This window comes from Mixophyes fleayi, chromosome 7, assembly GCF_038048845.1.
Source record: "Mixophyes fleayi isolate aMixFle1 chromosome 7, aMixFle1.hap1, whole genome shotgun sequence".
Classification (NCBI taxonomy): domain Eukaryota; kingdom Metazoa; phylum Chordata; class Amphibia; order Anura; family Limnodynastidae; genus Mixophyes; species Mixophyes fleayi.
In genome coordinates, this window is record NC_134408.1 from 746,812 (window position 1) to 863,422 (window position 116,611).

The following is a 116,611-nucleotide window of genomic DNA, read 5'->3' on the forward strand; positions in this document are numbered from 1 at the left end:
TCACTGAGGTCACCAGAGGGGGCGCTCTCTCAGTCACTGAGGTCACCAGAGGGGGCGCTCTCTCTCAGTCACTGAGGTCACCAGAGGGGGCGCTCTCTCACAGTCACTGAGGTCACCAGAGGGGGCGCTCTCTCACAGTCACTGAGGTCACCAGAGGGGGCGCTCTCTCACAGTCAATGAGGTCACCAGAGGGGGCGCTCTCTCACAGTCACTGAGGTCACCAGAGGGGCGCTCTCTCACAGTCACTGAGGTCACCAGAGGGGGCGCTCTCTCACAGTCACTGAGGTCACCAGAGGGGGCGCTCTCTCACAGTCACTGAGGTCACCAGAGGGGGCGCTCTCTCACAGTCACTGAGGTCACCAGAGGGGGCGCTCTCTCACAGTCACTGAGGTCACCAGAGGGGGCGCTCTCTCACAGTCACTGAGGTCACCAGAGGGGCGCTCTCTCACAGTCACTGAGGTCACCAGAGGGGGCGCTCTCTCACAGTCACTGAGGTCACCAGAGGGGGCGCTCTCTCACAGTCACTGAGGTCACCAGAGGGGGCGCTCTCTCACAGTCACTGAGGTCACCAGAGGGGGCGCTCTCTCACAGTCACTGAGGTCACCAGAGGGGGCGCTCTCTCACAGTCACTGAGGTCACCAGAGGGGGCGCTCTCTCACAGTCACTGAGGTCACCAGAGGGGGCGCTCTCTCACAGTCACTGAGGTCACCAGAGGGGACGCTCTCTCACAGTCACTGAGGTCACCAGAGGGGGCGCTCTCTCACAGTCACTGAGGTCACCAGAGGGGGCGCTCTCTCACAGTCACTGAGGTCACCAGAGGGGGCGCTCTCTCACAGTCACTGAGGTCACCAGAGGGGGCGCTCTCTCACAGTCACTGAGGTCACCAGAGGGGGCGCTCTCTCACAGTCACTGAGGTCACCAGAGGGGCGCTCTCTCACAGTCACTGAGGTCACCAGAGGGGACGCTCTCTCACAGTCACTGAGGTCACCAGAGGGGGCGCTCTCACAGTCACTGAGGTCACCAGAGGGGGCGCTCTCTCACAGTCACTGAGGTCACCAGAGGGGGCGCTCTCTCACAGTCACTGAGGTCACCAGAGGGGGCGCTCTCTCACAGTCACTGAGGTCACCAGAGGGGGCGCTCTCTCAGTCACTGAGGTCACCAGAGGGGGCGCTCTCTCACAGTCACTGAGGTCACCAGAGGGGGCGCTCTCTCACAGTCACTGAGGTCACCAGAGGGGACGCTCTCTCACAGTCACTGAGGTCACCAGAGGGGACGCTCTCTCACAGTCACTGAGGTCACCAGAGGGGGCGCTCTCTCACAGTCACTGAGGTCACCAGAGGGGGCGCTCTCTCACAGTCACTGAGGTCACCAGAGGGGACGCTCTCTCACAGTCACTGAGGTCACCAGAGGGGACGCTCTCTCACAGTCACTGAGGTCACCAGAGGGGGCGCTCTCTCACAGTCACTGAGGTCACCAGAGGGGGCGCTCTCTCACAGTCACTGAGGTCACCAGAGGGGACGCTCTCTCACAGTCACTGAGGTCACCAGAGGGGGCGCTCTCTCACAGTCACTGAGGTCACCAGAGGGGACGCTCTCTCACAGTCACTGAGGTCAGCCAGAGGGGACGCTCTCTCTCAGTCACTGAGGTCACCAGAGGGGGCGCTCTCTCACAGTCACTGAGGTCACCAGAGGGGACGCTCTCTCACAGTCACTGAGGTCACCAGAGGGGACGCTCTCTCACAGTCACTGAGGTCACCAGAGGGGACGCTCTCACAGTCACTGAGGTCACCAGAGGGGACGCTCTCTCACAGTCACTGAGGTCACCAGAGGGGGCGCTCTCTCACAGTCACTGAGGTCACCAGAGGGGGCGCTCTCTCACAGTCACTGAGGTCACCAGAGGGGACGCTCTCTCACAGTCACTGAGGTCACCAGAGGGGGCGCTCTCTCACAGTCACTGAGGTCACCAGAGGGGGCGCTCTCTCACAGTCACTGAGGTCACCAGAGGGGGCGCTCTCACAGCCACTGAGGTCACCAGAGGGGGCGCTCTCTCACAGTCACTGAGGTTACCAGAGGGGGCGCTCTCTCACAGTCACTGAGGTCACCAGAGGGGGCGCTCTCTCACAGTCACTGAGGTCACCAGAGGGGGCGCTCTCTCACAGTCACTGAGGTCACCAGAGGGGACGCTCTCTCACAGTCACTGAGGTCACCAGAGGGGGCGCTCTCACAGCCACTGAGGTCACCAGAGGGGGCGCTCTCTCACAGTCACTGAAGTCACCAGAGGGGGCGCTCTCTCACAGTCACTGAGGTCACCAGAGGGGACGCTCTCTCACAGTCACTGAGGTCACCAGAGGGGGCGCTCTCTCACAGTCACTGAGGTCACCAGAGGGGGCGCTCTCTCACAGTCACTGAGGTCACCAGAGGGGACGCTCTCTCACAGTCACTGAGGTCACCAGAGGGGGCGCTCTCTCACAGTCACTGAGGTCACCAGAGGGGGCGCTCTCTCACAGCCACTGAGGTCACCAGAGGGGACGCTCTCTCACAGCCACTGAGGTCACCAGAGGGGGCGCTCTCAATAGGGGAATGGTCAGCGGGTAATTACGGAGATTTACAGATAATAGATTGAGCAACTTCCATTTCTGTATTGTTGTTTGGTATAAGCTGCCTGAAGGCGGATGTCCCCCTTACTGCCCGTCCCCTCTATCCCTGAAATAAAGACATGAGACTGAGAACAGCTTTATTTTACATTCAATGTTTGGAAAGGGTCCATCATCTACAACTATATTTTGCAGTTATCAGACAGTTTTTATGGTTCCTCGTATAATAATATCGTAATAGTGATAAGCAGCGATTATCTTTAGTTACTGACCCACATCAGTATTTTACAATACAGTATATCATATTGGCCAACCTTCAGGTTCTACCCCCGGAAGATCCCAGAGGGGATATCCTGTTGTGGTTCTCTGATTACATGTAATAGCCTTACAGTCTAGTAGTAAATAATGTATGTAATATTGCTGGGGTGTGGTGTCGTGTGTGTGTGTGTGTGTGTGTGTCTGCAGTGTGTGTGTCTGCAGTGTGTGTGTGTGTGTGTGTGTGTGTGTGTGTGTGTGTGTGTCTGTAGTGTGTGTGTGTCTGTAGTGTGTGTGTGTCTGTAGTGTGTGTGTCTGTAGTGTGTGTGTGTCTGCAGTGTGTGTGTGTGTGTGTGTGTGTGTCTGCAGTGTGTGTGTCTGCAGTGTGTGTGTGTGTGTGTCTGCAGTGTGTGTGTGTGTGTCTGCAGTGTGTGTGTGTGTGTGTGTGTGTGTGTGTCTGTAGTGTGTGTGTGTCTGCAGTGTGTGTGTGTCTGCAGTGTGTGTGTCTGCAGTGTGTGTGTCTGCAGTGTGTGTGTGTGTGTGTGTGTGTGTGTTTCAGATGTGTGGTTCGGGTTTAGAGAAATCCAACAGATATGAGATTTAGGGTTCCGAGTGACTTATGACTCCGTTTCCAATGCCTATTTCGAATCTCTAAATGAGGCAAAATATCATTTATGGGCAAATATTGATGCAAAACGCGTTAGAGTTTAAATACTCTATATATAGCCCTCCCTCGTTTTCTGAAGTGCCACCTTAGAACAGACAGCGTGTAGGGAGGAGGTTAGCTGCAGTGCTCAGGCTGAAAGAAGGACATAGAAATCAGTTGAATTGTGTGATTATTGTACAGCAGTTATGTAGAGATCAGTCTGCTGATCAATTGCTTTTGATTTCAATCTTTTAAGCGTTTAGATGGACTAGTGGTTACTGGTTATTAATGCAAATATAATAGTACTGGTGTAGACTGAGTTAGATATCATTCTGAACTAAGTAGTATAATTAGTGAAGGAAAACAGTGTGTTTATGCTGTATAACTATTAGCAGCAGAATCTAAAAAACATTTGATTCATTTCTTTTAAAATTTTAAAAGTTTTCTAGTGGAAGTAATCTTGTGCGAGGAAGCGACGTTTGAATTAAATGGGAAAAAACTGTCTGTTTGCATGTGAGGGTTTTTTCTAGGCATTTTCGACATTCAGTGGCTGCATGTAGAACATAGCAGCGGCTGCAAAAAAAATGTCATCTGCAAGCCCATTAGATAAATTAAACAACAACAAAACATTTAATTTAAAGTGCACAAGATAAAGAATATTGAAACACTACGCACACACTACATTTGGAACGTTAGACAGCTTGCATCATGCAGTGAAGAAGCAGTAACAATCATATGTCATTAGATGGACAGAGGCGTCAGCAGATGTAGACAAGTAGATACCCAATTGTAAGGAGCTACATAACATGCTGTCACTATATAAATAAATGTTGATGATGATAGATGAAGGTGGCCTGCGCCATACTAAAAACTTCAAAGACTAGTACTATGCACTTCTTGAAAGGCAGAACATTAATTGGTAGCCAAGAGCAGAGCTTTCAGGTACCTTGTTTTACTTATATGCTACGAATAAGGTAGATCTGTCCCGTAATGCTGCCGTTGTGAATCAAACACGGGAACTCTGATATATTTGCCAGTTACTTTGAATATCTACATCCAGTTACCATGTCCAGTTTGAGATTAAAATGTCAGTATCGATTCATCCTTTTGGCTAAGCTCAAGTGCCGCACCTGACCTAGTACGGTTGGATCTGGACGCCCTGAATGGCGGGTCCTTTTGGTCGGATGCCGTAAGGCCGGTGGTGGATTCCGAGGTGCCTCTGCCGTCGAACGGCATGGCACATAGGTGACATGAAAATGCGCCGAGGAAACCTCACCTTACACAACCCCAGGGTAAAGGACACTGCCCGAGACTAGCAGCGGAGACCCATGTATATAAATATGGGATGTGCATAAGTCCAGCAACAAAAACATCTTGTTTTAGTAACTAAGGATATTTGAAATAATTTACTGTATTTTGTGGTTGGAGCATCCTGAGAGGGACTGATCTGAGTGACCATTCCGGATAGGTGGCCCTAGGTAGAAGGGCCCTGGATGGGAGGTCTGAGCAGAGAGAACAGAGGAGGGGAGGAGTGAAAGGGAGGAGCATCCTGAGGGGGAGGAGCATCCTGGGACAGACTGATCTGTGTGACCAGATAGGTGGCCCTAGGCAGAAGGGCCCTGGATGGGAGGTCTGAGCAGAGATATCAGAGGAGGGGAGGAGTGAGAGGGAGGAGCCTCCTGAGAGGGAGGAGCATCCTGAGAGGGAGGAGCATCCTGAGGGGAGGACCATCCTGGGACAGACTGATCTGTGTGACCAGATAGGTGGCCCTAGGCAGAAGGGCCCTGGATGGGAGGTCTGAGCAGAGATATCAGAGGAGGGGAGGAGTGAGAGGGAGGAGCCTCCTGAGAGGGAGGAGCATCCTGAGGGGAGGACCATCCTGGGACAGACTGATCTGTGTGACCAGATAGGTGGCCCTAGGCAGAAGGGCCCTGGATGGGAGGTCTGAGCAGAGATATCAGAGGAGGAGAGGAGTGAGAGGGAGGAGCCTCCTGAGAGGGAGGAGTATCCTGAGGGGAGGACCATCCTGGGACAGACTGATCTGTGTGACCAGATAGGTGGCCCTAGGCAGAAGGGCCCTGGATGGGAGGTCTGAGCAGAGATATCAGAGGAGGGGAGGAGTGAGAGGGAGGAGCCTCCTGAGAGGGAGGAGCATCCTGAGGGGGAGGACCATCCTGGGACAGACTGATCTGTGTGACCAGATAGGTGGCCCTAGGCAGAAGGGCCCTGGATGGGAGGTCTGAGCAGAGATATCAGAGGAGGGGAGGAGTGAGAGGGAGGAGCCTCCTGAGAGGGAGGAGCATCCTGAGAGGGAGGAGCATCCTGAGGGGGAGGACCATCCTGGGACAGACTGATCTGTGTGACCAGATAGGTGGCCCTAGGCAGAAGGGCCCTGGATGGGAGGTCTGAGCAGAGAGAACAGAACCTGCTGGAAGTCACAGTGTGAAGCTGTAGGAGGGGGTTACATGCACCTCTGAAGAAGGACATTTTAAAAGTCAGCCACTTTGGAGATAATCCAGCTCAGACTGTGACACACACTGGTGAAGATAAGTTACTGGTTATTTTACCTATCTGTTATTATTCAAGTGGGGTTTGGACTATATCTGGCCACAAGGGCTGAAGAGTCAGGGATAGATGGGTGGGCAGGTAAATGTGCACCAAGTGTTTGTCTAATCAGTATGTGAGCTTATACCACAAGGTGATCAGGTGAACCCTTTGGTGTTACAATAAAGTTGTGGAACTACAAGTCCCAGGATACAAATAAGAAAGAATTAAAGTTGAGGATTTTACAGTTGTTGCTACAGGAGGGTTTACATGCTGTGACTGCTCTACCTGACTGCAAGTGATGTAAAGACCTCTAATAGCTGCAAACTGGACATATCCTGCTTCCATCCATACAGAAGGGCCCAACGTGCAGTGCACTGCTCCATGTGTGTGGTGTGTGTGTGTGTGACTGCTGCTCCATGTGTGTGATGTGTGTGTGACTGCTGCTCCATGTGTGTGGTGTGTGTGTGTGTGTGTGTGTGACTGCTGCTCCATGTGTGTGGTGTGTGTGTGTGTGTGACTGCTGCTCCATGTGTGTGGTGTGTGTGTGTGTGACTGCTGCTCCATGTGTGTGATGTGTGTGACTGCTGCTCCATGTGTGTGGTGTGTGTGTGACTGCTGCTCCATGTGTGTGGTGTGTGTGTGACTGCTGCTCCATGTGTTGTGTGTGTGTGTGTGTGACTGCTGCACCATATGTGTGGTGTGTGTGTGACTGCTGCTCCATGTGTGTGTGTGTGTGTGTGTGTGTGTGACTGCTGCTCCATGTGTGTGTGTGTGTGTGACTGCTGCACCATGTGTGTGGTGTGTGTGTGACTGCTGCTCCATGTGTGTGTGTGTGTGTGTGTGTGTGTGACTGCTGCTCCATGTGTGTGGTGTGTGTGTGACTGCTGCTCCATGTGTGTGTGTGTGTGACTGCTGCTCCATGTGTGTGGTGTGTGTGTGTGACTGCTGCTCCATGTGTGTGGTGTGTGTGTGACTGCTGCTCCATGTGTGTGTGTGTGTGACTGCTGCTCCATGTGTGTGGTGTGTGTGTGTGTGTGACTGCTGCTCCATGTGTGTGGTGTGTGTGTGTGACTGCTGCTCCATGTGTGTGGTGTGTGTGTGACTGCTGCTCCATGTGTGTGGTGTGTGTGTGACTGCTGCTCCATGTGTGTGTGTGTGTGACTGCTGCTCCATGTGTGTGGTGTGTGTGTGTGACTGCTGCTCCATGTGTGTGGTGTGTGTGTGACTGCTGCTCCATGTGTGTGTGTGTGTGACTGCTGCTCCATGTGTGTGGTGTGTGTGTGTGACTGCTGCTCCATGTGTGTGGTGTGTGTGTGTGACTGCTGCTCCATGTGTGTGGTGTGTGTGTGACTGCTGCTCCATGTGTGTGGTGTGTGTGTGACTGCTGCTCCATGTGTGTGGTGTGTGTGTGACTGCTGCTCCATGTGTGTGGTGTGTGTGACTGCTGCACCATATGTGTGGTGTGTGTGTGACTGCTGCTCCATGTGTGTGTGTGACTGCTGCTCCATGTGTGTGTGTGTGTGTGTGTGACTGCTGCTCCATGTGTGTGGTGTGTGTGTGTGTGTGTGACTGCTGCATCATGTGTGTGGTGTCTGTGCGTGTGATTGCTGCTCCATGTGTGTGACTGCTGCTCCATGTGTGTGTGGTGTGTGTGTGACTGCTGCTCCATGTGTGTGTGGTGTGTGTGTGACTGCTGCTCCATGTGTGTGTGGTGTGTGTGTGACTGCTGCTCCATGTGTGTGTGTGTGTGTGACTGCTGCTCCATGTGTGTGGTGTGTGTGTGTGTGTGACTGCTGCATCATGTGTGTGGTGTCTGTGTGTGTGATTGCTGCTCCATGTGTGTGACTGCTGCTCCATGTGTGTGTGGTGTGTGTGTGACTGCTGCTCCATGTGTGTGTGGTGTGTGTGTGATTGCTGCTCCATGTGTGTGGTGTGTGTGTGTGTGATTGCTGCTCCATGTGTGTGTGGTGTGTGTGTGACTGCTGCTCCATGTGTGTGTGGTGTGTGTGTGTGACTGCTGCTCCATGTGTGTGTGGTGTGTGTGTGACTGCTGCTCCATGTGTGTGACTGCTGCTCCATGTGTGGTGTGTGTGTGTGTGTGACTGCTGCTCCATGTGTGTGGTGTGTGTGTGTGTGTGACTGCTGCATCATGTGTGTGTGGTGTGTGTGTGACTGCTGCTCCATGTGTGTGTGTGTGTGTGTGTGTGACTGCTGCTCCATGTGTGTGGTGTGTGTGTGTGTGTGACTGCTGCTCCATGTGTGTGGTGTGTGTGTGTGTGTGACTGCTGCATCATGTGTGTGGTGTCTGTGCGTGTGATTGCTGCTCCATGTGTGTGACTGCTGCTCCATGTGTGTGTGGTGTGTGTGTGACTGCTGCTCCATGTGTGTGTGGTGTGTGTGTGATTGCTGCTCCATGTGTGTGGTGTGTGTGTGTGTGTGTGTGTGACTGCTGCATCATGTGTGTGGTGTCTGTGCGTGTGATTGCTGCTCCATGTGTGTGGTGTGTGTGTGTGTGTGACTGCTGCATCATGTGTGTGGTGTCTGTGCGTGTGATTGCTGCTCCATGTGTGTGGTGTGTGTGTGTGTGTGTGACTGCTGCATCATGTGTGTGGTGTCTGTGCGTGTGACTGCTGCTCCATGTGTGTGTGGTGTGTGTGTGACTGCTGCTCCATGTGTGTGACTGCTGCTCCATGTGTGTGGTGTGTGTGTGTGATTGCTGCTCCATGTGTGTGTGTGTGATTGCGGCTCCATGTGTGTGGTGTGTGTGTGACTGCTGCTCCATGTGTGGTGTGTGTGTGACTGCTGCTCCATGTGTGGTGTGTGTGTGTTACTGCTGCTCCATGTGTGTGTGTGTGTGACTGCTGCTCCATGTGTGGTGTGTGTGTGTTACTGCTGCTCCATGTGTGTGTGTGTGTGACTGCTGCTCCATGTGTGTGTGGTGTGTGTGTGACTGCTGCTCCATGTGTGTGTGACTGCTGCTCCATGTGTGTGGTGTGTGTGTGATTGCTGCTCCATGTGTGTGGTGTGTGTGTGACTGCTGCTCCATGTGTGTGTGTGTGTGTGACTGCTGCTCCATGTGTGTGTGGTGTGTGTGTGACTGCTGCTCCATGTGTGTGTGGTGTGTGTGTGACTGCTGCTCCATGTGTGTGGTGTGTGTGACTGCTGCACCATGTGTGTGTGGTGTGTGTGTGATTGCTGCACCATGTGTGTGGTGTGTGTGTGACTGCTGCTCCATGTGTGGTGTGTGTGTGACTGCTGCTCCATGTGTGTGTGTGTGTGACTGCTGCTCCATGTGTGGTGTGTGTGTGACTGCTGCTCCATGTGTGTGTGTGTGTGACTGCTGCTCCATGTGTGTGTGGTGTGTGTGTGACTGCTGCTCCATGTGTGTGTGACTGCTGCTCCATGTGTGTGGTGTGTGTGTGACTGCTGCTCCATGTGTGTGGTGTGTGTGTGACTGCTGCTCCATGTGTGTGTGATTGCTGCACCATGTGTGTGGTGTGTGTGTGACTGCTGCTCCATGTGTGGTGTGTGTGTGACTGCTGCTCCATGTGTGTGGTGTGTGTGTGACTGCTGCTCCATGTGTGTGTGACTGCTGCTCCATGTGTGTGGTGTGTGTGTGACTGCTGCTCCATGTGTGTGGTGTGTGTGTGACTGCTGCTCCATGTGTGTGTGATTGCTGCACCATGTGTGTGGTGTGTGTGTGACTGCTGCTCCATGTGTGGTGTGTGTGTGACTGCTGCACCATGTGTGTGGTGTGTGTGTGACTGCTGCTCCATGTGTGGTGTGTGTGTGACTGCTGCTCCATGTGTGTGGTGTGTGTGTGTGATTGCTGCTCCATGTGTGTGGTGTGTGTGTGACTGCTGCTCCATGTGTGGTGTGTGTGTGACTGCTGCTCCATGTGTGTGTGTGTGTGACTGCTGCTCCATGTGTGTGTGGTGTGTGTGTGACTGCTGCTCCATGTGTGTGTGGTGTGTGTGTGACTGCTGCTCCATGTGTGTGGTGTGTGTGACTGCTGCACCATGTGTGTGTGGTGTGTGTGTGATTGCTGCTCCATGTGTGTGGTGTGTGTGACTGCTGCACCATGTGTGTGTGGTGTGTGTGTGATTGCTGCTCCATGTGTGTGGTGTGTGTGACTGCTGCACCATGTGTGTGTGGTGTGTGTGTGATTGCTGCTCCATGTGTGTGGTGTGTGTGACTGCTGCTCCATGTGTGTGTGGTGTGTGTGTGACTGCTGCACCATGTGTGTGTGGTGTGTGTGTGACTGCTGCTCCATGTGTGTGGTGTGTGTGACTGCTGCACCATGTGTGTGTGGTGTGTGTGTGATTGCTGCACCATGTGTGTCTCCCAGAGTACAGATTTGGTCGGCAGGTATCGGTGTCACACATGTGTGATACTATATTATAACACTACCCGCTAGTGATGTGTAACGGCTCCAATGCCATCTTCCAGGCTCTGCTCTGTTCGTGTGATTTACACATTAGAGCTAACAATCTAATCCATCCCCGGCTGCATTGTGCTCAGTGTCCAGCAAAGAGGCGCTGCAGCAGCTGCACACCACCCGTGTCAGCCGCCTCCTATAAATACTGACAGAACAGACATACTGTAGAAACAAGAAAAGGTTTTTCTATCGCACCAACTGTGGGACAATTACCCAATTAATATAGTTATCACCAGAAGTGAATTATTATCTATATTTTCACTTATAGCCGGGGTACAACCTAAAACACAATTTTGAAGTAAGACGAAGAGGATACAGGAGTTTGTTTAACTAGGTACACAAAGGGGCATATTCAATTGTCCGCGCAGGATTACCGTAATAACAGTAATCCTGGGAGCTGCGATCTGAAATCCAGCGAGAGATTATCGTATTAACGGTAATAGTTTTCCGTGCTCGAACCCATGGACAATTGAATACCCCCAAAAAATGTCCCTCCTACATTATTATAGTAATCACTTGTACCATCCACTTAAAATATAACTTTTATTATACATTCTAAAAAAGCCAGCAAAATATAAAATGATATCAAACTTGTAAGAACAAAAACAAAATATATAAATAAAATAACTGGGTGCACTTAGAGCTCTCTCATATGTTACCACAATAAGGGTTATATAGCAGGTTATAGTCTTTAAAGGAGTGGTCGGTAGACTGATTGATGTACCAAATCAGTATTTAATTGTCTAACATTGATAAATTCATGGATAATATAGGAGAGAGGTCTGGATGTCATTATGTAGCTATTCCCAGGTGATCTGACCAAAACCGTGTGGTCTATATGATATTCAAGGTCTGGGGAGACTTGAACCTATCTACCTCCTAAATGCTCATATCTGATTAGAATTTAGTGGTCACGGAAAAATCCTTTCTGCAGTGGCTACTTCAGCTCAAATATGCTGCATGTAAGATCCGTGATCCATAGTATCAGACTATGGGAGAGGCATTGCTAGCTGCCTCCTATACTCCTTACCAACTCAGGGCTTATAGGAGTGATCCTGCATAGATATCCCCTTTTATATATAAGAGAATCAGGTGCACCCAGCGGGGAACGCCGACACGCGTTTCGCTAGGTGGTGCTTAATCAAGGCAAGCCAACAGGCTTATCTGACAGTTCTTATATATTGTCAGTTCCGGGGATTCAGAGTGACGTCAGGTATATAGACCAATCAGAGATAAAAATATCCTATGTGATTGACAGTACTGACTGCCAAGAGGTGTTGCCCAATGAAAACTCGTCACCTATATCCTCCATTCCCCTTCCCCTATCCCTATCCTCCGTCTCTCCCCTGTGTTCTCTGTCAGTCCACCCCTCCCCTTAGATTGTACGCTCCTTTAAGCAGGGCTTTCTCTCCTCCTGTCTTCACCACTTTTAACTCTGCTCGCCAGCTACCCTACCTTCCTCCTCGAGGACCCTCTTCCCGCGTCCCCTCTCGCTCCCTTCTCTTCCCCCTGGGGGTCTCCCTCTCTTCTGTGCTCTCCCTCCTAAGTGCCGTTGCTGGCTGTCCTTCCCCTCTCCCCTTCCCTCTAGCTGTGCATTGAGCTCACTGAGTTACTGTGATTATTGTTTACTATTCTGTGCTGTCTCACCTCATATTGTAATCTTGTCTGTCCCTGTACGGCGCCGCGGACACCTAGTGGCACCCTATAAATAAAAATTAATAATAATAATAATAATAATAATAACCTATTGGCAGTCAGTACTGTCATTGATTAAGCACCACCTAGCGAAACGCGTGTTGGTATTCACGCTGGGTGCACCTGATTCTCTACCCATTGACACACACAGCACACGGGTGACATGTGACAGTGGACCCAGCGACACACACAGTACACGGGTGACATGTGACAGTGGACCCAGTGACATACATATGTGATTAATATTGGGCATCAGGAACTATAGTCCCGTCTGTGTGTGTAAGGACACGGATACATAAACGGACAAAGATGTCTGATGTTATAATGGGAGCTCCCCTATCACACACCTACATATATGAGCTGTTATTTGGCGGAGGCCACGTGAGGACTGTGGGGGGGGAGGGTGACATTCATAAACTCTCCGCTGTTAGTGCCTCCTGGGGACCCGGCTCCTCCGCGTCCTGTCCTGTTTCTCTTCCGAGCGGCTGCGGATCACTGTGAGGAGCGCTCTCTGCCATCCGATCCTTGTATCGCTTAAAGAAACCGCACTGAAGAATCACCAGGAAGAGAGTGAGAGTGGGCACACCTCGGACCACGCGTCATATACTATACACACAGTATACACTACATATACACTAAATACTATACATACACCTTATATTCTACACACATTATAACAGGAAGGACGTCCTATACCACCCTGTCATGTTGCTGGGGACCGGCTTGCCTTGCCACCGTCCCTTTTATTTATCTCAAATTGCAGGGGGTAAACCAGCCCCCTTTTCCTAACCAGGCTCCAAAAGGTCTGAAATATTTAATTCAAAACATCTGGATGTGATATCTCCTTTAAATTTGGAGTTAACGCAATCCTAAACTTTAACATAATTGGAGATATCCTCAATCACTTGCTGCTGCATTTATCGGACAGGTTCTGAGATGCAGGATGAAGAGTCACACAGGACAGAAAGGCAGCGGCCCCCTGCTGTGTATACCGCTAAAGCAAGTGTTTGTCACTTCACATGAAACAGGTCTAATTAGCCTTAATGAGGATTTCCTATTGAAGCTACACAGAGATTTCCTCTAACAAATGTCTATTGCATCAGAATTCAGTACATTTCTAATACACAAATATAACACAGTATCAAACTCAGTACATTACAATGATGTAAATAAGCAAAATGCGCTAATAATTGAAATATATTTATACAATAAGTTATTTATAAGTGATCCAGCCACAATACTATACACACATTATTATACTACACACATTATCTAGTATACACACCCACACTACATGTACTACACAAATACACAATATACCATTATAAACATATAAACTATACAACACCAGGATAGTGATATTACATAGATTTAATGTTATCATACATATTTCTATAATGTAATTAAAAGTCATCTTTACTCTTTGTCAGGTAAAACTAACAATTCTTAGTAAAAAAATAATAATTATATGTAGGCAACGGTTGTAATGATGGGGTGTCCACTAGGGGACAGCATTATTAGCTTATACCATCTAACATTGCCTTATCTGTGTCAGTATCCATATATATATATATATTATACACAGAGAGAGAGAGGCCCTCACCTTATACAGCAACAAGGACAACAGAAGTAGGAAGACCACCCCTCCGACACTGCCCCCAGCTATGAACAGAACATGGTTTGGTGGAACCAGAAGCTCCACTTGTGTTTCCACCTAGAGAGAGAGGACAATTCGCTGACCACAGAGACTACACTTACATATGGTATAAAGTACATAGTATATCCCATGCAGTTAGTCCTGAAATAATACATTCCACATACAGAGTATCTAATACATAGACAACTCTCTTTATATAACCAAATAATGTGTGCACCGACATTGTAAGATGGAGAACAGGGGGCACAGGAGAGGAGGAAAGATGGGAGCAGGAGTCAAGTGATGAAATGGAGAGAAGGGGCAGAGGGGTAAGGAGAAAGGAAAACAAGAGGAGGACACGAGGAAAGAGGGCCCTGCTCAAGGGAGCTTACAATCTAATGATGAGGGGGAGGCTGACAGGAGACACACAGTGGCAAGAGGGGGTGAGGGACAAGACCACTGCGGGGAGAGGAGCAGGGAGTAAGAAAGAGGGGCGAGGTATAGGAAGGTTGGTTAGAGTGAGAGAGAAGAGGGATGTAGTAGGACAGGGTTAGGCGGAGGAAGGGGGCTAACATGAACAGATGGGTTTTAAGGGAGCATTTCAAGTCTGACAGACTAGCTGACAGCCTGATAAAATGGGGCAAATCATTCCAGAGAAGGGGGCAGCACAGGAGAAGTCTTGAATGCAGGAATGAGAGGTGGTAATCAGTTGGGAGGTGAGGTGACAGACGTTGGATGACCGCAGTGGGCGAGAAGGAGTATGAGTGGAGATGAGGTTGGAGAGATATGGAGCAGTAGAATTAGAAAGGGCTTTATAGGTAAGGATGAGGAGTTTGAAGAATATTCTGAAACGGAGGGGGAGCCAGTGAAGGGCTTGACAGAGAGAGGAGGTAGATGAAGACCAGCGGGAGGTAGATAAGTTGGGTGGCAGCATTGAGTATGGACTGAAGAGGAGCAAGACGGGGGTGGGGGAGTCCAGTAAGGAGGAGGTTGCATAATCCAGGCGGGAGATGATCAGAGAGTGAATGAGAGTTTTGGTGGCCTCGGAGGAGAGGAAGGGTCTGATCCGGGCTATGTTGCTATGTAATATGACCGCGTCCCCCACTGTAATGTGACCGCGTCCCCCACTGTAATGTGACCGCGTCCCCCACTGTAATGTGCCCGTGTCCCCCACTGTAATGTGACCGCGTCCCCCACTGTAATGTGACCGCGTCCCCCACTGTAATGTGACCGCGTCCCCCACTGTAATGTGACCGCGTCCCTCACTGTAATGTGACCGCGTCCCCCACTGTAATGTGACCGCGTCCCCCACTGTAATGTGACCGCATCCCCCACTGTAATGTGACCGCGTCCCCCACTGTAATGTGACCGCGTCCCCCACTGTAATGTGACCGCGTCCCTCACTGTAATGTGACCACGTCCCCCTCTGTAATGTGACCGCGTCCCCCTCTGTAATATGACCGCGTCCCCCACTGTAATGTGACCGCGTCCCCCACTGTAATGTGACCGCGTCCCCCTCTGTAATGTGACCGCGTCCCTCACTGTAATGTGACCGCATCCCCCACTGTAATGTGACCACGTCCCTCACTGTAATGTGACCGCGTCCCCCACTGTAATGTGACCGCGTCCCCCACTGTAATATGACCGCGTCCCTCACTGTAATGTGCCCGTGTCCCCCACTGTAATGTGACCGCATCCCCCACTGTAATGTGACCGCATCCCCCTCTGTAATGTGACCGCGTCCCCCTCTGTAATGTGACCGCGTCCCTCACTGTAATGTGACCGCATCCCCCACTGTAATGTGACCACGTCCCTCACTGTAATGTGACCGCGTCCCCCACTGTAATGTGACCGCGTCCCCCACTGTAATGTGACCGCGTCCCTCACTGTAATGTGACCGCGTCCCCCACTGTAATGTGACCGCGTCCCCCACTGTAATGTGACCGCGTCCCTCACTGTAATGTGACCGCGTCCCCCACTGTAATGTGACCGTGTCCCTCACTGTAATGTGACCGCGTCCCCCACTGTAATGTGACCGCGTCCCCCACTGTAATGTGACCGCGTCCCTCACTGTAATGTGACCACGTCCCCCACTGTAATGTGACCACATCCCCCTCTGTAATGTGACCACGTCCCCCACTGTAATGTGACCACGTCCCCCACTGTAATGTGACCACATCCCCCTCTGTAATGTGACCGCGTCCCTCACTGTAATGTGACCGCGTCCCCCACTGTAATGTGACCACATCCCCCACTGTAATGTGACCGCATCCCCCACTGTAATATGACCGCGTCCCCCACTGTAATGTGACCGCGTCCCCCACTGTAATGTGACCGCGTCCCCCACTGTAATGTGACCACGTCCCCCACTGTAATGTGACCGCGTCCCTCACTGTAATGTGACCGCATCCCCCACTGTAATGTGACCGCATCCCCCACTGTAATGTGACCACATCCCCCACTGTAATGTGACCGCGTCCCTCACTGTAATGTGACCACGTCCCTCACTGTAATGTGACCACGTCCCTCACTGTAATGTGACCGCGTCCCCCACTGTAATGTGACCACATCCCCCACTGTAATGTGACCGCATCCCCCACTGTAATGTGACCGCGTCCCCCACTGTAATGTGACCGCGTCCCCCACTGTAATGTGACCGCGTCCCCCTCTGTAATGTGACCGCGTCCCCCACTGTAATGTGACCGCATCCCCCACTGTAATGTGACCGCGTCCCCCACTGTAATGTGACCGCGTCCCCCACTGTAATGTGACCGCGTCCCCCTCTGTAATGTGACCGCGTCCCCCACTGTAATGTGACCGCGTCCCTCACTGTAATGTGACCACGTCCCCCACTGTAATGTGACCGCGTCCCCCACTGTAATGTGACCGCGTCCCTCACTGTAATGTGACCGCATCCCCCTCTGTAATGTGACCGCGTCCCCCACTGTAATGTGACCGCATCCCCCACTGTAATGTGACCGCATCCCCCACTGTAATGTGACCACACCCCCCACTGTAATGTGACCGCGTCCCCCTCTGTAATGTGACCACATCCCCCACTGTAATGTGACCGCGTCCCCCACTGTAATGTGACCACGTCCCCCACTGTAATGTGACCGCGTCCCCCACTGTAATGTGACCGCATCCCCCACTGTAATGTGACCGCATCCCCCACTGTAATGTGACCGCATCCCCCACTGTAATGTGACCGCATCCCCCACTGTAATGTGACCGCATCCCCCACTGTAATGTGACCACATCCCCCACTGTAATGTGACCACGTCCCCCACTGTAATGTGACCGCGTCCCCCACTGTAATGTGACCGCATCCCCCACTGTAATGTGACCACGTCCCCCACTGTAATGTGACCACGTCCCCCACTGTAATGTGACCGCGTCCCTCACTGTAATGTGACCGCGTCCCCCACTGTAATGCATACTTACCAACTTTACAATGTTGGTATCCGGGAGCCTGCGGGGGAGGTGGGCGTCATGGGGGGGCGGGCCTCCAAAATCCGTGTCATTTTGGACCCGCCCCCATGACGTCATGACGCAAAATGCGTCATTTGACAGAGGGGGCGGGGCCAAACGCCGCGATTCACCAGGAATCGCGGCGTTTGTGACCTAATTCTGCCCACTTCACTAGGAAGTGGGCAGATCCGGGATTTTGCCACACTCGCCCGGGAGTCCGGGAGACTCTCTCAAAATGCGGGAGTCTCCCGGACATTCCGGGAGAGTTGGCAAGTATGCTGTAATGTGACCGCGTCCCCCACTGTAATGTGACCGCGTCCCCCACTGTAATGTGACCGCATCCCCCACTGTAATGTGACCGCATCCCCCACTGTAATGTGACCGCATCCCCCACTGTAATGTGACCGCGTCCCCCACTGTAATGTGACCGCGTCCCCCACTGTAATGTGACCGCGTCCCTCACTGTAATGTGACCGCGTCCCCCACTGTAATGTGACCGCATCCCCCACTGTAATGTGACCACATCCCCCTCTGTAATGTGACCGCGTCCCCCACTGTAATGTGACCGCGTCCCCCACTGTAATGTGACCGCGTCCCCCACTGTAATGTGACCGCGTCCCTCACTGTAATGTGACCGCATCCCCCACTGTAATGTGACCGCATCCCCCACTGTAATGTGACCGCATCCCCCACTGTAATGTGACCGCGTCCCTCACTGTAATGTGACCGCATCCCCCTCTGTAATGTGACCGCGTCCCCCACTGTAATGTGACCGCATCCCCCACTGTAATGTGACCGCATCCCCCACTGTAATGTGACCGCATCCCCCACTGTAATGTGACCGCATCCCCCACTGTAATGTGACCGCATCTCCCACTGTAATGTGACCGCGTCCCTCACTGTAATGTGACCTCATCCCCCACTGTAATGTGACCACGCCCCCCACTGTAATGTGACCACGCCCCGACTGTCCAAATACAACTTGCAAATACGTTCTATGTGATAAAGAGCACAGATCTTGAGCGTAGTTCTGACCATATTCTAATCTAATGGGGTAAGATCCACATCCCTGGGTATAAGTACACCCTGCCTAAACATGACACACAGAACTGCACTACACGCACAAACATATGTACAATGCAAGGTACCATCAGAACACATATGCATTTTTTTACCATAAAATAAAACTGTTATCGTAAGCAGCGTCATTTGCGTTCAGACATCATCATGCAATAGCGTTGAGTGACGCAATGTCCATTTCTGAGCACGCGCAGAGCTATTTCCCACAAGACATGCCACGCAAATGGACATCCGTCCAAACATGTCCCTCTTTCATTAATTTACACGTAGGGAGGACTGTGACTGTGAGTCCCTGGACCTGCACCTTCCCCACATGACAATACTGTCGTGTGTGTCCACTACAGCGCAATGATGTCCTCACGAGGGGGCGTCAATTATTTGTATTAGGAGGGCTGGACATTATAACATAATAATAATAATGGTGACAACTGGGATGTAGTGAGACAGTGATATCACTGCATGGGTGATAAAGATTGTCCTATGAAACAAATCATATCACATATTGTTTCTGAATTCTAGAAGGAGCAGAAAGAAGAGATGAAATAATGTCACAAATACATAACCGGTACCTTGACAGTGTGAAACGTGTGACCCATGTCGCTGTGGAATCGGCTCTGGTTGTACCGGATCGTCACCAAACTGTCCACAATCTCCGATGTCTTTACCTAGAGATCATATAGTCAGTATGTCATCACCGTGACCTTAGTGTGTGCTCTTCATATGTATTTAACAACCGATTCAAATATTTTACATTCTATAATTATGGAGCTAATTCATCAAACGGCAAAAAACACTGCTGCCGGCTGTCCTTAACCTACGTGTTGCATAGTATGTAGCCTATACTCTCATGATGTGTGTTATCACAATGTGTCGTGTGTAGTATAGTATATAGTGTAAAATCCTATGATGTGATCAGCTACAATATCAAACCACTGAAAATATGAAGAGAATAACACTGATTATCTGGTTACAATGACTCCTGTCAGGGGTGGGATATATTAGGCAGCGGTTGAACAGTCAGTTCTTTAAGTTGATGTGTTGAAAACAGGAAAAATGGGCAACGTAAGGATCTGAGTGACTTTGACAAGGGTCAAATTGGGATAACTAGAAGACTGGGTCAGAGCATCTCTATATCAGCAGGTCTTGTGGGGTGTTCCCAGTATGCAGTGATCAGTACTAACCAGACGTGGTCCAAGGAAGGACAACCGGTGAACAGACGCCAGGGTCATGGGTGCCCAAGGCTCATTGATACTTGTGGGGAGCGAGGGCTAGCACATCTGGCCCAATCCTACTAAAGAGTTACTGTACCACTGTGAAGATACCGGGTTTTCTGGCCCAATTCTACCCACTTCACGCTGGCTGGCCACCCCGGGGTACCTCACTATGCCAGGGAAGTCTACCCAGTGCCTTCTAAGGTTCTTATTAGTCACTCAGGCAAATGCAGTTAGAAAGTAAAACAATACATTTATTGTAATAAAACCAATCACTAGAATATTATGTACACACTGTAAATAAATGCCAGGCAAGTTTACCACATCATCTGTCCGTTACCCCACTAGCTACAGTCTTCTGGCTGTCCTGACTTGAAGCCCCATGGATCTGCCGATATATTCCATTGATAGAACCACCAGCCACCCTGCAGCTTCCAGTCCCAAAATGAATATATCATCCCCCCCTCCCCCTGGAGTGGCTCCTTATATCTACGGTCTAATTTTCACAGTGTTTTCTCCTCCATGGGAAGATCCCTGGGTCTATCCTTCTTAGCCATTGGTGGGTGCTGTATCAAGGAGTTGGAGGGGAAGCGGAGATGAGCTGTACTTCCACAGAAGGTCCCCTGCCTCGTGGATGTTACTTTGACACGTACCACCTACCTAAACATTGTGGCAGACCAAGTACACCCCTTCATGGCAGCGGTATTACCTGATGACAGTGACCTCTTTCAGCAGGATAATGCGCCCTGCCACACTGCAAAAAATTGTTCAGGAATGGTTTGAGGAACATGACAAAGAGTTCAAGGTGTTGACTTGGCCTCCAAATTCCCCAGATGTCAATCCGATGAAGCATCTGTGGGATGTGCTGGGAAAACAAGTCCGAGCCATGGAGGCCCCACCTCACAACTTACAGGACTTAAAGGATCTGCTGCTAACGTCTTGGTGCCAGATACCACAGGACACCTTCACAGGTCTTGTGGAGTCCATGTCTCGACTGGTCAGAGGTGTTTTTATGGCAGAACGTGGAGCTACATAATATTAGGCAGGTGGTTTTAAAGTTGTGTTTGATCGGTGTATATCGCATGTAGAACAGTATATAGTGTACACTCCCATGATGTGTGTTATTACTATATGTCTTGTGTGTACTACACAATATACATGGTGCACATTACCTTCCAGGCTTGAGTAGGTTTCAGCAAACCACTGATGCTTATGTCCATCATAGTCAGACTACCCATACTGCACTCCCATGTCTGTGGACGGAAATCACAATGTGTTACCACATGCGCATCATACTGTATGACATCAGCACATCTATCAGAAGATACCTTGTTTGTCAGTGCTCCTTGGGTGTATCCAGTCTCCAGAACAGAGCATCTTACATGTGATCCCTGAAAGAACAGACAGGTTACAAACATACTACGCAGCAGTAGCTACAACAACCATACGTCATTACAGACAACCACAACAAGAACGTGTCCCTGCCTGCACCCCCACCAACGTGCCCCTGCCTGCACCGCCCCCCCAACGTGTCCCTGCCTCCATCCCCCACAAACGTGCCCCTGCCTGCAACCCCACCAATGTGCCCCTGCCTGCATCCCCACCAACGTGTCCCTGCCTCCATCCCCCACCAACGTGCCCCTGCCTGCATCCCCACCAACGTGCCCCTGCCTGCACCCCCACCAACGTGCCCCTGCCTGCACTCCCCCCCAACGTGTCCCTGCCTCCATCCCCCACCAACGTGCCCCTGCCTGCATCCCCACCAACGTGCCCCTGCTTGCAACCCCACCAACGTGCCCCTGCCTGCAACCCCACCAACGTGCCCCTGCCTGCATCCCCACCAACGTGCCCCTGCCTGCATCCCCACCAACGTGCCCCTGCCTGCAACCCCACCAACGTGCCCCTGCCTCCATCCCCACCAACATGCCCCTGCCTCCACCCCCCACCAATGTGCCCCTGCCTCCATCCCCACCAACGTGCCCCTGCCTGCATCCCCACCAACGTGCCCCTGCCTGCATCCCCACCAACGTGCCCCTACCTGCAACCCCACCAATGTGCCCCTGTCTGCATCCCCACCAACGTGCCCTTGCCTGCATCCCCACCAACGTGCCCCTGCCTGCATCCCCACCAACGTGCTCCTGCCTGCATCCCCACCAACGTGCCCCTGCCTGCATCCCCACCAACGTGCCCCTGCCTGCATCCCCACCAACGTGCCCCTGCCTGCATCCCCACCAACGTGCCCCTGCCTGCATCCCCACCAACGTGCCCCTGCCTGCATCCCCACCAACGTGCCCCTGCCTGCATCCCCACCAACGTGCCCCTGCCTGCATCCCCACCAACGTGCCCCTGCCTGCACCCCCCCAACGTGCCCCTGCCTGCACCCCCCCAACGTGTCCCTGCCTCCATCCCCCACCAATGTGCCCCTGCCTCCATCCCCACCAACGTGCCCCTGCCTGCAACCCCACCAACGTGCCCCTGCCTCCATCCCCACCAACATGCCCCTGCCTCCACCCCCCACCAATGTGCCCCTGCCTCCATCCCCACCAACGTGCCCCTGCCTGCATCCCCACCAACGTGCCCCTGCCTGCATCCCCACCAACGTGCCCCTACCTGCAACCCCACCAATGTGCCCCTGTCTGCATCCCCACCAACGTGCCCTTGCCTGCATCCCCACCAACGTGCCCCTGCTTGCATCCCCACCAACGTGCTCCTGCCTGCATCCCCACCAACGTGCCCCTGCCTGCATCCCCACTAACGTGCCCCTGCCTGCATCCCCACCAACGTGCCCCTGCCTGCATCCCCACCAACGTGCCCCTGCCTGCATCCCCACCAACGTGCCCCTGCCTGCATCCCCACCAACGTGCCCCTGCCTGCATCCCCACCAACGTGCCCCTGCCTGCATCCCCACCAACGTGCCCCTGCCTGCATCCCCACCAACGTGCCCCTGCCTGCATCCCCACCAACGTGCCCCTGCCTGCATCCCCACCAACGTGCCCCTGCCTGCACCCCCCCAACGTGTCCCTGCCTCCATCCCCACCAACGTGCCCCTGCCTGCAACCCCACCAACATGCCCCTGCCTGCAACCCCACCAACATGCCTCTGCCTGCAACCCCACCAACGTGCCCCTGCCTGCAACCCCACCAATGTGCCCCTGCCTGCAACCCCACCAACGTGCCCCTGCCTGCAACCCCCACCAACGTGCCTCTGCCTGCATCCCTCAACGTGCTCCTGCCTGCAACCCCCACCACCGTGCTCCTGCCTGCAACCCCCACCAACGTGCTCCTGCCTGCAACCCCACACCCAACGTGCCCCTGCCTGCAACCCCACACCCAACGTGCCCCTGCCTGCAACCCCCACCAACGTGCCGCTGCCTGCAACCCCCCAACGTGTCCCTACCTGCAACCCCACCAACGTGTCCCTGCCTACAACCCCACCAACGTGTTCCTACCTACAATTCTAATTATGTGTCATATCAGACAACAAAACATGTCACTCCTAAAGCCACAACAACAACAACCACAACAATGTCTCTGTGTCAGAAGTGTAACATGTGTAACTGAACACTGAGCCATACGCAGACATCACACATTTACCTCATTGGTCATTGTAAAGTCCCAGGTCAGTCCCTTGGACAATGCTGACGAGGTATTAATGGACAGAGTGACTAGTATGGGGACACTGCTGGCCCCCAGGTTCTGGATCTGGAAAGACACAGATTAGTTATTGTCAGAAGAAGGGAGGTATCTGTGTAACTGACACCACGGCTGATTATCTCCATAGAGGTACAGAAGGTGCAGTATGCTGCTGTTATATTCTTATTCCAGGTCACTGTGGTCATGTGACACATGGTGAGGAGAGAGAACACCCCAGTAATATGACATATGGGGGTCTGTATTGTATAGTAGCCAGAGATAGGGGGTCTGTATTGTATAGTAGCCACCAGAGATTGGGGGTCTGTATTGTATAGTAGCCACCAGAGATTGGGGGTCTGTATTGTATAGTACCCACCAGAGATAGGGGGTCTGTATTGTATAGTAGCCACCAGAGATAGGGGGTCTGTATTGTATAGTAGCCAGAGATAGGGGGTCTGTATTGTATAGTAGTCACCAGAGATAGGGGGTCTGTATTGTATAGTAGCCACCAGAGATTGGGGGTCTGTATTGTATAGTAGCCACCAGAGATTGGGGGTCTGTATTGTATAGTAGCCACCAGAGATTGGGGGTCTGTATTGTATAGTAGCCACCAGAGATTGGGGGTCTGTATTGTATAGTAGCCACCAGAGATTGGGGGTCTGTATTGTATAGTACCCACCAGAGATAGGGGGTCTGTATTGTATAGTAGCCACCAGAGATAGGGGGTCTGTATTGTATAGTAGCCACCAGAGATATGGGGTCTGTATTGTATAGTAACCACCAGATATATGGGGTCTGTATTGTATAGTAACCACCAGAGGTAGGGGGTCTGTATTGTATAGTAGTCACCAGAGATAAGGGGTCTGTATTGTGTAGTAGCCACCAGAGATAATGGGTCTGTATTGTATAGTAACCACCAGAGGTAGGGGGTCTGTATTGTATAGTAACCACCAGAGGTAGGGGGTCTGTATTGTATAGTAGCCACCAGAGATGGGGGGTCTGTATTGTATAGTAACCACCAGAGGTAGGGGGTCTGTATTGTATAGTACCCACCAGAGATAGGGGGTCTGTATTGTATAGTACCCACCAGAGGTAGGGGGTCTGTATTGTATAGTACCCACCAGAGGTAGGGGGTCTGTATTGTATAGTAACCACCAGAGATAAGCGGTCTGTATTGTATAGTACCCACCAGAGATTGGGGGTCTTTTTTTGTATAATACCCACCAGAGATTGGGGGTCTGTATTGTATAGTAGCCACCAGAGATTGGGGGTCTGTATTATATAGTAACCACCAGAGATTGGGGGTCTGTATTGTATAGTAACCACCAGAGATTGAGGGTCTGTATTGTATAGTAGCCACCAGAGATTGGGGGTCTGTATTGTATAGTAACCACCAGAGATAGGGGTCTGTATTGTATAGTAACCACCAGAGATAGGGGGTCTGTATTGTATAGTAACCACCAGAGATTGGGGGTCTGTATTGTATAGTAACCACCAGAGGTAGGGGGTCTGTATTGTATAGTAGTCACCAGAGGTAGGGGGTCTGTATTGTATAGTAGCCACCAGAGATAAGGGGTCTGTATTGTGTAGTAGCCACCAGAGATAAGGGCTCTGTATTGTGTAGTACCCACCAGAGATAGGGGGTCTGTATTGTATAGTACCCACCAGAGATAGGGGGTCTGTATTGTATAGTACCCACCAGAGATAGGGGGTCTGTATTGTATAGTAGCCACCACAGTTAGGGGGTCTGTATTGTATAGTAACCACCAGAGATTGGGGGTCTGTATTGTATAGTACCCACCAGAGATTGGGGGTCTGTATTGTATAGTACCCACCAGAGATAGGGGGTCTGTATTGTATAGTACCCACCAGAGATAGGGGGTCTGTATTGTATAGTACCCACCAGAGATAGGGGGTCTGTATTGTATAGTACCCACCAGAGATTGGGGGTTTGTATTGTATAGTAGCCACCAGAGATTGGGGGTCTGTATTGTATAGTAGCCACCAGAGATTGGGGGTCTGTATTGTATAGCACCCACCAGAGATAGAAGGTCTGTATTGTATAGTAGTCACCAGAGATAAGGGGTCTGTATTGTATAGTAGTCACCAGAGATAAGGGGTCTGTATTGTATAGTAGTCACCAGAGATAAGGGGTCTGTATTGTATAGTAGTCACCAGAGATAAGGGGTCTGTATTGTATAGTAGTCACCAGAGATAAGGGGTCTGTATTGTATAGTACCCACCAGAGATTGGGGGTCTGTATTGTATAGTAGCCACCACAGTTAGGGGGTCTGTATTGTATAGTACCCACCAGATATAGGGGGTCTGTATTGTATAGTACCCACCAGAGATTGGGGGTCTGTATTGTATAGTACCCACCAGAGATTGGGGGTCTGTATTGTATAGTACCCACCAGAGGTAGGGGGTCTGTATTGTATAGTACCCACCAGAGGTAGGGGGTCTGTATTGTATAGTAACCACCAGAGATAAGCGGTCTGTATTGTATAGTACCCACCAGAGATTGGGGGTCTTTTTTTGTATAATACCCACCAGAGATTGGGGGTCTGTATTGTATAGTAACCACCAGAGATTGGGGGTCTGTATTGTATAGCACCCACCAGAGATAGAAGGTCTGTATTGTATAGTAGTCACCAGAGATAAGGGGTCTGTATTGTATAGTAGTCACCAGAGATAAGGGGTCTGTATTGTATAGTAGTCACCAGAGATAAGGGGTCTGTATTGTATAGTAGTCACCAGAGATAAGGGGTCTGTATTGTATAGTAGTCACCAGAGATAAGGGGTCTGTATTGTATAGTAGTCACCAGAGATAAGGGGTCTGTATTGTATAGTAGTCACCAGAGATTGGGGGTCTGTATTGTATAGTACCCACCAGAGATAGAAATATGTATTGTATAATAGGCAGCATGGTGGCTAGGTGGTTAGCACTTCTGCCTCACAGCCCTGGGGGCATGAGTTCAATTCCCGACCATGGACTTATCTGTGTGGAGTTTGTATGTTCTCCCTGTGTTTGCGTGGGTTTCCTCCGGGTGCTCCGGTTTCTTTCCATACTCCAAAAACATACTGGTAGGTTAATTGGCTGCTTTCAAAAAATTGACCCTAGTCTCTGTCTATCTCTCTCTCTCTGTCTGTGTGTGTGTGTGTGTGTGTGTGTGTGTGTGTATGTTAGGGAATTTAGACTGTAAGCTCCAATGGGGCAGAGACTGATGTGAATGAGTTCTCTGTACTGCGCTGCGGAATCAGTGGCGCTATATAAATAAATGGTGATGATAATAGTCACTCTAAGCTCTGTATTGTATAGGAAAACACTGACAATGGGGCAGGTTTATTGCTGTGTGCGGGTGAGTGAGTTTGAGTGATCACTGTTACTCTGAGGTCACCTGATATTCGTGGGACACAAAGCTCTTCTCATCTTGATTGATGAATTCAACATATTTTGTTGAATTCCCCAGGCTGTGGGTAGATGCAAGAGATACGTTAGTTTATAATGATTACCTATCCTCTATACAGCCATGCAGAATGGTGTTGGTGCTATATAAATAAACAATAATAATATTATACATTTAGATATATAATTACCAGTCCACCCATTCACAGGTAAATGTACAAAGTACACATAAATATACAGTATATACAGCACATGTAATCATACGTAGTACACATATACAGTATACAGCACATGTAATCATACGTAGTACACATATACGGTATACAGCACATGTAATCATACGTAGTACACATATACGGTATACAGCACATGTAATCATACGTAGTATATATACAGTATACAGCACATGTAATCATACGTAGCACACATATACAGTATATACAGCACATGTAATCATACGTAGTACACATATACAGTATACAGCACATGTAATCATACGTAGTACACATATACGGTATACAGCACATGTAATCATACGTAGTACACATATACAGTATACAGCACATGTAATCATACGTAGTACACATATATGGTATACAGCACATGTAATCATACGTAGTACACATATACAGTATACAGCACATGTAATCATACGTAGCACACATATACAGTATACAGCACATGTAATCATACGTAGCACACATATACAGTATACAGCACATGTAATCATACGTAGTACACATATACAGTATACAGCACATGTAATCATACGTAGTACACATATACGGTATACAGCACATGTAATCATACGTAGTACACATATACGGTATACAGCACAAGTAATCATACGTAGTACATATACAGTATACAGCACATGTAATCATACGTAGTACATATATACGGTATACAGTACATGTAATCATACGTAGTACACATATACGGTATACAGCACATGTAATCATACGTAGTACACATATACAGTATACAGCACATGTAATCATACGTAGTACATATATACGGTATACAGCACATGTAATCATACGTAGTACGCATATACAGTATACAGCACATGTAATCATACGTAGTACAATTATACAGTATACAGCACATGTAATCATACGTAGTACGCATATACAGTATACAGCACATGTAATCATACGTAGTACACATATACGGTATACAGCACATGTTATCATACGTAGTACATATATATGGTATACAGCACATGTAATCATACGTAGTACACATATATGGTATACAGCACATGTAATCATACGTAGCACACATATACGGTATACAGCACATGTAATCATACGTAGTACACATATACGGTATACAGCACATGTAATCATATGTAGCACACATATACAGTATACAGCACATATAATCATACGTAGTACACATATACAGTATACAGCACATGTAATCATACGTAGTACACATATATGGTATACAGCACATGTAATCATACGTAGCACACATATACGGTATACAGCACATGTAATCATACGTAGCACACATATACGGTATACAGCACATGTAATCATATGTAGCACACATATACAGTATACAGCACATGTAATCATATGTAGCACACATATACAGTATACAGCACATGTAATCATTCGTAGTACACATATACAGTATACAGCACATGTAATCATACGTAGTACACATATACGGTATACAGCACATGTAATCATACATAGTACACATATACAGTATACAGCACATGTAATCATACGTAGTACACATATACAGTATACAGTACATGTAATCATACATAGTACACATATACAGTATACAGCACATGTAATCATACGTAGTACACATATACAGTATACAGCACATGTAATCATACGTAGTACACATATACAGTATACAGTACATGTAATCATACATAGTACACATATACAGTATACAGTACATGTAATCATACGTAGTACACATATACAGTATACAGCACATGTAATCATACGTAGTACACATATACGGTATACAGCACATGTAATCATACGTAGTACACATATACAGTATACAGCACATGTAATCATACGTAGTACACATATACAGTATACAGCACATGTAATCATACGTAGTATACATATACAGTATATACAGCACATGTAATCATACGTAGTACACATATACAGTATACAGCACATGTAATCATACGTAGTACACATATACAGTATACAGCACATGTAATCATACGTAGTACACATATACAGTATACAGCACATGTAATCATACGTAGTACACATATACGGTATACAGCACATGTAATCATACGTAGTACACATATACAGTATACAGCACATGTAATCATACGTAGTACACATATACAGTATACAGCACATGTAATCATACGTAGTACATATATACAGTATATACAGCACATGTAATCATACGTAGTACATATACAGTATACAGCACATGTAATCATACGTAGTACACATATACAGTATACAGCACATGTAATCATACGTAGTACACACATACAGTATACAGCACATGTAATCATACGTAGTATACATATACAGTATATACAGCACATGTAATCATACGTAGTACACATATACGGTATACAGCACATGTAATCATACGTAGTACACATATACGGTATACAGCACATGTAATCATACATAGTACACATATATGGTATACAGCACATGTAATCATACGTAGTACACATATACAGTATACAGTACCGCACAGAAGTTTAGCCATGTTGTGTAAAGGCTTCAATAGAACAAAGTAATTGTTGCCAGTGAAAATTGTCTTTGCTGAGGAGAGGAGGGTGTCTGTCACATGTAACTAACACTTGTAACCCGCTGGACACACTCTGTTCCACCGGGGATAATGGGACATTGTAGCCAGGCCTATATAGAGCACTTTTTCATTCCATATTATCGTTTTTGCAGTGATGCTGTTATACATTGTTCTTAAATTGCAGCCAGGTGGGTTATGGGTAAGGATCGGGTGGGGTTCAGGTACAGGATACAGGTGAGGGGGCTGGAGCTGCATTCACCCCCCCCCCCCCCTTCTTTCTCTACAGGAAGTCCTGATCAGCTGAGAGCTAGTTCTAGCTGAGAAAGCTTGTGAGGGGTTAATACTGGGAGTGTCACTTAATTAACCTGAGTATGTTCCCATTGTATCAGGTTGTACTCAGCCAGACTCCTCTGTGTCAGCCCAGCAGGGGACCAAGGGATGTATAGCAGGGACACCCCTGTAACAGCCCCTGCTGACAGATTGTCACTCTCAGAGGATCCCACTATCTAACACCACCCCTGACCCATTCTCCGGAGCGTGAGAAGACTGGTGGGTACAGAGGAAAGAGGGTGAGCCAGTAAAGCTGGTTCTGTATTTTTGCTTTGATCCTGGAAAGAACTACAGCTATGAAGTGTAGACTTCTGTTGGATTGAACATTCTGCTAGGACATCCAGGTGACTGTAACTCCTTAAGCTAGTGGTGTAAGGGACAGATAATATGGTGAACCTGCCTGGTATTTATTTACTGTTTGTATGTAGAATTTTAGTGATTGTTTTTATTACAATAAATGTTCTGTTGCACTTTACTAACTGCATTTGCCTGAGTGACTATAAGAATACATGGAAGGAACTGGGTAGGCTTCCCTGGCATAGTAGGGCACACCTGGGTGGCCAGCTAGCATGAACAAAATGGCAAAAAGAAAATTTTAAGAGAGGTTTGTCCCAGCAAGAAGACTTGGAAAAACCTGCACTAGAGTTTGCAGGTGGAAGATAAAGTTGAAAAATCGTCTGCTGTCTTTTAAAACCTGTTATTACCTGGAGCAGATTATGTGGCTAGGGTAGAGTTCAATCGCATGTAGAAAACTTTTGGAGGAGAAAGGCCCAAGTTTGAAAAAGAGGTGAGGAACTCAAAGCAACAGTTGTATGAACTGCAAAAGGCATATAAGGAAAGAGGAAAATAAGTGGGATTTGTTTAAGAGAGAATTAAATAAATTGTTATTTTGAAACAAAAACTTATCATGGTTCAAAACCTTAAGAGAGTCTGTAAAGGATCTTGGGCCTGATTCATTGAGGATCTTAAATGAAGAGGATTCTTATTTCAGTCTCCTGGAGAAAACCATGTTACAATGCAAGGGGTGCAAATAAGTATTTTGTTTTGCACATAAGTTAAATACTGACTGTTTTTTCATGTAACACACAAATATCAACTTTAAATTTCAGTGTACAAATAAGCTATCAAGTATTTGTGTGTTACATGAAAAAACAGTCAGTATTTAACTTATGTGCAAAACAGAAAACTAATTTGCACCCCTTGCATTGTAACATGGTTTGTCCAGGAGACTGAAATAAGAATCCTCTTCATTTAAGATCCTTAATGAATCTGCCCCTTGTGTGGAGTTAGAGAGGCTTTATCTGGCTGGCAAAGCATGAAAAGCTTGAACAATTGCTCCATGAGTAAAAGACTCTTTCTGATAAATATACAGAGGAATATGACCACACTGTGGCCTTGGCATCCTCTCTGAGGGACACTAAGGATGAGAGCATCCAAACATGTGGACCCCACGTCCAAGTCCTCCAGGAGTCCAGATGGACACCTTGGCAGTTGAATCACTGTCTGAAAGTCCAGTCTAAAAGGGCAAGCTTATGGATAGGGGAGAGGAGGAGGGTCCTGCTCTGCCATCTAATGGAATAAAAGTGCAGCCAGCACAGAGGTGTCATTGGTTACCCAAACTGGAGCAGCTGATTGTTCCAATGGCTGGTGACCATACAGAGGAACCGACCTCCCCTTCTGGTTGGGGTATAGACTGCCTAAGTTTGCACATGATCACATACAAGATGTGACTTTACAACATGTCTTTAAATTGGCTGCTAATGTTGGAACTGTCATCTCGGCAGGCTGTATGCCATTATATGTTGTCAGAAATTATGTCTTGTTTCAAATTGTCACTGTGAAGGGGAGACAGATAGGACAATTGGTAGCTCCACAGGTTCATGCACCTTAGTGTTAAAAACCGCACACACTCAGGTGGGTGGCGGACACTTAGGTGAAGGTAGAACGAGGGAACAAGTTCTACGCAGGCTTCACTGGCTCAGAATCAACTTATCTACAGTAGAAATGGCAGATCTGTTGCTGGCTATAGCAGTGTGCTGGGGGAAAAAATGTTGTGTGTATGTTCCTTGCAGGAGAACCCCACCCTTTCAGCACCTGTTATGGCCTATAAATTGATTTGAGCAGCTTCCACTTTTGTATTTGTCTGAGAGGCATGTTGGTGTCAGTAGCTGAGGGGGAGTGCTGACATTGGATTGCTATTTGGAGGCTTCTGGGGTACCTCTTTGGTAAGTTAGCTCTCAATTTAAAAACACATATGTATGGCCCAAATATAGGGACTCTCATTGTTTAGAGTAGGACCATCCTATATGCAAAAGCGCCTTGGCGTGGCAGGATGGCTTAAACATACATTTGCAAATGTGTGCAACAAAGACTTTTGCATTTTTATCTACAGTAGAAATGGCAGATCTGTTGCTGGCTATAGCAGTGTGCTGGGGGAAAAAATGTTGTGTGTATGTTCCTTGCAGGAGAACCCCACCCTTTCAGCACCTGTTATGGCCTATAAATTGATTTGAGCAGCTTCCACTTTTGTATTTGTCTGAGAGGCATGTTGGTGTCAGTAGCTGAGGGGGAGTGCTGACATTGGATTGCTATTTGGAGGCTTCTGGGGTACCTCTTTGGTAAGTTAGCTCTCAATTTAAAAACACATATGTATGGCCCAAATATAGGGACTCTCATTGTTTAGAGTAGGACCATCCTATATGCAAAAGCGCCTTGGCGTGGCAGGATGGCTTAAACATACATTTGCAAATGTGTGCAACAAAGACTTTTGCATTTTTATCTACAGTAGAAATGGCAGATCTGTTGCTGGCTATAGCAGTGTGCTGGGGGAAAAAATGTTGTGTGTATGTTCCTTGCAGGAGAACCCCACCCTTTCAGCACCTGTTATGGCCTATAAATTGATTTGAGCAGCTTCCACTTTTGTATTTGTCTGAGAGGCATGTTGGTGTCAGTAGCTGAGGGGGAGTGCTGACATTGGATTGCTATTTGGAGGCTTCTGGGGTACCTCTTTGGTAAGTTAGCTCTCAATTTAAAAACACATATGTATGGCCCAAATATAGGGACTCTCATTGTTTAGAGTAGGACCATCCTATATGCAAAAGCGCCTTGGCGTGGCAGGATGGCTTAAACATACATTTGCAAATGTGTGCAACAAAGACTTTTGCATTTTTATCTACAGTAGAAATGGCAGATCTGTTGCTGGCTATAGCAGTGTGCTGGGGGAAAAAATGTTGTGTGTATGTTCCTTGCAGGAGAACCCCACCCTTTCAGCACCTGTTATGGCCTATAAATTGATTTGAGCAGCTTCCACTTTTGTATCAGAATCAACTTAGCCATAAAAAGGTTCTGCCACAAAACCCATCCCACTGTCACAGTACAGCCATAGTTGGAAAGGGCTCATAGGTGTCCTTCTGCAAAGATAGGAGGCTATGAGTGGAGAGAGAGAGAGACACACAGAGAGAGACAAAGGACGGGCTGGTTCAGAATAGTGTTCTCAAGTGGCAATAAGACATGCCCTGGTACTTGTGAATGGGAGGACACTTAAAATATCAATAGAACCTTCCTTAACTCTGGTCTTAAAAAGTCAAATGAACAAAATGACCGTATATGCTCTGACTCGTATATATGCGCTCTATGCAGTGGTGACACTAAAGGGAAGGGTATGTGACAAAGAGGGTTATTTGCCACACCTCTCCTGTTCAGGGATAGGTAGAAACCCAAGAAGTCTGCAGACAGGGTTACACACATGCACTGCAGTGCACCTAGGTTAAAGGTATACAGGTGCAACAAAGTAAAAGTATAAAGTGTGATTTAACTTGCATGGTGCAGGAGGTTTCGATGTATTTTTCTTTTACAGCTGACTGGTTGTGGCTGCAGTGAAACGGATCAAACAAAGCACCTGAAGAGACCTCTCTAAGGACTGGGGGGGGGGGGGGGGAGTATCACCTGTCAGTCAAGCTAAGGGGAAAGAGGACTGTAAAGTATTTAAATCTGTATTGTGCAACTGTGCAGGGCAACCGATGCCAGCTAGCTGACCGTTGTCTAGACAGAAGGACTGTGTCTAGTCAGAGTTAGATCGCCTGGTGTCATCCTGACGTAAGCTAGCTGTGTTATTGTGATGTGTCTGCCGGATGTCAGTATCACAGTACAGCGAGGCACAGGCAGACATATATATAATAATACAGCCGTGTACAGGTAAACATACACACTACACATATACAGCCGTGTACAGGTAAACATACACACTACAAATATATGTACAAACCTCCGAGTGATGATATTTATAGGATATAGGACAGGAATTTCTTTTTCTGCATTATTTAATGTTTCATTTCCATTATTATTACTGTAAGAAAAAGAAAATATTAATGTAACAGAGACTAAAACCAGACCCACCATAACCTTGTCTTGTATTTTTAATCTGTTTTATATCGGTTTTTTAGTCAGTAAATGGCCAAACTTAAACTTTATGAAATGTGTTTTTAGCCATCGTTAGATGTCTCTTCCATGTTATATAATGCATAGAGATGGTATTGTCAGGATCTCCCACCTCCATGCGTCATCGTTAGATGCCTCTTCCATGTTATATAATGTATAGAGATGGTATTGTCAGGATCTCCCACCTCCATGCGTCATCGTTAGATGTCTCTTCCATGTTATATAATGCATAGAGATGGTATTGTCAGGATCTCCCACCTCCATGTGTCATCGTTGGATTCTCTTCCATGTTATATAATGTATAGAGATGGTATTGTCAGGATCTCCCACCTCCATGCGTCATCGTTGGATTCTCTTCCATGTTATATAATGTACAGAGATGGTATTGTCAGGATCTCCCACCTCCATGCGTCATCGTTGGATTCTCTTCCATGTTATATAATGTACAGAGATGGTATTGTCAGGATCTCCCACCTCCATGCGTCATCGTTAGATGTCTCTTCCATGTTATATAATGTACAGAGATGGTATTGTCAGGATCTCCCACCTCCATGCGTCATCGTTAGATGTCTCTTCCATGTTATATAATGTACAGAGATGGTATTGTCAGGATCTCCCACCTCCATGCGTCATCGTTGGATTCTCTTCCATGTTATATAATGTATAGAGATGGTATTGTCAGGATCTCCCACCTCCATGCGTCATCGTTAGATGCCTCTTCCATGTTATATAATGTATAGAGATGGTATTGTCAGGATCTCCCACCTCCATGTGTCATCGTTGGATTCTCTTCCATGTTATATAATGTGTAGAGATGGTATTGTCAGGATCTCCCACCTCCATGCGTCATCGTTAGATGTCTCTTCCATGTTATATAATGTGTAGAGATGGTATTGTCAGGATCTCCCACCTCCATGCGTCATCGTTGGATTCTCTTCCATGTTATATAATGTGTAGAGATGGTATTGTCAGGATCTCCCACCTCCATGCGTCATCGTTGGATTCTCTTCCATGTTATATAATGTATAGAGATGGTATTGTCAGGATCTCCCACCTCCATGCGTCATCGTTAGATGCCTCTTCCATGTTATATAATGTATAGAGATGGTATTGTCAGGATCTCCCACCTCCATGCGTCATCGTTGGATTCTCTTCCATGTTATATAATGTATAGAGATGGTATTGTCAGGATCTCCCACCTCCATGCGTCATCGTTAGATGTCTCTTCCATGTTATATAATGTACAGAGCTGGTATTGTCAGGATCTCCCACCTCCATGTGTCATCGTTGGATTCTCTTCCATGTTATATAATGTATAGAGATGGTATTGTCAGGATCTCCCACCTCCATGCGTCATCGTTGGATTCTCTTCCATGTTATATAATGTATAGAGATGGTATTGTCAGGATCTCCCACCTCCATGCGTCATCGTTGGATTCTCTTCCATGTTATATAATGTACAGAGATGGTATTGTCAGGATCTCCCACCTCCATGCGTCATCGTTGGATTCTCTTCCATGTTATATAATGTATAGAGATGGTATTGTCAGGATCTCCCACCTCCATGCGTCATCGTTAGATGTCTCTTCCATGTTATATAATGTACAGAGATGGTATTGTCAGGATCTCCCACCTCCATGCGTCATCGTTGGATTCTCTTCCATGTTATATAATGTATAGAGATGGTATTGTCAGGATCTCCCACCTCCATGCGTCATCGTTAGATGTCTCTTCCATGTTATATAATGTATAGAGATGGTATTGTCAGGATCTCCCACCTCCATGCGTCATCGTTGGATTCTCTTCCATGTTATATAATGTATAGAGATGGTATTGTCAGGATCTCCCACCTCCATGTGTCATCGTTGGATTCTCTTCCATGTTATATAATGTATAGAGATGGTATTGTCAGGATCTCCCACCTCCATGCGTCATCGTTGGATGTCTCTTCCATGTTATATAATGTATAGAGATGGTATTGTCAGGATCTCCCACCTCCATGCGTCATCGTTGGATTCTCTTCCATGTTATATAATGTATAGAGATGGTATTGTCAGGATCTCCCACCTCCATGCGTCATCGTTGGATTCTCTTCCATGTTATATAATGTATAGAGATGGTATTGTCAGGATCTCCCACCTCCATGCGTCATCGTTGGATTCTCTTCCATGTTATATAATGTACAGAGATGGTATTGTCAGGATCTCCCACCTCCATGCGTCATCGTTGGATTCTCTTCCATGTTATATAATGTATAGAGATGGTATTGTCAGGATCTCCCACCTCCATGCGTCATCGTTAGATGTCTCTTCCATGTTATATAATGTATAGAGATGGTATTGTCAGGATCTCCCACCTCCATGTGTCATCGTTGGATTCTCTTCCATGTTATATAATGTATAGAGATGGTATTGTCAGGATCTCCCACCTCCATGCGTCATCGTTGGATTCTCTTCCATGTTATATAATGTATAGAGATGGTATTGTCAGGATCTCCCACCTCCATGCGTCATCGTTAGATGTCTCTTCCATGTTATATAATGTATAGAGATGGTATTGTCAGGATCTCCCACCTCCATGCGTCATCGTTAGATGTCTCTTCCATGTTATATAATGTATAGAGATGGTATTGTCAGGATCTCCCACCTCCATGCGTCATCGTTAGATGTCTCTTTCATGTTATATAATGTATAGAGATGGTATTGTCAGGATCTCCCACCTCCATGCGTCATCGTTAGATGTCTCTTCCATGTTATATAATGTATAGAGATGGTATTGTCAGGATCTCCCACCTCCATGTGTCATCGTTAGATGTCTCTTCCATGTTATATAATGTATAGAGATGGTATTGTCAGGATCTCCCACCTCCATGCGTCATCGTTGGATTCTCTTCCATGTTATATAATGTATAGAGATGGTATTGTCAGGATCTCCCACCTCCATGTGTCATCGTTAGATGTCTCTTCCATGTTATATAATGTATAGAGATGGTATTGTCAGGATCTCCCACCTCCATGCGTCATCGTTGGATTCTCTTCCATGTTATATAATGTATAGAGATGGTATTGTCAGGATCTCTCACCTCCATGCGTCATCGTTAGATGTCTCTTCCATGTTATATAATGTACAGAGATGGTATTGTCAGGATCTCCCACCTCCATGCATCATCGTTGGATTCTCTTCCATGTTATATAATGTATAGAGATGGTATTGTCAGGATCTCCCACCTCCATGCGTCATCGTTAGATGTCTCTTCCATGTTATATAATGTATAGAGATGGTATTGTCAGGATCTCCCACCTCCATGCGTCATCGTTGGATTCTCTTCCATGTTATATAATGTATAGAGATGGTATTGTCAGGATCTCCCACCTCCATGTGTCATCGTTAGATGTCTCTTCCATGTTATATAATGTATAGAGATGGTATTGTCAGGATCTCCCACCTCCATGCGTCATCGTTGGATTCTCTTCCATGTTATATAATGTATAGAGATGGTATTGTCAGGATCTCCCACCTCCATGTGTCATCGTTAGATGTCTCTTCCATGTTATATAATGTATAGAGATGGTATTGTCAGGATCTCCCACCTCCATGCGTCATCGTTGGATTCTCTTCCATGTTATATAATGTATAGAGATGGTATTGTCAGGATCTCCCACCTCCATGTGTCATCGTTAGATGTCTCTTCCATGTTATATAATGTACAGAGATGGTATTGTCAGGATCTCCCACCTCCATGCGTCATCGTTGGATTCTCTTCCATGTTATATAATGTATAGAGATGGTATTGTCAGGATCTCCCACCTCCATGCGTCATCGTTAGATGTCTCTTCCATGTTATATAATGTACAGAGATGGTATTGTCAGGATCTCCCACCTCCATGCGTCATCGTTAGATGTCTCTTCCATGTTATATAATGTACAGAGATGGTATTGTCAGGATCTCCCACCTCCATGCGTCATCGTTGGATTCTCTTCCATGTTATATAATGTATAGAGATGGTATTGTCAGGATCTCCCACCTCCATGCGTCATCGTTAGATGTCTCTTCCATGTTATATAATGTATAGAGATGGTATTGTCAGGATCTCCCACCTCCATGCGTCATCGTTAGATGTCTCTTCCATGTTATATAATGTATAGAGATGGTATTGTCAGGATCTCCCACCTCCATGTGTCATCGTTGGATTCTCTTCCAGGTTATATAATGTATAGAGATGGTATTGTCAGGATCTCCCACCTCCATGCGTCATCGTTAGATGTCTCTTCCATGTTATATAATGTATAGAGATGGTATTGTCAGGATCTCCCACCTCCATGCGTCATCGTTGGATTCTCTTCCATGTTATATAATGTATAGAGATGGTATTGTCAGGATCTCCCACCTCCATGCGTCATCGTTGGATTCTCTTCCATGTTATATAATGTACAGAGATGGTATTGTCAGGATCTCCCACCTCCATGCGTCATCGTTGGATTCTCTTCCATGTTATATAATGTATAGAGATGGTATTGTCAGGATCTCCCACCTCCATGCGTCATCGTTAGATGTCTCTTTCATGTTATATAATGTACAGAGATGGTATTGTCAGGATCTCCCACCTCCATGCGTCATCGTTGGATTCTCTTCCATGTTATATAATGTACAGAGATGGTATTGTCAGGATCTCCCACCTCCATGCGTCATCGTTAGATGTCTCTTCCATGTTATATAATGTATAGAGATGGTATTGTCAGGATCTCCCACCTCCATGTGTCATCGTTAGATGTCTCTTCCATGTTATATAATGTACAGAGATGGTATTGTCAGGATCTCCCACCTCCATGTGTCATCGTTGGATTCTCTTCCATGTTATATAATGTATAGAGATGGTATTGTCAGGATCTCCCACCTCCATGCGTCATCGTTGGATTCTCTTCCATGTTATATAATGTATAGAGATGGTATTGTCAGGATCTCCCACCTCCATGCGTCATCGTTGGATGTCTCTTCCATGTTATATAATGTATAGAGATGGTATTGTCAGGATCTCCCACCTCCATGCGTCATCGTTGGATGTCTCTTCCAGGTTATATAATATATAGAGATGGTATTGTCAGGATCTCCCACCTCCATGTGTCATCGTTGGATGTCTCTTCCATGTTATATAATGTACAGAGATGGTATTGTCAGGATCTCCCACCTCCATGCGTCATCGTTGGATGTCTCTTCCAGGTTATATAATGTATAGAGATGGTGTTGTCAGGATCTCCCACCTCCATGCGTCATCGTTGGATGTCTCTTCCAGGTTATATAATGTATAGAGATGGTATTGTCAGGATCTCCCACCTCCATGTGTCATCGTTGGATGTCTCTTCCAGGTTATATAATGTATAGAGATGGTATTGTCAGGATCTCCCACCTCCATGCGTCATTGGATTTCAAGAGCAGATATATAGGAGCACTGAAGCCTGAGGAATATTTGCTCTTTGTAGTAAGAAGCAGTTATACAAAGGTTTCATGATGTGACCCTGGCGTCACCAAGGCGCAGTGACACTATTTAAGTGTCCAAAACACTCCTCAGTTTCATCTATATCACAAGGAGTAAAGATTATTGAAGAGCACTTTTGTTATCTGTGATTATTTATAAACAAAGAGGACTTGAGTTACTGCACTATATTGTGTTTTGCATTTTCCTTGTTCTCACTTATCCTTAAAAGGAAAGGTGTCCACAATTAATAGAGGAATTCTAGAAAGGAAGAAGGAACCTTTCTCCTAAAGGATTAGAGGACTTTCCCCTTGGACTGGGTTCGGCACTTTACAGATTAAGGATTTATTGTACACAGATATTGAGTTGTATATTTTAGTAGAACCACTTGTCCTTCTTCTATTTCACTAATTTTGTTCCAGTATTAGCTCCTTCACCTTTATCATCTATAAGTTGGGTGACGCGGATGTGGAAGCCATGCAGATCGGCAGTGCCAGAGCTTTATCTGCCCAGAAGAAATGACATAATCAAAACCGCTGCCATTATTGTGCCAGCCCGAGTCATTGGTTGGCAGAGTGTCCTTTGTGGGGCAGGTATCAAAAGATGTTGGAAAATTGGGCTCACGCTGTTTGCAGGAAGGGGGGCTGAGCCGTGATGGTGTTACCCTTTTATGGATGATTCATCTGAGCTCTTCAGAGTATTCCTCATGGCTAGGTCTCATTACAGTTCACCCTAAGTTACAAGAGCGAAATCCCTGCTCCTGCACTAGTAGTCTCTGTTATCAGAAAACACCCAACTCCCACTTTCACCAAGATGGAAATAATATGGACAATCAATGAATACAAAACAGAAGTTGAATAAACAGGTTATGCTTTATGTTGAGGATGTTTAAGTGTTAACAGTCTATTGGTTGACAAATTAAATGTTCTTTTATTTAGCAGAAGTTATAGAAGTATTTATGTAGCAATATGTTATACGGTATTTTTTCTTGCAACTTATCTAAAGAAATGTGCCCCCCAGGATGGGAAATGTCATACTGATGGATGTTGGCTGGGCCTGTAAATGGGGGGATATTATTGGTGATAAGTCTTAAATAGCGCATTTATCTTGTGGGTTTAACCCATAAAAATGATCCATAATTATATAAATGCAAAACTAATAAATAATTGCCATTGTTCATGTTGAATGGAATGGTCTATACCATGTTTAGCAGCTTATTACTGGAGGGGTATGCTGGGACTTGTAGTTTCACAACACCTGGAGTGTCGCAGGTTAGCCAACACTGGTCTATACTGTACGTACAAAATAAAACTGAGCATATTCTGAAGAGACTTCATCCTTGAATTTTTCCACAACAGAAAGTGTCTCAATGGAAACCACAGATGAAGAGATGGATCCTGTCATTAAGATAAGCTAAAGTAATAAAAGAAAGGTTTTCCTTAGGGATGGCAGAGTAAAAGTCCTAGGAGTCCAGAGACTTGGAGTTACTCTGCTGTGGGCAGTGCAGTGTGTCCATGGGGTGGGTCATAAATCCAGGTGTTAGATTACAACTATGTGTTCTCAATATAAGCAGTAAGTATCCATCACAGTGCAGTAATAACAGGTTCAGGTGGATGTACATGAGGTACCATTACAACATACAAGTATCCATCACAGTGTAGTAATAACAGGTTCAGGTGGATGTACATGAGGTGTCATTACAACATACAACATACAAGTATCCATCACAGTGTAGTAATAACAGGTTCAGGTGGATGTACATGAGGTGTCATTACAACATACAACATACAAGTATCCATCACAGTGTAGTAATAACAGGTTCAGGTGGATGTACATGAGGTACCATTACAACATACAACATACAAGTATCCATCACAGTGTAGTAATAACAGGTTCAGGTGGATGTACATGAGGTACCATTACAACATACAACATACAAGTATCCATCACAGTGCAGTAATAACAGGTTCAGGTGGATGTACATGAGGTGCCATTACAACATACAACATACAAGTATCCATCACAGTGTAGTAATAACAGGTTCAGGTGGATGTACATGAGGTGCCATTACAACATACAACATACAATTCTACCACGAAACAGAAATCCTGGAAACGTTCTCACCTTGTGACATTCACCGCCAAGAGCACCTGGTCAGGCCAGGACACGTTGTGGACAATTCCAAACATAACCTGGATGTCGGCCTGTAAAACAAAAGCGCCATTCAGTCAGATGTCATCTTTCTTATTTTTATTCTTCCATTTTTAGAGTTTTTCTTTTTTTTTGTATCTTGCCCAAATCATCTTCTCCATTCCCCTTGGACCTATTCATGGTCAAATATTTTACTCTTTATCCTTATCGGTTACGCACAACGAATCACCACCTCATCTTCACAGCACCAAATCCAAACCTAATATTTCTATATTCTTAAATCTCCTGTAACTCAACTCCCCTTCCTCACCCCCAAACCATCTTTCATTTCATTATCTATCTCGCCCATAGTTCCCCTCCTCTTCCTCAGTCCAACACGTATTAAATCCTTTCTAGTAGAACCCTGTTTTTCCTGGTTCCATCACTTCCTCTTCTGCAGACGATCTTCCTCCTTAATCTACTGACTCACCCGGACGGCCCGCCTCAGGATGGGATGGCTGACGTTACAAGTGAGGATTTGAGCCTTGAATTCTTCACATTTCAGGGAGAGTTGCCGAGAAGTCTAAAGAGTAAAGAGGTTGGTGTTAGTGTCCATAAAAATAATCCCTGTAAGAAGAAACCATGACCTGTGCGGTACCTGTGTGACGTTGGCTTTGCGGAAGGTCAGTCCAGCCGGACAGGCGACGCTCAGCTTGACCTGATGAGCGCCTTCACCACTGTTCTGTAGCCTAATGGTCACAGAGAACCAAGCGCCATCACGTACAACCAGCAGAGAGTGCCTGTAATGTGGATAAAATGTTATGGTGAGACAAGGAAATGTCACACTCACTCCTATGTCATATATATGACTCACATTCTACATGTTATCATATGGGGAACATGAGAACATGATGCACTATGTCATGTGACTAATATGGGACTCCATCATGGACATCAGTGGAGACCAACACAAAGCTGAGGCAGCCATGTTGTACACATAAAATGGCTGCCTCCACATTGTGCCAGTGAAAGGCACAGCTTAAAACGGTTCTCAATGACTGATTTTATAACAATCCAGTGACGCCTGACTGTTAATTACAGACAATTTAGGATGATACTCTTAAAGTGATTAATCACAGTTCTAACATATTTTTGCCTTATTTGGGCCAAGAGTCTGCACATTATAAATTTGCTCTGTGATAGGTTCTGTTGATCAATCCTAGATGTTATCTGTCTAACATGTTCTATTGAAGAACTAGAGCTTCTCCATGACAGGTTCAGTTGATCAGAGCTAGAGGTTCTATGCGACGAGCTATATTAACTGTTCCTATAGGTTCTCTTGACTGGTCCTAGAGATTCTCTCTGTGACGGGTTATGTTGATCGGTACCGGAGGTTCTCTCTGTGACAGGTTATGTTGATCGGTACCGGATGTTCTTTCTGTGACAGGTTATGTTGATCGGTACCAGATGTTCTCTCTATGATGGGTTATGTTGATCGGTACTGGAGGTTCTCTCTGTGACAGGTTATGTTGATCGGTACCGGATGTTCTCTCTATGACGGGTTATGTTGATCGGTACTGGAGGTTCTCTCTGTGACGGGTTATGTTGATTGGTACCGGAGGTTCTCTCTGTGACGGGTTTTGTTGATCGGTACTGGAGGTTCTCTCTGTGATGGGTTATGTTGCTCAGTACTGGAGGTTCTCTCTATGACAGGTTATGTTGATCGGTACCAGAGGTTCTCTCTGTGACAGGTTATGTTGCTCAGTACTGGAGGTTCTCTCTATGACAGGTTATGTTGATCGGTACCAGAGGTTCTCTCTGTGAGGGGTTATGTTGATCGGTACTGGAGGTTCTCTCTGTGATGGGTTATGTTGCTCAGTACTGGAGGTTCTCTCTGTGACAGGTTATGTTGATCGGTACCAGAGGTTCTCTCTGTGAGGGGTTATGTTGATCGGTACTGGAGGTTCTCTCTGTGACGGGTTATGTTGCTCAGTACTGGAGGTTCTCTCTGTGACAGGTTATGTTGGTCGGTACTGGAGGTTCTCTCTGTGACAGGTTATGTTGGTCAGTACTGGAGGTTCTCTCTGTGACAGGTTATGTTGATCGGTACTGGAGGTTCTCTCTGTGACGGGTTATCTTGATCGTTACTGGAGGTTCTCTCTGTAGCAGGGTTTTGGTGATCAGTACTAGAGGTTCTCTCTGTAGCAGGGTTTTGGTGATCAGTACTAGAGGTTCTCTCTGTAGCAGGGTTTTGGTGATCGGTACTAGAGGTTCTCCCTCTGACATGTTTTCTTGAACGATACTAGAGGTTACCTCTGTGACAGATTCTCTTGATTAATACTAGAGATACTTACTCTAGAATATGGATGTGAAGGTCGGGCTGACAACTGCCCCCACTGCCACAGATTTGGAATGGAATCTGCAAAAAACACAAAGATGATGTCATTGTAATTCCAGATATAGAATCAGACACAGTGAAATTTGTTGCCCATTAGGGCTCACACAGGGAGTGAATGCGAGACATGCAAGGATAACAAATCATTGAAGATTTTCATGGATTAAGCTCTAGCTTCCTAATTAATACCAAATATCAACACATACACGGCGATAGCATTCACACTAGCACACATAGAAACCAGACAGGACATACCTACATAAGTCTCTAAAACACTTGGAAGGCCATTGATAAATGCAAGTGAGCACTTGGAAAATATAACATAGAAAGGAGCCTGCATACATCTTGTGACAGGATGGACCACCTATGCCACTGTCTGTTGTTGCTGGACTTACTTTGCCACTATTCCCTTTCTTTCTCCCAAAGGCGCCCTCTAACCGCAGTAGGAGGGGCTTAAGCTGCTGCCACCACTGGACACCTTCACAGCATCCAGAACCACGTTCATTATGGGTACCTATCGCTGCTAGTGTACCCTCTTGCTGGTACACCTTTGCTGGTACCCCTGACCTCTTCCTATAGATCAGGGTTGCTGTGGATGGATCCCCCCTGGACTTTCACACTGGTCAGGAAAGCTGGGTAGCGGGCAGAGTGGTGATACTGGAAAGCTGGGTCCAAGCCTGAGGACAGCCGGAAACGAATTAGATTTGGGTATAATCTGTAGGTCACATGAAATAGAGTTGTCAAAGCAGGATCTTGAAGCAAGTGATGTTTATTTAGCTCAAGTGTCCTGACAAGGACAGTTCACACTGGTTGAAGGTACCAATGGTCAGAAAGTCAGATGGAATAATGATGATACATTTCAGTACAAACCAGTGCTGTTTTAGTAACAGGATGCACTATGTTTCCCCAAACATGGATTTAAATGCAATTTGTACTTAACAAATTTACACTTATCTGCTATATCCTGAACCTTCTATTCGGATAGGATCTGGCCCCTTTGTCCATGCAGGCCACCAGTGGGCCATGTCCCCACTTTTTGGTCCCTGGTCCCACGGTCTCTTGCGGTTCTCAGAGGTGACCCGGAGGATCCAGCTCTTCCTGCCGAAACAGTACACCCGCATTGCTGTGAGTCTTTCCTTGCTTGTGAATTATGTAAAAGTCATAAATTTGAAGTGCAAGACCCCATCTCTATAGTCTCAATAGTGATCCAGGCACACTCCTCCACCCCTTGTCCATACAGGCAACCAGCGTACCATGTCCCAACGATTTGGCTCCTGGTCCGCAATCTCCTTGGGTTACCGGAGGTGACCAAGAGGATCTGGCACTTCCTGCCGAGACAGTCCATCCGCATTGCTGTTAGCCTTTCCTTGCTTGCGAATTATGGCAAAGTCATAAATTTGAAGTGCAAGGCTCCAGCGCAACAAACGGCCATTCTCCCCTGAAGTGTGTTGCAGTCACTTTAAAGGATTATGATCAGTCACCACAGTAAAACGTTGTCCATACAAATAAGGTTGAGGTTTTTCCAGTGTCCACACAATGGCCAAACATTCCTTCTCAATTGTGGCATACCCCACCTCCCAGTTTAGCAGTTTTCTGCTCAAATAAGCCACGGGGTGCTCCTGCCCATCTGGCCCCACCTGGCTAAGTACTTCTCCCAGTCCATACTGTGAAACATCAGTTTGCACAATAAAGTCCTTGTCATAATTGGGGCTCCAACAGCACTGGAGCACAAACCGGGGTTTCCTTCAATGACTGAAATACCAGCTCACAAACAGGTGTCCAGTGAACTACTTTGGAGAGTTTCTTCTTAGTGAGATCTGTCAGGGGCTTCGCTACAGTACTAAAGTTTGGGACAGAATGTCTGTAGTCCCCTGCAGTCATTAAGAATTTTAGTACATGTAACTGGGTCATGGGTTGTGACCAGGCTCAGATTGTCTCTACCTTAGCTAGTTCTGACCTAACCCTTCCTTCCCCCCACACCATGCCCCAGGTACTGCACCTCTGATATCCCCCTTGTGGCACTTCTCTGCCCTAACAGTCAGGCCTGCACACCAAATCTTCCCTAACACCAGCCCTACATGTTCCAGACTCTCTTCCCAAGTCTTACTGAAAATGGAAATGTCATTTAGATAACCCAGACTTCTGTCCAACTCATCTACAAAAGCATTAATACAGGGCAAGGGGTAGGTGTCAGACATGGTCACATTACTCAACCGGTGGTAGTAAACGCAAAAGAGCCTTACCATGTCATTCGTGGGAACCAATACAACGGAGGAAGCGGATGAATTGCGCAATGCCTGGATCACACCTAGCTCAAACATCCAGCACACCTCCCTGTATATACACTCCTTGGCTTCTGGTGAGACCAGATAAGCAGGTTGCCTAACTGGACTATGCTCACCAGTGTCTACATGGTGCATCACCAAGGAAGTCCAGTCGGGCTTCCTACTGAACTGAGTTACAAAGGGCAACAGCACTGCCTCAAGCTGTTCCCTCTTGTGGGCAGTCAACTGCTCATCCCAACCCACTTCCTCTAACCCACTTTAACTCTGGCTTCCGTGAGGAGGTCAGGTAGCGTATCACTTCCTGGATCCTCAGTCGGTGAGCAGCAAACTGCTGCGACCGACTCCACACGCTCTTGGTATGCCTTCAGCATGTTCATATGGTAGGTCTGACACCACATAAGCGATGTCACTTATGCATTTTGAGACCGTGTACGGTCAAGCCCAGACAGCCTGGAGCTTCTTCTGATGCGTGGGCATCAGAACAAGAACCTTCAGCCATACCTCAAGCAATCTGGCATGCGTGTCCTGATCATACCAAGTCTTATATTTCACCTGCGCTTCTGCTAGGTTAGCCTGCGCGAGCCCCATGAGATTCTCTAAACAATCTCTGAGTTTCAGCACATTCTCCACCACAGAGACATCCTAGGTGGGTGGCTCCCCTTCCCAAGACTCCCAGAACAGGGCAAGCGGTCCACGGACTCTGCAGCCATATAGTAATTCAAAGGGGGAGAAATCGGTAGACTCCTGCAGCACCTATCGATAAGCAAACAGGAGGTGTGGCAGGTAGCGTTCCCAGTCTCCCCCTTCCAAAGCTACAACTGCCCGTAGTGTGTGTTTCAGAGTACCATTGAACCTCTCGCACAGTCCGGTAGTCTGGGGATGGTAGGGGGCAGTACGGAGTTGCCCCACTCCGCATTTTGCCCAGAGACACTGGACCAGTTCACTTATGAACTGTGTCCCTTGATCGGTTAGCATCTCACTATGGAACCCTACTCTGCTGAATACTCCTAGCAGCGCGTCTGCTACCTTTTCTGCAGTTATGGAGGACTGAGCTATAGCCTCTGGATACCGGATAGCGTAGTCCACTATGGTGAGGATGTACTTCTTTCCCGATCTACTGGGCACAGGTAGGGGACCTACTAGGTCCACAGCCACTCGCTGAAAAGGTTCCCCAACAATTGGCAAGGACCTAAAGGGGAGCACGAGCAATGGGGCGCCCAAGCCGTTGACACACATCACAGGACTTACAGTAGGCTCAGACATCATCCAACATTCCCGGCCAGAAAAAGTTCTGTGTCAGGCACTTCAGTGTTCGTTCGTTCCCCTCCCTGGTGTCCCGCTATAGGGATTTCATGGGCAACTGACAAGTTGCATGCGAAATCTCCGTGGTACCACCAGTTGAACTTGTTGCCGTATTGGTCCATTCCCATCTACCTTGGATTTAAACATGGATTTAAATGCAATGCAAATATAACAAAATTTACACTAATCTGATATATGCCAAAACCTTCTGTGTGCATTATTCGACTAGTATCTGAGATGCAGGATACAAGCCTCACAGACAGAGAGGCAGCGCCCCCCCTAGTGAGTATACACGCTGAACAAACGTATTGGCCACTGAAATAAAAACGTCTAATTAACATGAGGGACTTTCTTTAGAAAAGTTATACAAATCCAAACATGACATCCTGTCTCAGAAGTTACAAATCAATATCTCAGTAATGATTCATTTCCTATACAAAGTGCCACATGATATAATAAAATAAGTACATTTCCATTATACAGTATCAAGAATCAGTACATTTGCAACGATATAAATTGGCACACTGTGCTAATAATTTAAATATATTATTACAATTAGTTATTTATAAGTGATCCAGCCACACATCCCATTTGTCTTCTCTGTACAACCCACTGCTCCTCTGTCCTTCCACATGACCCACTGTGGAGCCTGCTGCCCACTGTGGAGCCTGCTGTCCCTACGTCCACTCACATGTCCCTTTGTGGAAACTGATGGTCCTCTGTGGAGTCCACGACCTCTGTCTCCCCCACAATGTCCCTCTGTGAATCCCACTAACCCTCTGTCCTTATGAATGTCCCTTTATCAGAGAGAACTTATGGTTATATAGTTGAGTGAATACTTCTCTGAATATCCACTTACCAGATGCAATTCAGGAGATGTTTCTGGAATACCCACAAGACCCTGCCCCGATCATCCCAACCCATGAAAAGTCTTCATACTGAGGCAAACCAGCATTTCATATGTGTTATGAATGAACACAACTATGCTGCATACTGATAAATAGACTCCATGTACCTTGGTGGAGTCATTAAGGGAGCTGGTTGGAGACAGGAGCCACTCAGAGGTATCTTGGATCGGATAGAGAGTAAGAGACATTTCCACAGGAGAGACATCTTCCAGAGAGCAATCCTGAAATAGTGGAAGACATCAGACATAACATCAGAAGAACGAAACAGTGCGAGACATCCTAGGGACATTGTACAATCATCATCATTTATTTATATAGCGCCAGCAGATTCCGCAGCACTTTACAATTGGGAACAAACATTAATAAAACAATACTGGGTAATACATACAGAGAGGTAAGAGAACCCTGCTCCCAAGCTTACAATCTATGGGACAATGGGAGTTTGATACACAAGGGTAAGTGCTACATCATATTGTACATTGGTCCAAAAAAAGTATTTAGTGGGCTGTGTGATCAGTCACACAACTATGTTGGTCAGACGGTTGTTGTCTTGTGTTAGCTGTGTAGAGGGTGGTAATAGGGTAACCTAGTGAGGTTAAGAGGGTGGTTGAGGAATATTATAATCTTATCTGAAGAGGTGGGTTTTCAGAGAACGCTTAAACGTTTGTAGACCAGAGGAAAGTCTTATTGTGCCAAGGCGGGAATTCCACAAAGTGGGTGCAGCCCGAAAAAAGTCCTGTAACCGAGAATGGGAGGAAGTGATGAGAGTGGAAGAGAGATGCAGATCTTGTGCAGAACGGAGGTGTCGAGTTGGGAGATATTTTGAGACAAGTGAGGAGATGTATGTTGGTACAATTTTGTTGATGGTCTTGTATTTTAGTTGAACAAATTTATATTTGATTTGTTGAAATACAGGCAACCAATGTAGAGACTGACAGAGTGACTCAGCAGAGGAAGAACGGTTTGTAAGGAAGATCAATCTAGACGCTGAATGCAAAATAGATTGTATGGGGCACAAGTCTGATTATGGGAAGACCAGTAAGGAGGGAATTACAATAGTCGATGCGGGACATGATGAGTGCATGAATTAATGTTTTTGCGGTGTGTTGTGTGAGATATGTGCGGATTCTGGAAATGTTCTTTAGGTGTATGTAACATGATGTAAATATAGAGTTGATGTAGGGAACAAAGGATAGTTGTGAGTCAAGGATTACACCTAGGCAGCGAGCTGGTGGGGTGGGATTTATAGTCATGTTGTTAAAGAAATAAATATGTCAGGCAGGAAGCTTCTATTGGTGGGTGGGAATAGTATTAATTCTGTTTTTGAAAGATTGAGTTTGAGTCGGCAAGAGGACATTCAAGACGAATCAGAAAGTCAGTAACGCGAGACAACATAGATGGTGAGAGATCAGGAGAGGATAGATAGATTTATGTATCATCCGCATAGAGACGATACTCAAATCCAAAGGAGCTTATTAGAGACGTGGTGTAAATAGAGACTAGTAGAGGACCTAGGACTGAGCCTTGTGGTCTCCAACTGATAAAGGAAGCGGAGCAGAGGTGGATCCAGAGAAATTAACACTGAAAGAGCGATTAGATAGGTAGGATGAGAACCAGGATAGGACAGTGCCTTCAAGACCTAGGGATTGCAGCGTTTGTATGAGGAGAGAATAGTCAATGTGTCACATGCAGCAGAGAGATCCAGGAGGAAGGTTGTAGCCGAGATCTTACCTGGAGGTGGACGGTGTAATCCTGGCACACATGAGATTGGCTTTGGATGGTAATATTTTTGTTTATCTGTCTCTGGTTGTTTCTGAAGAACATTCGGCTGACAGGCCTCTGAGAATCGAGAATGAGAGTGTACTGCATCACTGCATCCAGGGGCCCTATGAGACAGAGAATAAATGTGTGACTCAGGGGCCCTATGAGACAGAGGATAAGTGTGTGTCTCAGGGGCCCTATGACACAGAAGATACGTGCCAGAACTGGGGTATAATAATTCTACAAAGCATTCAATGCAGAGACCACTCAACAACATGCCATATCCATGACGAATGTCAGTTGTGCTTGATTCATCCTGGTGTAACTGCCATGTTATCCTTACCTGTAAGCTGGTCTTGGCGTAATGTTCTTGGTGCCAAACCTATACTTAACTTGTAGAGAAATCACTTTCAGGGTACACACAAGGGGAGCTAGTTTTCAGGATACTATTTACCTGTGTATTGGGACGTCAGGATTTCAGGGGTCACACAAGCCTGTAAGGTGACCTCGCTATTACAGCTGCTCACCTCCAGGGTTGGAATGGGGATATTTGAAGGACTGATTGATACATTCACATGCACTCTGAGCAGCGGTCGGGACCTAAATAGCAGAGGGGACAGTAGAGAAATTTATTTGTTTTAGTAACAATTTAAGTTGCTAAAATGACAATCCAGACTCTCCACAAAAAACATTGTGTGACCTGTGCAGAGAAACGTGACCCCAAGATCCCACGACAATATCTGTCAGTCCGTCCTGTGTCATATCCATGACTCCATGAATCGAGAGACCAAAACCCCGGGTCCCTGGAGTGCCCGGTATACGCTGAAAACAGAGAAGAATAGATCATTCCACTGCCCTGTCTCCTGTCCATCTTATTCATGCTCCATCTCTGTGTCTTCCTGTCCAGACCCTCCATACTCACGTTAGTAGGACCACAGATACAGACAGGGGCTGCTATATCCACAAGTGAATCAAGCTCTTAAAGGACCTGATCCATTGTAGGCCGCACTTTTATCTCCTACACGTAAGAAGTCTGCCACCAGACTGCGGTCTAATGTGTATATTTGGAGTTAAATGTATATGAAGCTATGTGCTAACTACAAATACAAGTTAAGTACACACTAAGTAATCTAATTCTTCAGATCATGTGCCAGTCATCATCATTATTATTTATTTATAAACATCCACAAAACTCTGCAGTACAGACCGTCAGTATAACAAATGTCCCAAAAACCAAATCCCAGACATGGAACGTCTGTGGTTCTACTATTGGGGGAGGAAGTGGGGGGTTAAGAGGAAAAAAATTATATTGCTGTCACTGAGCTCTCTATTGTCTCTATTCTGTCTGTATTCTCCAGACTCTCTCCTATCTGAATCTCTTTATAATGTCTCTTTGGATAGCCCTCAGTGCTCTCTAACATCTCTCACCCAACTGTCTTCTCCGGACTGCCTCCCATCTGGCATCTATACAATGTCTCTTTGGATAGCCCTCAGTGCTCTATCGTCTGGCTCCTGTCCTTCTCTGGATTCTCTCCTATCCCTCTTTGCCCAGCTCTCTCCTACCCTTCTTCTCTGGACTCTCTCACATATGGCTTCTTTATAATTCTCTCTCAATAGTCCTGAGTGCTCTCTATATCGTCTCTCTTTTATCGGTCTTCTCATGACTCGCGCTCCTTTATAATGTCTCTCTGGGTTTCCCTCTCTATTAGTTCATTGCTCAGTTTCTTTGGTACATTGATATGATTTCCTCTGTCTTGTCGGAGCCTCCTTACTCTTTTATTACCTGGTTATAGGTGACTGACAGCCCTGCAGACTCCCCTTTGTATATATACAGCGCTCCTCTCCCATCCATCTCGTAGGGGGCTCCCACCGCTATCTCGTTAAAGCCATCTCCATCCAGGTCACCGAGCGTTGAGACTGTAGCTCCAAACTGTGAGTGAAGATGACCTGGCTCTCCGTAGAGTGTGACCTGATGCACAGGTTTTCCCTACAAGGGATAGACTGTCAGAGAGCTATACTGAGTCTATTTCATCTTACTCTCTCTCACATGCATTCCTCACCTGCTCAAAGCTATACACGTAAACTTGTCCAGACCGTTTTATATCATAGTAATGAGGCGCTGATATCAACACCAAATCGGAGTGATTATCGTTGTCCAGATCAGAGACCTCTATCTCCGAGCCAAAGTATGAGCCAACCTAAGATAGCATTAATAACACACCATGTTATCTCTGCAGTCTCCCTGGCATATACACTGTTCCATGTTACCAACAGTCTCTTGTCCTCACCTGTTCTCCTTGAAGAGAATCTATCTTTTCCCACCCTACTCCGTCTGGGTTCTCTCGTAGAATGGTCACAAGCCCAAGATACTGGAACCTTGGGGCTCCGGCCACACAGAATAGTCCTTCGCTGGTATTGAACAGTCTCACCGAGTAACCTGTAGGTTGTCACAAACTATCAGATGCCATTATGTGTACCGAAAGCTCATCGATAGGACTTCTGGCCTCTTGCTATCATCTAGCTGGAGGGGAACATAGTTACTGCCAGAGCGTTATGAAGACCACAAGGCAAAGGACTAATTGCTGCCCTTTATCACCCTCTGTTTGTAAAAAAAAGTAACAATAAACAAATAAAAATAGGTGATCCCAATGCCTCAGTGACCACTCGGTCCTAGGTGGAAACTTGGTTGCCTAATTGATGGCCCAAGTCTGGTTAATGCATCTTACTTTGTTGCTCAAAGATCTTTCCTGTAAAACTCATTACTCACCCAGGTATCCATACTTATATTCATCTGGGAGGGACATGTTCATGAGAATCTCCTGCGATGAGATATCAAGGATTCCACCTGACCAATCAAATATACCAGGGTCTCCCAGCATTCTACGACCCTACAAGAGGCAGATTGCAGGCAGGTGTTCAGAGCATACAATCCAATATTAGTGTACAGATGGGAATACACATAGTGATCACTCCCAGTGGAGGAGTACAGTCATTAGTGTGGGTATCAGAAAGTGTCATGCAAAGCGCTGAGTCACTGCGACGCTGCTGGTCCCATCTGATGCATTTACAGCATAAATTAGTTAGATCTTATTAATGATCTAATTCACTATCCTACCACTATCACCACTTACACACACCACTATTATTACACACCTACACTACTGTCCCCCATGGAGGCAGCAGGAAGACACAGACTGAGAGTTATATAGTGGAAGGAGCAGGGTCCCCAGCAGCACAGAGTATATCAGGAGATGAGTGATGTGTTAGTGAGGACAGGGCTGCATGTGACAGGGGCAGTGACATGATGTGAGGAGGGGAATGGAGGCAGCAGGAAGCCACAGACTGAGAGTTATATAGTGGAAGGAGCAGGGTCCTCCAGCAGCACAGAGTATATCAGGAGATGAGTGATGTGTTAGTGAGGACAGGGCTGCATGTGACAGGGGCAGTGACATGATGTGAGGAGGGGAATGGAGGCAGCAGGAAGCCACAGACTGAGAGTTATATAGTGGAAGGAGCAGGGTCCCCCAGCAGCACAGAGTATATCAGGAGATGAGTGATATGTTAGTGAGAACAGGGCTGCATGTGACAGGGGCAGTGACATGAGGAGAGGAATGGAGGCAGCAGGAAGCCACAGACTGAGAGTTATATAGTGGAAGGAGCAGGGTCCCCAGCAGCACAGAGTATATCAGGAGATGAGTGATGTGTTAGTGAGGACAGGGCTGCATGTGACAGGGGCAGTGACATGATGTGAGGAGGGGAATGGAGGCAGCAGGAAGACACAGACTGAGAGTTATATAGTGGAAGGAGCAGGGTCCTCCAGCAGTACAGAGTATATCAGGAGATGAGTGATGTGTTAGTGAGGACAGGGCTGCATGTGACAGGGGCAGTGACATGATGTGAAGAGGGGGTTGGAGGCAGCAGGAAGTCACAGACAGAGTTATATAGTGGAAGGAGCAGGGTCCCCAGCAGCACAGAGTATATCAGAAGATGAGTGATATGTTAGTGAGGACAGGGCTGCATGTGACAGGGGCAGTGACATGATGTGAGGAGGGGAATGGAGGCAGCAGGAAGCCACAGACTGAGAGTTATATAGTGGAAGGAGCAGGGTCCCCAGCAGCACAGAGTATATCAGGAGATGAGTGATGTGTTAGTGAGGACAGGGCTGCATGTGACAGGGGCAGTGACATGATGTGAGGAGGGGAATGGAGGCAGCAGGAAGCCACAGACTGAGAGTTATATAGTGGAAGGAGCAGGGTCCCCAGCAGCACAGAGTATATCAGGAGATGAGTGATGTGTTAGTGAGGACAGGGCTGCATGTGACAGGGGCAGTGACATGATGTGAGGAGGGGAATGGAGGCAGCAGGAAGCCACAGACTGAGAGTTATATAGTGGAAGGAGCAGGGTCCCCAGCAGCACAGAGTATATCAGGAGATGAGTGATGTGTTAGTGCGGACAGGGCTGCATGTGACAGGGGCAGTGACATGAGGAGAGGAGGGGAATGGATGCAGCAGGAAGCCACAGACTGAGAGTTATATAGTGGAAGGAGCAGGGTCCCCCAGCAGCACAGAGTATATCAGGAGATGAGTGATGTGTTAGTGAGGACAGGGCTGCATGTGACAGGGGCAGTGACATGATGTGAGGAGGGGAATGGATGCAGCAGGAAGCCACAGACTGAGAGTTATATAGTGGAAGGAGCAGGGTCCCCAGCAGCACAGAGTATATCAGGAGATGAGTGATGTGTTAGTGAGGACAGGGCTGCATGTGACAGGGGCAGTGACATGATGTGAAGAGGGGGTTGGAGGCAGCAGGAAGTCACAGACAGAGTTATATAGTGGAAGGAGCAGGGTCCCCAGCAGCACAGAGTATATCAGGAGATGAGTGATGTGTTAGTGGGTACAGGGCTGCATGTGACAGGGGCAGTGACATGATGTGAGGAGGGGAATGGAGGCAGCAGGAAGTCACAGACTGAGAGTTATATAGTGGAAGGAGCAGGGTCCCCAGCAGCACAGAATACTTAAGGAGATGAGTGATGTGTTAGTGAGGACAGGGCTGCATGTGACAGGGGTAGTGACATGATGTGAGGAGGGGAATGGAGGCAGCAGGAAGCCACAGACTGAGAGTTATATAGTGGAGGGAGCAGGGTCCCCCAGCAGCACAGAGTATATCAGGAGATGAGTGATGTGTTAGTGGGTACAGGGCTGCATGTGACAGGGGCAGTGACATGATGTGAGGAGGGGAATGGAGGCAGCAGGAAGCCACAGACTGAGAGTTATATAGTGGAAGGAGCAGGGTCCCCAGCAGCACAGAGTATATCAGGAGATGAGTGATGTGTTAGTGAGGACAGGGCTGCATGTGACAGGGGCAGTGACATGATGTGAAGAGGGGGTTGGAGGCAGCAGGAAGTCACAGACAGAGTTATATAGTGGAAGGAGCAGGGTCCCCAGCAGCACAGAGTATATCAGGAGATGAGTGATGTGTTAGTGGGTACAGGGCTGCATGTGACAGGGGCAGTGACATGATGTGAGGAGGGGAATGGAGGCAGCAGGAAGTCACAGACTGAGAGTTATATAGTGGAAGGAGCAGGGTCCCCAGCAGCACAGAATACTTAAGGAGATGAGTGATGTGTTAGTGAGGACAGGGCTGCATGTGACAGGGGTAGTGACATGATGTGAGGAGGGGAATGGAGGCAGCAGGAAGCCACAGACTGAGAGTTATATAGTGGAGGGAGCAGGGTCCCCCAGCAGCACAGAGTATATCAGGAGATGAGTGATATGTTAGTGAGAACAGGGCTGCATGTGACAGGGGCAGTGACATGATGTGAGGAGGGGAATGGATGCAGCAGGAAGCCACAGACTGAGAGTTATATAGTGGAAGGAGCAGGGTCCCCAGCAGCACAGAGTATATCAGAAGATGAGTGATGTATTAGTGAGGACAGGGCTGCAAGTGAAAAGGGAACCGGAGTACGGATGTTAGTCTGAAACTTGTTGTTTTCCTTATCTAAGCTATGTCTTAAGCTGTCAAACATGAATAAATATGGCTGTAACCTTTTCTGGAGGCTACAAGTGCCCTGGTTCATTCTTTATTTTTCTACTGTTAAATGGATGTAAGTTTCAGGGTTCCACAGTAGTAAGTGCCGGGTAGATAGAACACTAGGCTGAAAGGTGTCCCAGCACGAGCTGATGGTAGACAGCCCACAGCACTGCACACACATGTAGACACACACATACAGGCATCATCACCACACTTACCTGCATTAGATCAGCGCTGAGCCCAGCTGAAGAAAGCTCCCGTGAGAAGCTAGAACCTTGGGCCACACCTGGGGGCATAAATCACATGGAAAATATTATATTTCTACCAAAGGTTGGAGCTCCCTAAAATTATAATGGAGGACTTTCAAGTAGGGTAACCCAGCGTATAAGGCAGCAAACCCCATCCAGCATTCTCATCACTGACGGACACTTCTGTATCATCCAGTCATGTCACAGGAACCCATTAATTTCTAGGAAAACTCCTTCCTCTAACTCGCTGAGATATCAGAGCACATCATATTCACCATAATGGTAACTTAGAACCACAAGCAGTCTCTTGGGAGAAACACAGCTCTGGATCCTGGAAAATACCCATCTCATAACCACAGAGAGAACCTCACCCTCTATAGAAAGGATCTTTTGTTGAATGTCCTCTAACAGGTTCACCAGCCTGGATGACTCATCCAGCTTCTCCCAGTATTTTGAAGTGGGCTTGGATGCAAGGGCTTCTATATTTTGTTGAGCCTCTTTATTTCCCAAATTTTTGGCTAACTGTAAAAGAGGGACATTAAGTCATACCAAGGGTTAAAAAAAAATCAAAACACAACACTACAGAAAGAAGACAATAAGTCAAATCCTTTCACAATCAGAGATTGTGGTTCCACTACATAAAAATATCATAACTAAGAGAATATGAAAAGGTTAATACTTATATGCCTAATGCAGACCTTATGAAAAGACACAGAAACCCCACAATGATGGTAGAAGAGATGAAGAGAGACAGAGGATAACCCTACACTGATGGTAGAAGAGAGGAAGAGAGGGAGAGGATAACCCTACACTGATGTAGAAGAGAGGAAGATAGACAGAGGATAACCCTACACTGATGGTAGAAGAGATGAAGAGAGACAGAGGATAACCCTACAATGATGGTAGAAGAGAGGGAGAGAGGGAGAGGATAACCCTACAATGATGGTAGAAGAGAGGGAGAGGATAACCCTACAATGATGGTAGAAGAGAGGGAGATGATAACCCCACAATGATGGTAGAAGAGAGGAAGAGAGGGAGAGGATAACCCCACAATGATGGTAGAAGAGAGGAAGAGAGGGAGAGGATAACCCTACAATGATGGTAGAAGAGAGGAAGAGAGGGAGAGGATAACCCCACAATGATGGTAGAAGAGAGGAAGAGAGACAGAGGATAACCTCACAATGATGGTAGAAGAGATGAAGAGAGACAGAGGATAACCCTACACTGATGGTAGAAGAGAGGAAGAGAGGGAGAGGATAACCCTACAATGATGGTAGAAGAGAGGACGAGAGACAGAGGATAACACTACAATGATGGTAGAAGAGAGACAGAGGATAACCTCACAATGATGGTAGAAGAGATGAAGAGAGACAGAGGATAACCCTACACTGATGGTAGAAGAGAGGGAGAGGATAAACTCACAATGATGGTAGAAGAGATGAAGAGAACAGAGGATAACCCTACAATGATGGTAGAAGAGATGGAGAGAGAGAGGATAACCCTACAATGATGGTAGAAGAGAGGAAGAGAGGGAGTGGATAACCCCACAATGATGATAGAAGAGAGGAAGAGAGGGAGAGGATAACCCTACACTGATGGTAGAAGAGAGGAAGATAGACAGAGGATAACCCTACACTGATGGTAGAAGAGAGGGAGAGGATAACCCCACAATGATGATAGAAAAGAGGGAGAGAATAACCCTACACTGATGGTATGAGAGAGGAAGATAGACAGAGGATAACCCTACACTGATGGTAGAAGAGATGAAGAGAGACAGAGTATAACCCCACAATGATGGTAGAAGAGAGGAAGAGAGGGAGAGGATAACCCTACAATGATGGTAGAAGAGAGGAAGAGAGGGAGAGGATAACCCCACAATGATGGTAGAAGAGAGGAAGAGAGACAGAGGATAACCTCACAATGATGGTAGAAGAGAGGAAGAGAGGGAGAGGATAACCCTACAATGATGGTAGAAGAGAGACAGAGGATAACCTCACAATGATGGTAGAAGAGATGAAGAGAGACAGAGGATAACCCTACACTGATGGTAGAAGAGAGGGAGAGGATAAACTCACAATGATGGTAGAAGAGATGAAGAGAACAGAGGATAACCCTACAATGATGGTAGAAGAGATGGAGAGAGAGAGGATAACCCTACAATGATGGTAGAAGAGAGGAAGAGAGGGAGTGGATAACCCCACAATGATGATAGAAGAGAGGAAGAGAGGGAGAGGATAACCCTACACTGATGGTAGAAGAGAGGAAGATAGACAGAGGATAACCCTACACTGATGGTAGAAGAGAGGGAGAGGATAACCCCACAATGATGATAGAAAGGAGGGAGAGAATAACCCTACACTGATGGTAGAAGAGAGGAAGATAGACAGAGGATAACCCTACACTGATGGTAGAAGAGACGGAGAGGATAACCCCACAATGATGGTAGAAGAGAGGGAGAGGATAACCCCACAATGATGGTAGAAGAGAGGAAGAGAGAGAGGATAACCCCACAATGATGGTAGAAGAGAGGAAGAGAGGGAGAGGATAACCCTACAATGATGGTAGAAGAGAGGAAGAGAGGGAGAGGATAACCCCACAATGATGGTAGAAGAGAGGAAGAGAGACAGAGGATAACCCTACACTGATGGTAGAAGAGAGGAAGAGAGGGAGAGGATAACCCTACAATGATGGTAGAAGAGACGGAGAGGATAACCCCACAATGATGGTAGAAGAGAGGAAGAGACACAGAGGATAACCCCACAATGATGGTAGAAGAGAGGAAGAGACACAGAGGATAACCCTACAATGATGGTAGAAGAGATGAAGAGAGGGAGAGGATAACCCCACAATAATGGTAGAAGAGATGAAGAGAGGGAGATTATAACCCCACAATGATGGTAGAAGAGATGAAGAGAGGGAGAGGATAACCCCACAATGATGGTAGAAGAGAGGAAGAGAGACAGAGGATAACCCTACAATGATGGTAGAAGAGATGAAGAGAGACAGAGGATAACCCCACAATGATGGTAGAAGAGATGAAGAGAGGGAGAGGATAACCCCACAATGATGGTAGAAGAGATGAAGAGAGGGAGATGATAACCCCACAATGATGGTAGAAGAGATGAAGAGAGGGAGAGGATAACCTTACAATGATGGTAGAAGAGAGACAGAGGATAACCCCACAATGATGGTAGAAGAGAGGGAGAGAGACAGAGGATAACCCCACAATGATGGTAGAAGTAGAAGAGATGAAGAGAGACAGAGGATAACCTCACAATGATGGTAGAAGAGATGAAGAGAGACAGAGGATAACCCTACAATGATGGTAGAAGAGATGAAGAGAGGGAGAGGATAACCCTACAATGATGGTAGAAGAGAGGAAGAGAGACAGAGGATAACCTCACAATGATGGTAGAAGAGAGGAAGAGAGACAGAGGATAACCTCACAATGATGGTAGAAGAGATCAAGAGAGACAGAGGATAACCCCACAATGATGGTAGAAGAGAGAGAGAGGATAACCCCACAGTGATGGTAGAAGAGATGAAGAGAGAGAGGATAAATCCATAATAATGGTAGAAGAGATGGAGGAAGACAGAGGATAACCCCACAATGATGGTAGAAGAGATGAAGAGAGACAGAGGATAACCCCACAGTGATGGTAGAAGAGATGAAGAGAGAGAGGATAAATCCATAATAATGGTAGAAGAGATGGAGGAAGACAGAGGATAACCCCACAGTGATGGTAGAAGAGATGAAGAGAGAGAGAGAGGATAAATCCATAATAATGGTAGAAGAGATGGAGGAAGACAGAGGATAACCCCACAATGATGGTAGAAGAGATGAAGAGAGACAGAGGATAACCCCACAGTGATGGTAGAAGAGATGAAGAGAGAGAGAGAGGATAAATCCATAATAATGGTAGAAGAGATGGAGGAAGACAGAGGATAACCCCACAATGATGGTAGAAGAGAGGGAGAGAGAGAGAGGATAACCCCACAATGATGGTAGAAGAGAGGGAGAGAGAGAGGATAACCCCACAATGATGGTAGAAGAGAGGGAGAGAGAGAGGATAACCCCACAATGATGGTAGAAGAGAGGGACAGAAGTAAGAAAGAGGGATAAATATAAATGTTTACCCCAATTATATAACGTTTGACTCCTAAGTTCTCTGCTTTTTCTATAGCATTATTGACCGGGTCATCAACTTCTCCAGATGACAGGAAAAGAAGAACTTTTTTAGCCTTGGGACGGGAGCCAGCTCTCTCTGTGAAGATATTGTTCCTATGCAGAATACATATAGTAAAGGATATGTAACAATTTTATGTTGTTTAAAAACTTCTCAACATCTATAAAATATGTTCATAAACATGAATAAAATCCACAATGCAATTACCACAAGTGGTCTTCAGTGTGCAATTATTATGCATATAAAGCATCAGTGTATCTGAGAACAGAATGCATATATGTATACTAAAAGGAACAGTGAAAAGTACATATATATGAGCAGCAGAAATACAGCTTCCTACATAGTGTGTGAGGTCACAGCGCATACCGTGTGCCATTCTACATACATGACCAGTAATACTCACAGCGTGTACATGATGGCTTCATATGTTGAACTTGGGCCTCCTAATAAGTTCATTTGCTCTATTATTTTCGTTAGGTTTCCAAATTGCTGATATTGGTTGAAGTTAAAGACTGTCTTTATTATGTGTGAGAACTGAACCACAGCAAACTGTGGGAGAGAAATTGGTGACTTGTTACTGGACATGGAAGTACAGTGGAGGAGAGTGACAGTGTAGGACGGACAGAAAAGAGAGGGTGGGTGAGGGTGACTGCTGCTGCTGGATGGTGGCAGAGTACATTGAATGGTGGCAGAAACTGAATACGATGGAGGGTGGAGAAGAGGGTAGAGGTTGGACAGTGGCAGAGGGAATAGAGGAGCCTGAGTGATTAAGGAGAGTAAGATTAAAAAAGGAGTAAATGTTCTCTGGGACAAACCATGTTACAATACAAGAGGTGCAAATTAGTTTATTATTTTGCACTTAAGTTAAATACTGACTGTTTTATCATGTAACACACGAATACCTGATATCTTTACTTTTACACTGAAATTTAAAGTTGATCTAGGATATGCCCTACCCCAACTATAAATTAGAGCATAGAGGCAGAGGGTGGAGGTATTGGAGAGTGGAGATGTATAAGGGTGGTAGAGCATGGTGGCAGAGGGTGGAGGTATTGGAGAATGGAGATATATAAGGGTGGTAGAGCATGGAGGCAGAGGGTGGAGGTATTGGAGAATGGAGATATATAAGGGTGGTAGAGAGTGGAGGCAGAGGGTGGAGGTATTGGAGAATGGAGATATATAAGGGTGGTAGAGAGTGGAGGCAGAGGGTGGAGGTATTGGAGAGTGGAGATGTATAAGGGTGGTAGAGCATGGAGGCAGAGGGTGGAGGTATTGGAGAGTGGAGATGTATAAGGGTGGTAGAGCATGGTGGCAGAGGGTGGAGGTATTGGAGAGTGGAGACGTAGAGATGGGTAGTAGAGCATGGAGGCCGAGGGTGGAGGTATTGGAGAATGGAGATATATAAGGGTGGTAGAGAGTGGAGGCAGAGGGTGGAGGTATTGGAGAGTGGAGACGTAGAGATGGGTAGTAGAGCATGGAGGCAGAGGGTGGAGGTATTGGAGAATGGAGATATATAAGGGTGGTAGAGAGTGGAGGCAGAGGGTGGAGGTATTGGAGAGTGGAGACGTAGAGATGGGTAGTAGAGCATGGAGGCCGAGGGTGGAGGAATTTGAGAGTGGAGATGTAGTGTAGAGATCGGTGGTAGAGCATGGAGGCAGAGGGTGGACGTATTGGAGAGTGGAGATTTAGAGATAGGTAGTAGAGCATGGTGGCAGAGGGTGGACGTATTGGAGAGTGGAGATTTAGAGATAGGTAGTAGAGCATGGTGGCAGAGGGTGGAGGTATTGGAGAATGGAGATATATAAGGGTGGTAGAGAATGGAGGCAGAGGGTGGAGGTATTGGAGAATGGAGACGTAGAGATGGGTAGTAGAGCATGGAGGCCGAGGGTGGAGGTATTGGAGAGTGGAGATGTAGTGTAGAGATCGGTGGTAGAGCATGGAGGCAGTGGGTGGACGTATTGGAGAGTGGAGACGTAGAGATGGGTAGTAGAGCATGAAGGCCGAGGGTGGAGGTATTGGAGAGTGGAGATGTAGTGTAGAGATCGGTGGTAGAGCATGGAGGCAGTGGGTGGACGTATTGGAGAGTGGAGATGTTGCAGATTGGTAGAACATCGAGGATTAGAGATTTTTTTGAACTTTATGTTTATTAAAGAAATAAAGAGATACAATAAAATGATGAATAACTTATAACAACCTACAGAATTTACTCCACATTATTATGTAGTTTTTCAAGGGTAACTGGGATAGCAGGGGAGCAGGATTCAGGGTCAGGTGCACAACAGAATAAAAATTGAGGTACTATACTAACAATAGTGCAAAATAAATAACAAAAAGAGGTCAAAAATAATTCCAGAACATCAAGAGAAGAGAGAAACAAAACACAATAACTTACAAATCTGGACGTCAGACATGGTGTACGATTATGAATAAGCAGAGGAGGTCCCAGGAACAGCTAATGAAGCACCCAGATATATCTCTAGTAGGAGTTTACACTCTTGTCTAGGATGGCCTTCCCTGAAGTACCTGGGGGCCCATATGACATCAAATTAAGGTTGTTTGTCGTGGAGGTAATAAGTGAAGCTTTCCATGCATGCGATATGCCAAACAGAGGGGAGTTCCTGTTGTTTACAATTTTTGCCTATTTGAGATTTAGCGGCTGCAAGGATGTGAGTTGTATGTTTAGCAGTTTGGAATCTACTTCAGGAGGTGGGAGGGAAAGCAAAAATGTCCAGGGGTGTTTAGATATGGACTGGTCAAAAATAGAGTTAATAATAGAATGTACTGTATCCCAAAACAGTACTATACGAGGGCAAGTCCACAATGTATGAAAGAAGGTGCCCCAATGGCCACAGTTCTGCCAGCAACTGGGATCAAACATCAGGAACATTTTGGCTGATTTAACTGGGGTATAATACCACCTATAATAGATCTTATATGCCCTCTCTTTTATCTCATGGAGATTGAATTAGTAGCTATCCTGTCTGCAAGTTTAAAATTGTGTTACCTTCAAATTTAGAGAACATATTATATCCTGATGATAATCATTGAATATAATATCTCAGTCGTTGTGGTGCCAGCTATGATCAGTGGGCTGGGCTACCCCTTGCCAACATGTGTTAGAAAGAGTATATAAAGAGCTATGTTTTACCATGTAACATATTAATCCAGCTGTAACTTCTGGAGATCACTAGTACCAAAAACTGGTGTAACTGTCCTAGGACACTGGAGCTAATAAACATCACTGCTTCATGATCCCGCTCTTACGACTACTTTCCTGCTTTAAATCCTGTGACCACTGATTAGACCAATCTAATCCATTATTCGGCTGTTCTGAGGCTGGGACCCGGCGTCCAGTACCACCACTACCTGCAGCTCTGACCACTGTGATAGGCCAGGGGGGAACCATCCACAGCACCCTGATCTGACAAGAGGTCAGGGTACCAGCCCAGGTGTACCAGCAAGGGGGTACACTAGCAGCGAGAGTTACCCAGAAGGAAGCAAGTTCTATGTGCTGGTGAAAGAGCTTAGTGGTTTATAGGGGCGCAATTTGGATAAAGAAAGGGGGCGATGGCAAGGCAAAACCAGCCGGTCCCAGCAGCATGACAGGGGGGACATAAGAGGTCCATACTGTCACAATCTACCATCCCTGATCCTAGGCTTCTTGAGAATCGACAGGGCAGTCTGAGGGGGTTTATCATTCCAAATTGAATTTAAGGAAGAGGGATAGCAATTTTATAAAGGTTGAGTTATGGACCTTAACTGGTAAGGTCTGTAAAAGGTATAGTAATTTTGAAGTAAGAGACATTTTTATCACAATTATTCTCCCCAGTCATAAGATCATACACTTTTCACCATATAGTAATGTCAGATTTTATTTGAGCAAGCAATAGAAGAAAGTTCTCCTGGTAAAGATAATCATAAGAAGGAGTGATGTATATTCCTAAATATTTAATTTTTCTGTGGCGCCACTTATGGGGTGTTTTTGTTTTTTTTGCAGCTTCGCAGATAGATCATGACAGAGGAGATCATGTCTATCCTAGGCCCTTTACATCTTTATTTAAGGCCCATCTTGTGCGACACTTGGAGAGTCAAGAAGCTTACAACTAGAGAATACACCTTTTATTCTAATAGTCATAACTCTTGCTCACAATTTTGCCTAAGAACACAGCCATGAATAAAGAATGGTACCAAAACATCCTCCAAGAGCAACTTCTCCCAACCATCCAAGAGCAGATTGGTGATGAACAATGCCTTTTCCAGCATAATGGAGCACCTTGCCATAAGGCAAAAGTGATAACTAAGTGGCTCGGGGATCAAAACATCAAGATTTTGAGTTCAGGGCCAGGAAACTCTCCAGACCTTAATCCCATTGAGAACTTGTGGTCAATCCTCAAAAGGTGGGTGGACAAACAAAAACCCACAAATTCTCATGGAACTGCAAAATTTCGGCTTTCTTTCCGGATATAAAGTAAATAAGTCCAAATCAGAAGCGCTTGCGCTACATCTTTCACCTCACATAAAGAAAGTCTTAGAGCTTAATTTTGAGTTTCAATGGCGGCCCAAAGCAATCCGATATCTGGGAGTCTATATAACAAGCTCCTACGAAACTCTGTTTCAGGCTTATTTCCCCCCTTTGTTGTCTACAATAAAAACACAACTTATCGACCTGGGGTTCTCTTTACATCTCGTGGTTCGGAAGGATCAATGCCATCAAAATGAGAGTCTTACCCAGACTTTTATATTTATTTCAGACTCTTTCTTGGGCTCTATTCAATCTATATGTGGTGTGTTTGTGTGGCAGGGCAAGAGGCCCAGACGTAGCAAACTTTGTCTAGCTAAATCTAAATATAATGCTGGTCTGGGTCTCCCCTTGTTTGACAAATATTACCAAGCTACACAATTGACTCGTCTCATTTCTTGGCTCTCGCCACTGGGAACTAAGAGGTGGGTGGATATTGAAGATTTGTTGTCTCGAGATATAGGAGTTCGCTTTTTACCTTGGATTTCTGGGAGTGTCAGACCAGCCTCAGCCCTTGTTACGCCCTCCATCCGTTTTACACTGGAGGTTTGGGACAAATTGAACAAAAAGTATACACTGGCCCCATACCCTTCGCCTCTCACCCAGCTGTGGAGACACCCTCATTTTCCACAGGGGTGCATCAATGCTATTGCTTACCCTTGGAGGAAAGCAGGATTAGACCGTTTTTTCCATTTGATGGGAGAGCATGCCCCACGCTCTTTCACAGACCTGTGCGAGAGACATGCACTTCCAAGCAACCTTTACTTTCACGATGTACAAATTAAAAGCTTTATTCAAGCCCAGACCCATTCATCTAGGTTGCGGTTGCAAACATCCTTTGAGAGACACTGTATTTATAGTCCGGGCCGCCGTGGCTATATATCAATCCTGTATAGTTCCCTCGTGTCCTCCTCATCTCCTTCTAAGGAACCGTTTGAGCAGGCTTGGGAACAGGATCTTGGGGTGATCCTAGACGAGGAGAGATGGTCGCTTATTCGTGAAAGAATCTCAAGGTCATCTATTAATACAGCTATCCGTGAAAACTCATACAAGGTCTACACCAGATGGTATATGGTCACTGAGAGGCTCCATTCTATCTTTCCCCAAGCTTCAAATTTATGTTGGCGTGATTGTGGGGCGGTGGGCTCTTTTCTTCATATTTGGTGGGATTGCCCTTTGGTGGCTAAATTCTGGGACGAAGTTATATCACTTGTTCGACAGTTACCTCAATTAATGTACCCAAGAATCCACTCTCGGTGCTTCTATACCAACCTATCAAGGGCATTACTAAAACATCAGATAAACTGATCCGACACATTTATAATGCAGCTAAGTTACAAATAGCTAGTGAATGGAAGAAGGCCTCACAACCTTCTAGAGAGGGAGTTATGAAGAGAACTTGGCACACGGCATCCATGGAATATGTGACTAGTCCCCTCCATGACAAAGTTCCCACGTTCCACAAAGTGTGGGATCCTTGGTACAGCTTTAACAACAGTACTATGCCGGGCCTCTCATAAGCCTAAGTTGCTTCTCTCTCCTTTTCTTTCTTCAATCTCTATAACTTTCTTTTTCCTATTCTCTTTGTTCCCTCTACCCGCCTCTCCCCCTCTGTCCCTCCCCCTTCCTTCCTTCCCCTCCCACCTCCCCAAAAAATAAAAAATCATAGCAGTGTGTTCTATCCGCTGGATATGTACAATGGTACAGGTTGCACCTTTGGTATTGGAAAAATTCTCTATTTCCATTGATCACTTTGCAGTAACTTGGTACCTGGATAATATGTATGACCTGTACTGTTGTGCTTTATACACATATCTGCTGTTATAAATAAAAAAAAAAAACTAAAAAAAAAACCCCCCCACAAATTCTGACATACTCCAAGCATTGATTAGGAACGAATGGGTGGCCATCTTCAGTATGTGGCCCAGAAGTTGATTGACAGCTGCCAGGGCAAATTAAAGAGATCTTCAAAAAGAAGGGTCAACACTGCAAATATTGACTGTTTGCATAAACTTAATGTAATTGTCAAAAAAGTCTTTGACACTTATGAAATGCTTGTAATGTTACTTCAGTATCCCATAGCAACATCTGACCAAACAGGTCTAAAAACACTGAAGCAGCAAACTTGTGAGAACCAATACTTGTGTCATTCTGAAAACTTTTTGGCCATGACTGTACATAAAACATACTTGCCAACTCTCCCAAAATGTCCGGGAGACTCTCGAATTGCGGGTAGGAATGCCGGCAGGGTGTGCGAGCCGACAGCGCAGGGCATGCCAAGCCGTGGAACGCATTCAGCTCCAGCACCTTCAGAAGTGCGCAGACGGATCTCCTCACAACGGGCTTGTTGGTGCTACGCTATCTGGACGCAGGTCAGAGTAGGAAACTGAGCCCAGGTAGATAAGATGTTATGTCCAGGATGCAGAGTCTACCGCAGTTGCGGGTACAAAAGGTAAAGGCCAGACCTAGTACATGCATCCACCATCGGGTCTCCCTGAAGCCGGCACCCATTAGAGATACATGTCTGCTCTCCAGAGGACGGGGGAAGCCAGGCTAGGCAACCAGTAAAGTTTTGTGGGAGGGGAACCCCAATGGGACCCATTTTATAAAGTGAAAGTTTGAAGCCCCGGAGAAATACGTCTGTCCAATATGGCTGTGTAGCGATTTTGAAGCATGGCAGAGAATGGAGAGATTGGAGGGTGGCAGAGTCGAGATGTTGGGGAGTGGGAGATTGTGGATATGTTGTAAATGCTGGTGGGGAGAGAGAATTGAGATGTTGAGAGTGGACATGTTGGGAGGAAGAGGGTTCAAATATTGGAGAGTGGAGATGTTGGAGGATAGCAGAGGATGGAGATGTTGAGGGTGACATATGGTGAAGGTATCGGAGAGTGGAGATGTATTAGTGTGGCAGAACATGGAGAGTTTATGAGATTAGAGATGATGAACAGAAGAGCAGAACAGAGTGGAGAGGTTGGAGGCTGGCAGAGGATGGAGATGTTGGGAATTGGATGGAGATGTTTATGGAAGGCAGATGGTGAAGGTCTGGAGACTGGAGAGTTTCAGTGCGGAGATAATGTTTATTAGTAGCATTACACCCCTCTTACAGGTACCATCCCCCTATTTGTAGCATTACACCCCTCGTACAGGTAGCATCCCCCTATTTGTAGCATTACACCCCTCTTACAGGTACCATCCCCCTTATTTGTAGCATTACACCCCTATTACAGGTACCATCCCCTTATTTGTAGCATTACACCTCTCTTACAGGTACCATCCCCTTTATTTGCAGCATTACACCTCTCTTACAGGTACCATCCCCCTTATTTGCAGCATTGCACCCCTCTTACAGGTACCATCCCCCTTATTTGTAGCATTACACCTCTCTTAGAGGTACCATCCCCCTTATTTGCAGCATTGCACCCCTCTTACAGGTACCATCCCCCTTATTTGTAGCATTACACCCCTCTTACATGTACACTGGTGTCTTTCAGGCTCTGGATGGTATTGTGCAAGAATTGCCTTACGGAATTTAACTCAGAAATACCCACACTGCCGGAGACATCGAACAGGAAGCACAAGTCCACAATGGCTTTCTGGCAATCTGCGGAGAGAGAATATCAGGAAGGCTATTAGAGGGATGGACTGGTATCCTTCACATGTAGAGTGCTCCAGATATTGTTGAATAAAGGGTTTCTATCCCCATAATTATTAGGTCGACGTGAAATCTGGAACTGATACATTTCAGTGTCCGCAATTCCGTCCCATTTTGCTTCTCAAACAAGTCTTATCATCACCATACATAGACATTGTGCAAAGAACATGACACCAGCAAACCACGCCCCATTCACTCCGAGTGGAAGAAACATTCAGTCTCTAAGACCAGCGTTCATCCCTCCTCTGAGGATTCATGATCAGCCCACAAGGGAGCCTCTGGCTACAGCCTCTGTTTACAGATACTCTTCGAAGGAGTCACCAGACATGGTATGAACAGTTAATTCCACTCCACCCAACTATACAGCGGGTGATATACTGCTCTAGGTTCTTAAATCACATTAGTATATTAGGTTCCACATTCCTGGTGCAAGGGTCACACTTGGTATTGTAAGGCTTTGACTCATGCTCACTCACTCATTGTACACACAATAGACTATTGCACAAGAACACATGGATAGATTCTCTCATACAACATACACATAATGACACAACAGGAAGGTTTAATGGAATAAGCAGCCACTGGTTTATACTGTGACATTGGAGGGCAGCAGTCTAGTTTAGCATCGGATGCTGTTTACAGGGTGGGAAAACGGAAACCGCGTGTATTCTAGAGAAAGCCGCATTACAAGCGGACGCAGGTTTACTTATGTGGAGCGATGTGTGTTGACCGGCCAGGTGGCTGCCAATCTGCCAGAATCACTTGTTTTAGCACATTTAGTGCACGCTTCACTCTCTTAAGAAGTGCAGCCTTTGTGTGCGCTTACCAGCAGAAATCACCATTGCCCCTAATATGGATAATCAATGACTGTAAAATTGAATATTATGATGCGTAGGACGCATAAGAGTTAACAATATTCAGTGACAAATTACCTGGAATTTGCTTTTGCAGAAGTTAATAAAGTATCTATGCGGAAATTTATTATATCTAATGTTGTGATTTATTTAGAAATGTAATTCACCTGTTTTATGGGAAAAAGAGAAGTTGTGGTTGGACCTAAGTAAATACCAAATGGAGGTTGGATGGACCAATAGTTACAGTGATGCAATTGGCTAAAAGGCTTTAATGATGCATTTATCTACATATTCATTTTGTGGCTTAAGTTTATAAAAAAAACATGTGATCATAATGTTCTGTACGTACAAAATAAACTGAGCATATTCTGAAGAGTCTTGATCCATCTGAATTATTTCCATAACACCTCTGTCTCTGGTACTCTCCAGTGCACCTTAATCCAGTGACACTCCACCTGCATAGTGAATACATCTATTGTATGTGCAGTCATACAGCAACAGATCTATGTCCTGGTATATATTAAGCCTGGTTTTTACAAGAATGACAAAATAAACAGAAAAGGCTAGGAGATTCCTAACCTCATGGCTATTATGTCAAAGCAACTTCTGCCAAAACCAAATTCTACCAAAACCAACTTCTACCGAGACCAACTTCTACCGAGACCAGCTTCTACCGAGACCAGCTTCTACCGAGACCAGCTTCTACCGAGACCAGCTTCTACCGAGACCAGCTTCTACCGAGACCAGCTTCTACCGAGACCAGCTTCTACCGAGACCAGCTTCTACCGAGACCAGCTTCTACCGAGACCAGCTTCTACCGAGACCAGCTTCTACCGAGACCAGCTTCTACCGAGACCAGCTTCTACCAAAACCAACTTCGCCTTCTCACCAGCCACCTTCTGCATGACAACTCTATCAAACTATTTATTAACTCATCCAACTACATGTCTCACCAGAAAAAAAATAAAATAAACGTATCCTTACTCAGCACACATCTACACAAAAAGAAGGAGATAAAATCAGCCTCATTTCTCCACTCATGCCTTGGATGTATTCATTTGATACTTTCAAAGCTGGCATTACTATCACCCTACTTAAAGGAGATATACTGGAATCAGCAGCTCCTTTCCTCAAGTTCTCACTGCTCTTGTAGAAGTTTAGAATAGCCCTCGGTGCAGTATCCCGGCTGAGGCTACCTTATCAGGTTTTCGTCAAGGGTCCCGATCAGTAGTAGAATACACTACCAAACTCTACAGGTGGGTGGAGGGCACCCAGTGTACTGAAGCTGGTAATTATCATCAACTCTCCAAGCACTGAATTATTGTATTAAAGATAACCTTCATTATCTGATGTATTTCAAATGATGCTTTCAGGAAAAATGAAGGCAGTCCAGAACAGGTGCCATCACCTCATCAATGCCACGGGCTGACCATCAAGTTCCTGTCAAAGAGATTGCGGATTGAAGATGAACCTATGCAATCAGGAATAGTATGGGTAACCCTGACTATGGAAGAACGTCAACAAGAGGGACAAGTCTCTGTACTGTGCTAGTTCTGAACATTTTCTATGAGAATGGCCATTTTGGAAGAAATGCAGCAGTCCAAAGGAAAACACCTAGTTGCAGATACCATAGAGAGATAACATCAGGGTATTTGCAGATTTTGCCTTCTATGGATGAATAGTCTTTGATCCAATGCCATGGTACCCAAGTGTTACATCCCCTTGAGGCTCCTGCTTTCTGCAACTGAATGTATCCTTGAAGTACTTACTCCGGTGGACTCTGGGTCCATGGGTAACCTTATTGATGAAGAATTTGTCTCGTACATTCAGTCCCATGAACACCGTTTCCTTTTACCCCTAATTTTCTGGACTTAATAGAAAACTGCTATTTTTCAGAATTGGACTAGGTCACCAGGAAACATTAAGGCTGATTCTAGTGAAATCCCAATCACTCCAATCTTCCTCTGCATCACAGTTGCATGATGCTTCCATTGGACACGGAGGTCTGTAATTTTCTCTTCAAAGTACTGCAGAACATTTTGTTTTCATCAGCCGCTCCCCAGCTCTATGGTATCAATACCTATCACCATTGCTTCATCTCTACTTCCTCTGGCCTATCACAAGATGACAAGTTACTGCCTCGTAGTATCCATATTTGTCCTACTGATCCCTTGTCATCCCTTTTGCAAGAATATATTCGTATCGAGTCAGAATTTAGAATTCTAAAGGTTTATATTGATGTGAATTTACAGAAGGGGTTCATCAGACCTTCTACATCCTCTATATTCTTCATTAAAAGTAAGATGGTTGACAAAATCGATATCTGCTCTCTTTACTTCCAGAGCTGTTGGAGAGACTCAGAAATCAGATTCTACAACCTTGTGCGAGTTGAGCAGAGTGATAATAAGCAATGTCTTTAGGACCTGAAATGCGTTAGCTACTTTCCAGAATTGATCAGACATGGTATATTCATTTATATAAATAGCTTTTTATATTCCTCCAGTACCTTCAAGAACACATGTAAATGGTTCTGACCTAGCTCAGACAACAACCTAATATATTTTGATCAACAGTGGAATTTCTGGGGCATTTTATTCCACCCAAAGGGTTACAATGAGTCTCACCAAGTCCCACCAAGACTGATGCTATTGATAAGTGTCAAACTCCCAAGGATAGCAAAGTGCAAAACATATTTTGGGCTGTTCTTATTATACCAGGTGCTTTATTCATAATCTCTCTTCCATCATATCTACACTCACTGTCTAGACAATATCTAATTTCCCCTGGTCTCTGGAGCCACAACAAGCTTTTGAAGCCCATAAAAAGGCATTTGCCTCTGCTCCAGTATTGGCTAATAATAGTCCTTACTGTCCACTTATATATTAGATGTAGACACTTCAAATGGAGCTGTGGAGCCGACTTATCACAAAACAGAGACCTAGAGGGATTAGCGAATAGCAAATGTGGCGCCATTGTTTACAAAGGCAATAAGATCACAACCAGAGAATTATAGACCTGTAAGCCTGATATCAATAGTGGGGAAACTACTGGAAGGTATATTAAGGGATTGTATACAGGATTACTTGGTGCACAATAAGATTATTAGAGGGAATTATTAGAGGGAATCAGCATGGATTTGTGAGGGAAAGGTCATGTCAGACTAATCTAATTAGTTTCTACAATGAAGTTAGTGGGAAGTTAGACCAGGGCAGCACATTAGATGTGGTCTACTTAGATTTTGCAAAGGCCATTGGTACAGAGCCACACAAGAGGTTGGTTTACAAAATAAGGGAACAGGGTTTTGGAAACAACATTTTCTAAATGATTAATAGTTTTAAGTGGAGTACCCCAATGTTCTGTGCTGGGACCACTCCATTTTAAAATATTTATTAATGACCTTGGTGATGGTTTAGAGAACAAAGTTTCCATTTTTGCAGATGACACCAAACTCTGTAAGGTAATAAAATCAGAGGAAGATGTAGCTTCTCTATAGAGGGACTTGAATAAACTGGAGGATTGGGCGGCCAAATGGAAGATGAAGTTTAACACAGATAAATGTAAGGTTATGCATTTAGGGATCAAAAACAAGAATGCAATCTATAAATTAAATGGAATTAATTTAGGAGAATCTATAATGGAAAAGGATTTGGGAGTGCTCGTAGACAGTAGACTTAGCAATAGTGCTCAATGTCAAGCAGCAGCTGCCAGGGCCAGTAAAGTATTGGCATGCATAAAAAGGGGCATAGATGCAAGGGAAGACAGTGTAATTTTACCACTATATAAGTCATTGGTAAGACCTCATCTTGAATATGCAGTACAGTTCTGGGCACCTCTCTATAAAAAATACATGTTAGTACTAGAAAGGGTTCAGAGAAGGATGACAAAACTGATAAAGGGTATGGAGTCATTAAGTTATGAGGAAAGGTTAGCCAGTTTAGGCATGTTTACTTTAGAAAAGAGGCGTCTAAGGGGAGATATGATTACTATGTACAAATACATTAAGGGTCAATACAAAGAACTTTCAAGGGAACTTTTTACTCCAATATGTTTAAGAAAGGGATAGACACACTTTTAGTGGAAAGTGTATCCAGGGTTATGACTGTTAATTAAAATGAAGGATAGTAGTAGATCCAGGGAGAATTAGGACTGCAATATTGGGTCAGGAGAGATTTTTCTCGATTGAAACAGATTGGCGGTTGGTTCATCTGAATCAAATTCAAAAATAAGAGAGATTCCAGGAGATCCAAATAGGTTGAACTTGATTGACTGATTTCAACCTCATCAACTATGTTACAGTGGTCTTTCCTCCTTGTGCCTTCTTTCAAAGAAAGATGCTTCCCACAGAAAGGAAATATAGAATAGGAGATAGAATTGTTGGGCTTGAAATGGGCTTTTAGGGAATGGCAGCACCTTTCAGAAGAGACTCAAGTAATCATTACACTGGCTCATTGTCAAGAACTTACCCGTCCTTGCTCCAGCGCTGCTGGCTTTCTGCATCGGAAGATTACTTCCAGGTATCGTCGGTCATGGGATCGCTAGTTCAAGGCGGATAGTTTGAAACTGCTGCATTACTTAAACCTCACTCTGACACTCGGTGAGTGTCAGAGCAACTTGTATGCTTCCGGTTTCCTGATTCCTCATGGATCTCTGTGACTCCTCAGTGCTTGATCTGATTCCTGTGTACCAGTTTGCTTGTGTGACCATTCCTATTCCTCCTGCGCTTAGTGTACCGACCCGGCTTGCTGACTCTCTTCTATTGTTATGTAATGCCCCTGACCGGGCTAATTTGACTTGGTTTCTGTCTCCTGTTTTGTACCTCTGCCGCCTGTCTGTTTACCGAACCTGGAAATTCCTCACGCTAAGACTGCCTGCTAATTCTGTACTGCGAGAGGTCATTTGTATACCAGTCCCGTCTGACCAATTACATTCCTACCTGCTCAACCTCTCCGCAAGTGCTACATCATGCAGCGGACCAGAGGACCGCTACCAGCGGTTCCCGGCAGCTAAGCCCATCCCACCTTGCGGCGTTTTTTGGTGAATACCGAGGAGTTCGTTAGACTCTGCACCTCTGGTAAGCTACCGTTAATCGTGGTTTTCCGTTACACTCATTTGGTGGCAGCGGTGGGATTACTCAATCCAAAACACAAGAGAAGATAGTCCGGTAGCCTTGGGTCCAGATGATAGGTAGGTGTGGAAATACCTTATCAAATGACTGAAGGCATACCTAGAGTATGGGGTTTCGGTCACAGCCATTTGCTGTGCTTTGATGGAGGTACTGGCAGTACATCGGCTCTGGGAACTCCTTGGGTGTTAAGCAGGCATGCATTTTCACCTATGGTGATCAAGAAGTGGGTGTTGTCATTGTTGGAGATGGAGGCCTATGTCACATAATGTAGTCCATGGACAGTTACTGCCATTCTGGTTTCTAGTCATTTCTGCATTGACTGTAGATGGTTTAGCAAGGTGACAGATGCTTATACCATGCAGAGGGTCAATAAAACTGTTAGGCCAGCTATGTTTCTATGAGCTATGAGTTGTACAAGTGGTTCAGGCAAATCTCCATAACCCAATGAGGCACAGAAGCAGTTGGCCTTCAGCAACCTGTCCACGATTAAAGCCTGGGCCTGAAAACCTACTTCTTCTAAAGCACAAACGGTCCCTGTGACAGGATGGGCTTACTCTGCTCTCCTTCTTGATACTACACAGTTTACCTGGGGCTTATTTCCACCAGTAATCTGCCACTACTGCCCACTCCTACTGGTGTCATCTACCACCAGACACTCAGCCTGCCCTACGTCTCCTGGGTCCATAGAAAGCCCCTCCTACAGTCACTGCCTTGAGGCTGCCGGTGGGGATGACTGCACGGCATCTACTTGCCACCGGTGTACTCAGTGGCTGCCAGCCTGGGACAATCATGGATCAGGGAGCAACCTGGCACAGTGAATGGGAACCAGACTGACCATGTAACGCCAGCAAAGTAGGACCATTTTATTTAATATTTATACATTTCTACATTTATTAAACATTCAATACCAGGCACAATTTAAAATACATTTACACTCGCGGTGCATATCTCTGTGACATAACTTTTTTCGGCGCTGCACGACGGCAACTAACTGGTGCGCAGCACTAGACATTTAATATACTTATTTAATATACATTTTTAAATCCATTTTCTTTGACACCCTCAGCACCTAGGACCAGGGTTTATCCCATTCACCACTGCAGTGTTGGTCATTAATTCTTAAAGAGCTCCGCTGGCCATTTTATAAGCACATGGGGCATTGGAGGACGACTTGACCACAGTCCCAGGATCATGGCAGTGCTGATGGACTATCTCTGTAGAAGGGGCCGTACATAGCACCCCATCCAAGGGTTCCCTACATGGACCCAACCTGAAGCTCAGTAATGATCCCCATTATGTCCTTATTATTATTATATATCTCTCTTTGTACATACATTATGTCTGCTCTCAGGGGGACGTGCGGAGGGCTTCCAGTGACCAGCGAGGGAATTCCTTCCCATACTTCTCACCTTGATATCCTGCTTTCAGCTTCTCAGATGGGGCCAGGCTGGAGCCCAGGGTGTAGCAGGCACCATTCATGTAGAGCGTACTGTCACAGTCATGAGGTAAGTCAGCACCACATACCTGGTGGGAAACAGAGGATATAAGATAAGCACATGGCCGATCACACGTGAACGGAAGGAACATCCATGTCTACAGATGTTTCTATTTCATCTCATTATGTTTTATATATATTTATAATTTATACATTTATTAATAACTGTACGGGCAATATTCTCTGCTTTGTGTCTTCAGAATTACATTCTTATATTGTGTACACATAGGGTAATACTACTAACACTGTCACATCTCTACGGTACGGTGGTGTGAGTGAGACACCCTGATGTACGCCCGGTACAAAGGCTCCAGGTTACGCTGACAGTCGTGGTCACAGGACAATGTTACGCTGACAGTCGGGGTCACAGAACAATGTTACGCTGACAGTCGGGGGTCACAGAACAATGTTACGCTGACAGTCGGGGGTCACAGAACAATGTTACGCTGACAGTCGGGGGTCACAGAACAATGTTACGCTGACAGTCGGGGGTCACAGAACAATGTTACGCTGACAGTCGGGTTCACAGAACAATGTTACGCTGACAGTCGGGGGTCACAGAACAATGTTACGCTGACAGTCGGGGTCACAGAACAATGTTACGCTGACAGTCGGGGTCACAGAACAATGTTACGCTGACAGTCGGGGTCACAGAACAATGTTACGCTGACAGTCGGGGTCACAGAACAATGTTACGCTGACAGTCGGGGTCACAGAACAATGTTACGCTGACAGTCGGGTTCACAGAACAATGTTACGCTGACAGTCGGGACTCAGAACAATGTTACGCTGACAGTCGGGACTCAGAACAATGTTACGCTGACAGTCGGGACTCAGAACAATGTTACGCTGACAGTCGGGACTCAGAACAATGTTACGCTGACAGTCGGGACTCAGAACAATGTTACGCTGACAGTCGGGACTCAGAACAATGTTACGCTGACAGTCGGGACTCAGAACAATGTTACGCTGACAGTCGGGACTCAGAACAATGTTACGCTGACAGTCGGGACTCAGAACAATGTTACGCTGACAGTCGGGACTCAGAACAATGTTACGCTGACAGTCGGGACTCAGAACAATGTTACGCTGACAGTCGGGACTCAGAACAATGTTACGCTGACAGTCGGGACTCAGAACAATGTTACGCTGACAGTCGGGACTCAGAACAATGTTACGCTGACAGTCGGGACTCAGAACAATGTTACGCTGACAGTCGGGACTCAGAACAATGTTACGCTGACAGTCGGGACTCAGAACAATGTTACGCTGACAGTCGGGACTCAGAACAATGTTACGCTGACAGTCGGGACTCAGAACAATGTTACGCTGACAGTCGGGACTCAGAACAATGTTACGCTGACAGTCGGGACTCAGAACAATGTTACGCTGACAGTCGGGACTCAGAACAATGTTACGCTGACAGTCGGGACTCAGAACAATGTTACGCTGACAGTCGGGACTCAGAACAATGTTACGCTGACAGTCGGGACTCAGAACAATGTTACGCTGACAGTCGGGACTCAGAACAATGTTACGCTGACAGTCGGGACTCAGAACAATGTTACGCTGACAGTCGGGACTCAGAACAATGTTACGCTGACAGTCGGGACTCAGAACAATGTTACGCTGACAGTCGGGACTCAGAACAATGTTACGCTGACAGTCGGGACTCAGAACAATGTTACGCTGACAGTCGGGACTCAGAACAATGTTACGCTGACAGTCGGGACTCAGAACAATGTTACGCTGACAGTCGGGACTCAGAACAATGTTACGCTGACAGTCGGGGTCACAAAACAAATATGTCCGCAGAAAGTCGGAGTCATAGGACAATGTTACACTGACAGTTGGGACTCAGAACAATGTTATGCCGACAGTCGGGGTCACAGAACAATGTTACGCTGACAGTCGGGACTCAGAACAATGTTACGCTGACAGTTGGGGTCACAGAACAATGTTACGCAGAAAGTCGGAGTCATAGGACAATGTTACACTGACAGTCGGGGTCTTAGAACAATGTTACACTGACAGTTGGGGTCATAGGACAATGTTACGCAGAAAGTCGGAGTCATAGGACAATGTTACACTGACAGTTGGGACTCAGAACAATGTTACACTGACAGTCGGGGTCACAGAACAATGTTACGCCGACAGTCGGGGTCACAGAACAATGTTACGCTGACAGTCGGGGTCACAGAACAATGTTACTATGACAGTCTGGGTCACAGAACAATGTTACGCTGACAGTCAGGACTCAGAACAATGTTACGCGGACAGTCGGGGTCTCAGAACAATGTTTAGCAGACAGTTGGGGTCATAGGACAATGTTACACTGACAGTCGGGGTCATAGGATAATGTTACGCAGAAAGTCGGGGTCATAGGACAATGTTACACTGACAGTCGGGGTCTTAGAACAATGTTACACTGACAGTCGTGGTCACAGAAAAATGTTACGCGGACAGTCGGGGTCTCAGAACAATGTTTAGCAGACAGTCGGGGTCATAGGACAATGTTACACTGACAGTTGGTGTCATAGGACAATGTTACGCAGAAAGTCGGAGTCATAGGACAATGTTGCACTGACAGTTGGGACTCAAAACAATGTTACACTGACAGTCGGGGTCACAGAACAATGTTACGCCGACAGTCGGGGTCACAGAACAATGTTACACTGACAGTCGGGGTCACAGAACAATGTTACGCTGACAGTCGGGACTCAGAACAATGTTACGCTGACAGTTGGGGTCACAGAACAATGTTACGCTGACAGTCGTGGTCACAGAACAATGTTACGCTGACAGTCGGGGTCACAGAGAAAATGTTACGCTGACAGTCGGGGTCACAGAGAAAATGTTACGCTGACAGTTGGGGTCACAGAACAATGTTACGCTGACAGTTGGGGTCACAGAACAATGTTACGCTGACAGTCGGGGTTACTAAACAATGTTACGCTGACAGTTAGGGTCACAGAACAATGTTACGCAGAAAGTCGGAGTCATAGGACAATGTTACACTGACAGTCGGGGTCTTAGAACAATGTTACACTGACAGTCGTGGTCACAGAAAAATGTTACGCGGACAGTCGGGGTCTCAGAACAATGTTTAGCAGACAGTCGGGGTCATAGGACAATGTTACACTGACAGTCGGGGTCATAGGATAATGTTACGCAGAAAGTCGGGGTCATAGGACAATGTTACGCAGAAAGTCGGGGTCATTGGACAATGTTACGCAGAAAGTCGGAGTCATAGGACAATGTTACACTGACAGTTGGGGTCACAGAACAATGTTACGCTGACAGTCGGGGTCACAGAACAATGTTACGCTGACAGTCGGGGTCACAGAACAATGTTACGCTGACAGTCGTGGTCACAGAACAATGTTACGCTGACAGTCGTGGTCACAGAACAATGTTACGCTGACAGTCGGAGTCATAGGACAATGTTACACTGACAGTCGTGGTCACAGAACAATGTTACGCGGACAGTCGGGGTCTCAGAACAATGTTTAGCAGACAGTTGGGGTCATAGGACAATGTTACACTGACAGTCGGGGTCATAGGATAATGTTACGCAGAAAGTTGGAGTCATAGGACAATGTTACACTGACAGTCGGGGTCTTAGAACAATGTTACACTGACAGTTGTGGTCACAGAACAATGTTACGCTGACAGGATCTGTACAATACTCCTCTTATATCACCATATACTCACAATACAATTTCCCGAGTTCTGATCAACTTCCAGAGTGAGGCCGATATGAGCCGTATCACTGTTGTCTAAGTGAAAAGAAAGTGACAGATTGTATCAGCACATGGAAACACACCATGACATATAATAACAGCTACGGGAACACACAGACACACACAAACACACACAGTCACACAGAGTAACACAAATACATACTCACAGAGAGGGACACACAAACACAGTAGGACACATCGACACACACACAGAGGAACGCACAGTCACACACAGAGGAACGCACAGTCACACACAGATGAACGCACAGTCACACACAGGGACACACACAGGCACGCACATAGGAGCGCATAGTAACACACAGAGGAACGCACAGTCACACACAGAGGAACGCACAGTCACACACAGAGGAACGCACAGTCACACACAGTCACACACAGAGGAACGCACAGTCACACACAGAGGAACACACAGTCACACACAGAGGAACACACAGTCACACAGAGGAACACAAATACATACTCACAGAGAGGGACACACAAACACAGTAGGACACATCGACACACACACAGAGGAACACACAGTCACACATAGAGGAACACACAGTCACACACAGAGGAACACACACAGTCACACACAGAGGAACACACAGTCACACACAGAGGAACACACAGTCACACACAGAGGAACGCACAGTCACACAGAGTAACACAAATACATACTCACAGAGAGGGACACACAAACACAGTAGGACACATCGACACACACACAGAGAAATGCACAGTCACACACAGAGGAACGCACAGTCACACACAGAGGAACACACACAGTCACACACAGGGACACACACAGAGGAACACACAGGGACACACACAGGCACCCACATAGGAGCGCATAGTAACACACACAGCCAAACACACCGGTGGTAGTCAGCATATCGACACCGACTACACAAACAACACTTACCCCGACATCTTAAATCCGTACGGCTACTTCCCGACGAGGATCCATGACGACTCTTCTGTGAAGCGACTTCAGCCAATCACGATGAAGGAAGACGCCAGTGGGACTTCATGACTTTAGTGAGATAGACGACGGTGTTAACGCTGCTCTTAAGGGGGTAATGTAAGTATGCGACTATGTACACTGTACTTTAGAAAGAGTTATACAGTGTCCCGCCGGCGTCTTCCTTCATCACGATTGGCTGAAGTCGCTTCACAGAAGAGTCGTCATGGATCCTCGTCGGGAAGAAACCTTCCGGATTGAAGATGTTGGGGTAAGTGTTGTCGGTGTAGTCAGCATCGTTAAGCCATACCCCACCCAAACACAGGAACACACAGCTACACAGAGGAACACACAGCCACACACACACATACACACACACACACACACACACACACAGCCACACCGAGGAACACACAGGAACACACACACACAACCACACTGAGGAACACACAGCCACACACATACAGCCACACCGAGGAACACACAGGAACACACACACACACAGCCACACAGAGGAACACACAGGAACACACACACACCCAAACACCCACCCACACAGAGGAACACACAGCCACACAGAGGAACACACAGCCACACACACACAGAGGAACACACACACAACCACACTGAGGAACACACACACACACATACAGCCACACCGAGGAACACACAGGAACACACACACACATACACCCAAACACCCACCCACACAGAGGAACACACAGCCACACAGAGGAACACACAGCCACACCCACACAGGAACACACAGGAACACACACATACAGCGGAACACACAGGAACACACACACACACACACACACACACACACAGCCACACACACACCCACAAAGAGGAACACACAGGAACACACACACACACACAGCCACACAGAGGAACACACAGGAACACACACACACATACACCCAAACGCCCACCCACACAGAGGAACACACAGCCACACAGAGGAACACACAGCCACACAGAGGAACACACAGCCACACCCACACAAAGGGACACAGAGGAACACACACACACACACACACACACACACACACACACACACACACAGAGGAACACACAGCCACACACACACCCACACAGAGGAACACACAGCCACACACACACCCACACAGGAACACACACACACACAGCCACACAGAGGAACACACATACACACAGTCACACACACACACACACACAATGTACCATTTTCAGTGGTGGAGATTACTCATACAAGCAGCAACTTAAAATAAATCATAGTAGTCTATTTGGCTGACAATTCATAACTATTATGAGAGAGGGAGGTTGGGAGGGAGAGAGAAAGAGAGTCTGAGAGGAGAGAGTCCTGGGGGTAAATGTATCAAGCTGCGATTTTGAATTCCAGCGATTTTCTTGGCCAAGTTTAAAAACGCTGATTTATTAAATGGTGATTTGATGTAAAATTGCTGGATATGTTTCTTTTAAAATCGCTACAAATCGCGGTCCTGATTTCCCTCCACTCTAGTTATACTGTCAAATGTATGAACCTGCGATGTTACAAACTTGCCCGAGTTTGAATTCAAAAACACCAGATACAACTTGCTGCTTTCTATAGGTGAGATTGTCAAACACATCACTGTTATACTGCTGGGCACTGTTACTATAACAGGAGGCACTATGTAGGTCTAAATAAAGAATTTTTTTACGGGGGACCATTTATTTTAAAAGTAAATTAGTGGCCCAAATGTAATTATAGATTAAATGTAAGGGTTATTTATTTATTTTTTTAATTACAGTGGCTAAATATTTCATCACCAGTGGGGCAATAATTATATTTTCTTATATAGCAACGCTTTATATTTTCAGATGGGGTCAACTTTTAAAGTACAGACTTGTGATACTACAAGTGCTCATGTGCATGCTGACACTTGTAGTGCCACAAGTATGTACTTTTAATGGCGTCCCCATTAGGAAATTTTAAGTGTTGACATATCATAAAAATATAAATATTGCCCCACTGCAGATGAAATAAGCCACTATAATATAATAAAATAAAATGAAAATCCCTTCCATATAATTATTAATTTTAATTATTCATAAAATATTTTGTCTCATTGTTGCCTCCTGTTATAGTAACACTAACAGATAACTTAAACCACATGCTTTTATTTCTGCTCAATCTCGGGGGAGTTTTAGTCTCTGTTGAAACTCAGGTGAGTTTGTGTTTAATCAACGGCGAGTTTGACTACAACACGGGAGAGATAGCGGTTTTATAGTCGACACAAATCACTAGAGATTGGATTTTGGAAAGTCAAAATCGCTGGTTAATACATATGGTGATTTTGCACTTAAAGTCACCGGTTATCTCTCGCAATTTGTGCCAATTTTAAATCGCTTAAATAATTGCAGCTTGATACATTTACCCCCTGGAGAGAGATAAAGGAGAGAAGAGAAATGAGAGACGTGTCAGCAGGGAGAGGAGGTCGTGTGTCTGGGGGAGACTAAGGAGACAGGGCCAGGAAACAGATTTAGCTTCTTATCCTGTAAAGAGAACTAACGTTATAGAGAACAAGATTTAAATAAGTTCACAAAATGGGTTTGTGCGCCTGCTTACTCGGCAGCATGATGATGTCACATGTCCCACTGATGACATCACATGTGTGTAATATCCCGGATCCTGGAGCTCCAACTAAGACTCTATAAAGAGAAAAGAAGAGCATAGTGCAACTTGTCAATGGGTTCCTCTCACCTCACCTGAGGCCTCTTTAACACATTTAAATATCTTCTGAATCCTCCCACCCCAAATCCTCCAACTAACATCAGTGCACAGGATCTTGCTTCCTATTTCAAGGACAAAAATGATAAGAACAGACTTGAAATGGTATCTCCCTTGACAAGCAATCGGCTCAATTCCTTTGTAGCACCCTCTGACACTCTCTCATTTGATCCCACAAATGAAGAGGAAGTTTCTACTCTCTTCTCATCATCCTACTCTACCTCCTGTCCTCTTGATCCTATTCCCTCACAAATTGGTATGTCCCTGTCTCCTGTGCTTATTCCCCCTCTAACTAACATCTGTAATCTCTCTCTTTCTACTGGTATTTTTCCATCACTATTCAAGCATGCAGTGATTACTCCCATTTAAAAAAAACAGTATTCTGACCCTAACTCTCTCATAAATTACCGCCCCATCTCCCAGCTCCCGTGCCCCTCCAAGCTTCTCGAGAGAATTGCCTACACTCGCCTCACACACTTTCTTACAGCAAGCAACTTATTGGGTCCTCTTCAGTCAGACTTTCGCTCTCAACACCCCACAGAGACTGCGCTGAACAAAGTTGTCAATGATTTGATCACAGCAAAAAATAATAATCATTACTCTCTTCTAATTCTCCTGGATTTCTCTGCTGCATGTGACACTGTTGACCACTCTCTCCTCATACAAACGCTGCAATCCCTAGGTCTTGAAGACACTGTCCTATCCTGGTTCTCATCCTACCGATCTAATCGCTCTTTCAGTGTTAATTTCTCTGGATCCACCTCTGCTCCGCTTCCTCTATCAGTTGGAGTTCCACAAGGCTCAGTCCTAGGTCCTCTGCTATTCTCTATCTACACCACTTCTCTTGGAAAACTAATAAGCTCCTTTGGATTTCAGTATCATCTCTATGCGGATGATACACAAATTTATCTATCCTCTCCCGATCTTTCACCATCTGTGTTGTCTCGCGTTACTGACTGTCTTTCTGCCATTTCATCTCGGATGTCTTCTCGCCAACTCGAACTCAATCTTTCAAAAACTGAATTAATAATATTCCCACCCAACAACAGAAGCTTCCTGCCTGACATTTCTATTTCTGTTGATAACATGACCATTAATCCCTGCAAGCTTGTTGCCTAAGTGTTATAGTTGATTCACAACTGTCATTTATTCCCCACATCAACTCTATATCTAAATCATGTTACATACACCTAAAGAACATTTCCAGAATACGCACATATCTGACACAAGACACTGCAAAAACATTAATTCATGCACTCATCATCTCCCGCATCGACTATTGCAATTCCCTCCTTACTGGTCTTCCCAAAGTCAGACTTGAACCCCTACAATCTATTTTGCATTCAGCGGCTAGATTGATTTTCCTTACTAACCGTTTTTCCTCTACTGAGCCACTCTGTCAGTCTCTACATTGGCTGCCTGTATTTCAACGAATCCAATATAAAATTCTTCTACTAACATACAAGACCATCAACAAAATTGCACCGACATACATTTCCTCACTTGTCTCGAAATATCTCCCCACTCGACACCTCCGTTCTGCACAAGATCTACGTTTCTCCTCCACTCTCATCACATCCTCCCATTCTCGGTTACAGGATTTTTCCCGGGCTGCACCCACATTGTGGAATTCCCTCCCTCGCACAGTAAGACTTTCCTCTAGTCTTCAAACCTTCAAGCGTGCACTGAAAACCCACCTCTTCAGACAAGGTTATGATATTCCTCAACCACCATCTTAATTTCCCTAGGTTACCCTATTACCATCCTCTACACAGCTAACGCAAGACAACAACCCTCTGACCAACACTGCAACACACACACCCCACTCAATACTTTTACCTTTGCGTTCTAGCTGGTCCATTGTGCAGTATTGTTTTATCAATATTTGTTCCCAATTGTAAAGCGCTACGGAATTTGCTGGCGCTACATATATAAATAAATGTTGATGATGAAGCTCCAGACCCATAACCACAATGTGTCATATGAGTATCGCTGGCTGTTCTGCACTGTAGTTACATCATTTTACCTGGGACATCATATTTTATGTATGTTTCTTCATCACCTTTTATGCCCCCCTAATGTTAACTTGGTTCCACTCAGACACTGAGCCCTTGATTAGCAGGACGTAATGACTTTTACACCAGTGCTGAAGCTGCACCTCTTCAACCTTTCCACAGCTGATGACCCCATAGGTCAAAGAGAAAAACAAGACAGGAACAAGAGGACGTCCTGGGAGAACAAGGTGAGATCAGGGGACCAGGTAGATAGAACAAAACGAAGTTCGGGGTACAGAAAGACAAGAACAATGCCAGGTCATGGGAAAAGGTGAAAAGTATAAGCGACTGTCTGGGGAGCAGATCGATAGAACAAGGCAAGATCTGGGAAACAGAAAGACCAGAACAAGGAGAGGTTGTGGGAACAGGTAGAAAGTATACTGTGAGGTCCAGGGAACAGGTAGATAGAACAAGGCAAGATCTGGGGAACAGAAAGATCAGAACAAGAAGAGGTCGTGGGAACAGGTAGTAAGTATAATGTGAGGTCCGGGGAACAGGTAGATAGAACAAGGCAAGATCTGGGGAACAGAAAGATTAGAACAAGGAGAGGTCATGGGAATAGGTAGAAAGTATACTGTTAGGTACGGGGAACAGGTAGATGGTCAGGCGGCGGTAGGATAGGCGAGCTTGAAAAGGTGAGTTTTGAGTGAGCATTTGAAGGATTGTAGGTTGGGGGAGAGTCGAGTAAGGTGGGGTAGGGAGTTTCAGAGATTAGGGGCTGCACAGCAGAAGTCTTGGAGGCGAGCATGGGAGGAGGTAATGAGAGGTGAGTTTAGTCGGAGGTCAGAGGCGGAGTGGCCAGGTAGGTATGTACCTGGAGACAAGGTCAGAAATGTAAGGGGGAGAAGTGTTGGTAAGGGCTTTGTAAGTGAGGGTAAGGAGTTTGAACTGAATTCTGAAACAGATAGGGAGCCAATGAAGGGATTTACACAGAGGAGAAGTGGAAGAGGTGCGGTGGGAGAGGAAGATGAGCCTAGCCACAGCATTCTGTATGGATTGAAGGTCAGAAATGTGAGAGACAGGAAGGCCAGTGAGAAGGAGTTTGCAATAGTCGAGACAATAAAAATGAGGGAATGGACCAGGATTTTGGTTGCTTCCTGAGAGAGGAAGGGATGGATTTTCGTGATGTTATGGAGAAGTAAGTGGCAGGATTTGGTGAGGGACTGGATATATGGGGTAAAGCTGAAGACAGAGTCAAGGGTAATTAAAAGACAGCGGGCTTGTGTGACAGGAGAGAGAGTTATGTTATCAGCCGAAAGGGAAATATTTGCAGGGATAGCAACATTGGAAGGAGGAAAGATGTTGAGCTCATATTTGGAGGTGTTGAGTTTGAGGAAGCGCTGTAACATCCAGGTAGTTACAGCTGAGAAGCAGCTGGATACTTGCGATAGGAAGGCGGGAGAGAGGTCAGCAGAGGAAAGGTAGAGTCAGAAACAGACACTAAAGGAGTGGCCAGTGAGGTAGGAGACAAACGAGGAGAGAGCTATTTCATGAAGACCTAGGGAGTGAAGGGTGGTGAGAATAGAGTGATTGACAGAGTCAAAAGCAGCAAAATGGTCGAGGAGTACAAGAAGGGAGAAGTGACCGTTAGACTTAGCTGAGAGTAAGTCGTTTGTTGCTTTAGTGAGGGTTGTTACAGTGAGTGAAGGGGACAGAAGCCAGACTGGAGAGGGTCTAGAAGAGAGTGGGATGAGATGTTTGAAGACAAGTCATTGCATTTTAGAAGCAGAGATATGGGGCAATAGTTGGAAAGAGAGGATGGGTCAGGGGAGGGTTTCTTTAGAATAGGGGAGATGAGAGCATGATTGATTGCAGGTGGGAAGATGCCACTAGAGAGAGAGAGGTTAAAGAGGTGAGCAAGGTGATGGCAAGCTTTAGGAGAGAGGGAGCGGAGGTACTTGGATGGGTCAAGAGGACAGGTTGTAGAAGAAGAGGAAGAGAGAAGAGTAAGGATCTCAGACAGAGTTACAGGAGGGTAAAAGCAGAGGGTGGCAGAGTGAGTGATAGAGAGGATGGGATGGGAGAGGCCACTTGGGTGAGAACAGATATCATTGTGGATAAAGTCATTTTTGTCTTTGAAGTAGGTGGCAAAGTCGAGAGCGGTGATGATGGGGGGACAGTAGAGAATTAATGGTAGTGAATAGGTGTTGGGGGTTGTTGGACAGGGAAGAGATGAGCGATATGAAGTACGTTAATTTGCCAAATGAGAGGGCAGAATAGTAGGAGGAAATTTAAAGTGAATAAAATCAGCCACGGAGCAGGATTTCCTCCATTTGCATTCAGAGGATTGGGTAAGAGGAGAATGGCAGGGTTGGGGTTTAAATTGGCGGGGACGAAGTGGGATGGCTGAGGCTGCACTATCAAGGGCAATAGAAAGTGTAGAGCTGTAAAGAGAGTCGGGGCAGCACAGAGAACAAATGGGAGCGAGAAGGAGTTTGAGGGAGGACGCAGTGAGGATGGGGTCAATGCTGTTGAGGGGACACTGTGTGCTTTGGGTGGGGGAGGGGAATCAAGGGATAAAGAGAGGGTAAAAGGAAGGAGATTGTGGTCATAGAGGGGGAAGACACAATTGGAGCAGTTGGAGATGTCACAGAGATGGGAGAACACTAGGTCCAGGGAGTGACCATCACAGTGGATGGCGGAAGTTGTCCATTGGGAGAGGCCATAGGAGGAAGTGAGAGTTAGGAGTTTAGAGGCAGCCGTAGTAATAGGAGAGTCGGTATGGATGTTAAAATTTCCATTGATAATAGTAGAAAGATCAGAAGAAGAGGAAATGGGAAAGCCAGGCGGCAAAGTTGTCAAGAAATTTGGAGGAACGGCCAGTGGGATAGATAGATGACCGTAACGCGAAGGTGGAGAGGGGAGAAGAGGTGGATGGAGTGAACTTCAAAAGAGAAGGAGAGGGAGAGTTCCGGGGGAATAAAGCTGGGTGTAGCCATGAGACAGTGGGACACCTACACCACCACCTTGGCAGTCCCCAGGAAAGGAATAGTGGGAGAAACAAAGACCCTCGTGCGTGACTGCAGCGGGGGAAGTCGTATCAGAGGGGGAAGTCGACGTTTCTGTAAGAGCCAGGAGACCAAAGGAATGGGAGGAAGAGGTCATTAATGGGAGTGAGATTGTTGCAGACAGATCTTGTATTCCAGAGTGCACAGGACAGGGGAAGGTGAGTAAGAGGAGTGAGAGAATAAGGTTGGTGGGATTGGATGTTCGGGGAGACAGGGTGATATGTGGTGGAGGGGGGGAGCAACAGTGGATAAAGAGGATAGGCTTAGGTCTGTAGTATGGAGTAATGATGTGGGGGAATGGGTGGAGATGTTGAATGGACAGTAATAAGGTTGCAGGAGATGTAGTAATTGAGTCCTTGTAGACTCATGAAGTCAGTCAGTCCAAATCCAGTTCAAGCTCCATTTTCAAAATGCTTCTAACGTCAGGCAGAACCCAGAGCAGGTCTGACCATATAGTGATTAAATAGAAGACTGATTCAGATGTTGCAGGGGAGGGAGTGGCTGAGCAGTCAGCACAGTGGGTGATTAACAGAGAGGATGCAGCAGGGAAATAACTGACAGACTTCTAGGGGTAAATGTATCAAGCTGAGAGTTTTCCAGCGGGTTTGAAAAGTGGAGATGTTGCCTATAGCAACCAATCAGATTCTAGCTGTCAATTTGTAGAATGTACTAAATAAATGATAACTAGAATATGAAAACTCTCAGCTTGATACATTGACCACCTATAGAGTTATGAAGCATACAGGGAGAGATGAAGACATCAGGAATGAAGTATGGAGATCCAGGTGATTGTTGCTCTCATGTACCTGTGCTTCCTCCTGTTCACCTCTTGTCCAGATCTTGTGTAACTCATGCTATGCAATAAAAATCTGTCAAGTCACTTGTAACAAGTTACACTTAGAACATAGTTGCCTACTCTCAAGGAATTCCCGGGAGGCTCCCGATTTTTGGGGAGGACATCGCCGAAATTCACGGCATTGAATGGTGGGGGTGGGGCTTAATCGCCCCCACTATTCAGTGCCATGACTTTCGGCATTTTATAGTGGGACTGGGCTATGGTGACGCGCCGATGTCACATGACTTCTCCCCCGGATATCCCGCCCGTATGCCTTAGCACAAACACACACACTGGCTAACACAGCCTCTATCTTTTGATCAAGGAATGGTGTAGAGTCTTGTGATCATTTCCTGGAACTATCCCCCACAGATGTCTCTCAACAAAGATGGTAATCTAAATCTCAAGCAAGCAAATAGTTAGTGGACTGAGGATACCATATATACATATACATACAGAACAGCACATCTGACTCTTTAAAGATAGCTGGTGCAAGGATGGTGTGGGATATTTACCATTGCATTTCACTTCTTATCACTAGTGCTAACAGTAACGAGGTGCTTGAAGAGAAAGGTAGCAGGACTCACTGGAGTGTCCTGTAACAGTGGTATCTCCTCCTTTGTACCTCCTGTGTAACTCCGCTATAAGTTTGAATTATGTTATCCAAATCCTAATACACTTGTAACTCAACACTTTGAAATAAACACACTAGTTATGCAGCGAAACACTGGCTTGCAGCCAATATAAATTGATTATATATGGTTGACAAACACATGGGATCAGTGCCATCTATCAGCCCCCAACAATAAAGGTTTAAACAAACAGAGAAAGGACAGCATATTAAGAAACAAAAATGCACTTTCTTAATTCACTTCAGACACTGGTGCAGTTAATGTATGTATAATTTTTATATGACAAAGTTATGACATGGAGTGATGTTATATGACGGGGGTATGATATAGAGTGATGTTATATGACGGAGGTATGATATAGAGTGATGTTATATGACGGAGGTGTGATAAGGAGTGATCTTATATGACAGAGGTGTGATAAGGAGTAATGTTATATGACGGATGTATGATAAGGAGTAATGTTATATGACAGGGGTATGATATGGAGTGATGTTATATGACAGGGGTATGATATGGAGTGATGTTATATGATGGAGGTGTGATAAGGAGTAATGTTATATGACGGATGTATGATAAGGAGTGATGTTATATGACGGAGGTATGATATGGAGTGATGTTATATGACGGAGGTATGATATAGAGTGATGTTATATGACGGAGGTATGATATAGAGTGATGTTATATGACGGAGGTGTGATACAGAGTGATGTTATATGACGGAGGTATGATATAGAGTGATGTTATATGACGGAGGTATCATATGGAGTGATGTTATATGACGGAGGTATGATATAGAGTGATGTTATATGACGGAAGTATGATATAGAGTGATGTTATATGATGGAGGTGTGATATGGAGTGATGTTATATGATGGAGGTGTGATATGGAGTGATGTTATATGATGGAGGTATGATATAGAGTGATGTTATATGACGGAGGTATCATATGGAGTGATGTTATATGATGGAGGTATGATATAGAGTGATGTTATATGATGGAGGTGTGATATGGAGTGATGTTATATGACGGAGGTATGATATAGAGTGATGTTATATGACGGAGGTATCATATGGAGTGATGTTATATGACGGAGGTATGATATAGAGTGATGTTATATGACGGAAGTATGATATAGAGTGATGTTATATGATGGAGGTGTGATATGGAGTGATGTTATATGACGAAAGTATGATATAGAGTGATGTTATATGACGGAAGTATGATATAGAGTGATGTTATATGACGGAGGTATGATATGGAGTGATAATATATGACGGAGGTGTGATATGGAGTGATAATATATGACGGAGGTGTGATATGGAGTGATGTTATATCACATATTATTACACCTCTATCAAAAACAGTGGCTGACCACAGAGACACTGGTTTTTACCATGATTCTTTCTGATGTCCGCTTCCTTCATTTAGTTGTCACCCAGCTAATTATCTCTGAGTCATTAATGAGAGCAAAGGAACAAAAGGAGTAAACTTGATACTGTGCAAACCGTATTACAATACAAGGGGTGCAAATTAGTTTATTATTTTGCACATAAGATAAATACTGTCTGTTTTTCATGTAACACACAAATACTTGATAGCTTATTTGTACACTGAAATGTAAAGTTGATTTAGGACATGTTCTCCCCCAACTATAAATCTATCCTCACATTTTAAATTTACCTCGCCCTCCAATGCAACCAGGGGGCAAGACTCGACTCAACAGCCTATTAAAGGAAAATAATACAGGTGGGCCAGCCCATGATAGATAGCCCACTCTGGGACCAGCCTGGGGGGCAGATGCCCCCTGCCCCCCAGCCCAGCCAGCCCCTGGACTCAGCCCAAGATAGCCCGCTCTGGGACCGGCCTGGGGGGCAGATGCCCCCTGCCCCCCAGCCCAGCCAGCCCCTGGACTCAGCCCAAGATAGCCCGCTCTGGGACCGGCCTGGGGGGCAGATGCCCCCTGCCCCCCAGCCCAGCCAGCCCCTGGACTCAGCCCAAGATAGCCCGCTCTGGGACCGGCCTGGGGGGCAGATGCCCCCTGCCCCCCAGCCCAGCCAGCCCCTGGACTCAGCCCAAGATAGCCCGCTCTGGGACCGGCCTGGGGGGCAGATGCCCCCTGCCCCCCAGCCCCTGAATACAACATGGTTTTGCTCAATTGCAAAGTTACTAATTTATTTTGCTTTGTTCTCCTAATGAATCAGGTCGTCTGTGTCTAACTTAGAACATTGGCAAAAAAATTATTCATCTGTTTATTGAGGGACAGGTCCCACCGCCCTGGCCGGTCGTTCCCCTCATGGTGAGCGGTATGTGGTGTGGATCCACCCCGCAACTAAACTGAAACCAAATCTGTGCTTACAGCTCGCCACACACGGAGCTGTAATATAACGAATATATCTAACAGAGCTGTATTATAACTGTAATATAACTGTAATATAACTAATATATCTAACAGCTGTATTATAACTGTAATATAACTGTAATATAACTAATATATCTAACAGCTGTATTATAACTGTAATATAACTGTAATATAACTAATATATCTAACAGCTGTATTATAACTGTAATATAACTGTAATATAACTAATATATCTAACAGCTGTATTATAACTGTAATATAACTAATATAATATATCTAACAGCTGTATTATAACTAATATAGCTGTAATATAACTAATATATCTAACAGCTGTATTATAACTGTAATATAACTAATATATCTAACAGAGCTGTATTATAACTGTAATATAACTGTAATATAACTAATATATCTAACAGCTGTATTATAACTGTAATATAACTGTAATATAATATATCTAACAGCTGTATTATAACTAATATAACTGTAATATAACTAATATATCTAACAGCTGTATTATAACTGTAATATAACTGTAATATAACTAATATATCTAACAGCTGTATTATAACTGTAATATAACTGTAATATAACTAATATATCTAACAGCTGTATTATAACTGTAATATAACTGTAATATAACTAATATATCTAACAGCTGTATTATAACTGTAATATAACTGTAATATAACTAATATATCTAACAGCTGTATTATAACTAATATAGCTGTAATATAACTAATATATCTAACAGCTGTATTATAACTGTAATATAACTAATATATCTAACAGAGCTGTATTATAACTGTAATATAACTAATATATCTAACAGAGCTGTATTATAACTGTAATATAACTGTAATATAACTAATATATCTAACAGCTGTATTATAACTGTAATATAACTGTAATATAACTAATATATCTAACAGAGCTGTATTATAACTGTAATATAACTGTAATATAACTAATATATCTAACAGAGCTGTATTATAACTGTAATATAACTGTAATATAACTAATATATCTAACAGCTGTATTATAACTGTAATATAACTGTAATATAACTAATATATCTAACAGCTGTATTATAACTGTAATATAACTGTAATATAACTAATATATCTAACAGCTGTATTATAACTAATATAACTGTAATATAACTAATATATCTAACAGCTGTATTATAACTGTAATATAACTGTAATATAACTAATATATCTAACAGCTGTATTATAACTAATATAGCTGCAATATAACGAATATATCTAACAGAGCTGTAATATAACTAATATATATAATATCATAGATTGTAAGCTTGGGAGCAGCCTTCTCACCTCTCTATCTGTTTTACCCAGTTTGTTTATTAGTTTACTGTGTTTGTCCCCAATTGTAAATTACTATGGAATATGTTGGCGCTATATAAATAAATGATGATGATGATATCTAACAGAGCTGTAATATAACTAATATAATAAATATATCTAACAGAGCTGTGTTATGGTAATATACAGAGTTTCTCATACCTCTGGCCACCAGCCGACACGAACTGTTTGACTCTGTATCCGAACGAGCTGCTGTTTAGGGCAGAGAAGTTTCTTTGCGCCGAGACCTCCACATTGTAACCCAGAGAGACCTCCACTCCTGGAAGACACAAGGACGGTGAGACAGAGACAGTCAGGGACACGGAGACCTACAGGCTGGAACGTACCTTGGAAAAGAGTCATCAGTATGAGATACATCCAAACGACATAGCTCATCATGGCAGGGGCCCGGGGTCTGCAGAGGGTGTGAGGATACAGCAGAGATACAGGGGCCCGGGGTCTGCAGAGGGTGTGAGGATACAGCAGAGATCCAGGGGCCCCGGGTCTGCAGAGGGTGTGAGGATACAGCAGAGATACAGGGGCCCGGGGTCTGCAGAGGGTGTGAGGATACAGCAGAGATACAGGGGCCCGGGGTCTGCAGAGGGTGTGAGGATACAGCAGAGATACAGGGGCCCGGGGTCTGCAGAGGGTGTGAGGATACAGCAGAGATACAGGGGCCCGGGGTCTGCAGAGGGTGTGAGGATATAGCAGATCCAGGGGCCCGGGGTGGGCAGAGGGTGTGAGGATACAGCAGAGATACAGGGGCCCGGGTCGGCTGAGGGTGTGAGGATATAACAGAGTTACAGGGCGCTTGTGAAATGTTTCACTTCATGAGGTGTAAGAACCACAGAGAATGTGACTGGTTGATTCTCTGCTGTGGTTTGCAAGGAGGAAGGAAGCCTCAGTATGTCAGATGCAGCACATAGGATGGGGGTTCTCATATACACCTCCCTGCTTAACCTTTCACTGCCAAAGGACCTTTTGTTCAGGGAAACCCACTACCGAGGGGTCATACACTCTGGTATATTGTCCATCTATCTGTATAGATATATTATTATTATTATTATCGTAAATGCGTAAGGCGCCACAGTGCTCCGCAGCACCGTACAGTAGGAAAAACAGGACATACATAAAACAGGACATACATAAAACAGGACAAACATAAAACAGGACATACATAAAACAGGACATACATAAGTATGTAATTTGAATTGGATTCTGGAGGACACAGGAAGCCAGTGTAGGGATTTGCAGAGTGGTGCAGTGAGAGAGGAAGATCAGTGTTGCAGCAGCATTTAGGATGGATGGAAGTGTGGATATATGGGTGTCAGGATTGCCAGATAGCAGGAGGTAGCAGTAGTCAATATGGGAGATGATGAGAGCATGGATAAGAGTTTTGATAGCATGTGGAGTAAGAAAAGGGCGTATTCTGGCAATGTTTTTAAGGTGGAGTTGACAGGACTGGGAGAGAGTCTGGATGTGAGGAATAAAGCAGAGGGCAGAGTCAAGTGTGGTGTTATTGACAGTGAGGGAGATTTGAGGGCAGGTGGTAACTCTGGTAGGAGAGAAGATAATAAGTTGTTTTGGACATGTTGAGCTTTAGGTATTATCGGGACATACATAGCAGAAAGACAGTTGGTTACACAAGATAGAAGAAGAGAGGTCAGGGGAAAAGATATAGATTTGGGTATCATCAGCGTAGAGGTGGTATTAAAAGCCTAATGAGTGAATTATTGCCCCAAGAGAGCTTGGGGCATTAATGAAAAAAGTAAAGGGCCAAGAACAGAGCCTTGTGGGACCCCAACAGATAGTGGGAGTGGAGGGGAGGTTGTGCCAGAGGTAGAAACACTAAAGGAGCGGTTTGACAAGTAGGAAGTGAACCAGGAAAGAACTGTGTCACCAAGGTCCATGCAGTGAAGGGTGTGTAGGAGAGGAGGGTGATCAACAGTGTCAAAAGCAGCAGAGAGGTCCAGAAGAATGAGTATGGAGAAGTCTTAGACTTTACAGAAAGTAGATCATCAATCACTTTTGATAGAGCAGTTTCAGTGGAATGTTGGGGGCAGAAGTCTGATTATAGAGGGTAGGATAGGAAATATGTGAGCCAGGCCACAAAGTTGTCAGGGAAATGGGAAACTGGATTGGTGGGGGGTGGGAATACATGTCAGCAATGCAAAGATGGAGAGGATAAAATAGACAGATAGTGTGGACTTCAAAGGAACAGAATGAGATGGAGGGCTCAGGGGGTATGAGTTTGCAACATCAGTACTCATCAACACATCCTCCACACCTCAGCCCCATCCACAATAGGGCATAACAGGCACACTCCCCAAAGATGACAACTCAGGATCCAAATCACCAGCCACAGACCCCCCACAGAGCCACCCACTGCCCCTCTATCTATATAGATATAACCCTCTGTCCCTGGTTGGGACAGCACGGACTACAGGAAACATCCCATCCTGCTGCCTTCCCTCCACCTATTCAGATCACGTGGCTATACTTATGTTCCCTTGAGGATTACAAATGTGTATTATTGTGTGGGGATTGTGAGTAGAACTGTATCCAAATGGACTTTATCTGGTCTAGTACCACATGGGTTCTTAAATGGAGCAGGGTGGACTATATAGCAATGCTGTGGAAATACAAAATATTTTCTGGTCTCTCATAACATAAACAGGAAGAAGCTCCTTCAGCCCCTTCAACAGCACAAATGATTGGAAGGGGATAAAACAATGAGCTGCTCTTCAACAGGGATTAGAAAGCTCATTATCCAGTGTTGTCCACCATTGTTCTCCCCTGGACTCTAGTGGACTTGGAGGCATCAGCCCAGCAGGGGAGATCCTCACATGAGGAACATCTTAATCCCTGCCTACCACCAACCCATCTTTCCATTCCAGCCAATCCCGAGCCAAACTGGTTTAAGACTACACCTGCAGGGTGGAATTCCACTGTGGGAACATTGGACACTTTAAAAGAGTCTGCAGGGGGGACTATGGGGTGTTCCAGGATTTCTTGAGCTTGGTGTTATCTCTCACCAGTTCCATCGTGATTCCTGCGTCTGATCCTACGTTTAACCCACAGCTACCCAAATCTCTTCATCCGGAATTGCTTGTGGTTTTGTTCGCCTGGTGCGCCTGCTAGAGGAGGGAGACTTGGGTTCTGATCCCTATCATGATGATAGAGAGCATTGGCTGAATTATCGAGAATATCAAGAGATCGATAAGTACAGAGGAGACATTTCCCTTGAAGCATGTTACCCTGCTGCTGAACCATGAAACAAACCCCAGACTGTTCCTCTAATAAATGTTGTTCTGTTAATAACAGTGGAAGGTTTTTGGGTGTGATTTGGAGTGTGGCGAGTACTTGGGTTGTTGGTATAGATCTTTTTGTGGCTATTGTGTGCATTACATGTTCATCTTATGTAATAAAGCTACAATTGTATCCTTCCCATCTCTCTTTATCTGTGTGACCCCAGACCCCTAGATACCAGGAATTTCTCCTGGGTGCCTAACCTAATGTCCTAGTATCATCACTTTTGGTGGCAAGCGGTGGGGATGACAAGCAGGTAGAGTGCAGGGGGTTGTATCGTGATACACTGAAGACTCTACAAAGAGAGAAGACAATAGCCTGAACCAACACCCAATCAATAAAGCCCTCTTAAACTAACCAGGAGATATCATGTCCAGTGAACCTAAACTAACCAATTTGCAAGAATTGGAGCGTCCCTATCAGAGAGCTAAGAAGCACTATCTCCAGGAGTGCCTTGGGATGGGACATAAATCTGGGAAGTGCTCATTGCCAGATTGGTAGAATGGGATCAGATGCATCCATAAGGAATAGTAGGAGATAGGGAGGATGAGTCATAGGTGCAGCAACCAACTTCTGCTACTAGACCAGCAGGGAGCGGGGCAACTCTTAACCTGTTAAAAGGACTGGTTTGTGGCCCTTGGGAATGGAGCTACTCCCCAAGAAAGGGCTTGTATGATACAGATTGTGTTGGGAGTCCCTATGTTGTCTGCAGGAAGCTCCAGAAAGTCCATTCAAGGAGGAGAAAGGGGAAATCCAGACTGAGAAATAGGGATGTGCCCACCTTTCGAGAAGCAGAAAAAGACATTGACACTCACCTTCAGGTTTTTGAAAATCTCATGTCTGTGCATCAGATAGAGGAGGATGAGTGGTCCAGATATTTGGGACCTAGCCTTTCAGGTAAAGCCTTGGAGGCATATCAAGTATTAAGCCCTATACACTGTGCAGTGTATGAGACACTGTTACAATAATTTCAAGTAATCCCTGAGTTATATAGATACAAGTTCCGGTCTTTAAATAAAGTGGGGGTAGTTCTCATATGGAGTTCTCTAGCCATCTTCGAACAGCCTGTACAGAATGGATGGAAGGGAAGCAAGCCTCTTCATACGAGCAGATTGTGGACTTATTTATTCCGGAGCAATCTGATGGCTGCAGATATTCATGAATGAATGGGTGGCTGATCAGAAGTCTAACAACCCAAAAACTGCTGTCTAGTTGGCGGATGACTTTGTCACCAAACTAAATGGAGGTCACATGGTGCAACGGTACTCCTCCCTTCTAAGGGCATTACCAGAGGTCTCATCCATAAATGAGTACTGCAGGGTACCCCATCCTATTAACTGCAACCCTCCTGATAAACTACAGCCTACTGAAATCCTCTCTGACCGAAGATGCAGTAGGCACCCCCACCTCAATGTTGTTATCTAAATGATTGCTCCTGGACAAGAGGCCCATTCCCAGGAGTTCGACTGAATCCAATATCATTGCTGTACCATCGAGACTCTGCACATCATATTGGGATTGAGGAGGATGGATACCCTCCAGATGTGCCAGAGGCGATGAAAGGAGTATGTGTTGGATTTGGTTTTGGGGGAGGTGAAATGAACCCCTAGGAATATGTGGCACATGCAGGATGTTTGGGAGGGGGATCAGAGGGTGCCAGGAATAAGAGATTAGAAAGCATCATTAACTTTGGTGGAGTCTGATTGGTGCTTCCCTCCCAGCTGGTACCCAATCAACGGGTTTGGATTTCCACTATGGGAGGACAGATGAGAGAGAGTCTGGTTGCTAAAGTACATTTGGACTGGGGGCGGACTATAGAATGGTGGAAGATGGGGTGCTCAATGGACTGCTTGCCAGAGTTTTTTTGAGCAAGGAATGGTGACCTTTTCTGTGCAAGCAGTGACTCGCAGCCAAGCCTGAAAATCTGTGGACAGTCCCGTAGCAGAAAGGGTGTCTGGTCCTTCTGATGAGGGCTCATCCTCATCTAACCAAACTGCTCACAGACCCAGTCTGCAGGTATGGATTAACTCCAATAATCTAACTGACATGATCATAACTGATTTTCAGGAGGTGGACAGGGAAGAATTTAGTTGCCACAGACTGAGTCGTCCCTAACTAAAATTTGCAGTGCAGCTGATACATGGACTGGGGATCCTGATGGAAGTAGGATGGTATGGGACAAGGGTTTATTGTATCTAGTATTCCCCCTAATAGCCATCAAGACCAAGGCACTGCCCTGAAACAGCTGGTTGTACCCCAGAAGTATCAAGCCCAGTTACTGTCCCTGGCTCATGACAGTCCTGCAGCTGAGCTTGTCTCAAGTGTTCAGGAAACACCAGGACCTAACCTATTCGGGAGAGGTCAGGTTAGGTTCTTCCAAGCACTTCTCACAATCCAAACAGCTGTTTGATCCCTGTTATCCTCCACTGACCTGCTTGACTTGCAGAACACATCTGCTTTCATTGATTATTGAGCTGCAGGAAAGTTCATCTCCTCCACTCTGGTGAACCAACCTCTCATCTGGAAGCTCCTGTGGTTATTACCACCATTGACGACAGTCGCATTTCAAGTGGTGCCATCTGTCATCGAACTTCTCCTTTAACTCTTGAAGTGGGAGCTTACACCGGGAACAGATTTCTCTTCTTGTTTACCTAGTACCACCAGGCTTGTAATCCTGGTGCTTTCCTGGCTTCAACTTCATTCTCCTCACCTGGATTGATTATTTTCCCAGCTGCTAGCATGGGGTCCTGCTTGTATATCTCGCTGTCTACATAAGGTCAGTCCTTTTCAAACCTTACCTACCCAGTCTGTGGCTGTTATTCCATCCCTTCCTATGCAATTTTCAATGTTCAAATATGTTTTCTGTAAACAACAATCCAAGACCTTGCCATCTCATTGCTCATGGGACTGTTCCATTGAACTTCTTCCTGGGAAAAGTCTTCCCCGTGAACGCGTTTATCCACTCTCCCTTCTGGAGACACAAGCCACGTCCAAGTATAACAAAGTAAACTTGCCGGGGGGATTCATTAGGCTTTCATCTTCACCTGCTGGAACAAGCTTCTTTGTAAAGAAAAAGGATGGAACCCTACGTCCTTGTTTTTACCATCGTGGCCTCAATACTAGTACTATCAAAAACTGCTACTGTATTCTTCTCATTACTGAGTTATGCTTTGTCAATTCAGAGGTCTACTCTAGTCTTCTGTGGTTGTCTATCTGGATGACATCTTAATTCTTGTCTCACACTGCCTTCAAGTCTCTGAAGTCCTATCATATTTATGCAAGCATAACACCAATATAAATTAAAAAAGTGTTCTTTATAACTAACTCACAGGCCTTTTCTCGCATATATTGTCTCAGGCTCTGGTCTACAAATGGACCCAGAAAAGTCTGTGCCCTTCTGGAATGGATACAACCCATTGGCCTTAAGGTTATCTAACGATTTCTTGGCTTTGCCAGTTACTACAGACAATTTATTCAGGGATACTCCAAATTAGCGGCTCCCATAACTTCTCTTACTGGTAAAGGGGCGGATGTTAAGAATTGGACCACGGCTGCATCTGAAGACTTCAATTCCCTCAAACTGGCCTTCTCTTTAGCTCCTGTCCTCAAACAACCTGACACGACCATGCCCTTTTCCTTGGAAGTCGATGCCTCTTCTGTTGGGGTAGTGCCGTACTTTGTCAGAGATCTTCCTCTGGGAAGTTACACCTGTGTGGTTTCTTTTCTCATAAATTTCTTCCTGCCGAAAGAATTTATACTATTGGTGATAAGGAACTTCTAGCCATAAAACTCGCCCTTGCAGAATGGAGATACCTCCTTGAAGGTTCCCACTTTACCATAACCATCTTTACTGATCATAAAAAACTGTTGTATCTTTGACCTGCCCAATGTTTAAATCCCTACCAAGCTTGCTGGGCTCTGTTTTTCTCTTGGTTAGACCATCAGATTACCTTTAGATCGAGAGATACAAGCAAGATAGCTGATGCTCTCACTTTCTGTCTTGCCTTTGAAAATAGACAAAATTGTGAGGAGCCGGAGAACCGTCCTGTTCTGGACCCTAAATTCCTTTCCTCTACCTCTGTGAATCCTACTCTCCCCAGCAAGACCAACACTCCACCCAAATTTAGGAAGACATTTCTACAATGGGTACATTCATCTGGACATGCTGGTACACGAGAATCCCTGGAATTCATATCAAGGAACTATTGGTGGCCAATCCTTCACCTGGATGAAAGAATTTGTTTCAGCCTGAATTTGATATCCTTAAGGATTGTCCCAAAGAAATCCCCATCAGCAGCCAATTCCTGATCTGTGCTCTTCATCTGTCATAACCATCGGCTGAAGAGATAATGACTCTGCACCATCCATAGAGATCTGCTGGACGTCGACATGGTTCCATCATTGAACAACATTTTTAGCCTAGTTTAAAATCCAAAGGATACGATGGGCTTTGGAACGATAATCGCAGCGCACACACTAATGTGATATCGGGCCAAATGCTCGTTTGATTGACCTGATAATCGACTGAAAATACTGTAGTGGGTACGCAACCTAATTCTTAAATGTGGCCATGTGGAGCGTTTAATCAGGGGTAAGAGAACAATAGGCTTTAGGCTGGGTACACACGACAAAAATGTTTTGACCAATTCGTTTTCTAAAACAATTTTACCAACGACTGAACTTCCAGTCACCATGCCCATTCATGCCTGTACACTATACTTGTTTTAAATGATTTTTACACGATTTAAGATCTGTGATTTTTGTCTTTTGTAACATTGTCTCAATAGATTGTGACTCCAGACACACTGTACAGATATATGTCCTCCCAGCAGCAATATGCTAAATACATAGAAATAAAAGGCTGAATCTCAGCACACACAAAGATTCAGGAAATGGAAGAACATCATCACTGTGCTTTATTCTGTACAGCTTTGTGTATAGTGTACAGTCATTAATTCCGTTCACAACTGCACAGTTACCAGCACTTCTAAATTTCCACTTCAACTACTGAGAGTAATGTTAATTTGGTTAGACCAGGGGTGTCCAACCTTTTAGCTTCCCTGGGCCACATTGGAAGACGACGAGTTGGTTTGGGCCGCACATAAAATACACTAACGATAGCTGATCATCCAAAAAAACTTAGAAAACATAGTTAACATATTAAACTTACTTGGAAATGAAGTTAGTAAGAGTTAGGAAACCTGTTGCAGAATCATGATTAAAGCAGTAGTCCCATTACCAGCTGCAATTTAACTTACCTGCATCTGCACCTTAGTGGGGTTCGGGGAATTAAATGCCAAAAACTTTTTTTGTCTCTCTTTCTGCACCCATGAATCATTTTTTTTATTGACCAGTTTGAAATGGTCACGGATATAGGAGCATCAGGAGGACTAATAGAAATCTACAGAGATTTAAAGATAGGGTGGCGGGAAAAATGGCTCATGGAGCAACCTCCGATGAGGGTAACAGTGGGTGATATTTTCACCCTACTCAGCACTGCACATTTAAAATGGTTTAAAATATTAAAAATACAATTATCTCTTAATATTTATATTAAATACATACAGAGAACACAGCTAGTTCATAACTGCATGCTGCAGAAAGTCCAAATTCAGAGTAACAATAAGATACTGGATAATCTTTCACTGCTGCTGATAGTTCGCACGGGTGACTGCTCTGTGCTGCGCTACGCAATGGATGTCGGGTGTGATGACGTCACCCCCGACATTCACACCCTCCTCCGAGCGCCGCACGGAAGAGACCAGGGAGGGAGCCGGAGCGCAGGCTGACGTGACCGCAAGGTATTGTCTTTTTTTTTTTTTTTGCAGGATATTTCTTTCATTAATAGCGCTACCCCCTTGCTACAACTGCTGGGCCACATTTACAGGCGGGCTGGGCCGCATGCGGCCCGCGGGCCGGATAACCCTGGGTTAGATGGTCATATTTATTTAAGCAGTGATCACATTGATGTACAGCTTACTTTATGCCTCATTCATATTATTACATTTACTGTTATAATTCTAGTTTTCATATCTGACTACAGCACCACTGCCTAATTTCTGTTTTATATGCAATTCTGAATTGTTTTGCTATGTCGTACATATGGACAGTGCACAGTACGACTTCTCTTTACAACATGTTCATGTTGTATATATGGACAGTGCACAGTACCTCTTCTCTTTATGTCATGTTCATGTCGTACATATGGACAGTGCACAGGACCACTTCTCTGTGTCATCTCCATGTTGTACATATGGACAGTGCACAGTACCACTTCTCTTTACATCATGTTCATGTTGTACATATGGACAGTGCACATTACCACTTCTCTTTATGTCATGTTCATGTCATACATATGGACAGTGCACATTACCACTTCTCTTTATGTCATGTTCATGTCATACATGTGGACAGTGCACAGGACCACTTCTCTGTGTCATCTTCATGTTGTGCATATGGACGGTGCACAGTACCACTTCTCTTTACGTCATGTTCATATTGTACATATGGACACTGCACAGTACCACTTCTCTTTGTGTCATGTGCATGTTGTACATATGGGCAAAAAACAAACAGGGATTCAGATCAGCACCACTGGTCCCTCATCAAAAAACAAAGAAAAAACTAATCAGATTATTTAAAAGATACCGTTATATATATAACAGTCTATTAAGTGTAGAAATGACCAATAGAGCTCCTCCGCCCGTGTGCTATAGACGACTGCGGGTGCAAATAGTCCAAATTCTATTTCTTATAACAGGAATTTTTTTAAAGAAATAAAACTTGTTCACATAGCGGGTACTTGTGTTTGACACTGACAAGCGTTTTAATTCACCCTGAAGAATCGGCACCACTTGTACGTACCCATCACATGAAAAAAGAAAATAATCTAGTGCAATACGTCTTTATATCAAAGCACTTGTGTTTAACAAAAAATGTTAAAAACATAAAATTTGTCACACACAAGGATATGTAGTTGCGTTTCGACTGTAGTGTAAGTCTTTTTCAAGGTAATTGCCTTGACATACTACAGCTGAAACGCGTTGGTGGATGAACATCAGAGAGTTGATTGCTGAACCGGAAGACTTTTCATCTGTTGCAGCGGTATTGACAAAGTATTTATGGACTTTTATATCCAATACTTATAAGCATTATATTGTCTGTTATCCGGTACGAGCAACTACATAACCTTTGTGTGTGACAAATTTTACTGCAGGCTGCCATGGGCATAGTGCAGGCTGCCATGGACGTACTGCTGGCTGCTATGGACGTACTGCTGGCTGCTATGGGCATAGTGCAGGCTGCCATGGACGTACTGCAGGCTGCCATGGACGTACTGCAGGCTGCCATGTACGTACTGCAGGCTGCCATGGGCATAGTGCAGGCTGCCATGTACGTACTGCAGGCTGCCATGGGCATAGTGCAGGCTGCCATGGGCATAGTGCAGGCTGCCATGGACACACTGCAGGCTGCCATGGACGTACTGCTGGCTGCTATGGGCATAGTGCAGGCTGCCATGTACGTACTGCAGGCTGCCATGGGCATAGTGCAGGCTGCCATGGACACACTGCAGGCTGCCATGGACGTACTGCAGGCTGCTATGGGCATAGTGCAGGCTGCCATGGACACACTGCAGGCTGCCATGGACGTACTGCAGGCTGCTATGGGCATAGTGCAGGCTGCCATGGGCATAGTGCAGGCTGCCATGGACGTACTGCAGGCTGCTATGGGCATAGTGCAGGCTGCTATGGACGTACTGCTGGCTGCTATGGACGTACTGCAGGCTGCCATGGACATAGTGCAGGCTGCCATGGACATAGTGCAGGCTGCCATGGACATAGTGCAGGCTGCCATGGACATAGTGCAGGCTGCCATGGACGTACTGCTGGCTGCTATGGGCATAGTGCAGGCTGCTATGGACGTACTGCTGGCTGCTATGGGCATAGTGCAGGCTGCCATGGACATAGTGCAGGCTGCCATGGACGTACTGCTGGCTGCTATGGGCATAGTGCAGGCTGCCATGGGCATAGTGCAGGCTGCCATGGACGTACTGCAGGCTGCTATGGGCATAGTGCAGGCTGCTATGGACGTAGCAATTCACAGGCTACAGCTAAAGACTATCTCAATGCATTAGAGTGATCTTACGGAGTTCCAGAAGACACCACTGAAGTTATGTATAGATAAAGGCATCTGTGTCAGGAGTCTACTTACCGATATCGCCTAGACAAGTTCATCCATAGAGTGGTTGATAAGGGAGGTCTGAAGGACGAGATCAAAGAGTCATATCATCAACACCACCATTTATTTATATAGTCATAGGACGCATTTCATGAGAGGGGAATTATCTCTGGTTGTGCTGCATCTAAGGGGGCACTATGCGGGGAGACCCACTCCTACATTTAATCATCTGATGAGTGAGGTCATGGAAGAGGAGACTAATAGCTGTTCAGAATATGGTTAACATGGCAGATAAAGTGGTCAGCACTAGATCTGAACCTACAACTACAGTAGAAGAATTATTGGCTATACAAACTGTTCATGGAGTAGAGACACAAAAGTCCAAACTATATACTCCAAGGGACAATAAAGATGAAGAGAAAAATTGGGATTTTCTTTGATGTTACAATTGTGGTAAACCTGGATCTATTCCAACAATCCCCATCCAAATTGGGTAATAGAGGACAAATACTTGATAGCTTATTTGTACACTGAAATTTAAAGTTGATATTTGTGTGTTACATGAAAAAACAGTCAGTATTTACCTTATGTGCAAAACAGAATACTAATTTGCACCCCTTGCATTGTAACATGGTTTTGCCCAGGAGACTGAACTAAGAAGTTTCTCAAGTTAAGATCCTTAATGAATCAGGCCTTAGTGTTATCGGATATTAAGTATTGCTGAAGTATCTCTGAATATCACCGGAATGTTACGTGAAATTAGTCTCCTAATCTTCCTCTCTAGTACTAGTAGAGTATTAATAGTTAGTAACAATTAAGGAAATAGTCGTGTTACAAAGGTCATTTATTTGTCCAGGAAAATAGGTTCCAGAACGGAAGATAACATGGAGAATAAACGGGCTACTGTATTGTATATTTAATCTTTAATACAAACACATTGTGCATGGATATTTGTCTGTTTGATAATATTTTATTAACCTAACCAGCTTATATTAAATAAATTTCACGCTGAAGGGGCGTTTTTCTACATTATTATATTGTTTGAGTGTCCGGAGTAGTGATTTCCTGCACTCAGCTTGTGGCCACTGAATTCACCCCACGATTTATGTGTCACTGGAGACAATCCAGCAGTAACACTGTTTTCAGTCCAATCCCATTATTCAGAGCCCTTGGCTGACAAATCATTGTGTAGCACGGTGGCTCAGTGGTTAGCACTGCTGCCTCACAGCACTGGGGTCATGAGTTCAATTCCAAACCATGGCCTTATCTGTGTGGGGTTTGTGTGGGTTTCCCCTGGGTGCTCTGGTTACCTCACACACACCCAAAACATACTAATAGTTTAATTGGCTGCTAATAAATTGACCATCTGTGTGTGTGTTTGGGAATTTAGACTGTCAGCTCCAATGGGACAGGGACTGATGTCCGATCTCTGTACAGAATAGTGCTATATAAATAGCTGCTGCTGATTTAGACACTGAGTGTGACTAATCTTAGAATATCTGTCCGCAGCAGCAGGAAGAGCTGGAGGAAGTGACTTCTGAATTTTTTGCACCATTTCTTCCAGAAAATTGTTGAAATTAAAAAATATTTTGGTCCCCGCATATTTTTTAACAATGTTCTGGAAGTTTTTTGTCCTCAATCTCTGGTTTGCTCATAGCTTATCCCACACAGACATCCCGAAAGGGATCGGATAAAATTATCGGCTCCATTTAGAAGTAACAAGCAAATGGACACTCAGTCAAACAAGGCGCAACAATGATCAAAAATGAAAGGCAGCTTGTAGCAAATAAAAATAGGCCACACCAATTACTATAAGTTAATGACAAAACAACACAAAAAAATTTGCTGACAGGCGCCAATCAAGAGATATAAATCTAAATATATAAATCTCTGAAAAAAACAGCTGTTTTTTTTAGAGATTTAAATCTCCATTTAGAAGTAGTTACAAAGAATTAGATTTGAAGTCAATAATCCTGTCAGAATGGAGCTGACCTCTGGTGTAGAGTAGGTGCCAGCAATATAAGATCACTCATTAAACAAGCTTGATTGTCCTGTTCTGTGTCACTGTGTGCACTGCAAGGAGCATGGAGAGAAGCCAGAGAATTGTGGAAGGAGGTCAGACAGAAGATTGCACTTAACCATGGACAATAACAAGACTACAAATCAGTCTCCGGACACCTTGATGTTCTCGTTTCCACCGTTCGTAATGCTATTAGGAAGTTTAACAGCACCGACACCAATCTTCATGGAAAGAGGAATCTTAATGGAGGATTGCAGTGCAGGATTGTGAAAGGTGGAGAAAGCCTCAATCAACTGATAGAGTCAACTGAGCTTCAGATACAAGGTCTCAACTCGCACCGTCCCTCACCAGTTCGGAGGAAGGAGGGCCCACTGCTGAGACAGCTTGTATAAAGCACATCATCTCTGTGGGTATGGAAAGCAGCCACGGAGGAGGTTCAGTGATATGTTGAGGCTGTGCTGCATCTGTGTGCATGGATTCATGAAACCTGGAGACTACCAGGTCATCTTGGAGAACGTTGAACCAAGTGTCAGAAAGCTGGGTCTCCGCCAACCATCATGGGTTTTCCAGCAGGGCTACGACCCCAAACACACTTCAGAAAGTATTCAGGAATGGTTGGAGACAAGACGCTGGACTCTTCTGAAGAGGCAGATGTGAGTACAGGAGCACAAGAAGACTGCTCCACCCTGCCGGCAGAGGCGCAGGAAGCTCATCCATGGCCACAGGAATCACCCACCACTATTTTCACCAAGTCTAAGGGTCAATCGTTTGGTCAATGCCCTTTCTTTTAATTTTCTGATTTAAAAGTATATACTGTTTTACATTCAGACCAGAAAAACTAAGGGGTAAATGTATCAAGCTGCAGGTTTGAAAAAAATTGGAGATGTTGCCTATAGCAACCAATCAGATTCTAGCTGTCATTTTGTAGAATGTACTAAATAACCAGAATCTGACTGGTTGCTATAGGCAACATCTCCAATTTTTCAAACCTGCAGCTTGATACATTTACCCCTTAGTTTCTGTTATTAACAGAGAAAGAATTGTGGAGAATAAATACTGCTGTTCACAGGAAACTATGTAGAAGTTATTATGAAGGAATTTTTATATATATATATATATTTATGGTGCAGTCTGACACCTCACACTAGTACATCACCATATTCTAATAAAATAACGCCTCGGTCTAACTATATGGGGTGTAAGACTTTGTCCACTCGTCTGGTATTTAACGCTCCCCCTAATCTCATTGGTGCTTATTGTACGAGGTTTTCTAGAATCGGTAACGTAGAGAACAGGGTCTCATCCTCCGAGCCGCAGACACAAGATAACCACAAATCTGCATTACTTCATCATTTCTTCCACAGAAGGGTTGTTCAGATTACAGAGAATTATACAATCATCCTCCTCAACTAGTCCCATCACCGCACACAACCAGCACAGGTGGAAGATAGATGGTGCTTTGAAAGTCTAAATAAAATATTTAGAGCTGTTAAAGGTGGAGCAACTGTGTCCCACAACCAATCAGAGGAGGGAGTGCAGTGCGCTCTGCAATGTGTGCTCTCCCTCCTTCCTCTATATCACATAATCTGTCCACAACCAATCAGAGGAGGGAGTGCAGTGCGCTCTGCAATGTGTGCTCTCCCTCCATCCTCTATATCACATGATCTGTCCACAACCAATCAGAGCAGGGAGTGCAGCGCGCTCTACAATGTGTGCTCTCCCTCCTTCCTCTATATCACATGATCTGTCCACAACCAATCAGAGGAGGGAGTGCAGCGCGCTCTACAATGTGTGCTCTCCCTCCTTCCTCTATATCACATAATCTGTCCACAACCAATCAGAGGAGGGAGTGCAGTGCGCTCTGCAATGTGTGCTCTCCCTCCTTCCTCTATATCACATGATCTGTCCACAACCAGTCAGAGGAGGGAGTGCAGCGCGCTCTACAATGTGTGCTCTCTCTCCTTCCTCTATATCACATGATCTGTCCACAACCAATCAGAGCAGGGAGTGCAGCGCGCTCTACAATGTGTGCTCTCCCTCCTTCCTCTATATCACATGATCTGTCCACAACCAATCAGAGCAGGGAGTGCAGCGCGCTCTACAATGTGTGCTCTCCCTCCTTCCTCTATATCACATGATCTGTCCACAACCAATCAGAGCAGGGAGTGCAGCGCGCTCTACAATGTGTGCTCTCCCTCCATCCTCTGCATGCGAGTGGCATGTGGTGGAATTTTGGAGCAAGTGAGGTCATTTTGTGATGAATGATGTGGGTATTCCTGGCATTCTTTTCATCCGTGAAATTACAGCCAATGTGCTGCCCTTTTGAAGGTTGGAGGCCCGATGCCAATACTTTGTATGCAAGACACATTTTCACCACTGATTGTGCTGATTATACACAACTTGGGGGTAGGACAGGTGTGTATAATTGTCAATGTAAGGAAACAGGATAGGAGACAAACACCTACATACACTAAGCCTCTTCCAATACATACCTCCATGCAGCCCCGCATCCACCAATCCCACACCAGCATGCACACCCACCAATCCCACCCCTGCACGCACGCGCACACCCACCAATCCCACCCCTGCACGCACACGCACACCCACCAATCCCACCCCTGCACGCACACGCACACCCACCCGCCCTGCATCCACCAATCCCACCCCTGCACGCACGCGCACACCCACCCGCCCTGCATCCACTTTGCCCACCCCTGCTCGCACGCGCACACCCCCCTGCATCCACCAAGCCCACCCCTGCACGCACGCGCACACCCACCCGCCCTGCATCCACTTTGCCCACCCCTGCACGCACCCCCCTGCATCCACCAAGCCGAGCACCCAGCATGCGCTCACCCCTACTTCCACCAATCCCACCTCCACCCACATAAAGACATGTATTACAATACAAGAGGCTGAGGGGTTGATCTAAGGGCAATCATGAATTGGCAGAAACACAAATCCTCTAACCAGAATAAATGCACAGAGAAGCAGCAGTTTCAATCAGTGATTTAATCAGGACAAAATACTTAAAAAAATAAATAAAAAGTTCAGAGTGTATAAGCACAAACTGGTCAAGATGTATAAAACAAATAAAGAGGTCTCATATTAATAAGAGAAGCCCAGCTGCTTCAACAATGAACCCCTTCCTCCCTTTGATGGTGGTATAACGGGGAGGTTTCACCCAGCCATCCAGTACCCCCAGTATGGTACAGTACAGGTGCCTGACGTGAGAGCTACAGGTAACATGTTCAGTGACGTTGTCCTACAATAAACATGAGATGCAGAAACATGAACGGTGAGAGATATATATTTATAAAACATCCCTGAGTATTGCCGAGAAGTTACCAAGCACAGCCACATCCTGTAACTGCAGCGAGCTGGGCACTCACCAAATGCAGAACTAGCTCGTGTGCAGCACAGATAAGAATCAGGGCGTAGGGGGGATCCCACATGGGGAGACAACAAGAATCAGGGCATAGGGGGGATCCCACACGGTGAGACAACAATTAGGGCATAAGGGGGATCCCACACGGGGAGACAACAATTAGGGCATAAGGGGGATCCCACACGGGGAGACAACAAGAATCCAATCCTACAGAATGAAGAGGGATCCAAAATGTCCACAAACAAACGAATGCATCAAACAACTGCCAAGGAGACAGAACATCGTCCACGAGGGGCTCATAACATTAACCCCTGTCCTCCTGAACAGCAAGTGTGTCAGTCTCATTCTCTGCGCTGTATTCCGTGTACTTCTTGGCGCTGCCCTGCACCAGCGCTGCCGGATACTTCTTGGCGTTCAGCTCCATCTTGGCCATGACAGAGCGAGGGAGATCTACGTGACACTTCTCCGCTAGTTCATGAGGTAGATGAGGACGTCGCTGAGCTCGTGGGAGAGAGATTCTCGCTGAGACGGTGACCAGCCCGGGAGACCTTCCGAGACCTCCCCCTGCCACTGACTGAGAAGAGAGCACATTACAGGACAGCACCCAGGAGACCTGTGCCCCCACCTTACAGCACCCCCTAATCATACTCACAAGAGCTCAGCCAGCTCCCCCACTTCTCCAACCAGAGCCAACAGCAGGTTCCGGGGCTGGTGAAACCGATTCCAATCTCTCTCCGCGGTGAACTGAGCTTGCAGACGGCGGCTATGGAGAGAGAGATACAGCCTATTATACCACACCTGCACCCAGTAACCAGGAAACACCAAAAGAGGGTGCCCTGCACTGGTCACAAAGCCATTTAAGCACCATATATGCTGGTTTATGCCACAGTAAGTATAGTTCCCACCACCCAGGGTTACAATACATGGACCTGTGCACAGTGGGTAGGTACCACTACACCAGTACAGGATTCCCATATAATCTGAGGGACAATCCCAGGGAGGATAGATATCACTATACCGGTACAGGGCCTCCATATAATCTGAGGGACAATCCAGTTACATTAACACTAATACAGACCCCCCCCCCCCCCCAAGAAAAATTCTCAGCATTAGAGAAGGCCTCCCCTCATACTCACATTTCCTCCAAGGTCGGGGAGTCGCTGAAACGAAACTCACTGGTGGGACTCGGGGGCTCAGATGGCCGGGGGCTCTAGGGGGGGAAAGGAAATGATAACTCTCACTCCTGCCCCATTCATAGCCCTTTCCACCCCATCTTCAGAGACTCATTACTGCCCTGTTCTCAGATGGTCCTCCTCACTCTCACTCCGAACCCCACCTCGCAGGGACTCACTCCAGCCTCATTAATACCCCTTACCCCACTGCCTCGCAGGGACTCACTCCAGCCCCCACCTCCAAAGGACCCAACACTGCAGCGTCCTCAGATGCTCCTCGCAGTCTCACTCCCGACCCCGCCTAAAAAGTCTCACTTCTGCTCCATCATACCCACACCCCCTCCTCACAGAGCCTCACTGTCCCCCTCCTCACAGAGCCTCACTCCCCCTTCCCCCTTCCTCACAGAGCCTCACTCCCCCTTCCCCCCGCCTCACAGAGCCTCACTCCCCCCTCATCCTCACAGAGCCTCACTCCCCCTTCCCCCTCCTCACAGAGCCTCACTCCCCCCCTCATCCTCACAGAGCCTCACTCCCCCTTCCCCCTCCTCACAGAGCCTCACTCCCCCCTCATCCTCACAGAGCCTCACTCCCCCTTCCTCACAGAGCCTCACTCCCCCTTCCCCCTCCTCACAGAGCCTCACTCCCCCTTCCTCACAGAGCCTCACTCCCCCTTCCCCCTCCTCACAGAGCCTCACTCCCCCCCTCATCCTCACAGAGCCTCACTCCCCCTTCCCCCTCCTCACAGAGCCTCACTCCCCCCTCATCCTCACAGAGCCTCACTCCCCCTTCCCCCTCCTCACAGAGCCTCACTCCCCCCTCATCCTCACAGAGCCTCACTCCCCCTTCCTCACAGAGCCTCACTCCCCCTTCCCCCTCCTCACAGAGCCTCACTCCCCCCTCATCCTCACAGAGCCTCACTCCCCCTTCCCCCTCCTCACAGAGCCTCACTCCCCCTTCCCCCTCCTCACAGAGCCTCACTCCCCCTCATCCTCACAGAGACTCACTCCCCCTTCCCCCTCCTCACAGAGCCTCACTCCCCCCTCATCCTCCTCACAGACACTCACTCCCCCCTCATCCTCCTCACAGACACTCACTGCCCCCCTCATCCTCCTCACAGACACTCACTCCCCCCCCTCACAGACACTCACTGCCCCCCTCATCCTCCTCAGACACTCACTCCCCCCTCATCCTCCTCACATAGACTCACTCCCCCCTCATCCTCCTCACAGACACTCACTCCCCCCCTCATCCTCCTCACAGACACTCACTGCCCCCCTCATCCTCCTCACATAGACTCACTCCCCCCTCATCCTCCTCACAGACACTCACTGCCCCCTCATCCTCCTCAGACACTCACTCCCCCCTCATCCTCCTCACAGAAACTCACTGCCCCCCTCATCCCCTCACAGACACTCACTCCCCCTCATCCTCCTCACAGACACTCACTGCCCCCTCATCCTCCTCACAGACACTCACTGCCCCCTCATCCTCCTCACAGACACTCACTGCCCCCTCATCCTCCTCACAGACACTCACTCCCCCCTCATCCTCCTCACAGAGACTCACTCCCCCTCATCCTCCTCACAGACACTCACTGCCCCCTCACAGACACTCACTCCCCCCTCATCCTCCTCACAGACACTCACTCCCCCCTCATCCTCCTCAGACACTCACTGCCCCCTCATCCTCCTCACAGACACTCACTGCCCCCTCATCCTCCTCACAGACACTCACTCCCCCCTCATCCTCCTCACAGACACTCACTCCCCCCTCATCCTCCTCACAGACACTCACTCCCCCCTCATCCTCCTCACAGAGACTCACTGCCCCCTCATCCTCCTCACAGACACTCACTCCCCCCTCATCCTCCTCACAGACACTCACTCCCCCCTCATCCTCCTCACAGACACTCACTGCCCCCTCATCCTCCTCACAGACACTCACTCCCCCCTCATCCTCCTCACAGACACTCACTCCCCCCTCATCCTCCTCACATAGACTCACTCCCCCCTCATCCTCCTCACAGACACTCACTGCCCCCCTCATCCTCCTCACATAGACTCACTCCCCCCTCATCCTCCTCACAGACACTCACTGCCCCCCTCATCCTCCTCACAGACACTCACTCCCCCCTCATCCTCCTCACAGACACTCACTGCCCCCCTCATCCTCCTCACAGACACTCACTCCCCCTCATCCTCCTCACAGACACTCACTGCCCCCTCATCCTCCTCACAGACACTCACTGCCCCTCATCCTCCTCACAGACACTCACTGCCCCCTCATCCTCCTCACAGACACTCACTGCCCCCTCATCCTCCTCACAGACACTCACTGCCCCCTCATCCTCCTCACAGACACTCACTCCCCCCTCATCCTGCTCACAGAGACTCACTCCCCCCTCATCCTCCTCACAGACACTCACTGCCCCCTCATCCTCCTCACAGACACTCACTCCCCCCTCATCCTCCTCACAGACACTCACTCCCCCCTCATCCTCCTCACAGACACTCACTCCCCCCTCATCCTCCTCACAGACACTCACTGCCCCCTCATCCTCCTCACAGACACTCACTCCCCCTCATCCTCCTCACAGACACTCACTCCCCCTCATCCTCCTCACAGACACTCACTCCCCCCTCATCCTCCTCACAGACACTCACTGCCCCCCCTCATCCTCCTCACAGACACTCACTGCCCCCTCATCCTCCTCACAGACACTCACTGCCCCCTCATCCTCCTCACAGACACTCACTCCCCCCTCATCCTCCTCACAGACACTCACTCCCCCCTCATCATCCTCACAGACACTCACTGCCCCCCCTCATCCTCCTCACAGACACTCACTGCCCCCTCATCCTCCTCACAGACACTCACTGCCCCCTCATCCTCCTCACAGACACTCACTGCCCCCCTCATCCTCCTCACAGACACTCACTGCCCCCTCATCCTCCTCACAGACACTCACTGCCCCCTCATCCTCCTCACAGACACTCACTGCCCCCTCATCCTCCTCACAGACACTCACTCCCCCTCATCCTCCTCACAGACACTCACTCCCCCTCATCCTCCTCACAGACACTCACTGCCCCCCTCATCCTCCTCACAGACACTCACTGCCCCCCTCATCCTCCTCACAGAGACTCACTCCCCCCTCATCCTCCTCACAGACACTCACTGCCCCCTCATCCTCCTCACAGACACTCACTGCCCCCTCATCCTCCCTCACAGACACTCACTGCCCCCTCATCCTCCTCACAGACACTCACTGCCCCCCTCATCCTCCTCACAGACACTCACTGCCCCCTCATCCTCCTCACAGACACTCACTGCCCCCTCATCCTCCTCACAGACACTCACTGCCCCCTCATCCTCCTCACAGACACTCACTGCCCCCTCATCCTCCTCACAGACACTCACTGCCCCCTCATCCTCCTCACAGACACTCACTGCCCCCTCATCCTCCTCACAGACACTCACTGCCCCCTCATCCTCCTCACAGACACTCACTGCCCCCTCATCCTCCTCACAGACACTCACTGCCCCCTCATCCTCCTCACAGACACTCACTGCCCCCCTCATCCTCCTCACAGACACTCACTCCCCCTCATCCTCCTCACAGACACTCACTCCCCCCTCATCCTCCTCACAGACACTCACTGCCCCCTCATCCTCCTCACAGACACTCACTCCCCCCTCATCCTCCTCACAGACACTCACTCCCCCCTCATCCTCCTCACAGACACTCACTGCCCCCTCATCCTCCTCACAGACACTCACTCCCCCCTCATCCTCCTCACAGACACTCACTGCCCCCTCATCCTCCTCAGACACTCACTGCCCCCTCATCCTCCTCACAGACACTCACTGCTCCCTCATCCTCCTCACAGACACTCACTGCCCCCCTCATCCTCCTCACAGACACTCACTGCCCCCTCATCCTCCTCACAGACACTCACTGCCCCCTCATCCTCCTCACAGACACTCACTCCCCCTCATCCTCCTCACAGACACTCACTCCCCCCTCATCCTCCTCACAGACACTCACTGCCCCCTCATCCTCCTCACAGACACTCACTCCCCCTCATCCTCCTCACAGACACTCACTGCCCCCTCATCCTCCTCACAGACACTCACTGCCCCCCTCATCCCCCTCACAGAGACTCACTGCCCCCCTCATCCTCCTCACAGACACTCACTCCCCCCTCATCCCTCCTCACAGACCCCCCCGGTCATAGCTCCCCTCATCCTCCTCACAGACACTCACTGCCCCCTCATCCTCCTCACAGACACTCACTCCCCCCCTCATCCTCCTCAA

General features: G+C 46.2%; 2 protein-coding genes across 3 annotated transcripts; both read right to left on the minus strand.

The window, feature by feature from the left end:
• Window positions 1–11,008: 11,008 nt before the first annotated feature.
• Window positions 11,009–95,237, minus strand: ITGAL (integrin subunit alpha L). Of its 2 annotated transcripts, XM_075178730.1 has the most exons (30): window positions 94,574–95,237; window positions 94,389–94,506; window positions 83,812–83,894; window positions 80,226–80,290; window positions 76,426–76,540; window positions 68,856–68,986; window positions 61,270–61,415; window positions 60,817–60,961; window positions 57,051–57,201; window positions 56,650–56,717; window positions 53,169–53,289; window positions 52,690–52,838; window positions 52,462–52,599; window positions 52,185–52,388; window positions 51,102–51,223; window positions 50,856–51,001; window positions 50,372–50,526; window positions 48,748–48,861; window positions 44,105–44,169; window positions 42,409–42,550; window positions 42,241–42,333; window positions 41,745–41,824; window positions 33,977–34,057; window positions 26,603–26,675; window positions 23,166–23,273; window positions 20,901–20,963; window positions 20,745–20,825; window positions 18,931–19,026; window positions 13,778–13,888; window positions 11,009–12,722 (listed from the first exon to the last, which is right to left on the minus strand). In XM_075178730.1, exons 1-30 carry the CDS (start codon window positions 94,623–94,625, stop codon window positions 12,585–12,587), a joined length of 3,354 nt encoding a protein of 1,117 aa, XP_075034831.1. In that variant the 5' UTR covers window positions 94,626–95,237; the 3' UTR covers window positions 11,009–12,584. The 2 variants fall into 2 exon arrangements, with proteins under 2 accessions (XP_075034831.1, XP_075034833.1); XM_075178732.1 differs by lacking the exons at window positions 76,426–76,540; window positions 80,226–80,290; window positions 83,812–83,894; window positions 94,389–94,506; window positions 94,574–95,237 and adding an exon at window positions 70,241–70,304.
• Window positions 95,238–110,730: 15,493 nt separating this feature from the next.
• On the minus strand, window positions 110,731–113,399 carry DCTPP1 (dCTP pyrophosphatase 1). The gene is given in 5 exon segments (XM_075180616.1): window positions 110,731–111,598; window positions 111,601–111,695; window positions 111,774–111,884; window positions 112,258–112,331; window positions 113,328–113,399. Coding segments are annotated over 5 exon segments (525 nt in total). The 3' UTR covers window positions 110,731–111,425.
• Window positions 113,400–116,611: the final 3,212 nt, after the last annotated feature.

Excerpts from the sequence above, each read along its gene's own strand:
- ITGAL (XM_075178730.1), bottom strand. The coding sequence starts at position 94,625 with ATGATGAGCTATGTCGTTTGGATGTATCTCATACTGATGACTCTTTTC. Across the intron at positions 44,170-48,747 it reads CCCTTAATGACTCCACCAAG|ATTCCATTCCAAATCTGTGG; the intron begins GTACATGGAGTC and ends TGTTTTTTGCAG. Across the intron at positions 20,964-23,165 it reads ACTTTACAATGACCAATGAG|GGATCACATGTAAGATGCTC; the intron begins GTAAATGTGTGA and ends CTGTTCTTTCAG.